Source organism: Aulonocara sp. 'chitande type north' Nkhata Bay, linkage group LG17, assembly GCF_057382095.1.
Source record: "Aulonocara sp. 'chitande type north' Nkhata Bay isolate Kocher_YH1m ecotype deep benthic linkage group LG17, A_spYH_male_GT1.1, whole genome shotgun sequence".
NCBI classification, from domain to species: domain Eukaryota; kingdom Metazoa; phylum Chordata; class Actinopteri; order Cichliformes; family Cichlidae; genus Aulonocara; species Aulonocara sp. 'chitande type north' Nkhata Bay.
Window position 1 is genome coordinate 19,407,472 of NC_141360.1, and position 129,092 is coordinate 19,536,563.

The window sequence follows — 129,092 nt, forward strand, 5'->3', positions numbered from 1 at the left end:
TACTACTGTTAAAATAGTTGGTACCGCAAAGGCCATAAAGAGAAAAACTAGTGTGCCTCTCCAAAGTCAGCCTGAGCTATGTCTTTATCTTTTTTTTTTTTTTAAAAAAACTTTATTTAAAGTAAACAAGTTTACATATAAAATGCACATACACATACAATTACATATACAAAACCTTGAGCACATACAAAAGGGAGAAACAAGGAGGAAAATCTAGCATCTGAGCTATGTCTTTATCCACGCCTCACCAGGTGTGGTTAACAAGCTTTATAGTTTAAGACAGATAGACAATAATATAAGAGAGAAAACCCCAACAATCATCTGCCCCAACCAATTGGGGAGCATACTAGCAACCAACTACAAATGGAGCCACTACTACAAAACTACTACAAAAGCCATTTCTACACAATAATCTCAACAAGAGTGGCTCAGCACCACAAAGTGTTATTTCCATTACCTGGCCAACAGCACTCACAAGTGATCCAACAAAAGTAGCTAGATTATCCACAGCACTAAAGGTAATAGCACAAAGCAATCACCTCATTATTTAGCATCCATCAACACTGGTGTACTAGATCTATAGACATGGCTACAACTACATACTATATGCTAATTCAACATAAGGCCCACCTGCTTCAGCCATAGGACCATAAATAATGCGTGGTCTCAACCTGATCTCTATTTCCTGCAGAGTTCAGTGCCACTGGTTTACTTTGAGCAACTCCCAAATACACCATCAACAAAAAACTTTACCTACCTACTCCTCAGTGGAGTACCAGGCTCAAGGAAACTTTAAACGAAAACTTGAGAGCAGGCAGCAGACCAGAGATGTAGTCTACCAAACTCTGAAGCATACCCCAGGAAAACCCCCAAACATGATAAACTTAAACAATAAAGGAAAACAACAAACAAGTGCTTTGATGCCTGAAACATATCGACTAATGAGAGTTTGCTCAATCACAGTGAACACTGTAACCATCACTCACCCACTAAAAAAAACAATTTTTTTAATCTTTTCAAAAATATCCAAAATAGAGTCCAAAATATCCTGGATGAGCCCCCATCTTATGTTATGATATAAACATGCCGCAATATAAACATAAGTACTGACATCAAAGTTTCAAAAAGCATAGGTTTTATTTTACATTTGCTAAAATAGTTTGTATTGCAAAGAGCATGAAGACAAAAACTGGTGTGTCTCTCCAAAGTCTGTATCAGACATGCCTTTATCAACACCTCAATGGTCAATTCAGCCCAGGCAACACCTGCAGACTCTTGCACAGCCACTGCAAAAAGAATAGGGGTTTCAGAGGGGTGTAACAGCAACCACAGCGTTCACCATCTGGTAGAATAGAAAGCAGGTTAAAGGCATTTCTGCACAGGCTTTACGTTTCTGACCTAGAAGCTGTGTCCATTCCTAATGCTCTTTGTGGTTTTTAGTGAGGTTATTATCTCATGTCTCTGTGGTGCTCATGATCGATCACCACACTGCATCACTAATGAGTTTGTTTTAATGAATTCTTGAGGTTTTTTTGGGTTGTTGCTTTTTTGTTTTCTCACCAAAATTTTACAGTTAGCCTGTTTTCTGTTTTGTGGGGGACGCTCATTCGCTGCTGGATCCTAATGTCTGAGAATTGCCGATAGTGATTCATCCTTCCTGTAATCCAAACTAAATACAAGCAGGTGGTCCTGTTATCATAGACATATTCACAGACAGCACAGTTTGGTACTAAAGACTGCTTTAGAGAGTCAAATACCTTCAGTGTCTCCCTTTAAATGCTAATCTAATCACAAGCCTAAACCCATAAAGACTGTTTAGCAAGTCAAAACTGCTCAAAACCACTTTCTGTCCTCTCCATATTCTAATCCAGTTTGCTGGCAGTGCAGCACTAACCATAATCAGATCTAATTGAGTTTAGGGACTTGATTGCCTTGGTGGGATCCAAGAGTGACACACCAGCAGATTATGCACACCCATGTGGGGACATCTGCAAAATTCACCCTAAGAGCCTGAGAGGCAGACAGCAGGCGCCTTCCCCTGGTCTCTCCATGATGCTGGTGTTCGGAGCTCTATGCTGCTGTAACATTCATCCTGCTGAGAGTTAATGCCAGAGAACTGCAGGAATGACTTCTGCTGAGCGTTGCTCTTCCTCTTCAGTTACTTGTGCTGACGTATGATATCGTTTTTTTAAGTTGCTGGCTCCTGGTGGGAGTTTAGATGACACATCAGTGAAAACAGGCAGTTGGCTTCGATTAATAAAGCCAACTGAGGAACACAGCTCTCTTTGCCTACAACATTACCACTGCAGACTTCGTTCAAGCCTTTCTATCATTCACAGAACCACACAGACTACACCCATGCCATGTATTTTTATAAAACAGCACAACTCTGTAAAAACTATAAGAACTTATCAGTCCCGACACATATGAAACTATCCTGCATAAACTTTACATTAGTGCAGAGAAGTCATTATAAAAATATACACTATGCAAGAATGTAAACAAAACTTCACTTAATGTCTTTAGAATATTTCAGGATCCCGCTGTTACATAACGACAAAGAAAGTGGCAGTCTAGGGGATTATTAAAACCAACTGTGGAGGCTACTCGTTTCCAGTTAAAGAGCTAACGAACAGCAGCAACCCCACAGACATCCAGCGGGCAGGAAAAATAACTGAAAAAGAAGCAATTGCATTTTTTCACAAGGTTTATTCAAAAAAATTTAAAACGTAGATGATATAGAATAAATATTCTACCATCATTTCAATCTGATTAAAATCACTCTGTAGGGGTACTTTATGTAAAAAAAAAAAAAAAACATGAGGAAAATTTCAACCTTCAACACAAGGGGGCAGATTTACCCAGTGTGGTTACACAACCCAACTACCTGTATATTCTTCTTTGTACGTTAAAAATTATTTTATTGCTCCTAATTTTCTAGATTGTTTTTCTACAAGCGCATATCATCCAAATATAATAGCAACATAGTAACGCTAATGATAACATTAGCTTGAGACAATCTGTTGAATGGAAATAGTCAAACATATCTATGTAGTTTAAAGTAGTAAAAGAATGTGTTGCTAATTTGAGTCTGTTGCACTTGTTCTTGTGATTTAAGTGTTGCTATCAGTTTGTGGAGAGTGGCTAGCTCTAACAGTGCTAGTCGCAGCAGCCTTCTTTCTTTTTTACGTCACCAGGTTATTTATTAGCTTACTGCGAAACAGTCTTCATACCAAGTCATTACTGTGCATGTGTTGTTTGTAATAATAAAATAGTAAATGTAAAAAATATCATAGATAATGAATAGTAAAATAGTAAAATTTTATGGAGCTTTTCTTCTTATGTCTGACATCACTGGCGGGCGGTGTTGACAGGTGTCTCTGGGTTGCAGTCCTGGTTACTGGTGGGTGGTGTAACATTACAGCTGGTGTTGTGCATTAATAACATATGAATAAGTTTGATTGAGTTATTTTTGTGCCGCTGTGTAATGTCGTGCAGCTGACTGGAACGAGTGTGTGTTTGTAATCATTCCACCTTGAAGTGAGGCATGAACACTCCTGTGAACAAGAGTTGGCCTCACACTCTGAACAGACGTGACGGCACTTGCGCGATGGTAGCTGGAAGACTCGCCCTAAATCACAAAGGAGTTTTCGCTGTGAGGAATGGAGGCCGCGGGGAAGGGTGATGGATGAAGATGAGTGAGCGATGATGAAGAGACCAGGAGTAGTCGCTACCTCTCCCTCGCTCAGGGGTGGCCTTCCCCTCGCTCTCATTTTGACCTCTGGCTTACCTCCTCCTCCTCGCGGCCCTGTCCTTGCTCAGTGGTGACATGTTTGACCTGAGGAATTCAGGAATGTACAGTTTGTATTTGGATGGACAGAAACTCTCAGCCTCCCACCCTCTTGTTTTACTCTCATTCACTTTATACAACCCACGCCCACCACAGGAACACATGCTCCACCACCGTGGTCCAACCACAAACAGTAATTCCTTGACTATGAGAGCTGCTGCAGACAGATTCCCAGAGTTTTCTACTCCCCACCCCAGCCTCATGACCAGCTGACACGATTGGAAATTCACTGCATGCTTATCAGAGTTTGGGTGGAAGGAAGTTGTTTTAAAGAGTCAGGAGAGCCACTGGGCTGCACCAAGGCCTGGTGTGAGATAAAGAAGGATTACTTTGAGCTGTGAACCATACAAAGCTACTCTAGCAGAGTCCAAATGTTTCCTCAGTGTTGTGGCAGGTTTTCTGTTGAGCATCTCCTTAGACACCCCTCACCTGACCGTGTTGTGACGACTTATAGGAGATGCAGGGGCTCTCAGGAGGGAGTCAGGGCCGTGGATGGGGGTGCACGCCAACAGTACATGGCTTTGTGTGTAGAATTGTTTTCAAAAGCAGAGAGGCAGGGGAGGCGGGGCGCCGTCGCACAGATTAAAAGCGGACATTTGTTTTGTGTATGTGGTGCTCTGCCAAAACCCAGCAATTTTCTGTGAATGTAAAACAGCTTTCCTGGCTCAGACCCCACAGGCTGCTTGCTGCCAGGAAAATACTTTTTCTTTCTTGTACCTGTTTACATGCAGGTAAAGTGGCTTTCACAGGCCAAAAGCACATGAGAGCTTTCTTTCCAGCCTCTGGAGGAGGAGTAGGGACATGGACATGTTCCCGCCACAGACCTATGGCATTCCTCTGTTTGTCCTCTGGTGTAAAGAGGATCTGCTGGACTTCGTGTTCCTGAATCAGCTCCAACCAGAGGAGCTCATAAACTGGAAGGAACTCGACTAATTTGCAGACAAACTGTGGGGAAAACGACTCCCCTGATTCCCTCTGGCATTAATCATTCACCATCAAATGTTGACTTGTTTTATACTGCGAGCAGTGACTGGGGAGGGAACAATGGATTCTGTTTATGATCACTAATGAATGAAAAGCGCAGCAGAAAGCTCTGTTGCATCACCGCGTCCAGGGCTCATGTTGGCAGCCTGCAGGTTTAACAAATAATGTGTTCATTGTGTGCTTCTCATGTTCATACAGTGACCTTTACAGTGAAGCTGCTATTTCTGGGTAAAAATCAAGGACGCATCAATAGACCACAGTCGCCAAGCCAAAATGTTTGAGATAATTGGGTAAATTGAAAACACAGCCTGACTCAACTGCACCAGTTGCCTTAGACTCAGAGTCCGTGCTGCAGGGAAGCCCTGATAAATATCTATATGTGCATGAAGGAGGAGCGCAGCTCTTCTGAAACTCCAGGAGGCTGTCAGTAATGTTAGCTAAACATTTTCAGAGCGCACAGTGGGCTAATCTTCACCTTTCATGCTGCTCTTTACGCTTAGAGGAGCTGATGAAGGCTCGGGTTAGCTGGTACACTGATTAAAGCTGTCCCAACATAAACCCAGGTCCAGCTCTTTAAATACAGACAGCCAGCCAAGACAGAGTCTGCATGTAACTCAAGGAGGGTCCAGCTAGGATGTTTTAGCTTTATTTATTCATATCTGTTTGGCTGGACAAGAGAAGAAACATCTAAGAGAGAAGGAGGAAGAAGGAGTGCAGGACAAACATCAGGAGTTACAGAAACCAGCATCCATTTACTTTTCTGGCACATGCTCAGTGAGGTGTTTGTTGTGCAGAGAGCCTGAACACTGTCAAGTATTAGGCCATCTGTAAACAGGTCAGCATGGACGCTTCTGTCTCCAAAAAACAATCTAGTGGAGGCTAAAATGCTAACATTGAGATGTGAAAATGAAGCTTAGAAACCCTTGTGTTTTATCACAGTGGCTTCATGCAGTTTGGATGTCGACTTTAGAGAACTCACTATTATACCTCTCACACATGGATTGATCAGCTGATGGTCCAAATGCATCTCTGAGATCTTATCTGGATGTTTTCCTCTTTCTTATTGACAAGACTTTCAGATATCTTTCATCTGCTGTAGAAAGTCTTTTAGGCCTCACATTCTTTTTTTTGTCCTTCACTTGTCCAGTTTCCTCCCTTTTTTAACTGACACTTCACACTGTGCTGAGATATGCTAGGTTTTTAGCTAACAGCTCTTTGGGAATCACCTTGTTTATGCAAAAATACAATTTTATGTCAAACTGTGTTATCGTTGGCATTTTTCACAGATTCGGCTACAGAAATGGGAAGAAACACTGTGTTTTTCTGATGCTAGTAACAACGAGCCTCAAGATACAATTTTAAATCTGTTCTTTGCTTAGTTGTCTGTGCTATGTAGACACAACACTGGTTTATCCCTTTAGTTAGGAGTCTTTTTATGCTTGAATTAGCCATAGGTCAGAGTTAATGGGCTTAACAACAACAACAAAAAAAATAATTCCTCTGAAAATGGTCAGTACAAGGACTGGACTTGAAATGAGTCGAAAAGCAGCCAGAGTCCAAAGAAGAACTGTGAAAGCCTGGGGAAGTAATGCTAAAGAAAAAAAAAATGAAATACACAAAGTCTGGCTCAAAGAAATAAAAAGAAATGAGGGGTGGCTTAAGACTTTTGCACAGTAGTGTAGATCATGTGGTTTTGATGCTGTTGGTGGATTCATGCTACAATGAAGGATAATTTATAAACTGTAATTATATCTAAGTGGAACTCCTGTTTGGGAATCGGTGCTAACATTCCTGAAGAGAAAGCCAAGAAATGTTTGTGTGCACTCAGACGTCAGTTGGCTGAAACGTCAGTAACATCAATCTCCTGTCTATTGTTTCTAATCATGCTTCGAACCTAGCGTTTCCATGGCGCTGGGTTAGAAAAACTTGTACAATTGCACATAAATCTCAGCTTCAAACATGCGAAAAGTTGATGCCACATGCTCGAGTAAACATTTTTTCCCACCAGTGATTTCCCCGCCACAGAGATAAGACCCGCTGAGTGTGCACTGGGCTGCGTTTTTCTGTGAGATCTGGTCTTAATTGTGGGAAGCGACAGCTGGAACACATTGCTGATATTTCAACGAGTGTCAGTCAGAGCAAGGTAGGGCGATGGCGCTGCTGCCCGCCGTGATTGTCTGACTTACTCTTGTTTGCTCTCACATATGTGGGGGTTAACTTAGGAAACTTGGGGGCTCCACTTGAAGCCAGAAGGTTGATGTATAGATTTGTATTCTGATCATCTAATGTTTACATACTGAGTAAAACAGGTCTGTTAGTTTTCTCAGCGATCAGAACATTGATGTGCTTCACTGAAAAACTGCACTGTTAATGTATTTCATAGATTAAATGATTTTATTTTTTTAAAAAGCAGCAGTTAAAAGTATAAATTCAGCTTACATCAGGTGTGTTATGCACATTTCTCAGACAAAATTAAATAAAACATGTAAATCCGGTGCTTTTGCAAGACATCGTTACTCAAAGCTGTTTTAAACAAATATGCCGTTCAATCCACAAACTATAAAAAATTTCTTCTGCTTTCAGGATGACGTGCCGCGTGTTTTAGCTGTAACTCCTCTGCCAAACCTTCAATAGAATTCAAAATTCATTGCTTCATTTTGGCTCATCAGATTTGAAATTGCTAATATGTCACAAATATTAACAGTTTTAATGGCTTGTCTTAAAGGTTGTTGTTAGAGCTTGAGTGGCAGTGTAGCCAATTCTCAGACTAGCTTAATGAGGTCATAATGTCTAAAAATCACAAAAAAAAGAAAAACTCTAATTCAACTAACTTAAGTTGTTAATAATAATAATAATCTCATATGTGGGACATGTATTTTGAAACATCAGTTTAAACTTCACTCTTGTGTTGCTTTAGCTCTTTTGCATGTCCGAAAATCTTAGAAGGCCTCTCACCTGAGTGCTGGCCAGGTGTGGTGGGTGGAGCTTCACCTTGCATACCAGGCTGCATAGCTCAGGGGTTAGAGCACTGGTCTTGTAAACCAGGGGTCGTGAGTTCACTGTAGCCTAACATTATGGAAAGTGTACTCACTGTTTCCTGGGTAGAAATCCTCTGTGGCTCCTTTATTGTTAACCTTGGTGACGCTTCGAAATGGAGTCTAGAAACTGCTAGGTGGCTATGTCCATCTTTCACATACAGTCTATCCATGGATTTACTATGAGTATTTTTTTTAGCATCATGATGGAAACCAGCTGCTTCAGTAGGCTTTAAAATACAGAAGTGTATTGTTTCCAGAGTGTAAGTCTCATATTTGCATGTTAGGTTTCTCCCGACTTATAAATCTGATCTGTTGTAATTAAACTGAATCATTTCTGTCAGCAGCTCCGTCCCCACACGTTGATCTCTACACCTGATTACAGGAATCTGATCTAATCTGATCTAATCACGTTAAATACGACTCAGCTGGAAACATTCCTCATGTGTGAGGATCAAACAGCCTCAGACCACCAAGACTGTCATCGCTCTTATGTAAGCTCGGCGTATGGAGCTAATGCAGAGCTACACTAGATACAGATGAATCTGAACTTTTCCAGGATTTTTATCTTTATTTTACGTAACTTTAAGGTTGTTAAACTTCCCTTTTCTACTCTTAAGAACAAGTCAGCCCATGAAATATTAGAATTAAAAGTTAATGAACTTTACAGTGAAATGTTATCAAAATGTATATAATTTAATTACATCCCATTTGCAAATTAAGATAGATGAAAGTACAGTTTTGCATACTTGTTAACGGAGACTCTATAGCGTCTCACTCACAACAATATGAAACAATAATGGACCGCTCGACTTTCTTCATAGTTTCAAAATGTCCTGATCTGCAGTGTGTTGATACACGTGATTTGTTTTCTGTGCACGTCCTCGCTGCACTGACAGGTAAGGGCTGAACCTGCCAGACCTCATCACCCTCCTTCGATTTTGTCCTCAGAGGCATCGTACCTGAGACAAACCACCTAACTCCTCGAGTCTAAAGGCCAGTGATGGCTCACGGTCGCTGCTGACACCCGCTGTCAGAGTGGATCGCTCATAAACCATCACCAAGTTTAGGCGCAGCGACGCTGCCATCGCCTGATATCACAGACTTCACCTTTGGTTTTACTGAACTGAATATTGAGATTTAAAAACGAATTACAGTCGAGCTGTGATCAGCACTGAAGAAAAGAAATAAAAAAAATACATGTTCTGCTTTAAGTTTTTCTGACTGGCTGCCCCTCACATGTGGAGGGTTTGAAGAACATGTGGTGGGCTCATGTGCCTCTCATGGCCTAACAAAGATATTCCTGCTATGATGTCATACAGAAAACCGGGTGATATTAAGAGCTTTGTGAGGGGTTGACATGATTTTTTTTATTATTTAATTTAAAAAATTAATCATTTAGTGATTAAATGATGCAGAGTAGGGTGTGGGCTGATTTTCCACTAAAATCCAAAAGGTGTGATGCTATTTTCTCAGTGTGCAACACATTAGCTTACATTAGACACAGAATATATACACTAGTGTCTGAAGTTATAAAAAGTTGCTTTAAAAATGTGTTTAAATGTCATTCATGTTTTTTACATCACAACAATATCCTTGTTGTGATGATTTAGACCTTGATAACTGTGCAGTGACAGTGTGAAAGGCTGACATGCAGCTGCAGGAATGACTGACTTTAGTAAGTATGTGCTGCCGTCTGTGGCCTCAGACTCTGTGCTGTTGGCACTAACTGACCTCCGTAGATCCAGCTGTGGTTCTTGCTTTTGTTGCTGCTTGAGCGCCACCTTCCTGCCATGTTTCCTCCTCTGCTCCCCTCCCTGAAGGAGGCGTGAGGAGGTCCTCCTCTCTGTTAACAAGTCCTCCCCTTTCCCGTCTCTGACCTGCAGCAGCTCTCAGGCACCATGCAACAAATGCTCCCATCAGAGCGACCTGCAGCACTGCAGTCGGGTTCACCTTTAACCGCTGTAGCTGCAGCTGGATGACCTCCCTGCTCACTCTATGAGGAGGCTTTAAACTGGGAACAAACCAAAGAGGAGCTGCTGGATGAGTTTTGGCTTGTTGGGATTGCTTTTCCCCCCCTAAAGGTGTCATCACCTGGATTTTCTCCTGAGACAGTTTGAGAAAGGACTCGTTTTCTGTGTTTTCTGTTTCTGTGCTGCTGTGGGAATGTAAGTTTCCTGTGAACTTTTCTTCTCGTGTTTGGGTTAAACTACTGTTTGGTGAAATAAGAGAGATGACTTTCTTGTTTCTTCTCTTTGCAGAAATAATGTTCTTCTCCAGGACGGTCCTGCAGCAGTGGTGCTTTGCTGTCTTCTTGCTCTGCTCTCCGGTGCCGCACTTTGGACGGCCGATTGATGCCCTGAGCAGCAGAATGTAAGTCTGGATTTCATTTTTGAGTCTTTTCATGTGTGTCCAGCAGCTCGCCTCATCATGGTGGGTGAGCTGCAGGCTGGAAAATGTGCTCGTTTGTGTTTAGTTAGCCTTCGCCCACCTGTATGTTTACCCAGAGCAGAGACCATCTCGGTGCGATAAACCCCTCCGACCTCCCTCGCTGTTTGGGAGTGAGTTGGATGAATAATGCTGATGTTCGGCTCGGCTTGGGACCAAACCAAACCTGCTCAGCTGTTTGATGCCAAGCAGAATAAATGCTCCTTCACGCTGCTCGGTCAGAATTTTAAACACACTTCAGGAGCTTTTTTTCCACTTTGGAAAGATCATATCGCTGAGATGGTTTTTGGATGTAAGCGTTGGGAGGATGCTCTGAGCCGACGCTGAAGGAGGAGGAGGAGAGCGGAGTGATTCAGAGCTCCGGGTTTTCCTTAACGGACTCCAGACGTTTCCCTTGCCGTGTGTGATATGTACCTAATGGGACTTTTGGGGGGACGGGGTTCACGCTACCTGGGTGGAAAGAAAAACAAGAGCGCAGTGAAGGGATCAAAAATCAGCCAGCGGTGGGAGCTATTGACCTCTGACCCTGTTTTCCGTAGACTCAATTGTAGTTCAGTATGTTTTCTTTAATATTAAAAAAATAAGTGCAGACGGTTTTCTTTGCAAGCTCCTTTGACTACGATGACCTGGATGACTGAGAACCTTCACAGAAAAAAAAAAAATTTTTCATGGTTTTTCATTTTTAATTTGTGCTTCTCAGGCTGTCAAACGTGAACTTTTGGTATTCATGAAGCAGTTTTATGAAAGATAGGTCTCATTTTTTCTGTTAAGGAGTTACACGTTAACAAATGAATGATTGCACATTAATTTGTTTAAAGGTATTTCAAATTTTTAAAACTTAATACTATTTTGTTTTTACATCACCGGGTCAACATAATGACCTCTCGACTGCACTGACTTTATGTCCAAAGCATTTGTTGATTTTAGAGATATTAACAAAGTCAAACCGGAGCTTTTCTTTCTTGTAATACTGTTTTGAATCAGGAGATGGCGCCGTGATTAAATTTAAACTTTAACTGTTAAATTGGTCACCGAGTAAAAGCAAAAACTATTGGTGAAGCCAGAGCGCGACTAAAAAGGGAGCACATGTCTCAGCTAGCGCTGCCCCCTAGTGGTGAAAGTTTTAGTTAAAATCTGCAGCGAGTGATTTAAAAAAGTCCCTTTAAATCTGGAGCCAATAACAATCATAATAATAAAAATAATGATAATAATAATAATAACAATGACTGTCAGGATTTTGTGGTATTCTTCATTTTTTTCTGGGTGTCTTGTGGTGTGGTTGTTTTGGGCTAATGCAGGAATAATTCTAGTGTTTTATTTGCCGGACAAAAAAAAGTTGTAAATTTCTTTTAAAAGGGGCCGTAACATCAGAAACATTCATCAGAATCAGAGCCGCCCGGTACTGTCAGCCATCAGGGCCGTGAATCATCTCTAACCACTCGCCGCTGCCTTTAGGAAACACTCGTCTTTCACTCGTCTCCCACAGAGAGAAACAATTAAGAGCCGGCAGGCTGAGGACGGGGGGCGCTGGAACGCTGCCACTGCAGGATGTCCCGGCCTGTTTTCCCGCTCCTCCTCCTCTCTGTGGAGTGTTTGATGTGACTGTTATTAAAGGTAAAACAGAACCAGATCGGCTTTCAAAGGCGGCGATTTACAGGAAATATCTGTATGCATATATAAACACAAGCTGCTGTTGAGGCCGCCTGTGTGTTCTGCTCTGGATATTTTTATTATTCAGCAGGAAAAGCTGAATGAGAAGCGGCAGCTCAGTCATCAGGCTTCACTTACTCAGTTTGCTGTATGAAGCAGGGGGTGGAGGAGGGCATCACGGGAACCTCCGGTATCTCCTGCTAAAGCTGTTTGTGTGCTCACACACCTGAAGTGTCTGGGCGGCGTTGGCGCTCAGCAGTGTGCAGCCTTCGACCTGTGTCCGCTGCTCTGTTAGTCTCAGAGACTCGCAGTAAAGCAACATTGCGGCGAAGCCTGAATCCCTCACAGCTTTGTAGATCTTTGATTTGTAAAACTTAACAAGTTTCAGCATTTTTGAGATTATACCTCTGTGCTGTAACAGGGGATCCATCCTCGAACTGAGACCGCAGGTAACCTAACCTGCGTCACCGTGTAACTCTAACTCTACGTTGCTGTAACAGATTCTTTGCCAGAGTTTTTGAATCAGTGAGAGAATACAAGTCAGTGCATATGAAGAGTAATTATCATAGCCTCAGTATAAGGACTCACACGTGTCAGCATAGCCCTGCATGGAGCTCACGGGAGATGCTGCAGTGGATGTGAGGTCAAAAACCTGAGGGGCAAAACAAGAGAAAGCAAGAGTCATAGATAAAAGCGCTGCATGAATGTGTGTGTGTGTGTGTGTGTGTGTGTGTGTGTGTGTGTGTGTGTGTGTGTGTGTGTGTGTCTTCGAGTGGTATGATGATCAGCTGAGGAAACAGGTCCATCTACCCTTACGCACCATGGAAAGCATAAATCCTGACGATGGTGTCAGTCAACTTCTAAACCTAAATCAGCTGTTACCCCGTGTTGCGTCACAGCAGCCTGCCATCACTGTGATTCGTCTTGAAAAAAGTGGATGAACTTTAGGAGAGAAACTTAACTAATGTTGTGGAGGTGAAATTGTGTAGGCTCTGCTTGGATTCAGCATGTTGGTGGTTTGATTAAACCAGCATGAAACTGCTTGTTAAAAAAATAAGATGGATCAAATTTTAAGCTTAAGCTGCTTTAAGATGAAAGCTGAGTTAAACGGGTGAGTTTTAAATATGTGCTCCCTGGTACAGGTGTTATGAAGGAGGAAATTATCCACAGACACACCGTGTCAGGCTGTAAACTCACTGCTGGAGCCTCTGCTGGACGTCAGAGGAACTCCAGCTTCATTTTTTAGGCCTTCGTTCTTCAAACTGTGGAGTTTTAACTGTGGCGCTGCTGCAGTTGACACTAAACGATCGTAACGCTCATGGTGTTATTGCTGACTGAACTCCTCCGATGGGTTTTCAGCTAAAATCAGAGTCGATAGATTTATTATGACTCACTTTTTCAGTGTGGAGGAATGTGCAGCTTCATTTCAGAATCACAGCAGCTTTTTTTTTCTTTTTCCTCCACCACATTTAATTGGCACGAAGTGTTTGTGGCAGCAGTTTTTGTAATCCCTCAAGGGTCTGAGTGCCACGAATGTGCCGGTTAACATTCACGCTGATGAAGAGTGAAAGCGTTGGCTGCGCTCATGTTCATCTAAAAGGAGAGAAAACCCTCCTGGACCTCCTCGCAGGGCGGGGATCTTCTGTATCACTTTTAGAAGGCTTGGAAAGCAACGGCACGGCTGTGGTTTGATGAATCAGGTCATTTCTCTGCATGGATGCAACAGCGCTGTCCAAAAACAACTGGAGAGGAAAGACAGCAGCGAAACCTGTGTTCAAGAAATGCCGTCGAATTTATAAAGGAGAAGAAGGATACAGTTTCTCCGGCTGCTCCATTTCAAACTGTTTGCCTGTGCTGCCCTCTGCTGGTCAGTCAGGTCAACACTAAAATGCCAAAAGTATGTGGACAACAGGGAGCAACCCAAAATAATGCACATGTGTTTAGCTTCGTCAATAAGCCTGTAAAAACAAATATTAGACCAAATTTTTCAACAATAAAAATATTATTTTATTTTGCACGGTTCAGTTTGAAGTGCTTCCTGTGGTGTAGATGGTAACACTTTTGATTCCAGCAAGAGTCACAGGGTGTTTTTATTTAAGGAGAAACCTGCAGACATGAGCTCTGAAACATTTAAAAGGGCGTTGTTGTTTTTGTTTGATTGAAAAGCTTCATGTAAACAAACCTTCTTTCTTTCTTCTGTTCAGGAAACGCTCGGTGAGTCACGCTCAGCTGATGCACGACAAAGGCCGGATGATGATGGAACATGAGCGTGTTTTACTCCTGAAGGCGCTTTTGGACGAAGTCCACACGGCAGAGATCCGTGACCTCCCCATGCGGACCACAGGGGGAGGCGGGAGCAGCAGCGACGCCGGAGTCGGGATGCCGGGGGGCGGCCTGGGAATCAACCTCAGCACCACCGGCAGCACCCTGCACTCCAAACCCCCCGGAGGCACCAAGAACCTCCCCATCAGCTTCCGGCTGGAGGAGGAGGAGGGCACCAACCTGCCACAGGAGACCAACAAGTCGCAGACATACAAAGACGGCGTGAATAAAGTGTCGGGCAAAAAGAAGAAGAAATCGAGGGCTGGGAAGAGGAGGGAAGGGGAAAAGAGGAAGAGGAGGGCACGCTCTTTGGGGTGGAGGCTGGAGGATGAACTGGGTAGCGGACTCCACCTGGAGTGGAGGTCTCTGCTCGGCCTCCAGAGGGCGCTGCATTAAAACGCCGTCAGTCTCTGACGAAGGTGAGTCCAAACAGCTGACCTGGTTTTCAGAACATGATCACATGATTAGAGAGTTTTCAGAACACGCGTGTGCCGCATTACAGCCGCAGATACTGCAGAGTGCAGCAGTGCACTGACTCTGTGCTGTGTCAGTGTTGTGGAGCTGAGATGATGATGTCTGAAAAATAGGGCGGACAGTTAGAGCTCTGTAATTCACCCTGATTCACCTGTTTTTCTCCGTCTCTGTGTTGCAGAAACCTTCGGACGGTTGGAGTGGACTCCTAAATGCTCACATTACAGACTCTGTAACTGTGATTGTTTGGAAAGAAATTGGAAAATATTTATTATGTGTAAATATTCTAAATATAGCAGAGTAGATAGCAGAATATGATAAGAAAATAAACCTTATTGACGCTCCGCAGGGCGACAGATTTTACTCTTTGTGAATCCTTGCTTTTCCCTTTTTTAAATTCCAATTATGTTCAGTTTTTTGCATTAATTTATTTTGTCTGAATGGTGTATTTATTTGGTAAATGTATCAAGGTGCTGCTGACCTTCTATATTTTTGTACCGTAATGCACTTTAGATATATAAATATAAATATATATACCATTAATTTTGCTCATTGACTTGTGTTTGTGGGTGATTGAAATGAAGAAAAACGACGGTTGTCTCTCTGTGTTACCTTTCAGTCGGTCTGTCCAAGGGTCCAGTTTATTTTTGTTTCTCTGCTGCTGTTTGTTCGATTGTTTTCAGTTTGTTGTCTTCGAACCGCTCTGCTTCTCACGGCCAAACATCACATGTGTACATAAACCAAACACGGCTTCATATTGTTGTTTTTGGCACTTGCACTGAGATAAACAGCCTGTACTGAATGGATTAAACATTTGACAGTATCTTTCTCTCAGCCTCTCGTGTCTTTGTTTCATTATTGCTAACACTTATCATTTTTCTCGACACCCACACTGAACAGCTCTATCTAATAAATGGTTCATTGTGGGCGTGGAGGAAAAATCACCTGTGGTGGATTAAACTTTAAAACTCGTCCTTATGGCTCATGAACTGTTTTTTACCTGTAATATCTTGTCTATGCTGTAAATAGTATTGTTCAACTTGGAATACTTCATTTTAATTTTACATCTCAGTTTAGTTCAGTTTTTCTGTACCTAACAAGTGGTTGATGAGCATATATGACCAATAGTTCACATCGCTCCCCAATGTGCCTTAAAAACCTTTTCTTAATGAGTAGCCATAGACAATGACAATATAGCTATGTAATACAGTTAGCATCATTCCCTGATCCCTGCTTGCCGAGGCAGACCCACTGAGGTTTTGGGATTAGGGTCTTATGTCAGACTACTGCTTGTGCCATGTGGACAGTTGTTAAACAGCTAACAGATCATCTGCAGAAGAATGGTTTATTTGAAGAGTTTCAGTCAGGTTTCAGAGCTCATTACAGCACAGAAACAGCTTTATTGACGGTTGCAAATGATCTTCTTATGGTCGCTGACAGTGGACTCATCTCTGTGCTTGTCCTGCTAAACCTCAGTGCCGCGTTCAATACTGTTGACCATTGTCAGAGTTTTACCCCTGATACTGCTGAATAAACAGAAACTCTCTCAGGAACGAGGTCACACAGAGCTTAAGTTTTCACTCGCGAGAGGGAAGCAGTTGTCTCCAGCCCACTTCAACTTCCTTCCTTCTGCAGGTTTTTTTTTTATCGTTTACACACATGAATATTCATAAAGCATGTTGCTGTGTTAACTAAGAGAAATTACTATATATGGTTACAAATTGTGTTGTGCAAGAGTGGTTATGTGATGTGAGTGCAGCCCTTACATGTTGTCGGTATCTTGTCCTGCCAGGTGGCTTCCTTCATTGAGTAGAGTCTGTTCTTCTCAAGGCTGCTTGTTCCCTTTTTGGAGGTCGTGCACATACTCATAGCTTTTTAAATGGCACCCTACAACACATACATTAAACCTAACAACCATAATATCCTAATAGAGCGATTATAGCATGCTGTAGGTATTGCAGGTGCTACGCTGCAGTGGGTTGTATCATATCTTTCTAACAGACTCCAATTTGTTCATGTAAATAGAGAGTCCTCTTCACACACTAAGGTTAATTATGGAGTTCCACAGGGTTACATGTTAGGACCAATTTAAACATGAATGATTGGTGATATAGACTCAGTATATCATGTATACAGTTATCCACAGAATAGGCTCCACAGGTGAAAAACTGCATAATGTAGGATTCAGGGAATCTCACACATGGACACACTGCACACAGAAAACTACAGACAGCTGTTAGCGTGCTATCTGGCACTGCACTCCTGTCAGCACTTTCGGAGTGCCATTTATCACACATACTGGCCTGATCCCTTTATTCCCTAACATTTGCATCCTGGGTTACTTATCAACACTACAATTACAACCCTCCTCGCTAATGTTATCTCCACATCTTTTGAATGTTTTAGAGAGGGACTCCAGGTTGGAGTGAGCCAAAAAAATAAGTTATCATAGGGACCAGTAACTCACTATGACCCACTGATCAGGTAAGTATGGTCCTATTTGTATATTGCTGCATACTGTAGAAAAAAGGTAAAGCAGAACAAACGTCCCAGCCGTAAACCACCTTCACATTTGTTCTGGGCGACCTCTCCCAGCAGGCTGACCCCCTACAGGTATAACATTTGAGTCATCTCTGAATCATACCTTTCTGTGACATCAGTGAATCTCCCACTTCAACAACATAGTTACAGTTTAAACTGTTTTAGATTTGTGAATAAATGTGCAAATAAATTTTAATCTTAATAATGGGTTCCGAAGCAGTACCTAATGTCTAGTGATTATCCACCCTAACAACAAATGTGGAGAAGACGGCTGAATTGAGAGAGCACAGAAAAGTGACTCGAACATAAACATAAAGAAACACATACACTGTAAATAGACAGTGAAGCTGCTAACCGCTGTGTGGGGGGTCCTCCTTTACACATTTACAACAAAATTATTTGTTCATCATTTAATTATTATTTTTTATTTTTTTTTGTGTCCCGTTTGAATCTTTAGCCATCAGAATTGTTGTCTTAAGGCCAAGAAAGATGCCAAGCGGATTTATTTTACCAAGTGGATCATCATGGCCTTGCCATATTGGTCCATTTGATTGACCTTTATTATAATTATGAATTTATTTTATTTTCAGTTGCTACAAACGGGACAGACATGACTGGGGGATAGGACAGGGAGAAAGAATGAAAGAAAGAGAGGGAGAGAAAGAAAACCAAAGGGGAGAAGAGACGGTGAGAAGGGGGGGAAGAAAGAAAAAAAAAAACACCTGGGTCACCTGTATGGAGAAAAAAAACAGAAGAGAAAGCAAACAACAAAGAGCAACATAATAAAAAAAAGGCACCATCACAATAAACTAGCTAGCAGTAGATATCAGTAGATACTAAATAATAAACGATATTGTGCAGCACGCAAGATAGACAGCGCACAATGTGAGGCAGCAGTCAAGAAAGCTGTAGTCCGCGTCTGTGAATACCCGTGTGTACACCTGTGTGCATACCTGTGTGGATCAGCATGCTTGCATTCCAAAGGTTTCTCCATGTAACGATCTGCTAGGGAGTGTGGGGGGGCCACAGCCCCGTCCTCCAGGGTATGAAGCAGGTATGGAGGAGATCAAAACTCCAGACATCCAGAGGCCCCCAGAACACAAGAGACCAAGGAAGACCAACAGAGGGGCAGCCGCGCCACTGTCCCAGTAAGAGCTGAGGAGAGTCCCAGATGAGGGCTCACTCAGCAGCCGCGGAGCAGAAGCCAGGGGGAGTTGCAGTGACGCGCCCGTGTGCTCCGCCGGCAGCCAGCTGTGCCTGAGTGACCGAGCCCCAGGCCGAGAGGCCGGGGGCACCCCACCTCCGAAGTGGCCCCAGCGAGCCCCAGGCTCCAGGCCCCGATAAGCGGCCGCCAAGGAGTGAGCCGGTGTGTACCCGGACGCCCACCCCCAGACACAAAGAACCACCAACGCACCGACACCTGAGGGAGTCCGCCACTGGCAGGGGAAGTGGTGGTGGGTGGAGATAGGCCTCCATACCTTGGAGGTCCTGACATGTCCCCAGAGAGGTGGCGTCTGATACCCAACCTGACATATAGACACAGACATACAGGCACACACAGATACAAACATCCATTCCCACCCTCATGCTCTCATATGCACTTACTCCACACTCAACCAACGTGGAGACAGACATAAAGAGACGCTGTACACACGATCACACTCCCCAAGCGTACTCTACGAACCGGGTCTAGGTACCCTTGCCCCTGGAGGGGGGAACCGCACCCAGACCCAGGTGGTGTTACCCTTTTCCCTGCGGTGGGGAGAGGCAGACCGCCCCGACTCCGCAGCAGCAGGGAGGCCCCACACTCCAGACCGCAGTCGGACGGCCAACTCCTCCTAGCCCCCCCGCTCCAGCAGGCCGCAGAGAAGGGGGGTGAGAGAAGACTCCAAACCTCCCTCCACCCGCTCATTGTAATGTTGATGCATGTGTGTTCTAAGGTGCAATTAAAACCCAGGAGGGCATGGAGCTACCTGCCAGAGAGCAGCAGGTAAGCGCATGGCCCCTCCTGCTAGCCCTCAATGTCTACGTGTATTCAAAATTGAGAGGTGGGCAACGACGCCAGGGGTGAGGTGTACACCCTGATGGTAATTTGGACTCCGTGTATCGTGCCCACCCCTAAGATCCTATATGTATGTGTAATGAGAGTGTGAGTAATGTGAATGTCTAAGTTGTGGGATAAAATTGAGGCAGAGGCAGCCAGAAGGGGACGGGGGGGGGGGGGGGGGGTAGCCTCCTCTGCACCCTGGTGACATACCCCTACTCCAAGGCCCTGCATGTGTGGGTGGTTGTGGTGGAGCGGGAGGAGGGAGGCAGCTGGAGATGGGGAGGGAAGGAAGGGAGGGGCAGGTTACCCCTCCCTGGGGCCAGCTCCCCCGCTGACCCCAGTAGGCACTCCCATACTCCGCGACCCGCCAGGGAAAGGGGGCCCAGGCCCATCCAGACCGGGGCCCAGCGCAGCAGCGACCCCCGGCCCCACAGAGCCCGGGACAGTCCACCCAACCCCACCACAGAGAAAACTGCACCCACCCCACCATCCACTCATCTTCCAGACTACATGAGACAATAGATGCCCAGGCTGAGATCTTTCTCCACCTCTCCTGTATCTCCCCCTCCTGCAGAGAGTTCCTGAGGAGAGGAAAGCTCCTGCAAGGTGTGACAATCTCCCCCACCAGTTGAAGAGCCCCCCAGGTGGCTCGACGCACTGGCGGCACCCTGCGCCAGGGATGGCCCCCATGCACCCACCCGCCCACAACCCCGGCAACACACAAACCAGGACCCGAGGCCCCGAGGCCCGGCCAGGGCCCCAGCCCAGAGACGGAGCGCCCCCAGAACCTCACGCCCATCCCGGACCCACCCAGGGGCAGACAGGCTACCAGGTCAGTAACCCACGTCCGTCAGCACAGACCCTCCCCTAGCCCCGCTGCACGCAGCCACGAGGAAACAGTCACCCGAGAGCCAAAAGAGCCCCCACCCGGACATGACCGCTACCCCGGGTTGAGCCCCCCAAGGAAGATGCCTCCGGGGAACCCCCCGACGCCCTAAGCCTGTCCCTACCCCCACACCAATCACAACAGTGAGGGCGGGACCAAACTATGAACCCCCACCCCCACTAGGTGATGGAGCTGATCAAAGGAGCCCAGAGCAATTGATCTGATGTGGTGGCAGAGGCTGTATCAAGACTAATGTAATCTAATAGATAATTTCTATATTGGTTAGAATTAAGATTATTTTTATTTTTCCAGTTCATGAGGACAGTTTTCTTGGCTATGCATAGGGCAGTGAAAACCATATGGGCTATATTCTTTTCTGAAGTGACATTATCTAAGCTGCCCAACAAACACACTAAGGGGGAAGTTGGAATGTTACATTTCAGACACTTTGATAAGTCTTCACATATCTCGCACCAAAACTTCTGCACTGGTGGACAGAACCAGAGAGCGTGAATGTAATTGTCTGGTGTATTGCCTTGACAGTGTGAGCAGTTGTTGGAAGATGTAAAGCCCATCTTGAACATCCGATGACCTGTATAGTGCACTCTATGTAGTATTTTGTATTGTATTAATTGCAGACTGGGATTTTTAATCAATTTAAAGGTTTTTAAGCAAATCTGAGACCAGAAGTTTTGGTCTAAGCTGACTGATAAATCTGCTTCCCACTTTGCAATAGGAAGGGATATTGATTCATCTAATTTAGAAAGTGTTCTGTATATTTTAGATAATAATTTGGGGGATTTAAGAGTAAGGAAATGTGCCGCACTAGGTGGTGTTTGTAATTCAACTTGACTGAGGTTAAATTTCTTTTTTACTATGGATTTAATTTGTTGATATTCTAAAAATCTTTTCTTGTTGATCCCATATTGTGCAACTAGTCTGTCAAATGGAATAAATTCTGTTCCTTCTAGTATATGTTCTAAGTATTTAATTCCTTTACAACTCCATTCTGGGAAATTAATCATATTACTGTTTTGTAATATGTCAGGGTTATTCCAGATAGGTGTACGTTTGCATGGGATTAATGAAGACTCCATTATTTTTAGAAACTCCCACCATGCTGTCAGAGAGAAGCTGATGTTGATACTTTTAAAGCATTCATGTCTTATGTTTGAGCTGATAAATGGTAGGTCTGAAATCTCTAGATCCTTGCATAGTGCCTGTTCAACATCTAGCCAGGGCTCATCTAAGAAGGTATGTTTTGACCATTCTGAGATGAACTCAAGCCTGTTGGCTAAGAAGTATTGGTGAAAATTAGGCAGATCTAATCCTCCTCTATCCTTGGTTCTTTGTAGCGTTTTTAAGCTGATACGCGGGGGTTTATCTTTCCAAAGGAATTTGGAAATATATGAATCCAGAGATCTGAACCAATCTTGTGATGGTTTGTTAGGGATCATCAAAAATAAGTAATTTATTTTTGGCAAGATCATCATTTTTATAGTGGCGACCCTTCCCATGAGTGATATGGGTACAGATTTCCATCTAGTCAGATCGCCTTCTACTTTCTTTAGAAGTGGGATGTGGTTTAATTTAGTTAAGTCTGAAAGCTTAGGAGAAACATTAATACCTAAATATTTAATATTTCCGGATTGCAGTGGGGCAGAGGAAGAATTATGGAAGGAGCAGTTAATGGGGAGAACTGTAGATTTTGGCCAGTTAATTGAATAATCTGAAACTCTTGAAAACCAGTTTATTAGAGTAATTACCTCAGAGAGGTTGGTTTGTGTGTTTTGCAGAAAAAGCAACACATCATCCGCATAGAGACTGATTTTATGTTCTATGTTCTTACATTTTATGCCCTTAATTGTTGTAGCCTGTCTAAATGCTGCTGCTAGAGGTTCGATAAAAATTGCAAAAAGTGAAGGGGAGAGTGGGCATCCCTGTCTGGTGCCCCTCAGGAGACAGAAGCTGGAGGATGTCTGGTCATTTGTTCTGATATGAGCTGTTGGGGAATTGTATAATATTCTTATCCAGTTTATGAAAGAGTTTCCAAAACCAAATTTGTGTAAAGTTGCGAATAAAAATTTCATCATTTAATTCAGCATAAAGGAATTTACGACTGGATCTAGTTTTCTATGTCTGGGTGAGCATTTAATCGGTGGACAACTTGGATGAGACAAAAAGTGGCTGTTATGACTAGTATGGTAAAGAGGCAAAAATAAGCTTCCACTCTCCAGACAAAGAAAATGACCAATGGGGAAACTACCAGTGGATATTTAATCAAAAAAAAGAAAAAACTGTTATCAGTGACTGGCAAATGAAGCCTTTACATATCAGACAGCATGTACCTTGTTACTCTTGTGACGGCCAGTGGGCTGGCCTTGTGTTTTGCTTTTTCTGTTACCTGTTTCTTGCAGGTAGGTGGAGCTGACCCAATTATTGATGCAGCACACCTGAGAGGCCAGTCCCAGTGTGTATAAAGACACCTTGACTGAACCAGCGGGGGCTGGCGTTGGCTCTGGCTCGCTCTGTCTGGCACCCATCATGTTCATTTGGAAGTTTCAGTTATGGCTGTAATGTCCTTTAAATTGTCTTTCAGTTGCTTTACCTTATTTTCATTAAATATGTCTTACAGCCTTTAAAAGCCTGTGTGTGGTCTCCCTCTTGATTGTCATTTCCTATGAGCCGGGTTGTGACACTCTGTATACTTACACGCTGTTAGCTCATGTTTTTTTAAATTGACACAGGAAATGATTAGCAGGGTTTAATGATGACAGAAAAAACATGTTCTAAAGTACAATTAAAAGGACTTAATTAGCTTCATATACATAAAAAGAATTTGTCTACATAATTTTTTCCTGCTGCAGGTAAAGCATTGATTTCTTACAGATGTGTTACAATAGTGAGTGAAAACTCATTATACATAATGCATTGTAGGCAATCAAAATCATCAGCTAATCCTGTAAACAGGAAGTGATGTCACATCTCAATAACTAATAACATTTAGTGCATAATCACCCCCGTTGGAATACAGCTGTTAAAAGCAACCAATCGACACAACAACATCAAATGCCACACGGGTGTGGCATAGTGCATGGTGTTTGGGATGAATAAAGCTCTGTAATGTTGGAGTATCTTGGAGTAATATTTGCTAAAATCTGTAAACTGTAGTTGCCTGCAGTGTAGGAAAAAATAACTTTGCTTTCATCAAAGTGAAAAGCTTTCGTAGTAGTGAGGTATCACTTATAGAAGAATCACTTTTAGTTTTTTTGGTGCTGGTGTTACGGAGTATAGCATGGTGGGAAAGGACGGAGAGAAACCCCCCCCCCCCCCCCCCCCCTAAGTTTTGTTGGTTTTGTTTTTGAGTTTGTTTTGGATTAATTGCATGTTTTTGTGTTTATTTACGGTTGTTGCACCTGTGTGGGAGGGGAGATTTTACTCTAGCCCAGCTGCCAGTGAGGCGGAGTTGAATACAGGGAGCGGCTGATTGGAGTTCCTCTTTATAAAGGGGAGAGGAAGCAGGAAGTGTTGTTGTTGTTTTTAGTAGGACCTCGGTGAAGCAGGAGAGCCCCGGAGATCCAGGACAAAGTGTGCGCATTTTTAATAGAAAGGATCTTTTTTTAGCCTGGCCTGGTTTTTGCTTTTAACGAAACGGAGGACGTGGAAAGGAGGACGTATTCCTATGGAGCTGTGAGAGGACGTGCTGGAAAAGAGAGGACGTGCTGGAAAAAAAGGGACGTGTTGGAAAAGAGGAAAACGAGCACTAGACTGGAGACCTCCTGCGCCCCGATAAGAAGAACTGGACCAGCTCGGGGAAGTTTAACTGCCGGGAGGTAATGTGGAGACCCAGCCTCGAACAAAGTTAAAGCCTGAAAAGGTGGGTGGCAAACCTGTTTTAGGGAGCTGCAGGATTGATACGTGTTGGTTGCGTGTTCGTGCAGTGACCCTCTCTCTCCCCTGTTTGTAACTAGGCGAAGAACTCGGACCGCGGTGGTCTTTGGGCTTTGGATCCCTGGCCGGGGTTGTCTTCAGCCGGTAGTTTGCCTAGAGGAGGAACAAATAAATTTTGTGTAACCCATTGCAGTGTGTGCGTGGTGGTTTGTTGCTGGTCCCTACTAGAATTCCTATTCTTTTTGCACGGAGGCTCTCTTAACAGACCTCCCGTAACATTTGGCGTTTGTCGACAGGATTTGTGACCAGTATACAAACCTACCTGCCTTAGACTGATTAATATGGCGGATGAGTTATCTGAAACCAGGAATATGGCGTCACCATTTTTTATCGGTGCGCCCTGGGTACCAAAATTTTGTGGGCTTAATACGAATTATGAAGATTGGGAGAGTCAAATTAGCGCAATGCTCCGTGCTCAAAAGTGGTCGATAGAACAGCAATGTGATTTTGTATTGAGTGCATTAGGAGGAGAATCACGACGTGAAATTCTTATTCTGGAACAAGCGGAGCGGGATACGCCAGATAAAATCTTTCTTCAGCTTAAAGAACTGTATGGGGACAAAACAGCCGTGGGTACCCTGCGTGCCATGTTTTATGAATGTAGACAAAGGACAGAAGAGCCTATTAGAAAGTTCACGTTACGCTTAAGGGAGTTGGGCCATCGCCTGCAGACAAAAGAGCCACAAGCGTTTCGGCGGGCTGACCTGCACCTGCGTGATCAGTTTGTCTTGGGTCTTAGGGAGGGTGAGATACAGCGTGATCTGCGGCGTTTATTAAGGCACGATCCTGACCTCTCATTTGAACAGGTGCGTAAAGAGGCTCTGCAATTGGAAGCGGATGCGCTGTATGGCGTACATGAGGACTCCGCTTGTGCTGTAGTAAGAGGGGATTTAAAGTGGCAGGATACTCTGAATTGGAGAGATAAGTTTAAAGTGGAGATCCTTGCAGAAATGAAGGAGCAAATTATGGATCTCAAAAATACTCTTCAGGAGGAGCTGAGGGAATTTGTCCGACCAGCACCAATGCCACGGACGTTTTCAGCTCCTAGAGGTGAGCGAGAAAGGTGGAACCTTAGTTCCCCTCAATATAGGGGAGGTGTTGAAGTGTCCGAGCCACCCCCGGTGACAAAGCAAACCCCACGGTTAGTGGAGCGACCGCGGCACAAGTGGGATGAGCATGGGCAGCCTATTTGTAGTAGGTGTGGAGTTAGTGGACACATGGCAAGAGAGTGTCGGGGCACTTCATCTCAGATGGCTTTAAACGAGTAAATCCAGTCGCTATGGGCCAGGTGATTGGAAAGGATGATAGTGGTCCAACTCAGTTAAACCACCCTCAATTTTTAGGGGCATGCCGTCAAGTAGAAGTATTCATTGATGGTAAAGAAGTGACATTTTTGCTGGATACTGGGTCTAATGTAACATTAATGCCACAAGCCTGTTTTAGGAGATTGTTTGGTGAACAGGAGCCGGGGAAAGAGAGTGATCTTAATTGGCTAAAGCTGAAGGCCGCGAATGGATTGGCTATTCCTTACGTGGGCTATGTGTTAGCTGAAGTACAGGTGGGAGACATTACCCTGAAAGATATGGGAATTGTGATTTCAAAGGACGACCCCAATAATTCTAATGCATTACCTATATTAGGTATGAACATCATCGTTCCATGTTGGGATGTGTTTTTTTGAAACCTCAGACGCAGACCCAGACCTGGCCTGTTGGCTCGACTGTAGACGCTCAACAAGCGTGGGCATCTGCTTTTCAGGACTGTCAAAGAATTCAGGCAGCTGTCCCCGTACCACAAGTAGGGACCCTGCGACCCGCTTACCGCCACCCGGTGAAGATCCCTGAGCACAGTGAGCAGGTGATTTGGGCTAGGGCCCCACAGACACTGAGGAAAGGACAATGTATCTTGGTGGAGCCATTGGAAGGGCCTAGTACAGTTGCCGTTGCTCGATCGCTAGGAACTGTCTATAGAGGCCGGGTCCCCATCAAAGTAAGGAATCTCAATCCTTTTCCTATTACGTTACGACGTTATGAGGCCCTGGCTACATTCTCCACGGAAAATGTCGACATTCAGGAACCTTTTGAAGTCACGTTTGAGCAAACCAGGCCAGGCATCGTTGAAGTGGGCGTATCCCAGGTGAGCTCGGAACCATCTGGTAAAGCTCCTCACATTGAAGTTATGACACAAGGGCGGTCGAATCTATCTATGGAGGAGCAGGAAAAGTTAAATGGTCTCTTGAGGAAGTGGGGCGATGTGTTTGCTGCCGACGAAGAGGATTATGGCCACACAGATGTAATTACGCACTCTATTCCGACAGGTATGGCACCTCCTATTAGAGAGCGGTATAGGCCAATCCCCCCTAAAATGTATCAGGAAGTGCGAGAATTGCTGAATAATATGATTCGATCAGGGGTGGTGCGAGAGAGTACAAGTCCCTGGGCAGCACCCATTGTCCTGGTAAGGAAAAAGAATGGGGAATTGAGATTTTGTGTGGATTACCGCAAGTTGAATGCAGTGACACATAAAGACGCCCATCCATTACCTAGAATTGAAGAGACCTTGACGATGCTGACTAAATCAAAATACTACTCCACCCTTGATCTAGCAAGTGGGTATTGGCAAGTGAAAGTTTCTGAAGCTGACAGGGAAAAAACTGCATTTTGTACTCCTTTTGGCTTGTATGAGTTTGAAAGAATGCCTTTTGGATTGTGTAATGCTCCAGCAACATTTCAAAGGTTGATGCAGAGTTGTTTGGGAAGTCAAATCACAGAGTCCGCTTTTGTCTATCTGGATGATGTGATAGTATATTCACCGGATTTTGACAGCCACCTAGAACATCTGCAGGCAGTGTTTGCAAGATTGAAGAGCTATGGGCTGAAGTTGCGACCTGATAAATGTGTTCTTTTCCAGCAACAGGTGAAGTTCCTGGGTCACCTGGTGAACAGTGAGGGTGTGGCTCCGGACCCTGATAAGATTGCCGCTGTACAGAAGTGGCCGGCCCCGCAGACTATTCATCAGGTGCGTTCCTTCTTGGGCTTTGCCGGTTATTATCGGCGGTTCATTGCAGAGTTTGCGGGTGTTGCTAGGCCTCTTAACTCGCTGCTAGTGGGAGTACCGAAGAATAAAAAACAGAATATCCCCATAAATTGGGATGAGGATTGTCAGCAGTCCTTTGATCTTCTGAAGCAGAAATTGCTCGAGGCTCCTATTTTAGCTTTTGCTGATTTCAGATTACCCTTCCGGCTTTATACGGATGCCAGTAAAGTGGGCCTTGGTGCAGTACTGTCTCAAGTACAAGATGGGAAGGAATGTGTGATAGCCTATGCTAGCAGAAGCTTAGCACCCGCCGAAAGGGATGATGCAAACTATAGCTCCTTTAAACTGGAGCTGCTCGCTTTGAAGTGGGCGGTGACTGAGAAATTTAAAGATTATCTATGGGGGTCTCTGTTCACAGTTTATACTGATAATAATCCATTGGTCCATTTATCAACTGCAAAAGTGGGCGCAGTGGAACAACGGTGGGTAGCCCAGCTCGCAAATTATCAATTTGATATTAAGTATCGGCCTGGCCAGGAAAATGTGAATGCTGATGTTCTGTCTAGAATGCCATTGCAGGTGCAACCCCAGGATTTGGTGCCTCCACAGAGTGTGGACGAAAAAGCATGGGTTCAGGCTGTGAACATCGATTGGGATCCAGGATGCTGGCAAGGCTTACAAGAGCAGGACCCCACGCTGCATAGAGTGAGATACTACATGGCCCGAGGAAAGATGCCATCTGGGGAGGAAAGACGCCAGGAGCCTACTGCAGTCTTAAACTACATGAAACAATGGTCACGGCTGGAGTTGTTGGAGGGTGTTCTGGTCCGCAGGGGGGTGGATTCCAACACCTGTGAGGCGTACTACCAAATCCTTGTTCCTTTGGAGGAACAGCAACCAACATGGAAGGCTTTCCATGAAAGGAATGGTCATTTGGGGGTGGCAAAGACACTTTCGATGCTGCGCCGTAGTTTTTATTGGCTTCAAATGGAGAAGAGAGTGCGGGACTGGACAACATCCTGTGAACGGTGTGTACGTCATAAAGGTCGTGGTGACGGTCGGGCCCCACTTAGCCCTGTTCTTACACACGCACCTCTCCAAACCGTGGCAGTTGATTTCCTGACATTAGGTAGACCGGCAGACTCATACCAGTACATTTTGGTCGCCACTGATTTGTTTACAAAGTATGCTTGGGCAATACCTACCAGGGACCAGACCGCTGCAACTACAGCGAAGATGTTGTTGAGACATATTATTCAGCCAATTGGATGCCCAGAACAACTGCACTCGGATCAAGGTGCTAATTTCGAGTCCGCCCTCATAAAGGAGCTCTGTCAGTATTATAATTGTCGGAAAAGTCGAACTACTGCCTATCATCCTCAGGGAAATGGGGCCTGTGAACGTTTCAATCAGACATTAATAAATATGCTGTCCACCCTAGAGGAAGAGAGGCGGACTCGGTGGGTACAATGTTTGCCCGAACTGCTCCAGGCTTATAATAACTCTGTCCATGCGTCTACAGGTTACACCCCCCATTACCTGATGTTTGGATGGAATGCTCGTCTGCCAGGCGAGCTGTTTATGGGGACGAAGAGACCCATGGAGTCAACCACGACGCAGGAGTGGGTGAGGAGACATCATGAGCGCTTGAGGCTGGCATACCAGATGGTGGAAAAGAGCAGCCAGAAGGCTGCAGGCCGGATGAAGGACAGGTATGATGTTGGGGCTAGGGCAGCACCATTGCTCCCGGGGGAAAGGGTTCTAGTCCATACGACAAGAAGGGACGGACAGGGTAAACTGGCAGCACACTGGGAGGAAGAGATCCAAATTGTAGTTGGCCAGCCAAACCCTATGAACCCAGTCTACAGAGTTCGGCCAGAAGGTAAAGATGGGCCTGTTAGAGTGGTCCATCGTAATCGCCTGCGCATATGTACTTTCTTGCCTTCCGTCAATGATAAAACAGGAGGTGGCGCCTTAGAACCAGGAACGGCAGCTGCGCATGATATAGCGACAGCCTCAGACCAGTGGTTACTTCTATGGAGTATGGCACAGCAGATGCCAGGGCCAAGTCACTATCCGTCCTCCAACAAGTCCGCCCCTGCAACTCAGGAGGGTTTAAGGAGATCTGCCCGTGAAAATCTCGGGAAGCCCCCACCTCGATATACTTAGTAGAGTGCCCGAGGACGGGCTAGGAAAAAGTTGGGGTGGGTGTTACGGAGTATAGCATGGTGGGAAAGGACGGAGAGAAACCCCCCCCCCCCCCCCCCTAAGTTTTGTTGGTTTTGTTTTTGAGTTTGTTTTGGATTAATTGCATGTTTTTGTGTTTATTTACGGTTGTTGCACCTGTGTGGGAGGGGAGATTTTACTCTAGCCCAGCTGCCAGTGAGGCGGAGTTGAATACAGGGAGCGGCTGATTGGAGTTCCTCTTTATAAAGGGGAGAGGAAGCAGGAAGTGTTGTTGTTGTTTTTAGTAGGACCTCGGTGAAGCAGGAGAGCCCCGGAGATCCAGGACAAAGTGTGCGCATTTTTAATAGAAAGGATCTTTTTTTAGCCTGGCCTGGTTTTTGCTTTTAACGAAACGGAGGACGTGGAAAGGAGGACGTATTCCTATGGAGCTGTGAGAGGACGTGCTGGAAAAGAGAGGACGTGCTGGAAAAAAAGGGACGTGTTGGAAAAGAGGAAAACGAGCACTAGACTGGAGACCTCCTGCGCCCCGATAAGAAGAACTGGACCAGCTCGGGGAAGTTTAACTGCCGGGAGGTAATGTGGAGACCCAGCCTCGAACAAAGTTAAAGCCTGAAAAGGTGGGTGGCAAACCTGTTTTAGGGAGCTGCAGGATTGATACGTGTTGGTTGCGTGTTCGTGCAGTGACCCTCTCTCTCCCCTGTTTGTAACTAGGCGAAGAACTCGGACCGCGGTGGTCTTTGGGCTTTGGATCCCTGGCCGGGGTTGTCTTCAGCCGGTAGTTTGCCTAGAGGAGGAACAAATAAATTTTGTGTAACCCATTGCAGTGTGTGCGTGGTGGTTTGTTGCTGGTCCCTACTAGAATTCCTATTCTTTTTGCACGGAGGCTCTCTTAACAGACCTCCCGTAACACTTGTCTTAAACATTCATGGGTAAAAATATAATGAAGTACCGTATTTTCACGACCATAAGGCGCACTTAAAAGTCTTAGATTTTCTTCAAAAAGTACGGCGCGCCCTATAGCGCAGTGTGTTGTAAGGAGGACGTAGTAGAGAACACCATGAGAACGCTAAAGGGTGAAGTGTGGGCGGTGATCGTATATACCGGACAATCGCACATACCTGTATAAAAGGACAGGTATGTGCATTATGCGGAACATCGTTGTTTTAACAACCCTGAAAATGGCAAAGAGACACGCTTACGAAGCACAGTTTAAATTGAAGGCCATCAGCTATGCGGAGGAACATGGAAATCGAGCAGTGGCGAGAGAATTTAAGATTAACGAATCGATGGTTCGCAAATGGAGGAAGCTAGAAAACAAGCTCCGGCAGGTCAAGAAAACGCAGCTGAGTTTCCGCGGACATAAGGCGAGGTGGCCCGAGTTGGAGGAAAGACTCGAGCGGTGGATCATCGAGCAAAGAACGAGCGGGAGAAGCGTTTCGACGGTCACCATTCGGCTAAAAGCAGTTTCACTAGCTGAAGAGATGAACATTGAACATTTCCAAGGAGGTCCGTCTTGGTGCTTTCGTTTTATGAAACGCTGCCATTTTTCCATCCGGACCAGGACTACGGTAGCGCAGCAACTTCCAGCGGATTATAAGGAAAAGCTGGCCATTTTCCGCTCCTACTGCAGCAAACACATCGGCGACAAAAACATCCAGCCCAGCCACATCACTAACATGGACGAGGTCCCGCTCACTTTTGACATCCCGGTGAGTCACACTGTGGAGAAGAAGGGGATGAGGACTTCGATGGGTTTGATTGATGATAAAAATGTGAGTACCAAACTCAGTTTTGCTCCTGCTTTATTTTTAAATACGCACACTTGTATGCTTGTGTGTTGTTGATGATGACGATTACCGGTAATAGAAATGTGAGTAAGGTACCGAACTCAGGTTTGCTCCCGCTTTATTTTTAAATACGCATACAGTACTTGTATGGGCCCTATGATCCAGTGCACCTTATGTGTGTGTTAAATACAGTAATGGCACACATAACTGAGACTGCGCCTTTTAGTACAGTGCGTCTTATGGTCGTGCAAATACGGTATTTAGTTTGACAGCAAGCAAATAAGTTTCCTGCCTGGTACAAAATGAAGAAGCTCCTGTTTTATTCATTTTCATATCAGTGTGAGTTCTTAAAATTCTTGACCATGCATCAGTGCAAATTTTTAGAGTTGATTCTTCTGAAATTGTCATTTGTGCAAAGTCACAAGCTGATAAAATGTTTATTCCATATTAGGTTTTAGCCTTTGCATGTAGTAAGTAGTTTCTTCATAGTAGTTTTTCTGTTACACAAAAGAAACCACAAGTTTTTTATAAATTTAACAAGATTTTTACATGTTTGTTAAAAGTTCATGCCCTAAATGGAGTGACTGGAGATGTCAAAGGGTCGCGCCATGTATGGTATGACAGGAGATGGCACACATACACACACATGCTGATGTTGCGCACAAATGCTTGCCTTGGATGTATGACTGCTTTCACCGAATAAAAGGAGCTGTAAGGGAAGTCAGTTTCGGAGTTGACTGAGTTCGGGTGAAGGGCTTATAACTCTAAGACCCTGATCGGGCTTCCCTTGCCGGCAAGTAAAAGACAAAAGCGCTGTGGTCTTGCTTTGTTCACAAGGATCGGTCTCTGAGACAGCGAGGTCTGTGAGTTTAGACCTAACATAAATCATATTCTGGAGCTGTATAACTAAGAGTCAGTTCAGCAGAGGACTAACGCACTCTTCACTTGGCCTGATGGTAAGTTAGTTTCTGTTTGTATTAGGATGGTGACATATTTGGTGTAGCACAGAATAACCTGTGAACTCAAGCCATGCTGCGATACTGCATTATGTTATTACCTGTAAAGACACTGCAGCCAGTAATAGTGAGATAATTCTGTTTTCTCCTAAAGGGAAGATGATGTATTAAAATGACTTTTTTGTTATTCTGTTTTTTCAGGACGTCCTTTGGATGATTGTCCTCACTGTTGGTCTGCTTGGCTCACATTGTGAGGGCACTATATCCTGTAAAAATGAAACTAATGGTGATGTAGACTGGTAAGACAACATCTGAGCTATTCATTCAGGTGTACTGAATTACACATTAGTAACTTTGGTCTTCAAGTGCTTCAAAGCTACGCTATGGTACCTTTTGCACCTGCGTTTCAACATAGTCATAGATGATGTTCAGACACTGCTACACTATTTTACACTGTTATTATCAGTTATTTTATATATTTCCATTTCATAAATAACTTCATTTGGGCAGTAAGACATAACGCATACCTAAAACTATGAAGACAACACACAATACTGTGACACTTGCCTCCTTTCTCCAGCCCTGCACATCTATTTTCATCACTCGTATTATTCTCACTTTATTGATCAAAAGAGGAAACAGGGAAAGAAAACACTTTGCAAAATTTCACAAGCTTCATCTCATTTTAGCATCATGGGGAAGCCAGTGGAAAATACTATTCATAAAAGGCCCTGTTATTCATAGTTAAAGGTTTTCAGTCATATCTCTGCTTACTCTACAGGTGCTTGTGAGACTCGGGTATAACAGAGTTTGTTATTTTCTTCTTCCATGCTCAGTTAAGCTTCTCATCATTTATTGTTATCTTTGAATTTACTGACTTGTCTCTGACATCACCAGGTTTATTTTGTACAAGAAGCCTGGTGGGTTTGATTATGTTTACATTGATTCAACCGACCAGAACCTTAAAAAGAATAACAAGCCTGTCAACAACCAAGCTGGTGTCCTGGCAAATACCCTGAAGCCCTACTTTGAAAAAGTGAGAATAACTCCATGAGTTTCTGTTATTAGTGTGTATGCACTTTGAGGAAAGACATAATTTATGTTATGTTTTTGTGGATTCTTTCCGGATGAGCAGTCGCCAGATTCTGCATTCATTGCATACAATGATCAAATGCCAAGTTGTAACGCACTACAACAATATGGCCACAGCAAAGGTGGGTAGAAATAATTTTTTAATAATAATAATAAAAATAACATAAGAAATACTAATAAAAACACACCTGATTTAAATGTGCTCTCCTTCACGCTCACCTCTGAGCATCAGAACCACAGCTTCTGTTATTCTCAGATCACTCAGCAAATGTTCTCTTCTTAATAATGACATGAGCTCTTTCATGTTCTTGTTCTGCAGGAGTTGTGATGATGGATAAGGATAATGTAGTCTGGCTTTTACACAGCACACCAAAATTCCCCAAAGGAGATGAAAGCAATAATTTCTATCCTGAAAGTGGGAAAAGGTACGCACAGATATTTATGTGTGTAACACTGCCCTCTGATAAGTCTGCACAAATAGGTAAGGCAGCATGTCCAAGGTAATTCTTCATGTCTAGAGTGTATGTGAAGTTTTAACACAGTAACATGTACGTCCCTCATTTTACTTTTTTTCAGCTCAGCATCTTAAAGACATCAATGCTCATATATTTAAAAAACACAATCCTGAAAAACTCCTGAAAAAAGATTCTTCCAACATAAAACGAACGCTGCCCTACCATGAGGACTTGTTGTCATCCGGTGGTTTGAAGTTTACACGCTTTGTTAAACAAATCTCCAATAAAAGGGATCCTGAAGGTGAGATTTCTGCTTCATTCATTTAAGAAAAAAATCTTAAACACTGTGTCTTTTGTGAAATCATTGTGACTTTCTGTAGTTTCCCCACCAAAGTTCTGAGACTCTTATTTACAAGGTGTGAAACATCAAGCCCAACACAGTCCTTTATTTTAACTTCTCTAATGTTTTGGCCTGTGAAACATGAGCTGGGCGACGAGTAGATCTAACTTTACAGAGTAGTTCTGTTCAAAACTCACTTTATTTAGATTTTAACTCTAAAAATAACTCACATATAAAATTAAATAATGATCCTGGTATGAAAATGTTGTGGAAGCTGTAAAATAAATCCTGTGAACACACATGTTATGCTGTAAGTTTGTATTGCCATGGAGACCTTTCATTAAGGTGTTAGTGTGACCCAGCCTCAGTGCAGAGTTAGTGCAGGGGAGTGTAGCAGCAGGAATCATATGAGGTCTGATGTTTGTAAAAGAAATCATTAAATAAGAAGAGCTGGAACTTCCCAGAAACTCTCAGAAAGAGAAAGTAGAGTCAGGGTTGTTGTGAGCAACACTTTTCTCTTTTTTTTTTTAAATTCTGGCTTATTGTAACACTGTCTGGTGGTTTCCTGATGTTTGTCTTTACTTTGGCAGGAGATCTTTATGTCACCATTGCTGACACACTACAGACCAATTTATCCATCCAGACCTGGCGCAGCGACCCTGAAGAGAGTGGAAAACGTCCGCTTTTTAAAACTGGGGAAAAAAACGAACTAGTCACCATCATGTCAGTAAAAACTGACGCAGGTGAATGGAGTCATAAATGTGATCATTCCAAATGGTGTGTTTCTGACATTCAAAACTGGATGTGTGTTGGTGACTCAAACAGAGAACCATCCCAGTTCAAAAGGCCTGGTGGTGCACTGTGCATTAATAGCAAACCTGTGGCAGATGCATTTAGGCAAATTAAAAGGATTACTGGCACTGATAGCGTCACTAACAGTAACACTGACTGTAACAATAACAATGTTGCTAGTTCCCGTAAAAGACCAAGATCAGGTTAACTGCAGCAGACAGCCGTCTCGGTCTTGTTTTCTATCTATGTTCACCAGTTTTGAATTTATTGTAAATTTATTTTATCAAAGTGAAGCTGACTTGAATCTGGTGCTGACATCGTCACTCTTGTCAGTGTTATCTAATGTTTCTGTGAATAATATGAAATTAAAAACATTTGATGGATATTTCACAGTGTGGTTCTTTCACCCATGGAAACCATAGAAATAAATGACTTTGCATGAATCTGTCTTGTTTTTACTCTGTGGTCCTGTTTCTGTCTGATGACGTTTAAAAGTATTCAAACTAGCCCCTACACTCAGACATCTTTATTTTTATGGTTTAGTAGATTTTGATTTGCCAAACCAGGTTTTATATTGAGATTTTTCTTCTGTAACAGGTCTTCTTTATTACAAAACAACAACTTTGGCACTTTTATTATTTATTTGTAAAGAAATTATTTTCACAGTTCACTTATTCATTTTTTTACTACATTATTTGTTGGACTTTATGCAAATTAGTGCATATGTGATATTATAACTCGTTTTATAATAAATAAGAAGCACACAAATTAAAATATTAATGTAAATGATCGCCTGGGGAAATTAAGAGCTCATATCAGTTAAGTTTTCTTGTTTTGTCCTTTTTTTCCACTTCCACTAGGTGTTCTGTAACTTTACAGTTGATATTTGAAAGTAGAGTAACTACTAAGTAGATCTGTCTGTGTTGATGCTGAAAGATTTATAATCTGATTCTGACTGTAACTGTTAAGATGATTATTGTGCACGTGCCATTCAGGCCTTCTAACAGCAAAAGAAAGCATTGATACCGGTGGTACATACTGTCAGTATTTAGACGGTGACATGGGTTGTGTAATTTGGCCTCCTTACATCATCACAATTTTTTTTGACTCAAACACTGTGACCGGTGCAACCAATCAGAATGACTTCAGAGCGTGATCACTTTTTTATTCGTTTTATCCATTTGTAATTCATTCTTATGCTAAAAAACGCTCTCAGTATTTGGACAGTGACACATTTTTCTTTAACTTCAGAGCTCCAGCATCTCTAGTGTGAAGTAAATGATGGTCACTGTGTTAATGACACGAAAACACAAAGTTACAGTTTGGTCCAATAGTATTTAAAAAATTGCACAATTCTAAATTTTGTACAGCAACACAAAAATGTATTTTAAGTCCAATGCTCAATAATGATGGATGTGTAGCTTTTCAGCTCTAATCCAAAGGGTATAATCAGAGTACTGTACATAGTTTTTAGGAGTTACTAATATTCTTATAGAGTATCAGATTTTCAGAGGCTTCAAAGTCGTTGGACAATTTGAAGTCTAGAAGCTGTGGACATAACAAAGTGATGCTTTCCTCACTTGAGATGCTCAGACAGGTCTCTTTACCTGCAGTTTTGTCTGAATGAGCATGCTCTATTGGGTTTGAAGAATACCTCATTATTCTTCACTGACCAGTTTTACAGCATTTGATAATCAGTGACAGCATTTCCACTGCAGCCCTGCAGGCTGGATCTAACTGTTTCACAGCGCAGTAACCATGCTTTATTTCAGGCTAATGGTGCTGAACTTACAGAATAAAAATGTTTTACTGGATAAATACTACAATGATTAGAATAACCTTTGTTTGCACTACACAGTTTGAATTAAAAACACACACACACACACTAAAGATAATATGCATGTTCAGACATACAGACGCATGATCAGCTATGTGGTATCAGGTTCACTCCATCCATACAAATAGACACAAACTGAACTTTACCTCCGCTTAACTTACTTAACCGTAAACCTTCATCTGTCCATGTTCAGAGTGAGTGACAGCATTTTACAGTGTCAGAAAATAAGGGAATATTAGAAATGCACAGTGATAGGGACGAGCTGTCAGAGTGCTCACATAATGTTATCTTCATAAACATAATCGCAGTAACCGAAACAAATACTCAGAAAGTCTGCAGTAATCTTTAAATTCATGTAATCAATAATACTTTCATAAAATGAGACATCCAAAAATGTGCACACAATATGACACATTTAACGCGTGTGAAATGTTGAGCAGTGTGTAGAAGCTTTGGTCTTTGTCAGTGCCCTCAGACAGAACACCTCACACCCACGGTGCACAAATCCACAACGTGCACCACTCTACAATGTACATTTACACCAAATAATGTTGACCTTCGAAGCTTGTCTGTCAGATCAAATCCTTGTGACATCACGGTGGTTAACAGTGAGTTTTTATGGTTAGGTTAGAAAACAGCAACAGTGCTGCAGTTCCTGTATGAACTGAACAACTTTGAAAATCTAAGAAACAGTTGAGCTTCTCTCCTCAAAAGCTAAGAGGGACAGACTGAACATGCAGACTGAACGGACTTTGTCACACTGGAGCATGAAACGAGGAACAATCATCAATCAGGAACGATCATATAGCCCTGTCGTCTTATTTGCTGTGATTTAGTGTGCGATTGTGTCCACGGGCAGAATTCTTTCATCTGGAAGTGACCTCATTCTCAGATGTTTCACTGACTTGATCACAAAATCTCTCAAACTTTTCGCCCTTTCAAAACTAAAACAGCTGAGAGAGGTAAAGGTAAGACAAATACTAATGAAACAAATGCAGTTATGCACTTTTATTTTCATCTGCTTTGAAACATGGGTTTAAGAAAAGGTTTCTTCTGCTGCTCCATTTGAAGCTGTTTGCTTGTGCTGCCCTCTGCTGGTCAATCAGGTGATCTTCCAGAATCTCTTAACTTTTGTTAACACAAGTGTTTAAATGAGCTTCATCTTTGGATAAGCTTTTTGCAACATCTTTAAAATTCCCCATCCTCTTGGAGCTGGAGGCTGGAGGATGAACTGAGGAGCGGACTCCATCTGGAGTGGAGTTCTCTGCACGGCCTGCAGAGGGCGCTGCATTAAAACGCTGTCAGTCTGTGACGAAGGTGAGTCCAAACAGCTGAATAGTTTTTGGAACATGATCACGTGATCAGGGAGCTGCAGATACTGCAGAGTGCAGCAGTGCAATAACTCTGTGCTGTGTCAGTGTTGTGGAGCTGAGATGATGATGTTTTAAGAACAGGGTGGACAGTTAGAGCTCTGTAAATAAATCCTGATGTATTCACCTGTTTTTCTCCATCCCTGTGTTGCAGAAACCTTGGGACGGTCGGACGATTTGACAACATCCTCCCAGCTGCTCTTGTCTTTGTTTCATTATTGCTAACACTGTGAGGTGGAATCTCTGAAAAGATGGCTGAAGTTGTGAAGAAGGAAAATTAAAGCATTTATTTAACCATTAAAACATTACGAAAGCCTTCAAAATCTAGTTTTAGTCTAAGAAAACTTTTTTTTTAAATTAATCTTTCCAGGTTGCAAAGATAAATAAGGATATTAATATCAGGCTTACAAGGAATTAGATACTTTACCAAGAAATCATAAGGAGCAACCCACATAGCAGACAAGTTTGGCCCAGATCTGGTGTCACGCCGGCACTGCTAGCTGACTTCTGGCATGGTAAGTGGTATGTCATCCAGATATGGGCCAGGCCTGGCAATGATGCAGGTTTGACAGGTTTGTGAGTGTACACTTTATCCAAAACCTAGTGAGGGTTTACTCATGGTTGCCATCGGGTGGCTGTACCTCAGGAGGTAGAACAGGTCCTCTAGTCTGCATGTCAACAGTGTGAATGTGTATGAATATTGTTAGGAAGCACTCAGTTTAGAGAAAGTGTTTGATTGGGTGAATGTGGCATGTTGTATAGAGCACTTTGAGTAGTCCGTGAGAGTAGAAAAGCGCTTTGTAAGAATCAGTCCATTCACTGTCTGAGCAAAGTTTCGTATTGTTACTTTTGCACTGTTGTGTTCCGGCACATGTTGTTATTACATGGCTTGATTAGAGTACACATTAGGCTGACATCTGGGGCTGGAGCTGAAACTGTTCTGGGACAGGCACAGGCACAGGGCAGCACTGTGTCTACAACTGGTACGTGGCTGCACACAACTTGCACATAGCCCACATACCGCAAAGAATGACGGCCCTTTGGTGGCCCAGATCAGGTTTGCCAGAGCTAATCCACACATGAGCCAGCACAGGACCACCAGTGTGTCTGCAACTGGCCTTGTGCTGGCCCATCTGTGGGCCACCTCTGGCAAACCAGATCTGGGCTAGTTAATGTGAGATGCCAAAAAGTGAGAGGGAGACCTTTCAGTGATGCTTTTCAGAAATCGGAGAAACTCCCCACAAACATCCAGGTTTTGCTCTTTCAGCTGGGCTGAGCAGATGTGAATGTCTGACTGAAGGAACTAATGAAACAAGAAGTAGAAACCTCCTCAACAGGATCTACACTGAGCTCTACATCACAGAGGAACAGAGTGAGGGAGTTTATACTCAACATGAGGTGAGGCAGCTGGAGACAGCTTCCAAGATCCTCCATGACACTCCAATCAGGTGCCAGGACATCTTTAAAGCATTGCCTGACCAACAGAGACCCATCAGAGTGGTTCTGACAAACGGCATTGCTGGTGTTGGAAAGACTTTCTCAGTACTTTCTTTCTCACTTCCGGTATGATGGCGCCTGTTTGGCTCTGCCGCTGCCGGTTGTAGTTTGTCGCGCTCTACTACTGTTGTGTTGTTTTTTTCTGCTCTACTGTTCTCACTCAGTTTTAATGATGTATTTGCGGCCCTGGTGTATGATCGCCTGGCCTTGCTATCCATCCGATCCTCTATGATGCCACACGATGTCTCGTCGTTTATTACCCAGCCTCGGTTGTCTGATCGGGGTGGTGGGCTTGCCGTGGCTTTCCAGGACCGTTTCTCCTGCCGCTCCGTGAAAACTGGACTTTTTCGCTCGTTTGAGCTGCAGCTGCTTAAAATTGGTAACAAGGATCCTTTGTACTGTGCTGTGGTGTATCGTCCACCTGGATATAACAGGTTATTTTTATCGGAGCTCAGCGACTTCTTATCCGCTACTATGAAGCTGTCTAGAGTGCTTATAGTTGGGGACTTTAACATACACGTTGATGATGACTCCGACCTATTCACCAGAGACTTTATGAAAATTATTTTCATTTGACTCAGCATGTGTCCGGTCCTACACACAGCAAAGGCCACACACTGGACCTTGTTTTTACTTTGGGTTTAAAGGTCGTTGATATTATATATAGAACATGTAGATATAATCTTTCATAACCCAATTGGATGTGTTTAGATTTTAAACCTGGAGCACAACATTACAACGTCCCAGTCACTGAGCTTTTCTCGAAAAAGGAAAAAGTCAATTTTATCCTTCTGTTACTGTGGACCACCATCTTCTCAGTTTTCTACACACTTGAAACACAAGCACATACTACCATGCTGCTGATCCCAAATCGAGTCTTGCACTTTAGAATCAATACATTATAAATGATTTTAACACTACTTCAGACAACATGTTTCTATCAATTATCACATATAAACGTTGTACATGTACAACATTTACATTGTAAAGCTACAATGAAATTTCCAGAAACCAAAGGAATATTTTTGGCTTACATTTTCAAATGTATTCTGTGACAACAAATAAAAACATAAAATTATTACCAAAAGAAAATGTAAAGATTTATTGATGGATGTTGTGTATATTCATAAATTGTATGAGTTAAAATTGTGAAATCAAGGAAGTAAACTGACTTAAGAGTCTCCAGTCTATAGTGTGGACTCTCCAAAGAAAACACGCATCTGTTTAATTCCTGAATTCTACAGACTGTTTTCACTCAAGTCCAGAAGCTTCAGATGGTAAGGATTGGACTTCAGAGCAGACACCAGAGCAGCACAACTGATCTCTGATAAACTGCAGTCAACCAGTCTGAATTGTGGGGGGAAAGAGATAAAAACAATGATGATCCTATCAGATGTGTTCAGGTTTTAAACATGTAGCTCACTTTACTATGTCCTAACCAATGAGCAAATACCTCTATTTCTGTGTTTTCTGTGCATTCATGTATATGTGTGTCTTTGTGTCTATTCAGAAAGATCAGTATTAATGATCAAACAGTGGATTAAATAGACAAAAAATATTTATTCCTTATTCATATATATTCCTTATTCCTTATTCAATACAAATATTTGTGCGCGCGTGTGTGTGTGTGTGTGTATATATATCCCCACAAACTGCATGCCTTTGGACGGTGGGAGGGAGCCGGAGTACCCATGCATACTTCACACAGAAAGACCCCGGCCTGATGGTGGAACTGAACTAAGGACCTTCTTGCTGTGCGGCAACAGTGCTAACCACCGTGCCTCCACACACACACACACACACACACACACACACACACACACACACACACACACACACACACACACACACACACACACACACACACACACACACACACACACACACACACACACAGTGGTCCCTCGCTATAACGCGGTTCACCTTTCGCTGTTTACCGGATTTTTTTGTGTGCAATTTTGCATGCTTTTTTTTTCTTACAGCGCATTGTGTTCTGCATCCTGATTGGCTGTAGACCATTGTCAATCCATCTCGTGCCGTGTCTCCTGTACAGTACAGAATGTGTTCAGCTTGTCAAATTTACATAAATCTTTGATCGCTAGCAGTGTGACTCTGAAGTGCTGTACTGTAATTTTGTAGGTTTTCTGCCCAGCAAACACAACAATGTCGACAAAATGTTTTGCATCATCAAAGGCAACCGCCATACCAACCGCAAACCTCGTTTACTTGCATTTGAGTTCATCTTTTCATTTCTTCACATCTTCTAGCAGCTTCAGAGTGTAGGGATTCATGCATTTTCATTTACACGACTGTTTTCTGAGGGGAGACACAAATCCCTTTTTGTGAGGACAACATCATAAAAGCATAGTCACAAAAATCACAGCATAAAAATCTGATAAATCAAACATGCAGGTGGATCACCTGCTGAGGTGAGCATCTCACAGCTGTTTCTTTTTCATTTGCATATTCTGAACCACAACAACTCTGCAGATTATTTCTGTGTATGACACTAAGACACTTGCAGTTATGTATGCATCAATTTGAATTGGTGTAAAGTCTGTGCTCATCACTGTGTTGTTTTGAATTTGAGCGCCACACAGTGGAATGTAGAACTGAGCCAACACAATTTTTGACTTAAAAGTAATGAAAACTATAAGAACAGCCTTTAGTAAATATTTTTCTTACGAATTCTTAAATTTTAAATGAATGTTTTTTTAATTAACAATTAAAAAAGATTTTTCTTTTTTTTTAAACTTTTTTGTAAAAGTCAACAAAATTGCTCTAAAATATGTGAATGTTTGTGGTTATTGATCTACATTTTAATGGCAACATATAAGAAGTTTATATATTTTTAATGATAATCCATGTGTATGTGTGGGGTTGTATTATGGCGATGTAGCCACTGGATGTGAGCGTTGAGCTACTAAATGTTAAAAACTGGCTGTGTGAAACTTTTATTTAAGAAAAAAAATAACCTCTTTTTATTTGTTTCATTCATTTATTCATTTGTCTGTAACTGTTTTGTTAAACTTTTTGTAGTCCTTTGTTTACTTCGTTGTTGCTTAGTAAAATGTTGCAAAATTGATTAGGACTAAATAAATAAATAAACTGCACTTGACCTGTCCAATTAAAAATTGTGAATCTATTTTAAATGCTATAAAAATGCAGTTTAAGAATAATTCTGAAACAATGAGTTATGCACAGTAATGCTATTAATACTAACAAGAAGAATAATTTATACGTTCATATTTTTATCGTTGTGTGTAAACTATGTCTGAGATAAAAGTTGTAATTTCTTGTTTTTACGTGACGGTGTTTTGCCGTTGAACTCCGGGCTTCGTTGTAATGTTTCGTCACGACTGCTGGGGGCAGTGAGGAGCCGTGTGGCCTGAGGACAGCCAGGATTTAGAGCGCAGAAGAAGAAGTCTGTGTTCCACGTGAGCTGGTCAGCATGGCACCTCCGGGAGGAATAAACAAACCGAAAACTGTAAGAAATCCTGTTTTTCCTTCTGTTAGTCGGTTGGAGCCGAGGGCACATTCAGGAAACAATAACGAGTCAGACAGATGTTAAAGTTTTGTTCACACCCCCCTACAGTTATAGTAATGAATCAGTCCTTTGAGACAGTTTCCTCTCCAGTATTGTCAGTTGCGGGAAGTCGAATATAGCCTTAAAACATTTTGAGGAATTGTTTTAAATGTGTTGGTGCAATCCCTTTGTTAGTGGAGCGCATTGTAACTTCAGGAAACTGGGACACCCTGTGGACGGCAAGTAAACTGCATCGATCGAAACGTCACGAGACAAACAACAGCTACAGCTCTAAGAAGAATAGATTATCCAGTAACCGGAAGCAGCAAAGGTGCTCTAATGGCTTAAATTATTATTTTTATGGCTGTTAATTTCTAACATGGCAGATGCACAGCTGCAGGTTTTAAACTTTGAAGTAATCGTTAGTATGTTCAGGTCTTTCTTCCACAGCCTGGTGGAGAAATCCTTTTAAGCCATCAATGGACAGTTACGTTTTCCAAGCGGGTCACGTGAGAAACCGTGTCTGTTGTGGAGCTAAACTCAGTTCTGGTCAATGGTACTTTTCTCTCTTTATAAACTGACGCTGGTGTTACAATCAGTCTGTGAAAACAGTAAAAAGTGCAGTAAAACAACAACAACAACATGTTAAGATTATTTAAGCTAAACTGCCAGAAAAGTGAGCCCTGCTACAGGCTGGCGACTATTCCAGGTGTACCTCACCTCTCACCCTATGGTAGCTGTGATTGGCTCCAGCCCCCCTTCCAACCCCACGACCTGGAATTAGATAAGTGAAAGAATATGGATGAATGAATGCCAGGAATAAAAACAAAAAAACTATATGTGCTGTTGTTACTGTGTTCGTAGTTTGAATACTTCATCTGCAGTTTGCAGTTCTCTCACTGAAAAAAAAGAACTGATCATCTGTTTACGGCTTCATATGCATATTACTTGAGAGTTGTCTGCCATATTAAATGTGATACAACCACAAATCACTTGTGGAAGACTCACTCTACTGTGGCAACCATGTCCAGTGTCTATGATCAAGATCAGCGGTCCCCATTTACAGGAAAATGGAAAGTTTTTAAAACTCTGTTGGTTTCCAGTGTAGCTGCTAACACTTTAAACCTAACTTTGTGGTTTCAGTTTAAATCGGCTGCAAGACACATACTGATTTATTTACCACCTGCTTCAAGATTACATTAAATGCATCAATAACAAACTGTGGCTGTGTCTTGATTACATTGGGTTATGTACATCACTCTCTGCTGCAGATGTTTCATAAACACAACCTGTTGGGTCGTTTCTCTGTAGCTTTTCTTGTGTGATAAAGTGTGACTGAAGTAGATGGAGCTCAGTGAAAAGAAACACTTATTACTATGTCCTCAGAATGTCAACTCCAACTTTCAGAACAAAATATCCCACAGAGCATTTTTCGCCCAGTTCTCATCTACCCCTGATTTAGATTCTAACCGTCAGTTTCAGATCTGCATTGTCTCTGAGTTTAAGTTGTTTGAGTCAGCTAATTCAAAGAAAGCCTGGATATGTTTCAGCTGTTGTTGTTTGTTCCTTCATATCTGATGAGGAGCTCTAAACACTCGAGTGTTTCTGCCTTCCTTGAACGTGTCGTGGTTCTCTTGCAGGAGTTGGGGAAGAAGCTTTTCAAGCGCCGGCGAGTTCTGAGCCGTGAGAAGAGGAAGCGGCATCAGATCGTGGGAGCTGTGGTGGATGAAGGTCTCATCACCATCCATCACCTGAAGAAGAGAAGGTGAGTGTCAGCTGACCCCCTCCTTCCTCCACCTTCTCATGGCCGCAGCGCGTTGTGACATTTTCTGTCCCATCAGGACGAGTCCGAGAGCCAACATCACGCTGTCAGGGAAGAAGAAGAGGAAGCTGATTAAACAGCTGCAACACCAGCAGAAGGAGAAGGCCTCTATGGAAGGTAAAGAGTGCCAAACCTTCTGACTGACTCTCTCCTTAAGTGTTTTCAGCATCTCTCAGGTACTTCAGTCGGTGTTAGTGTGCGGCTCTGGTTTCCAGACCTGTGTGGTCCACTAAGCTTTAGACCTAAACATATGAAAGACCAGTTGGGATTGCTCCGTTTATTACTTTACATTAATTAATCTTATTTTGAATTTGGGCATGGATGAAAATTTACATACGCTCTGGGTGTTTATGGAAAAATTGGAAAAATGTAACATCCCAAGAACAAAACTCTCATGCAGTCATAAGATAACCTTAACAAATAGGTAAAGCATTTGGGATGCATTGTTTTTATTATTTCCAGTCTTCGTAATTTATCTCTTCTTGGAAAACTGCAGACTGTGGCAATGCAAAATTATGAAAGTTTTGACTTTTCATTGAAACTCAAATGCATATTGTCCACTCTGCCTCAAAGGCTTAAAGACATCCACGTGGCAACATTGAACGCTAGTCATAGCGCCACCTAATGGCAGCAAGACGTCAGTTTTAGCTGATTGATATGACATTATCACCAGTGTTGGGAAGGTTACTTTTAAAATGTATTCCACTACAGATTACAGAATACATGCCCCAAAATGTATTTTGTAATGTATTCCGTTACGTTACTCAATGAGAGTAACGTATTCTGAATACTTTGGATTATTTAATATATTATCATGCTTTTTATAACTACATTAATGTACTATTGCTGTGTGATTTATTACTAGTACTGAAGGTTACTCGCCAAACCAATACCAACTACATTTTTAAATCCTAATATAAAATGAGTAACAGTAGGTGGACATTAGGTAAGGCTGCACTTTTTGCAGCGATCTTGTATAGAAAACTATACGGCATCCATCCCACTTTGGATGGAGCAGCTCTCATTTCTAGAAATATGGACAAATTTATTAAACCCCCCAAAATATGACTATCCAGAGTTGGGACCAGGAAGCAGAGTTGCAGTCTTACACGCTTCTCTGCAGCTTCTCTCCTCCTGCTACCCCCCCAAAAACCCATCTCCATAGAGACTGTGTCGGCTCCCAAACAGACAAAAAACAAACTAAAAACCAGCAACAAACAACTTAAACATAAACAATTACAAAGAAAGAACAATAAAGTATCCACATCTGAACCAAAGAGTAAAACAGTGAAATGTGGATTATTAAATATTAGGTCTCTCTCCTCCAAGTCTCTGTTAGTACATGACTTAATAATTGATCAACAAATTGATTTACTCTACCTTACAGAAACCTGGTTGCAGCAGGATGATTATGTTAGTTTAAATGAATCAACACCCCGGAGTCATTCTAACTACCAGAAATCTCGAAGCACAAGCCGAGGGGGCGGTGTGGCAGCAATTTTTCACACCAGCCTATTAATTAATGAAAGACCAAGACAGACTTTTAATTCATTTGAAAGCCTGATGCTTAGCCTCGTCCACCCCAGCTGTAAAACTCAGAAACCAGTCTTACTTGTTATCATCTATCGTCCACCTGGGCCTTATACAGAGTTTCTGTCTGATTTCTCAGACTTTATATCTAATTTAGTTCTGAGCTCAGATAAAATAATTATTGTGGGTGATTTTAACATCCATGTAGATGCTAAAAATGACAGCCTCAACATGGCATTTAATCTGTTATTAGACTCAATTGGCTTCTCTCAAAATGTAAAAGAACCCACCCACCACTTTAATCACACTCTAGATCTTGTTTTAACATATGGCATAGAAACTGAACATTTAACAGTGTTTCCTGCAAACCCTCTCCTGTCTGATCATTTCCTGATAACATTTACATTTACAATAATTGATTACACAGCGGTGAAGAGTAGACTTTATCAAAGTAGATGTCTTTCTGAAAGCACTGTAACTAAGTTTAAGAATATAATCCACCCACTGTTATCATCTTCAATGCCCTGTACCAACATAGAGCAGAGCAGCTATCTGAACACTACCCCAACAGAGGTCGATTATCTTGTTAATAATTTCACCTCCTCACTACGTACGACTCTGGATACTGTAGCTCCTGTGAAAACTAAGGTCTCTAATCAGAAGTACCGGACTCCGTGGTATAATTCTCAAACACGTACCCTAAAGCAGATAACTCGTAATCTGGAGAGGAAATGGCGTGTCACAAATTTAGAGGATCATCATTTAGCCTGGATAAATAGTTTGTTGCTTTATAAGAAAGCCCTCCGCAAAGCCAGAACATCTTACTATTCATCACTGATTGAAGAAAATAAAAACAACCCCAGGTTTCTCTTCAGCACTGTAGCCAGGCTGACAAAAAGTCAGAGCTCTTTTGAGCCAACCATCCCTTTAACGTTAACTAGTAATGACTTCATGAACTTCTTCACAAATAAAATTTTTATCATTAGAGAAAAAATTACCAATAATTATCCAACAGATGTAATATTATCTACAGCTACTCTTAGTACCATTGATGTTAAGTTAGACTCTTTTTCTCTAATTGATCTTTCTGAGTTAACTTCAATAATTACTTCCTCCAAACCATCAACGTGTCTTTTAGACCCCATTCCTACAAAACTGCTCAAAGAAGTCCTGCCATTAATTAATTCTTCGATCTTAAATATGATCAACCTATCTCTAATGATCGGCTATGTACCACAGGCCTTCAAGCTAGCTGTAGTTAAACCTTTACTCAAAAAGCCATCTCTAGACCCAGCAGTCTTAGCTAATTATAGGCCAATCTCCAACCTTCCTTTCATATCAAAAATCCTTGAAAGAGTAGTTGTCAAACAGCTAACAGATCATCTGCAGAGGAATGGTTTATTTGAAGAGTTTCAGTCAGGTTTCAGAGCTCATCACAGCACAGAAACAGCTTTAGTGAAGGTTACAAATGATCTTCTTATGGCCTCTGACAGTGGACTCATCTCTGTGCTTGTCCTGCTAGACCTTAGTGCAGCATTCGATACTGTCGACCATAATATCCTATTAGAGCGATTAGAACATGCTGTAGGTATTACAGGTACTGCACTGCAGTGGTTTGTATCATATCTATCTAATAGACTCCAATTTGTTCATGTAAATGGAGAGTCCTCTTCACACACTGAGGTTAATTATGGAGTTCCACAGGGTTCAGTGCTAGGACCAATTCTGTTTACATTATACATGCTTCCCTTAGGCAGCATCATTAGAAGACATAGCATACATTTTCACTGCTATGCAGATGACACCCAGCTCTATCTGTCCATGAAGCCAGATAACACACACCAATTAGTTAAACTGCAGGAATGTCTTAAAGACATAAAGACCTGGATGGCCGCTAACTTTCTGCTTCTTAATTCAGATAAAACTGAGGTTATTGTACTCGGCCCTGAAAAGCCTAGAAATATGGTATCTAACCAGCTTCTTACTCTGGATGGCATTACCTTGGCCTCCAGTAACGCTGTGAGGAACCTTGGAGTCATTTTTGACCAGGACATGTCCTTCAATGCACATATTAAACAAATATGTAAGACTGCGTTCTTCCATTTGCGCAACATCTCTAAAATTAGAAATATCCTGTCTCAGAGTGACGCTGAAAAACTAGTTCATGCATTTATTACTTCCAGGCTGGACTACTGTAATTCATTATTATCAGGATGTCCAAAAAACTCACTGAAAAGCCTTCAGCTAATCCAAAATGCTGCAGCAAGAGTCCTGACAGGGACTAGAAAGAGAGAGCATATTTCTCCTGTTTTGGCTTCCCTTCATTGGCTTCCTGTTAAATCCAGAATTGAATTCAAAATCCTGCTCCTCACATACAAGGTCTTAAATAATCAGGCCCCATCTTATCTTAGTGACCTTGTAGTACCATATCACCCTATTAGAGCACTTTGCTCTCGCTCTGCAGGCCTACTTGTTGTTCCTAGAGTATTTAAAAGTAGAATGGGAGGGAGAGCCTTCAGCTTTCAGGCCCCTCTTCTGTGGAACCAGCTTCCAGTTTGGATTCAGGAGACAGACACTATCTCTACTTTTAAGATTAAGCTTAAAACTTTCCTTTTTGCTAAAGCATATAGTTAGGGCTGGACCAGGTGACCCTGAATCCTCCCTTAGTTATGCTGCAATAGACGTAGGCTGCCGGGGGATTCCCATGATGCATTTAGTTTTTCCTTTCCAGTCACCTTTCTCACTCACTATGTATTAACAGACCTCTCTGCATTGAATCATATCTGCTATTAACCTCTGTCTCTCTTCCACAGCATGTCTTTTATCCTGCCTTCCTTCTCTCACCCCAACCGGTTGCAGCAGATGGCCGCCCCTCCCTGAGCCTGGTTCTGCCGGAGGTTTCTTCCTGTTAAAAGGGAGTTTTTCCTTCCCACTGTTGCCAAAGTGCTTGCTCATAGGGGGTCATATGATTGTTGGGTTTTTCTCTGTATCTATGAAGCGCCTTGAGGCGACTTATGTTGTGATTTGGCGCTATATAAATAAAATTGAATTGAATTAAACTTATTGTTTCGGAGGAAAACACGAACACGGTGTACAGTCGAGTCTTAATAGCTTACTTACAACTGGGCTTGTCGGGCACTGTTTTTGGCTGCTGTGGTTATTGTTATATTTACATGCTTCCAGCTCCTGTTTCTGCTTGGTGACAACTCGTACTTTCGATTCTCCTTTTTCTCCCTCCCTCGCGCTCACAGACACATAACGGGTATGACAGTCCATTCTCCCTGCAGCACTACACTGCCCATGAGGCTACATTCTTTAGGGCTATGCCTTTAACACTCTGGCTATCACCTTCATATTAAATAATGTTTTGAATAATAATTACAAAAATATTTCTTCACGTCATTATGCTGGCGGCAAGTAGAGGTGACATGGGCCGTGAGACCCAGGCATTAGAGCCTCTTAATGCGTCTTTTGTTTGGGTCTCCACCGGCATGGAATTACCAAAAATAGAGAGGGCATAGCCTAACAGGTGAAATAGGACTGTACTGCTGTGTAATCCATTTATTTCAACAAAGTAACTGTATTCTGAATACCACCTTTTTAAATGGTAACTGTAACAGAATACAGTTACTCATATTTTGTATTTTAAGTACATAATGCCGGTACATGTATTATGTTACTCCCCAACACTGATTATCACTGTGTGTTCTACACGTTACATACTGACACAGATGATTAGAGAGTGAAGGTTGTTTTTTTGGGGGGGGTTTAACACCACATAGTGGACACAGGAAATGATGCATTTGTCCATCATCCAGTTAGATTCCACATGTTCTGCATCAAAGCTGACTGATCATCAGCTGCATTTTGTGTTGTTTTTCAACTTCTGGTGTTTTATTGATACTTTTTTATGACACTAAAATAAAATTGCTCATCATTCGTCTCTCTGTAGTGGAATCAACAGCAGCACCACAGAAGAAGCACAACACCTCATCAGCTCAGACCAAGAAGAAGAACAAGAAGGCGTCCGGATGCCAGGACGATGTAGAGATGGTGGATGTTGAATGAAGATATGTCTGCACTATGAGTCCCTGCTCAGACGTCCATGCCGGCGCCTCAACTTTGAGACTAATGGACAATAAGGACGTCCGTCCTGTAGTTTGTTTCTGCAGAAGAAAAAACTACAACAGTTGACATGGAAGCCCCTTTCTGCCAAAAATGTTTCCCCTCAAATATTAATTGAGCTGCTTTTATTTTAGTTGTAAATAAATCTGAATTTGTTTGAGGCTCACACTGTTTTATTTTTATTTGATCTTTTGCAGATTCTTAACCAAAACAGCTTTAATCAATCATTTAAACAAAAAACTTGAGGTTATTCTAAGTTAAATTAGTATGTTAGTGAAAAGACCAAATGTCTTTCTATGGTGTAAAAGTTTTGTGAGAATTAAAAATGTAACTTCACTGGCAAAAATATGAAAAAATATGATATTGTTTTAAATTTACTGTCTGAAGATATTTTTGTAATTTTTGACTAACCAAAGGCATTTTACACTTTCATTTTGTTATTTGGCAGAAATGGGTTTCCATATGTGATTGGGTTTTTATTTTATATCTCTGTTAGCGTCGCAGCACCTGCAGAGTTTGAGGGCAACATTTGGACCTGTGGTTGTTACAGCATTCATCTTGTAAGCTTGTTTAATTAAATGGGTCATGAGCTTTGACCTTTAACCTTCTGTTCCACCTAGTTCATTAAAATTTTATACATCATCAGAAGTTTCTATTCATTATTTAGATTATATAATAATTCAGATTTTTTTTAACCTTTCTTAGTTGTTGGTTCATAAATATTTGACTTATTATTTTCCTGACACAGTTTGGTAAACATTTGTGCTTGATGGGAACATCCAGGTTCAAATGTAAACTGCACATTAAAACTCATTTTGGCTCTTCAGCAGTTTATGTTGAAAGAAAATTTTGTTACAGTTTAACACAAACTATGTTCATTTTTGACACGTTATTCAAATAAAGACCTGATAAATCCTTGTTTAATTTTTGCTGACTTCTGTTTTTTTATTGGGAAATAACATCATAGGTTTCCATGCTTAAAGGTATTGTGCTTTGTTTTGTTTTTTTACGTATGTCACTATTTGTGTTTTCTGACATACTTTGATGAGCTTCCATATGTCAAGTCATGTTTTAATAAGTTTTTCTAGGTGGTTAATTCGGGTTTATTTTAAGAAATATTTTCTCTCATGAGTTCTATGAACTGTGTATAAAAATATATACAATTAAATGTTTTCAGAATTAATGAGCCTCCATAGTTCTGATATACTTTATTTATTTATTTATTTATTGGAGAGTTGTTTATAAACGTTTTGTCTTTTTGACCTTTTAGTAAGTCCAAACATTTAGTCCAGTTAATTCTAGATGTTTGTGTTCATCATTGCGATTCAATTATTATCAAAGGGCTTTAATGGGTTTCCAAACTTATTAAAAATTAAATAATATTGTTTTAAATATTAATATGTCCCCATATTCTTAAGAAAGATAGATAGATAATAAAATGTTTTCAGAAAGCTCCAGGGAGTTCTCATTATTTGTTTTTACTTATAGGGTTGTATTGCGCTTCCATTTAAGTCCATTCATCCATCCATTGTGTACCCCACCCCATAACAGCTGTAACTGGCACTAGCCCTCCACAACCAGGTTTTTTTTTTTCTTTTATCTAATTTTTTTATTTTTGATCTTTAATGCACTTCCATGATTTTGATATTAGGTTCAGTTTTGTTTTACTTTTTCATTTTATTTGAAGGCTTCAAATAAGCTTACATTATCTATTTTTATTTACTATTTATACATCCCATTAGTTGTATTTTTTTCAGGGGGGTATATTGGGCTTCCGTATGTTTCAAAATTTGTTGTCCAGATTTTGACTTACTGCAATTGTTTTATTTATTATTTAAGTTCTAATGTCTTTATGGGCTTCCATAAATTCAGTCGAATTTACACCTATGTTGTTTTTGTAATGTTTTAGAGGCGTTAATGGTCTTCCATACATGTTGGAGGTTTTATAAACTATTGATCCGCTTCACGCTGGCATCCTTTCTCTCAGATGTTTTGTTCATGATCAGATTTAATTATTGATGAGGCTCCGTATGGAGCTCTTATATAAACTGTGTCTTTATTGAAACATCTGAAGCTCTTTGTGTCCGGTTTCTCCGGCTGTTTCTCTGATATTTTTCCGGCTTTTTGGAAGAACATCAGACGGCAGTGAGCCTCAGATTGGGGATGCAGGCTCCTTCCCTCCCCCTACCAGAGGACAAAGACTAAAATGGGTCAGACTCAGGAGACAAGCAGCAGATCCTCCGCACCAGCCATCATGTAACGTCCTCCATCCTCTGCAGGCGGAGAACAGCCGGGTTCGTTATTAAGACAACAGAAACGCGTCCTCTGCCTTCTTTTTGTTTGAGCATCATGTCCTGTCGGGACGGCTGAGGCTTCTTACTGGAACTAAGCTGGTTTGAACAAACACCGACTCATCACATCACATCGCACTGACCGCCGGAGGGACGATGGAGGCGGCGCCGAGGTAATCTGTGTCCCCGCTGACCGCTCAGGTAACAAAACGCATTTCGGCCGCTTCGTGTCCCAATTAGGCTCCATTACCGCACCAGTAAAACCAGTACAGGGCAGGTTTGAAGGGCAGGTGCTGTGTGCAGCAACACATTAGCTTCGTGCTAAGACTCCAGCTTATAGATGCGGTCATGTGTGCAGCGCATTTCATTTATTACACACTTTATTACAGATTTTTGGCCTTGAGCTCAGGCTCAGCCCGGGCAGGTGCTCTCAAGTTCTTATTATCCAAAAGGAGCTGAGAGAACAACAGCTGCAGTTCTTCTGACGTCCAGCAGGGGCTCCACAGAGTCAGTCCCCATAGACTCCCATGTTATAAATTGACGTTTATTTCCTCTCTTAATAACAGCTGGGATATCTGTGTGACGTCATCCTGTGTTCTGCTGTTGATGTGATGTATGGATGGAGTCAGTGCCTCAATCATAGATTTTATATAAAAGATGGAATAGCTGCTGGAGCTTGAGCTTTTTCACTGTCGCAGTTTGGGCTCATGGGCTAATGACTTGTGATTGGCAAGTCTGATTCTAATAACAGGCAAAATTTACAAAAAGATCTTTGAGTTTTATTTAGTTAAACTTGAAACTATAGTCTGAAATCAGAAAAGTATCACAGAAGTCACAGTTTTGGCTTTTTATACTGTTAATAAGGTTCAGGTTTTAGATCTCTAAAATTGGACTTTTTTATTTATTCATTTTTCAGGTAGCAACTTTTAGCCATGCAGGTAATTTACACTTAGCCCTAAACTCACTTATTTAAACTCTGTTGAAGTTTAATGTCAGACTAAAGTTTATTACAGTGAACTAAGACTAAGAAGACATTAGTTAAAAATTAAAACTACTTCTTCTCCTTTTACTTTTTTTAATGCCCGAACAGCCCCTGAGTTGTCATGTTGTCAGAGTCATGAAACCGGCTCTGTGAGGTTATTACATCACTATTCTGCTTTTACATCAATGATGCATTTTGTTAAGCTCTGTGCTAGTTTTAGTTGATTACAGCCTTATTGTACACTATAAGCATAGTGAGTTATTTTCCTGATTTAGTGGTAAGATAACTCGACAGGTTGTGAAATTGTTGTTGATTTCTTTAGGCTTTTATGTGGACATGATAGTATGTGAGGAGGCTGTATATGACATGGAAGAATACACCCCATGACATTCTTATGTTTTTAATTAACTTTGTTGCAGATTTTACGAAATTAAAGACTAAATTAAAAAACATAAAATATATAGAGATTAAACTCACCTCTAACTCTGGTTTGTTAGAATTTCTCTTTCTAAAAAAAAAAAAAAAACTAATAAAATGATCACCATGACAGTCCTCCCAGATGTTACAGGAAAGGTTCATCCAAGCACCCATTAAAACGAGGACTAGCGAGATTATATACCACGTTCTGATGTGGATTTCTAAAAAGATGAAGTCATATTTGGAGTTAGTGAAGTCGAGTTAGTTGACATATAATGATGTGCTGCCTGGTGGCTACTTACAGACTCATGGTTAAGCTAGTATAACACATTAGCACAGGGAAGATGGAGAATGAGGGTTAAACTGCTGTGAGTAAAAGTTCATGCTGAGGGTTCCTGTTGAGTAGAGGACGATGCTGACATAAAAACAGGGTCATCATGTTGTCGTGAATAAGGAGCACTAATCTGTCTGATAGTGGCTCAGATAACAGCAGCTGTAAAGCTGATAGGAGAGCAGCCGTAGCAGAAAAACAGGCTAAAGTCCTGCTCTGTGGACTGTGGACCCACAGAGCTGCTGAGCATCTAAAGGAGGACTGTTCACACGGTCGGTGAGTTTCTGCTCTTAATTATTAAATACTCAAAACTCTTTATACAAACTAACATGTTAAGTAGGCTGTACATGGAAACAAGGTCCTCTTCATCTTCTGTACTTGTGCAATGGGAGCTGGATTTATTCCACCAAATCCAAACGATGATCTTTCAACTATATTTAAATTTTTGAGGACGTGGATGAGATCACAGTAAAGCAAATGTGGTAAAAAAGATGAGTGTAAATTTTGCTTATGTAGCCAAAAACACTGCGTTTTTAATGTGCTTAGCAGACACACCACAGAGAAGCATCCCAGCAGCAGCCTAAAGTCACGCCAGGTGTACTTTTTAATAGGCTCTGCATCAGGCTGCACGGAGCAGAAGTGGGAAGGAAGTGACAAACAGGAACTACAAAGTGAATTTGATGTGTTTTAGAAATAAATGCCCGCTTGCACATGACAAAAGTCAGTTGGAGACTCAATGCGAAAATGTGCACCTGGTTTACTTCCAGGATTCTCCACGAGACGCCTCAGGATGCTACAGGAAAAGTGCACACAGTATCATACTGTATAGAGTCTAATTCTAAACCTCCTCACCTGTAATGATCTTTCACATGAACATCAAGGCAGTTTGAAACAGAGGTTGAGGTTGGAGTGCACAGTGTAAGTGGTAATGGACGTGTTCTCAGAATCTTTCGATTACACCCCCCGTGAGTAAACGTGATAATCAGGATGTAGAACACTTTGTGACGTGAGATTAATGTTTACCTCATCACAGATAACACCTGAGTTAATAAGAGCTGTAAGGAGTAATATGTAATCACAGTCCTCTTTTCTACCATCTTAGCAGTATAGAAAAACTTAAATATGGTGAAATCCACCTTTAAGGGGCTTCTGATGTCCTCATCAGTCTAATCAGGGGCTCTCTAAGTTTTGATGACTTCATCGATTCGTAGATCCTTTGATTCTCTTGTGCAATATTATTTTTAAAAAGTGCTGCTAACATTTTTAGTGCTATGCAGCTGACACCCAGCTGTATTTAACCATGAAACAAATCAGCTAGTTAAATTACAGGCATGACTTAAAGGCCTGGATGACAAAACTGAGGTTATGGTACTCGACTCTATCTTTAAAAAAATGGTGTCTAACTAGATGTTTACTCTGGATTGAGTCCAGCAACACTGTCAGGAACCTCTGAGCCATTCTTAATCAAGACATATAGGACTGCTGTGTGGACATAAATTTTCTTTTTTTCTTTTTTTTGTGGGGGGGGGTAGCTTTTATTGCAGTAAAACAATGGCGAAAAGACAGGAACGCTACGACAACTACAAGACATGCAGCAAAAAGCCTTGGGGCACATTTAAACCCAGGTCTTTGCATTAGCCCCACAGGACATAGATCACCTGCTCTACCCAGTGAGCTAAACCATCGCTCACACTGGTCTGGTTAAACATTAACTGTAGATGAATGTGACATACAGTATTGGATGCAGGATGCACTTTAAAACCACTCATTGGAGATGGATCGGTTATACCCTTAAAGAATGTGATGCGGTGCGACAGGTGCATTTTATATTTGACCTGTTCTGTAAGCATCCACCTTTGAAATACACAGCTGAATGAACCTGAGCTACAACCATGTGGTGACTTGAAATAGCCTTATGAACATGTACCATTGCTGGAACAGGAAATATATATGCAGGATGTCAGGTGAAGCAGAATGGGCCCTCTTTAAGGATCTATGTCAGATTTTCAGTCACAACAATTTATGTAAAAGATTTTTGCACTTCTGTCTGTAAGCGTCAACCACTGGAGTGGAAAAATGAAACACTGAAAACATGATTCCTCTAATGCAGCGGTCCCCAACCTTTTTTGCGCCACGGACCGGTTTATGCCCGACAATATTTTCATGGACCGGCCTTTAGGTGTCGCGGATAAATACAACAGAATAAAACTAGTACTGGTACCGAAAAAAAGAAAATTTATTCATAACACAAATGAAAAGACCCAGGAAAACCGAGTAAACGATAAAAACGATAACAAAATAATGCTGAAAACCGATAAAAACCCTGAAAACTATACATTTCACACCTGAGCCTCAACTCTCACGGACCGGTACGGACCGAGGCCCGGGGGTTGGGGACCGCTGCTCTAATGTTTAGCTCAGGCCCCAACAGTGCGTCAATCCCCAAAGACTCTCATATTAAATGTACAGCCTCCTGTGGTCTCTGTAGGTTTAAAGTTTCCATTATTAGAGGTGTGGCCTCTTTTCCTTTTCCTTAATTTTGATGCAGCGCTGGAATAGCTTTAGATTAGCGGTCTGAATGCTTCTTCCACCACATTTTTCTCTCTGATTCAAACATCTTTCTGACCTCGTTCAGTAGTAATCTAAAAAAAGAAGCTGCCCCGCCACCTCCTTCAGGAACAGCTTCCATTTTTAGGTTTCTATTTTCTCTCCACAGATCTAATTTTGCTCTCTTTGTGGTCCAAGACAGATCTGGGACTCTGAGACATCCTGACAAGGGTTTGAAGTCTCAGACAAAGTCCAAGAAAGACTTAATAAGATGTACTAAAAGGTTTGACTTAAAACAATGGTTCCAAAAAAATCCACCTGACGTTTCCTGCCCTTTTTTCTCGTTCAGTGTCATCTTGCCTCTGTTGTTCTGAGTGTTTGCTGTGAAACACTTAAAGTGATAATATCATTGATTAAACTTTAATAACAGTGGGTTTGTGCTCTGCAGTTCATCTCTGTGGATTTCTGCTGTCCTGCTCTGCACACCGAGGCCTTTCTGATCTGAGTACGCCCACTGCAGCCATGACCCCTCCCACCTCTGAACGACCCTTGGGGACGCTCATGCTGTTCGTTTACGCTGCTTTCACATTCATAGTGATGATATCACTTCCCGTGTCAGCACTGGAACCGGAGACGTGTTTCTCCAGGCAGCACCAGAGCGCCATAGTCGACGTCAGGCTGTCGCTAAACAGACCGACAACAGCCATGGATGCCCGGGTGGTCCACTCTGAGCGGGATTGCGTCCTCGCCTGCTGCTCAGAGGAAGTCAAACCAGGTGAGCAGAGTGAATGGGGAACATGGGGGTCAAAGGTTATGTTTTTTAAAGATATGTTTAAAAAAAACTGTGTCTGAACCATAAAGCATGAAGCATGTAGCTAAAGTAAAAGCACTCATTAGTCTATCCATAATATTATTGGATAATACTAATCCAGTTAAAGCTTTAAAATAAATGGTATGGAGTATAAAGTAATGTACTGGCATCTAAAGTCTGGTTGAAGTGGAAGCAGCATAAAATAGAAATACTGTACTTCAGTAAGAAGTACAGCTTTAAAAAGCATTACTTAAGGAAATTTACAAAAGCCAGCAGCGTCTGTAGGGACCAATTATAAATGGTGGGCTGGTGCCACCCTATGCTCATTCCATCCATTTACACCCCTGCAAAATCATCACCAGGATCTATAGAAACAACAGCAATGACTGTATGTCCAAGATACCTTTGTATAGTGCTCAGGAAAGCCTGAGAACTGAGGTCACGCTGGCCCTGGTGGTGAAAGTTTTGGGTAATTTGTGCAGATTGTAAATTTAAATATTTACCTTCAAAACCAGACATAAGAAAAATCAAAGCTTCATTAAAGGGGAGCTGCTCTTCTTGTTTCGTCATGTATACCTAATTTAGTCAGAGAAAGTATAACCCAGGTTACTGGCTTTGACGGCCACATGTAACCATCTAAAGACTATATCTGGTTTTTGGTCAGTGTTTTTTTTTTTTCCTGTAACCATCGCTACCGTGGGATATATCACAGTTTCTCTATAGTAGGCTCATCAGTCTCAAAGGTCACAGCAGACCACTATAAGCCAAAAACTGTGACTCAAAAAAGTGAAAGGAAAAAACTAACTTTGTGTTTCTGAAGGTGCTAAATGCAACATGGTGGTTTTCAACGGGAACAAACACGCTGGTGATGAGAACTGCTTCCTGTTCCACTGTCAGATGGAGCAGGACTGTCCTTTAACGAAGGCTCAGGAGGGCATCAACACCTATGACATCTACAAAGGTACGTCAGATACTCATTGTAAACACAGAAAATGACTTTAATAATGATGATTAAATGCATGATGAACAAAGACATGAGTGACCCAGCTTTGCATACATTCAGCTTCGGATTCTTGAAGATTTTTAATAAGTAAATTTAAGCCAAAACTAGAAGTATTATTGATTAGTTTAGAAAATAGTTTTCATTTTTCACCGTAGGATCTTCACTTCATTATTATTAAAAAACAAAAACAAAAGCAAAATTAATGATAATGATATTATGTTGATACCTGTGGAAGATCAGTCACGTTCATCAATTACCCTCCCCACACACATTTTTGGCTGTGCGTTCTGTGTGGAGTTTGTATGGGTTTTCTCCAGGGCTTCCTCCCACAGTCCAAAGACATGCAATTAGTGGGGTTAGGTTAATCGGTGATTCTAAATCCGGTCTTTAAGTGATGTTGTGATGAATCCTGCTTCCGGGTCCAAACTACTCTGCGTTTAATAAGGCTGTTGTGTTTTTAACGTTTTAATTAGTGCTGTCAGCGTTAATCTTGTTAAAATGACGTTAACGCCATAACCCCATTAACGCAGCAAATCTCTGTTAGCGAGTTAACGCGGATCGTCCCGTGTGTGGGGCTGCACGGCGACAACGCATTAACACGTTTAGCTCGTTAACGTGTTAGTGCCATGCAACCCCACGCACGGGGCGATCCGTGCTAACTTGCTAACAGAGATTTGCTGCGTTAATGCGGTTATGGCGTTAGAGTCATTTTAACGAGATTAATGCTGTCAGCACTAGTTTTAATGCTTTCATCTTGTTCTATATAATCCCAAAAAAGCCCCTAAAAACAGTCAGTGATCACTGTCAGCCTCTCAATTTTTATTACTGCTATTAATTTTAAAGCACAGTTTTTAAAACCTTGCGATGTAACTACAACCCAGTCAATGCAGCAGTATATTAATTACTAACCGCGTATTGTGGATGGATTATCTCAGTTGTTCTCCTGACTGAAGTTTGGTCCATTTACAGAATCCTGCCATGCGATTGCATTTATCCCTAACCATCGGGAACCCTCACGTTACCTTTTATTGAGTGGAAAAAAGTTAGTGTTCGTCCTCCAGCGTCAATGATTATATTATGCTAATATAGCTGTGTCGCTAGCGATCACCTAGTACATCATTATATACCAGCTAGTCAAGCTTCAGTAACCCAACAAAACATCCCTGCTGTTTACTTTCCTGTGATAGTAAAGGTGATAACAGAGCTGTACGTCTTAATTTGTTTTCAAAAATATCTCAGTCAGAACATGGTATATTCTATTTAGATGCTAACTCACTGCTAACTTCTAACTCCATTAAATTTCCTAAATTCTATTTTCATGAATGCCTGGATGTTAAACTTAATTGTTACCCCTAGTAGAGCAGTAATGTTGATCATTTTATTACAGATGAAAGAATTTAGACAGTTTTTCAACTCTCAGTAATGCCGCAGTGATCGTTAGTCTTAGGGACCTGCAGCGTAGTTTGGGCCCAGACATAGCTAATGACGGCAGACTTAAAGACTTTAGGTGCAAATGTGATCACGACTGGTTGACTGTCTCTTCGTGTTAGCCCTTTGCATGTCTGGGATAGGCTCCAGACCCTGCCCCTGCAACCCTGAACTAGATAAGTGGAAGGGAATGGATGAATAATTAAACTCAAAATACAACTACATAGAGGTCCATAACCATAACATTAGCAAATAATATACAATGTTATCATATATGTGCATTATTGATGTCCTATTTTCAAATATCATGGTTATCATAAATATCTTCACCTGTATATAAAAGAATAATAATTTTAAATATTAATGTGTCAAATTTCCTGTATCATGAAAGATAATTAACAAGCACCTGAACAAACATTTTAAATGATGGGGTATATTTTATGTCATGGAGTTTTTTCCCCAGAGAGTTAACAGACAGTATGGTTCTTTCACAGAAGGCATGTAGTTAAGGCTCCAGTGAGATTTGAACTCACGACCCCTGGTTTACAAGACCAGTGCTCTAACCCCTGAGCTATGGAGCCCTATATGTCAGTGTGAGACACACCTGTAATATGTGACATACCACTAAACCCAAACCGTTCATGAATGGTTGTTACCAAATTGGATCAAATGTCAGTATAATTGTTTTTTAGCCTTCTAAAACTCACTTTTTCTTGTTTGTGTTGAATTTTGGATGATTGTGGATTTTTGCTGCCCCCTGCTGACCAAACAATTCTATACAAATCTTTAAGTTTATGTCTTTGTGTTTTCTTTCCTGCACAGGTTTACTTCATCCAACCACTGTGAGACCTCCCACCACTACCACCATCACAACCACCACCACACTGGCACCAACTACGCCAACAACTGCACAACCAACAACCCCAAAAAGTATAACAACAACAATGCCACCAACCACTATCACAATGACAACAACCACTACCACAACACAACCGACAACCACTACCTTACCATCAACCACAACCTCAACCCCTACCTCCACCTCCACCCCCACCCCCACACCTCCACCCATCATCATAATTGCCACAATGGCAGCAGTGACCTCATCACCCACCACTGCAAAAGCATCACCTCTTTCCACCACCTCCATAAAAAAGCCTAACAAAACCACCAAAAAGCAAACTAAAACCTCCAGGAAAGGAAAAATTCATCCTATCAGCATCACCACCACCCAGCCAACTCATACTTCAACTCCCACCACAACCCCAAACACCACCCCCACCACCACTCCAACCACCTCACTTCCTGTTGTAACAATGAACAAGGAGGCCAAATACAGAACTACCGAAAAACTTCAGCCAAACACTGAAACCACCACGACCACGACTACAACACTTCCAACCACCACAACACCTCTAACCACCACACTTTCAACTACCACAACTACCACAACAACCACAACCACACCTCCAACCACCACCACTACTATTCCGTCAACTACCACCACAAACCCCCCTACTCCTCCTTCAACAACCACAACAACAACTACCACCACCACCACCACTGAGGCGCCCACCACCAGGACAACGCCCGCGGCGACTCTTTTAATTGTCCCCAAAGGTGCTGTTCAGTCTGACCACATCCTCCAGAATTCAAGTGCTGCCAGAGGCAAAGGGATAGCAGCACATGGAGCAATGAAAAGCGGCATGGTGGCATTTGTGGTGCTGGTGCTTGCCATCCTCACAATGGCCCTCGCCATTGGAGGCCGCAAAGCAATGGAGTCTTTCGACAGACGCCACTACACGAGACTGGAACTCAATGATCTGCACTACGAGGTGTGACAAGGAAAACGTTACAAGGACGGAAGCCCAGAGGGGCAGTGAGATTTATTGAATTTATTCAATTAGTTTAATAGCACAAAGTTACATAATAATGGAGCACCTACATCACCTCCTGAAAGGTTTGTCATACTGTGGAGAACACTGGATTGTGATTGGCCGGAGAGTACACATAATATTTAGTTTCTTTGCATTTAAAACAGCTGTCACTTTTTGATCTTCTAAAAAATAGCGCACTGCTTTGCTAGCAACATTTTTTTCTGTTGTTTTTAACACCCAAACCACCAATGTTATGTAAAAGATAGACACAGATATTGATATTACCTGTTGGTTTGTGACCATTGCCATGTTGCTATTTTAAAACTGGAGGCAAGCTGAAAGAGAAACCAAGGGGTGCTGTGTGTTCATACTTTAGTAACTTTTTTCTAAGTAGAGAAATTATGGCCTCCATGCTGTTTCAGCTAGCACTATCTAAAACTCATGAGTGCCATTTCAATTAACATCTGAAAACAAAATTTCCTGCATATGTTTGGGTTTTGACAGAGATCATTTTAAAAAAGATTGGTCATAAGACCAATTTTGAGGAAAGAAAAACCCTGTAAAAGCTAAGCTAAGCTGGCTTAGCTAGCTGAACTTTATGTTTATAACAATAGTGAACAAACTCCGCCCATTCCAGAGTTTCTAACAAAGAAGTCATTCAACAAACTCACCAGTCACATGATTTTTAAAGTCTTCACTGTTGATTATTTCAGCTTTATTCACCTTAAGTGACCATGTCCATCTTTTATATACAGTCAGTAGGTAAAGTACAAAGATGACAACCTCATTCCATTTCAGACTCCGCCTCCTTAAACTCATCACAGACCAATCATGGACTTCATACCTTAATTTTTCTGTTATTGGTGTTAACAAAAGAAAAAGATGGTAGACTTATATTGAAAAATTCTCACAATGAAGACAAAATATCTCTTAATTTAAAAACTATTCTTAGAATTTATTTGAGGTGTTTTTGTTTTGTGAAAAAAAAATCAAACTTTGAGATATTTTTTGGGCTTTTATGTTTTTAGATTATTTGACTTCTCATGAGACAAATTCCTCAGTTGTTACTTGATCTTTTTAAGTCTTGTGCAACAAGTGATAGTGCAACTTTGAAGCAGCCTTCAGACTTTAGGCGGTAACACTGCCCTTCTGTGGCCTCTCAGATCACATAATGAACTCAGAGTTCTGCTGGGAAGCTCATTGGTCCAAAACTTCAGCTGACGATGGAACAAAGAACAAACAGCAATATTTTTACTCGTAGAAACTCAGGAAGCTTCTGAAGTGGACTGGCGAGAAGAAACTCTATACAAGTGGACTCTGATTCAGATTCTGGCCTTCTTCTGATTCGCCGTGGGGTCGCGGGGCCCTTTGTGTATACACCTGCATGTCTTCTTCCTCCCACACGCTTCAGCCATACGAGCCTGTGATTGCTTCTTAAATCACCTGACCGGTGTAGATGTCAGACTCACTCTCTCACTGTGGTGTTTTTGTATTTTGTATTTCACATGTGGATAAATATTCAAACGATGGATGCAATCCTTTGAAAATCGATGCACTATTGTATCCTGTTTTTTTGTTTTTTTTAATGACTATGATCTGCTGATTTTTTTTCATAAGTAAGAGGACACTTGCTGCGCACTATTTTCCTATAATGACGTTTGTATTGTACTGGATGTGCAGAAACGAGACTGCTATAGTGTCACTTCACCACCAGGTGGCAGCAGCAGCAGTCCGATAAACTGAAGCTGCACCAATAAGGCGTTTTCACTGATACTGCTCTGATTTTTACTTTGATTGTCTAATTAATAATTACATGGATGGTAATAGTTTGGTCTTGTTTTGTGAAGTGATGCTTTTGCATAAGTTTGAACTTTGATGTTTCGTTCTTGTAAGGATTAAAAAACTGTTGATTTTTGAAAAGTATCTGAGACTGCAGATTTATTTTTGCTTGAGTGTGTTTGATTTTAAAAAGAACCACTGTGATTTTTTATCGTCTGGGTGATCTACCAACAAATAATCAAAATTAATCTTGTAAAGTTGTTCCAAATTAAATAAAATTTCACATTTATCACAGCATCACATTTATTACTGTTCTGTATTAACCAAACTGGGAGCAGGTTCATTACAGCAACAAAAATAATCAGCCTGAGTCTGAGAAAAGTTTCCACCTGACCCATCTGTTTTTTAAATCTACAAAAACTTAAATATATGTCATGGAGCCATGCATGCTTCTACCTTCATATAATGTGTATTTTCAGAGTAACTTGCTGTCACAGTTAAGATTTATCTAACTTGTATTATAAGTTTTTGAGTATTTTTACTTCTTTCAGGGCTGAAAAAAAAACCCACATTTCATCTCTGTTAAAAACTGCAAACAAACTCCCAAAGGTCTCAGCCTTATGTTAGTGCAGATTTCTCATAAACTTGAGTTTTTGGTCGATGCTGTTCTTGATCAAGCTTCTTTTCTATCATGTCCAGCTGAGCTCCAACTTTGGACAAATTCTTGGTGCAGGTTAAACAGTTGAGAATTGTTTGAGAATTCCTCAAAATTTCAAGTTTTTATATTTTCACTTTTCCAGATATATTTATGTATGCTGCACAAAAATTATTTTGAAGAAGGTTAAATGTTTTTTTATGATTTAGTGAAGAACAGTCATAAGCATTTCACAAGTTTCAAAGACTTTTATTGGCCATAAATATGGCACAGGGCTAATATGTATGCAAAAAGTTAGCGTTTACAGGGTCGACCCTTCTGTCTGTCAGTTTCTGGGCCCAAGATGGTGATCCTCCTGCTTTATCACGGTTCCAAGATTATCACTATTCGACTCAAAAACTAGCATAAAAAAATCCTCAGACTGATGATCTTCCAGGATGTCTTTTGTCTTGTGGTAACTAAGAGGCTTCGAGATCATCAAATAAACATTTTGGATCCTTGGCCAGGAAGCTTCCCAAACTTCACATCAAGAATCTTTGCTTAGCACTGTAATATTTACTATAGTGGACTTAAATCATATATTATACTGACTCTCCTGTAAGTGTTTGAAACTGGATTTCTTACCATTGTTCTTCACTAGATCACAAACACGTACAAAAAAAGCTAGATAAAAACTGAAACAGCAAAATGTATATAAAACACTAAATATGTGGCACTGCGAAAAACCTTTGGTCATGACTGCATAAAAATAAACTTTAATACTCTGTGTTTCTGCTTGTGGCCTTCATTGGGGCCATCATAAATATAACAAACATCATATACATCTAACCAGAAGCATACTTACCTTATTACCCTTTGAAATGTTGCCTGTAATGTGTTTTATGATGACCCTGATGAAGTCCACAACCTCAACATTTGTAGTAAAGCTGTTTATTATGCAACAGGTGCTTCAGAGCTGCTGTCAACAGCGCTTGGCAGAAAGTGATCATCTGCTCAGTTTCAGGAATGATTTTGACTCCTAAAGAATCGTGGCTAAAAGATGAGCCTGGCATCAAATGTAGATAAAAAAAGAGACCTTTGCTCTGACTTCAGGGAGCAGCCACTGATCACACATGCTGACGTGAGTCTTGAAAGTTTACCCAGAATGCACTTTTAAAGTTTTATTCAGTGAATTATCATTAAACAGATCAAACATCCATGGTTTCAAATTTTGTTCCTGTTGCTCTGAATCTAGATAATAACAATAAATTGGTGCAGTTTATTCAAGTAATGATTTATCTCATGATACTGAAGCTCAAATGATTCAAGTTTTTAACAGAGCTTAAATGAGTTTTTCAGCACTTGAAATTTCATTTGGATATTCGCCATACTTACAAAAGTATCATCAAGTCTAAACCCAATCCTATGAACTCAGTCACTGATCAAATAGTGTGATGTATATTGTGGTTGAACTCATGACAGGCACATGATCAGGTATGTGGTAGTTAATGTGCTAACAAGTTACCTCATATTCCTGAGACTGTGAGGCAGTTTTGCTGACCTGGTGATTAAACCCTGAAATTTTTTAAATGAGATGCTTTCCTTTCCTCTTAGCAGGACATTTGAGTCCCGTCCACCTTGCTTGTAATTTTACAGTCCTGCTTTCACTTCCACATCTCCCACAGATACATTCATTAGATAAGACGAGAGTGATCCACACTTTATTAAATCAGCAAGAGGTTTTAGAAAAGCTGTTACTCTGAAATAGGAAGTGTACTCTGTAATCCGAGGCCTCACATCCTCATTGAACTTTCTCCTTCTGAAAGCTTTTGAGAAATCTTGCATTTTCTGATGTTTGAAACCTGAAACTGGGGCTGATGTTTCATGAATAAAATCTCAATAATAATAATGATAATAATGATAAAGCAATAATAATATTGTAAAAAGTTATTATCAACAGAACACTGAGATGTAAAAATTATAAATCCCAGAGTAATTTTCTTGTTTATATGCTACTGCTGCTACTTTCATGAAATTAATAAAATTCAAAGTTGCTTTTGGGGCGACCACAGGTTATCTGCCTCCATCTTGGCCTATCCCTATCATTTTTCTCCATCACCTCTTCATGTACTTCATTCTGCCTGGCAGCTCCATGTCTATCCACTGTTTCTTGTCTGCTGTTGCCCATCTCAACCTTGCATCTCTAAGGCATAAAACATTAAAATGCAAATCAAAAATAGAAAAATGCAACATGTAAACTTTATAGGGTGTGAAGAAACTGAGAAAACCTGAAATCAGATGCTATAGGTAAAAAGTGTAAAATTCCAAAATTTAGAAAGAAAATTTAGAATCAAAAGTGCTGTAAAATCTATCACATTATGTAGGTTTATTTACAATATCAGATTTCACACTTTTTAATAATCCACATAATGGTTTTTTTGTGTGAAAATCAAATAAAAGTGTCAGATTCATCTATATCTGTGATTATGGTGGGTTTCTGGTGAAAATGTGTTTCTTCTGATGTTTTATGGCATTACATAGACTTGGATTTTTAAGACATGTTGTGATGCAGCGATTTAACAAACAAAGGTGATTAAAAGCTTTTTACCAAATGACTGAATTTGGTATAAAAAAGCAGATATAGTACATAATGATTTCCTGAGCCCCCCTTGCCTTGTGCCACCTGATGTAAAACCCCTGGAAACGCCCCTGCCGTTGGATGATATTGGGGCCCTGTTTTGTGGGGCCCCTGTCCGTGTGATAAAGTAGTCCCGCGGGAATGTGGGGTTAACGTCTGTGTTCGGGGGTGGGGTTCTGTGGGGGTTCGAAGTCGGTTCTGCGGGACGTTTCCGTGTTGTGAGCGTACCAGCGGCTGTGAGGCGGAACAACAATAGAAAGCCGGGCAGCGAGGTGGCGGTGGAGGCGGAGGCTGGAGAAGGGGGGCAGCTTCCTCACAGCGGAAGGAGACGACGGAGCTCCTGCAGGACAATGTGAGACACCGAGAGTTTATCCGACGCAGTTAGCGAGCAGCCAGCCGGGATGGAAGCGGGCACGGTGTAATGCGAACCGGAGCCGAACATCGACCTGAATATTCTGGGAAATCCGCTTTTTTTTTAGCCAAGGAAGCGGCCGCAGCAATGGGAATACTCCGCTGACGAGCCGCCGCGGCTGGGCCGAGAATCGGGAGAAAGATGGGTGTCGCGCTGCGGAGTCTGTTGTTGTGTAGTTTTTGTTTTCTCATACGAGGTGAGTTTGTGTCCACACTGTGACTTTTACCCACACGTCCCCTCGCGTAAAAGACGCGAAAAAGTGCTGTTAGCAGCCCAGGGGAGCTTTTTCCCTTCTCTGTGGATGTTTGGAGCTCGGCCTCCGGGTCGGATTTCTCCCGAGTGGAGCGAGCTAGCTTAGCCTGCTGCTGCTGGAGGAGAAACCACAAACAGCCCTGTTAGCTGGAAAATACCCCACCAGAGACTACTCACAGCACCGCCAGCTTCCCTTCCAGCGCACCCCTTTGTCTCGGGAATATGTATTTGGCGCAGTTGGTCGCTCCTGGTTGTGTTTTGTAACTTAAAAACAGGCTGGATCGGGCTCAACAGCAGTTAGCATAACAAATGCTAGGGAGCGAGCTGGTTAGCATCAGGGAGCTAATAGCTAATAAACCATCTACATGGAAAAATAACTTTATTGATAACAATGAACAGAATAAAGAAAAGCAAGGCCAATAAATGTACAGTATTACACACAAAACAGCAGCTACACGGCTGGACACGTGTGAGAAATGAATGTATTTGTATAAATCTGACAGTAAAGAAACAATAAAACTGCAAAAAAAAAGGAAAAAAAAACCCCTCTAAACTCGGATTACAATGAAAGCGAACTGCTAGCTGGATCTAAAGGATGTAAAGAATGAGTCCGAGGCGGATCTCTTTAGAAAAGTAAACCGAATAAAGTAAATTCAAGAAGGTGTCATCGCCATTAAAAATGCTCCGTTAAATTTAGTTTAGTGTTTGCTACACAGCACGGCTGTGCAATAGAGCAGAAATACTATATCACAGCAACTGAACAGGGCTAACTTTATTTGTGTAGTACATCTCACACTTACGATATCATACAGATCATCATCTTGGTCTGAGGAGCTCCTGATAATATCCAGTAAACACTAGAGGATGAAAAATAAAACCCATAAAGCCATCTTATGTAAAGAAAGTTTATAGGTCAGTGAGAGACATTCATTTATCATATCACATATTCATTACACAGATTTCAGTGTCAAACTGTTACCCAATAATTATGTGTGTTAAACATTTGTAAAACAAATATTTTTAAATATCAGGTTTATCTGCTATGTATTTAGTTATTTTCCCCATATTTTTGCTATCAAATTACACCAGAAATGGACAATCAGATAAATATTCAAAATGCTGTCTTTATCCTATATTTGGTAATTTCTTTTGTTGCAACAGTTTAAAAAACGGTGATGATAATAATGTCCTTAATGTATAATTTATTATATATTAAGGATAAAATGAGACCAAAGCACAAATGTAAGGTGTAAGTGTCTTTTAAATGAGCATTTCTGGATCTTCAGTACCAGAACAAATGCTTAACAGTTGGTTAAATTCAGATTGCAGCAAGAATTCAAAGTCCAACACTGAGTGGGATTAACAGATATAAGATTTGGAGCTGCATGTTTGTCAGTCTTTGTTGTGGAGACACTGGTGTTGTTATCACTTTGTGGGATGGTGATTGGGGCGTATTTGATTAGTTTTTATCTTGTTTCTTGTCTTCTATGACTTGTTTCTATAGACTCTGCATCTGGGATGAATGAACATTGATTCACTGTACATCAGGAATATAAAAGACAGAAAAAGTGGGAATTAAAATATATTTATTTGAAATAAACAAGTTGTACCAACGCAACGGAAAACACTCATTTAAACTCAGATTATTAATAAAGGCTATATATAAAAAATGTGATTAAAAGCAATTGATAATGAGCGAGGAATTATAGAAAAAAATTGCTAGAAAGACAATTTTCTGCGCAAGTTCTAGGCCAGCACTCACTATAAAGGACATGAATCTAATATTAATGTTTTTTTAATAACATCTTTAAAACATTATGAACAGAATAAAACTAAACTAAAGAACCTAAACTCGTTATAAAATGAGTTTAAGTTGAGGATTAAAAATATTAATGAAGCAATGACGTATGTAGATCACAGAGGCTTCAGAGTGTTCACGTTGCTCTTTGCTGTGCTGCGGTTCAGCACTAGAGCCAAGTTTAAAAAAGCTGGGTTTAACTAATCCCACCACCTGCACCTGCATTCTCGAGTTTCTTTTTCTGACTCACGACTTAAATGGGACGCGGTGGTAAGGCAGCCTGATGATTGGGTGGTTATTGATCAGATCATACACATACCGGAGTCATTATATATTCTGCCTGAAGTTTCTCCATCAATTCCCTTTTTGATTATTCATGAGTTTTGTTTAGGTTTCAGCTTCATTTAAACTTTATATTTAAATGTGAGTATGAATGAAAGAAAAACAGGGTAAGTAAAATTATTGCAGGTGACTCGTGCAAATCTCCACTATTGTGAAAATATGGCAACACATATGGGTACAGATCCTGTAAATAAGTCCAGCTCTTTGCTGAGTTAGAAGAGTTAAAATGATCATACAGTAACTTTTCACGGTCAAACCCATGAACTGATCAGACGAGCGTCTGTTCACTGTGTGGATGATGACCTCACCAAGCGGCTGAGATGTCGTAGTTCAGGTTGTCTGTTTAACCTTTTCTGCCAAGGATAATTTAAGTGCAGTTTTTTGACACCTCACTGTAAACCAGACATTCCCAAACTTCAGACCGCCCAGTTTGAGTTTAAAAATCTTTGTGGTTCTCCCAAACCTTCAATCGCAGCTCAGATCATCACATGCACTGAAAATGAAGGATTTTGTTTGTTCTTTCATTGATTCATTTTGATCTTCTGATTATTTTTCAAAAAGTCTGCCAGATCAAACGTGTTGAGCTACACGCTCTTAACCTCTTGAGAATAAGAGACGGCAGAAAGTCACTTTACTTAACAAATTAAGTTCTTTCCAACTGATGTTGCGATATAAGATGGGTTCAGGCTCAAAAGCAACTCAGAAAAGTAAGTCTAATAGTATTAAACCCCATTCGCTCAGTTTCTTTTTTAGACGTAAACTTATCAGATTGAAATTTGAGGCTGACAGTTTTGTCTTTACCTCACGCGTGGTTGCTCACAGTCCGTGTACTACCTGCAGCTTTCAGCTGTGTCTAAAGTGTCTTGATTATTTTGGGCTCTGATGTTGGACATTTGTCTCTATTTGTAGAACGATCAGTCAGTCAGTGAAGACGCGCTCAGCAGATTAATGGAGGTAAACATCAGCTCTGTGTGCAGTCAGCGAGTCCCAAGAGTCGGATTTCCTCATGTTTCCTCCTGGAACGGTTCGGCTTGTAAGCAGCCTGGAGGGACCTGAAATTGAAGTTTTGATGTCTTGGTTCAGTAAATATTTGGAGAAGGAAACCCCCCTCCACCCCCACCCCCTTCGAGTGGAGTGAAAACAGGCCAGCAGGCAGCGGGTGCCGTGGGGCTCATGGTCGCCTCGATGTGTCAGATTGTGGGTTGGGCTCAGAGCCAGGATGCCGCTGAGAGTCTCTGGCTGCTCGTCAGCACGCCGTGTCATGCTTGGACTGCGCTGCTCGCTTTGAGAGCTCGTTCTGCTTCAGTCAGGTTGTTGAACAGAAAACATCAAGGCTAAAGGGGGAGGCATGGCTGCTGAGAAGATGGCGGGCCTCTTATTGGACCATATTTCCACAGCGTGGGTAACACTTTTTCTGCTGCTGGGACAGAGCTGGTTCTGCATTAGTGTTTGTTGGGAACCAGTCCGCATTTCAAGAGGTTCAAGAGATGACTATCACAGAACAGTGCTGTCTCAGATGTCATGGTGGACACAATGTGTGGGCTGGGTCTGCAGTCACTGGTGACGTTCTTAAAGAAGATCCTCCATAGCCGTGTTCTGCTGGTGTTGCATTTTTTTTTTTTTTGCACAAACACCAACCGTTTTTGGTGGAGACATGCAGACAGTCCCACGTTTGGCACTGGATCCGGATCTTTTCCCAGATGCAGATCTGTAGTGCTGCTGGAGCTGCTTAAGAGTCCAGAGTCCAGTCTACATTTTGACAGTTTAAAAAGGATTATATAACAATTCTAGATGAAGTTTGGATAATTTCCATGGAAAGCAAATCATAGTGGAGATGACTGATGTATTTCTCCTGAAATCACTGATTCTAGTTGCTCTAACCTCATGCTCAGGTAGCACCTGACGGTTGGCACTGGGATCAATCAGAGCCAGTTCTAGATTAAGCACCAGCATTGTGTTAAAGGAAAAGAAGCACGATTCAATTCAATTTTCAATTCAATTTATTTTATTTATTTATATAGCGCCAAATCACAACAGTCGCCTCAATGCACGTTATATTGTAAAGTAGACCCTAAAATAATACATTCAGAGAAAAAAACCCCAACAATTATGACCCCCTATGAGCAAGCACTTTGGCGCAGTGGGAAGGAAAAACTCCCTTTTAACCGGATGAATCCTCTGGCAGAACCAGGCTCATCTGCTGCGAACGGTTGTAGTGAGAGAAAGAAGACAGGATGACGGACATGCTGTGGAAGAAAGCCAGAGATTAATAACAAGTGTGATTCAGCAGAGAGGTCTATTAACACATGTTGAGTGAGAAAGGTGACTGAAAATGAAATACTCAATGCGTCATGGGAATCCCCCAGCAGCCTACACCTATTGCAGCATAACTAAGGGAGGATTCAGGGTCACCTGATCCAGCCCTAACTATATGCTTTAGCAAAAAGGCAAGTTTTAAGCCTAATCTTAAGAGCAGAGATAGTGTCTGTTTCCCAAATTCAAACTAGAAGCTGGTTTCACAGAAGAGGTGCCTGAAAACTGAAGGCTCTCTCTCCCATTCTACCTTTAAATATTCTAGGAATACAGCATGGCTGCTGCTTTCTGAAACATCTGTTGTTTACATCCAAACGGTGGAGGTTCAGGGCAGTTTCATGAGGCATTATGTTGTAAAACTATGTTTATGTCTTTGTTTTTTTTGATATGTGCAATCCTAATGATATTTCCGTGTCTTCCAGGTGAGCCTCTATTACTATATGCGAATAGGCGAGATCTTCGGCTCGTGGATGCGGCACATGAGAAGGCTAACGCCACGGTGGTGGTTGGAGGGTTGGAGGACGCCGCAGCTGTGGACTATGTCTTCTCCAAGGGCCTCATCTACTGGAGTGATGTGAGCGAGGAGGCCATCAAACGCACCTTCTTCAACCAGTCGGGGGCTAGTGCATTGGAGACGGTGGTATCAGGTCTGGCCTCCCCAGATGGACTGGCGTGTGATTGGTTAGGGAGTAAACTTTACTGGACAGACTCAGAAACCAATCGGATTGAAGTGGCTGAGCTGGACGGATCGTTGAGGAAGGTTCTGTTCTGGCAGGAGCTGGACCAGCCGAGAGCCATCGCCCTGGATCCAGAACGAGGGTGAGTCTGATCATCTGGCTGGTTTCCGGCCTGCAGGAGAAGAATGTCAGGATGTAGCTGGTGGTTTGGTTCCGAGTTGATCCTTGATCCATTTGAAGGTTACTGAGAGGTTTGGCAGATGATGTTACACTACTCTGATCTGCTTCTTTCCAGCTCTGTTTTTGTTCTTGGAGCTTTGTATGATTCCTAGTTCAAACTAATAATAATTTCTTCTGTCTGAAAAAGGCATTTTTGGTTCTTCCCCTTTAGGCCAAAATGTTAGCAGCTGGTCTTTGGGGGGGGGGGGTTGGGTCAACACTTGAGGATTTTTTTTGTTATCTCTCTTTTGTGGGAGGGGGTGATTCATTGTCCTCTTGGGGAGGACATGTTGATAGTAGAGATGGTATGATACCACTTTTTTATGACCGATAACGATATCATAAATTTGGATATCTGCCGATACCGATATGAATCCGATATAGTGTTTTTCTTAATGAATAAAACTTTGTTGTTTTGTTTAATATCGTGCTGCATTTTGTGCAAGTTCACACTCAAGTTTTAAAAAACAAAACACCAAAGCTATTGTGTTATACCTGTATGCAAAAAATACACTGCACCCAAAATATTTCATAGTTCAGCAGTACTGATCTATCTAATTTACTTAAACCTACACCATCATCCCTATTCTGGTAATTTAAAGAGTACTTAGCAGAAATATTAAACAACCTAACTAACGGGGTTGTAAACTGCCAGCAAAAAAAATAGGCAACCACCCCCCCCACCCTCCGCCTTGTGATGCTTAATCGACGCAATCAACTTAAATTCAATGCATGTGTAAAAAAAAAAAAAAAAAAATGCACAGAAATCAATTATTTTTTATTTCACAATAAAGCTCAAGATCCTGTTGAGACTTTTCAAAATAAACTGAATCACGTGAAAGATGCACAGTGTTTACAGATGAGAAGCAAAAAAGAGCCGTCAGGTGCTAAAAAATAAACCTTAGACTCAAACGTTAAAACAGGCTTTTCCTCGCAGCACGCTGTGTAATAAATACACACAAAGAAAACAGCGGCCGTTACAACTTATGTCTAAAAATGTATAGTTTCATGCATCAGTTAAAACACTCGACTCCAGGTACGCGACGCCCAGCTGGAAACACTTCACGCAATTTGAGCTGCCAGAGATTCACAGAATTTAGAGAAAATGTTACATTTTTGTGATTTATATCGTTATCGGACAATAGATGTCTTAATATCGGGATATGAGATTTTGGTCATATCGCACAGCCCTAGTAGAAAGTAATATTAAATAATTCTAATTTTTGTTTCTGTTGTTTAGCTGCTGGTTTCCTCTTTCTGGTGCAAAATGGGCCAAAAACTAACAAGGGAGACGGGAGTCGCAACAGAAAAGCCGATCAGCCAATCATTGATCAGTTTCATGATTGAAGTAGCAACAGGAGAGGGGGAGAGAAGAGGCAGTCGCTCCATATATTGGTTGTTAAGCTTAACGTGGGAATGCTTTACAAACATTCTGAGATGTTTGTAAAGCACACTTGCTTTACTTCTCTCTGGGATAACTTTCTCGGAGATGAAATGCTGGTTTGGTAGTGAGGCTCCAAATGCTCAACCAGACCGGCGACAGGTCTCGCACGCCACAGCCGCTCTATCACTTGACGCATACTGCTCGGACTTGCTAAGGTTATGAGCTGAGTTATGCCATGTCGCAAGTTTTGTGAGGCGCTTTCGTGATATTTAATGGATTGGATTAAATTTTTTATTTCTCTCCGATATCCGATCCAGTAATTTAGGTCAGTATCGGACCGATACCGATATGTAATATCGGATCGTTCCATCCCTAGTTGATAGTCCAATAATCTCACACTTGACATTAGAATTCCACCTTTAATGGACAGCTTCCTTTTACAACAACCGAAAAGCCCACACACAAAACTTCTGCCCCCTTTTCCCAAATGTGTGCAGCCATGCCTCCCCCAGGACACTTGCGCAGTAAGTTACATACATCCTAACAGAATGATGCATCGTAGTGATGCTCTTAGTTGTTAGTGTGTTACTAATTACTTATTGTTCTTTTCTTATTGTATTTAAGACAATGTGACTAAGACAATAAATTAAGAGGCGTCCCCACTACAGTCTAAAGGTAAGGGAACAACATGCAGGGAGTGGCAGTGCTAGCTGGTTGGTAGCTGAGCTTTGAAAATAAGAACAAGAAGATTGTCCAGTAATATTTTCATTGCTTTGTCTCAGATGGATTAAAAAATACAAATAAAATGCAGGATATCTGGTGGGACATGCTTATCTAGGGCTGGGCGATATAGACCAAAATTCACATCTCGATATTTTTTAGCTGGATGGTGATATATAATTAGGGCTGCCACAAGCGATTATTTTGATAGTCGACTAGTCACCGGTTATTTTTGCGATTAGTCGACTAATCAGATCATGCATCTATTGGATGTAAAAAGTACAGCTTATTGCATCAGCATGCATCTGCGCTTATATAACTATCATTAGCTTACAGCTTGAAGTGTTTAAGGTATGTGCTAACTAAAAATAAAGAGCAGATGATAGTTTATTAAACTTTTAATGAAATTTGCAGATTGTCTCAGTGGAGTTTAATGAACTCAGCCGTCTGCTCCTTGCTATCTAAAATATAACAGGACACTGGAGTAAATTGTCGACCATCTCACACTTCGGTTTAATCAGTTTTCTGTTTGACGTTTATTCAGCTATGTGAAAACTGTAACTTTAATCTCAGCCAAACGGATTTACTCAGGAACAAATAAAACTTTGAAAAAAGCCAAACAATAACAGTTTTAAGTTATCTAAGTGCCTTATATATCATGTTTAACCTGAGTAGCAAAAGACCGTGGGGGGTTTGAAAACGATTTGTCGGGAGTCCGCTGTTCTCGCCGGCTCTAGTGAGCCTTGAACCCGGCTAGCTATCGGGCTGGTGGGTAACAGATGTCTCCGAAAACATCGCAGCACTTTTACAAATATGTGATATCTTGATAAACTGAGCAGATATTTGAAGTTTACACAGCTACATTATTGCCTGAAAATATGGTAAAAGTTTATTTTGTTACCCAGAAAGAGTAATATTAAAACTAAGTAGCTGCCGCTATTGTTGGAAACTGAAATTGGCTGAGCCGTGCTATGAATTCTGGGATAAGTTGGGCCACAAAGGATTCACCCGACCCATCCTTCATATCTGGGGGAAAGTAGGACGCATTTGTCGGCTGCATTTGCAGAAGTCTTCGAATTTGGAAAGCCTTCGTTGCGTCGCTGTAACGTAATTGAGCTTCAAATGCATCCTCCGCTGGCATCCTTGTACATGCAGTGCTGCCATCTTCTGTTTCAGACTGTTATTACACTGTTAAATCCTACTACTTATTCCTCCATCTTTCATGATCTTACAAGGCTTTAAACGGCGCGTCAACTATTAAATTTGTCGTTGACGATTTTGATAGTCGATCTAATCGTGGCAGCCCTATATGTAATATGTATTAAGGTTGTGTGGTATGTAAAAATTTTACAACCAACAATCGTCAGTCCAGTAACTAACGATATGCGATATAATCGCGAATGCGCAAGCTTTTTGATGGGCGGAGCAATGTAATAATGCACGGACTGATTTGTGCATTTAGAGTAGAGATGGCACGATACCACTTTTTTATGTCCGATACCGATATCATAAATTTGGATATCTGCCGATACCGATATGAATCCGATATAGTGTTTTTTAATCAACAAAACTTGTTTTTTTTTAATATCTTGCTGCATTTTGTATAAGTTCATACTCAAGTTTAAAACAACAACTACACTAAAGCTATTCTGTTATACCTGTATGCAAAAAAAAAAGTTTCATAGTTCAGCAATACTGATCAATCTAATAAACTTAAACCTACACCATCCTCCCTATTCTGGTATTTTAAAGAGTACTTAGCATAAATATTAAGCAACCTAACTAATAGGGTTCCAACTCCCAGCAACAAAAATAAATAAATAAGAAATGGGGAACCACCCCTCACGCTCCACCTCATGATGTTTAATCGACGTAATCAACCTTAATTTGATGCAGTGTGAAAAAAAATGCACAGAAATCAATTATTTTTCAAGAAATATTAAATAGATTCAACATCTTTCTTCAACAAAATTGCAGACTGCACAGATGGTACCTTCCCAAAGGAAAAAGTACTATAGCTTACTAGGGTATATATATTAGACTTAATAGTTACTATATACAGTAATTGACTTCTATTCATTTTACATCAAATTAAAACTTTGGGTGTCAGATAATTATTTATTAAAAGGTAGACATTTTAAATGAGAATAAGAAAGAAAAGTATGTCTTTGTGCCCCCTTTTCCCTGTTAATGCCCTATCGGCCCCCCTGGCTAAACTTTGCTAGATCCGCCCCTGCACAGTTACCAGCGTCAGCTACGTAGAAAAAGATCCTGGTGTAGAAAGTAATATTAAATAAATTCTAACAACAGCTTATCAAGCTTAAACGTGCTGCTGTTGTTCAGCCGCTGGTTTCCTCTTTCTGGTGCAAAGTGGGCCAAAAACAAACAAAAGAGACTGACTCGCGACAGAAAAGCCGATCAGCTGATCATTAAGCAGTTTCATGATTGAAGTAGCAGCAGGAGACGCAGTCGCTTGTTAAGCTTAACGCAGGAATGCTTTACATTCAGAGATGGACTTACACACTTGCTTTACTTCTCTCGGGATAACTTTGTCGGAGATGAAATGCCGGGTTGCTAGCGAAGCTCCAAATGCTATCCAGACCACCGACAGGTCCTACATGCCACAGCCGCTCTATCACGTGATGCATACTGCTCCGATGTGCTAACGTTCTGAGGTGAGTTACGGCGTGTTGCAAGTTTTGTGAGGTGCTTTCGTGATATTTAATGGATCGGATTACATTTTTTATTTTTCTCCGATATCCGATCCAGTAATTTAGGTCAGTATCGGACCGATACGTAATATCGGATCGGTCCATCTCTAATTTAGAGCACAGAAGAAGTCCAAACATGGATGAACTAATTGCCAAATTGCACACTGGAGGAGAAGGCGCAGATAGAAATGGACTATTACCTCAGTGTGGAGGCTGTAGACGGAGAAGATGATCCACTGGCTTGGTGGAAAATGCATGAAAAACGTTTCACATTGATGTCACACATATAGCTGTGTATACCAGCCACAAGCACACTTTAGAACGCGTTTTCAGGACCGCTGGTAATATTGTTAAACAAATTGCTAAAACCTGATAAAGTAAATGTGCTTCTCCCTGTCAAATACATTTTGGTGTATTTATTTGAGATGCACCAAATAGCAGAAAAGACTTCACTTTACACCAGAGATTTTTTTTTTTTTTTTTTTTCCATGTTCCCTGGAAGAGACGTTTTGATTTTTGACTTATGTGTTGTTAGGTCGAGGTCGACAGAAAAACACTGGACCGGCCTGTTAACACGGCTTCAGTTGTCCCGTGCTATAATACGGTTCACCTTTTGCGGCCTCGCTGTTTCACAGATTTTTTTCATGTTCTTTTGCATGTTTTTTTTTTTTTTTTCTTACAGCACATTGTGTTCTGCGTCCTGATTGGCTGTAGACCAGCGGTCCCCAACCTTTTTTGCGCCACGGACCGGTTTATGCCCGACAATATTTTCATGGACCGGCCTTCAAGGTGTTGCGGATAAATACAATAAAATAAAACTAGTACCGGTACCGAAAAAAAAAAGAGAATTTATTCATAACACACATGAAAAGACCAAGGAAAACCGAGTAAACGATAACAAAATAACGCTGAAAACCGATAAAAACCCTGAAAACCATACATTTCACACCTGAGCCTCAACTCTCGCGGCCCGGTACCAAACGACTTACGAACCGGGGGTTGGGGACCACTGCTGTAGAAAGTTGGCTACTTCTTGGATTTCACCTATCGCGGGTTATTTTTAGAATGTAACTCCTGCTATAAACGAAGGACCACTGTATAGTGGAAAAAAATATGCCAGTTGCTCTTTTTTTCCCTCCTCACCATTGTGGTTTTTTATTTAATTAAAATGTTTCGTTCTCTTTTTTTTTTTTTTTTTTTTTTTTTTTTTTTAACATAGTCAAAACTGTGATCGACCATAGGCTGAGGCTATCGTCAGCCTATCGTCAATAGTTGCCCAACCTTATTATGTATCTCGATATATGTATATATATATTTTTTACCCCATATGTAAGGGTTAAAAAGACAGTTCTTAGTCAAACCCAGGGCTCTAGACTAACTATTGCCATGGTTGCGCTGGTGCGCCTAACTTTTTTTTCTTTTCTTATGTGCACCAGCACAAGAGTTAGGCGCACCCAAATTTTTCAGCTGCATCGCTTAACATTGCACTTTCACATGTTCACTTTTTTTTTTTTTTTTTTTTTTTTAATTGCTGTCCATACAGACAAGATTGATTTGTAAATGATTAACTAAGAATCTTGTCAAAACAAATTTCTTTATTTGGAGCGCAGTTCTACAGGAAAGATAAGCTATTGAAAAAGTGCTTGTGCTTAAAGTGCTTTGGCAATGTTAAACTTAATGAACTGCTTGCTGCTGCCTGCCCCTGAAAGGCAGTGGAGAGAGGGGGACAGTTGGGCAGTGCATTTATCGTGACATATAATGTGTTTCCTGGATACACTGTGTTTTTTAAGTATTTCAATTCAAAGTCACAAATGCAGTATTGCTGGCCATGGTCTTTCCACACTCACGATAGTAAATGCAGTGCATCATATTCTCAGCTTTACTCTATCTTAGCCAGGGAAACTGCTCAAGCCACTGTCTTTGAAATGTATACACTTTCCCCCTTTTACTTTCAGTGCGCTCTGGCTCGGAGTCGATCGTTTGTGGCTCATTATCTGATGCCGTCTCCGGACCAGTGTTAGACATAACCTGAGAGGTTTATGGCTCCGTGTCATAGGACTGGCTATGAATTTCAGATGGATCAGGCTTTACTTCACAAAAAAGTTATCAATCTTTCTTTTCATCTTTTCTTATTACCCACAGCTACATCCACTTCTCTCGGGCCTAGGCTACTCACTAGGGCTGGGTATCGTCACTGATTTCTATAATCCATTCGATTCTGATTCACAAGATCCCAATTCGATTCGGTCCCCGATTCGATTCCCTGTTCAATTCGATTCAGTTTTGAGTCACAAATATTATAATTCTGATCACTGATCAGTACTGACACTTGTGAGACTTCATCAGAAGTGTAAGCATCACAGCAGATGCCTCTTTGTCAAAGTAACTGAGGATAAAACACAGATAAACATGAAGGAGATTTTCCTAGCATGGCTTTTATAGCAGGTAACTGTCTTGAAAGTGCAGTAGAACAAAAACGGAAGAAAAGCATGAACTTTGAACATTACCTGATTTTGCTGAAGTAAACCAAAGCAAAGTTACATAGGCTTTATTAGAGACACAGCTGAGAGTTTTGCAATTTAGCTTCATTTTAAAAAGTTTACATTTCTTCTGCATTGAACAGCAGAATTGAGGCTTTCTTGTCAGAGGTCATTTTTGGGAAGGAAAAAAACCCAGCAGTAAACGTTAGACTAGTGGGTAATAAGCGAACAAATAATGCAGAAAACGGAGATTTGAGATGGGAAACTGTTCTTGAAGTGAGAGAGAGAGAGAGCTGTGCAGGAAGTGTGAGCTTTATCATGGTGGAAGCAAAACGGCAAAAGTAAGAGGGAATTGATGACGATGTTTATCAAATGTGAAGTGTAGTTTGGATCTTTTGTTGCTGGTTCAGTGAATTTTTGCTGGAGAGTGACAAAACCTGCAGCACCTAGTCACCTCTGTCTATCCCCCTGCACTGGCTGACAGGATATGTGGACCACGGCCAATCAGAGAGGTCTCCCCTGACTATCTCTGATTGGTTTAGACCACAATATGTGCATAATCTGTGGCTGTTGTTGAACACACACGGAGACAGAATTTTTTATTTATTTATTTATTTATTTTTACTCGAATGCCTGGTCGCAACTAGGATTTTTATTATTATTATTATTATTTTTTTTTTTAGTCGCACCATTGAGAAATTAGGTCCCATGTGTGATCAAACCAAATTGGTTGCACTCTAGAGCCCTGAGAGCTACGTGTCCCAGATATCACAAAGGGACTTTTATTAACATACAGCTGTAGATGTATATCATCTAGTACTTTGTGCAAAAAATGGGATGGCGACCTTGTCTTTAGCGATATGATAGGCCCCTGCTTTAGTCATCCTACTTCTTACTTTTTCTCTCGTATGGCACAGCACGAGTATATGAGTTTTGCAAGATGGTTTGTTTCCAGGCAAGAGGCTGGGAAGACTTTGCGCTCTGGTATACAGCACGCAGTTTCACACACTCTTCATACTGCACTTTTAGACATTGTTGTAAATGGTGGGAAAGATTAGTAGTGTGCAAACCTTTTGTCGGGACACTTTTTCTTCTTTTTCTTTTTAAGGATCATTTAAAAACTGGTGGATGTGAGTTTTTTTTCCTGTGTATTTCTATTTTTGGCACCCACTAAAGAGCAAAAGGAAAATGAAAAATACTAATAATCTGCTGATTTGTTAATTGTATAGTTATTTGCTTAAATGTAATCGACATTTTGTTTATCAGGTAGTCAGTCGTGGCAGGAAGAAGCAGATTTCTGTTAAATATGTTAAGCATCAGAGCCCCATTTGAGCCAGGAAGGACTCTGCTACTCCCAGGGTGTGAAATAATGTAGTTTTCTGAAAGTTTCATTTACCCACAAAGTGTCCTGCGTTGGCGTCGGTGAGACGGGGCTGTTGCCCTTGGACCGTCTCATTTTGCAATGTACAAGATTACAACTGTGGCCTAAACCCAAACCACAAGCCTTTCCTAAACCTAACCAGCAACTGAAAGTGGAAGTACAAAAAGATGAAGTGTAAAACACAAAGGTCCAAACGGGACACAGACTGTGGTCTTCAGGGTGATGTGCCTGTGAGTTTACTGCAGAATTTAATAAAAATAGAAAATAATAAAAATTATTTAACAAAAGCTTGTTTGGAAATAATTCCCACTTTAGTCTAAAACAGACGACAATTAGCAGTTTCTTGCTTGAAAGGTGATTTTTATTGATTTAAATTGTTAAAATGGGTTTTACGGCTCTTTCAAACTCTCCTGTGTTCCTGAAGTTTGATGTTTCTGCCTGAGCATCTTCCACCTGCTGATCCTAATTCATCGCCAAAGCTCGCGGCCTCGACACTGTCATGGCCAGCACTCACTCCTCTTCCTGTCCTTCATCATCTCTTTCCCTCTCCCAGTGCTGCCAGCGTCTTCCTCTTGGGAGAGGTTGGATTACGATGTAAATCCATTAGGGTGCAGATAAAAGAGGCCTGTAATGTATTCATTAGTTTTATTTAAATCCGGGCCCGTCGCGCTGCCTCTCACCGTCTTCCCTTCTCTTCTCTCTTGGGTTTCTATTCATGGAAACTCTTCCCGCTCGCTGTTTGATCCACCGCTGTGTTGGAGATAAAAGTCTCGCCGAGCCGCTGGCACATGCAGGAGGCTGATCCCTCTCTGATACTTCACTCTGAGCTCCACTCTTGTTTTTGTCTGGTTTGTTTTTGAGTTGTTTGTCTGATGAAACCGGGTTATTGGAGTACTCTGCCAACAACTGTTCACTTTGCCTTTGGCTCCGAAGCCTCACCTGGATATTAACAGAAAACTACGAGTGTTCATCTGTTTATTTTCAGCGGTGTCAGAGCATTTCAAGATTCTTCAGAGCAGAGTTTACACTGTGTACCTGAGCTTCAGAGTAATGTTAGGGAAGATGACCTGGATATGATGAAGCTAACAGTGTCAGAAACATGCTGTGCCACCCAGTTACAGCTAACCGGCCGTTACTGTAACGACCCACGTGCTGACTGTTAGTTCTGACCATGAGTGAAGTTTGTTGTGCTCAGAGCTCTTCACTCGCTAATGTTTAGAGACCTACGTTTCTGAGGTTAGCTAGTGTTGCTCACTGATGATGCTAGCAGTAGAGGAGAGGCATCCTTTGGATTTTAAATTCATCCAGAGTCTTTCACATAAAAGTCTGCAGGCTGTTTGAGGCCTCCAGAGAGTCAAGGAACATCTCAGTTTTTAAGTTATGCTACAGTCTGTTCAAACATTGAATATCAAAAGCATTTAATCTGGGAAAAGGTTACCCAGCATGTTTAAAACCCAGAGTAATTTATAAAAGACTATTGCAGAATCCAGTGAACAGGACAGGTGATTATTTAAAAGTCTGTACACCTCGTTCACAGATGGTAATCGGCTGGTTTTGTGACTAAAGCTGAATATTTTCCTTCATCCTCTTTCTGCTGCTGTGAACACAGACAGCCACATGTTGAGAAAACTGATCATGTCAAGATTTGATAACCAATGCCAGGTTAAAAACAGGTAAATGACAGCACACACCGACTGAATCTTTGAGCCAAGCTAGTGTATGCAGATGTTCTATTTTTGTCCACGTCTTGTGAACATAAAAAATATGGCCAAGTGCAGACAAACAAACATTTAATCAGAGGAAGTGAGGATCAACTGAAGCTCGTTTTTTCAGCTTTACTGTCTTGTGTTTTGAGAGAAAGCGGCAGAATTTGGTCCAGACAGAGGCTGAAACATGGAGGAAACGTGTTTTAAATGTTAAACATGGATGTGATCTGATTGATGACGCTCCCAACATGAGTGAGGAACACTTGGCAGGATGAAGAGCAGTGTTGAACAAAGCTGTGATTACGCTCCAGTAAAACAACGACAGCAGCTTCTGATTTAATCAGCCGCAGTCCCCACTGTGCGTCTCATTAGCTCGGCAGCAGCGCGCTCTGGGGCTCCTTCTCCAATGCAGTCGTCCCTGTTTTCTCTTGTTTTGTTTGGTTGCGTGCGTTTCACAAAGGCCCATTGTTGCCGCAGCAGCTGTTTTGTTTTTCCAGCGGTTACTAAGCCAGACGAAGGTACTGCAGCAGCAACACGCCAGCTCCACTCAGTCATGGATGAGGGGAGAAAATGTTGTTTCTGCAGAGAGGAGGTAGACCCCTCAGCCGTGAGCTTGTGGACAGATAAACTCCCTCCACATGTGATGGGCTGATGACTGCATTATAAAAATGATTATAGTAATTCTGAAGATTTAAAGAATATGAAGTGTTCCAGGATCTTTTAATTTTCCAACGTCTTTTAAGCAACCTCTATGATTTTTTTTTTTTTTTTTTTTTTTTTTTTTTCCCCCTAAAGCACCCCAAATTGCCAGAACTTTCATTTCCTGGGACCGCAGTTTAGGAATGTTCCAGCAAACCTTCAGCTCTTTGTTATCGGTATTTCTGCCTCAGTCTGAAGGTATGCAAAGATGCATTAAAACCTGTTGTCGAGTTATCTTGTGCCAAAATACGAACTGACACATTAAAATCTAGCTGGACTTGTACATCTTTTAGTTTTTGGCTAAGGACAGAATAAAGTCTGGGAAACCTTCTTTAAACTTCCTAACATGATGACGTCTCAAGCAGCTTGAAGTTTGGGAAGTTTCCAAGGAACTAAAAGTTGGATGTGTTAAGGATGAGGGCTGCACTAAAGTTCAGTGGACCATTTTAGGTTCTAGTTGGACTTGTTTTATCCCCAATTTTGTGACAGTACCAGTTCATGACAACACCAACAAAATATTAAGGTAGAAGCTTTTAAACTTCAGCTGGAATTGTTCATTGGCCCATATTTAAGTTTCCCCTGAGGCAGTTTTAGTTTGTGGTCCAAAGCAATACTTAAACTTGAACTAGATTTTGGTGTCAAGTATAAAAATAAAAAAAAAGAATAAAGTTCCAGAAACCTGCTTGGGTTTAAACATGTCCTCCAGCACAGTGACCTTTGTTTCTAAAGCAGGAAAAAGTCAGATCTTGTACTTCCATAGACTAAAGATGGAAAGTTTCCAAGGAACCAAAAGGCTCTTTGAGATACTTATTTATCTGTGATTCTATCTCAGTTTAAAGCCTAGAAGACATTAGTTAGCTGATGCCTTAGAAAGCTGTTTCTGTATGTTAATGTCATGAGGCAAATGCTAAATGATGTTGTACACACTGTAATTTTGAAGTGGATGGTGTTGGATTGTAGCTGGACTTGTTTGTTGTTTCATCTGTAATTTTCCTGAGAAGCACTTTAAAACTGGTGCCTAACCTTGAACTAGTTTTTGGTAACGAAAAGGAAGTGAATCAAGTTGTATAACCTTTTTCTCTATTGACTATGTGCACGTTAGCATATGCTACTTCCGGTGCGGAACCTCCTGTGGGGAGCTTTGTTTCCGGTGTCCTATTCGCGCCTGGTTTACGGTCCAAAACAAGTTGAGCAAATGAATCAAGCAGCGATTTACATTTCTCTAGATGTCTTGGGCATTTACCCAATATATCTGTAAATGATGTTCATCGACTTGTCGATATTTTTCCCCCGCGCCTCAGAGCAAAAGAGAAAAGGGATTCAAATGTTATATTTCTCAGCTGTCCCTCGTTTATCGCGGGTGTTATGTTCTAAAAATAACCAGCGATAGGTGAAATCAAGTAGCCAAATTTATTTTTTGACGGTGCAAAACGTTTGGTGGACATACAGTACTGCACTTCAGAGTCACACTGCTAGCGATCGATGCAGCGATTCTGTACTGTACAGGAGAGACGTCACGGAGGAGATCGTCTGCAGCGATCAGGACACAATGTGACGTAAAAAAACGTGCAAACTTGCACTAAAAAAATCCGTGAAACAGCGAGGTGAAAGGTGAACCGCGTTATAGCGAGGGACCACTGTAATTTTGAAGGTAAGTCACAACATACCCTTCGTAAATACTAATGTATAGAAACCGTTACCAGTAATCATTCATTTTTTGTGTGGCTTTTTTCACGGTTTGTTAACATGCTGTGTAGGTGTGTACTTGACTAGCTGATATCGACATAACTGGGGAAAGATCTGGTTTGACTATTCTTCACCTGTAGTTTGAATGCTGAACATTTGCCTGTTTAAATCATAAGACCAGTCACTATACAGAGATGTGCTTCTGAATGTGGACGATGTGTCTTCTGCTGCAGTGATGCAGTTCTGCTTGTGTTGAGTGATGTAAACAACTGATCGATCTAAACGCTTTAAACGTCAAAGTTGATCATTAGATTTTTTTATGACACAACAGTGGTGAGTGTTCCCACCTTCTGCTCTTTGTAACTTAACGCAATCTTTCCGTTTTCGAGTTTTGGACATGATTTTGGAGTATATCTTCGCAGTAGCGATTGACCGCAAAGTAAAGCTACCGGAAATGCACAACCCCACATCCGGTCTCAAACCAGGAAGTTAGCATTGTCTCGTGCACATAGTCAATTCATAGTTCCTCCATCAGATGATCTGTATTTCTAAGAAATGCAGAACTTTGACTTCCAGAGAATAAATGTGAACTTTCCAAGGAACTCTTATTCTCTTATTATATATCTCTCTCTTATAACTCTTATTTCAGTTTTGTGCTTTTACACTCCAGTCTGAAGCCCCTCAAAGAGGATTTGAAACCATCATCTCATCTTTAAACAAGTCAGACAGGCGACAGGCGGGTCCTTTTGTTTTTTGAAAAAAAAGAAAGAAAAAAAGTTCGCATCGAAGAAAAGGGCGCAAGACGTCTGGGCTCCAGCTTTGGTGATATTCTTGAAACGCTTTACCTGGCAATGTTATTCTACCTGCATCCGTCTTTTATTTACAGTTTTTGGGCATTAAAGATTGACTTCCTTACAGTCTGAAGATGTTGCAGTTGTCTTTGCTACTCTGTAATGCTAAAAACTGTACCCTGCAGGAATTCAGTTCACAGCTGCTTGTAAGAAGCTTCAAAGAGGGACATTTTTAGTGTTTGTAATAAAGTTTCTCTGGTGAAGTGAAGTAGCGAGTGTTTCTGCAGTCGGGTTCATTGTGTTGCAGCAACACAGTCTTTGAGGAAAACTGGTTCTTCAAATCCACAGTGGAACGCAGAGCTGGACTCGGTTCAACCGGGATGATTAATGCATCAGGTACCAAACACAATGCAGCTCTTGTGGTGAGGGGATGTGTTGTGTGCTCGGCATTTCACTGCAGCTTTTCTCTCCCCTCTCTGCCTGGCCGGGGCCTCATTGTTCAGGGAGGGAAAAACACACCCTGAATGTTTCAGAGCTCTGAAGTCCTACCTGCTGCTTCTGCTGCTGCTGCTGCTCGTGCCGTCTCAGGACACAGCTCTTCATTTGAAGAGATACTGAAACCCTTCGGTGCCGGCCTGTCACAGCCAACGGCTCATCTGGCCGCTTTGCTTTGCTTTGTTCGCAGTGAAACCCAACCAGCTGCTGCGTTTAAAGGCTGCTGGGCAGGCTATCAGTTCAAGCTTTTGTCTTGTCTGAATGGGATTACGTGGAGAGGCCCAGCAGCTCCGTTTTTGGGTCAGTTTTTCATTCAGAAACATGAAGTTACAGGATGTGACGGTACTTTCCTTTTATGGCTCACCTGTGTGTCAGTTTACTCATCAGACTGACTCACAGTGAAAGTGTTATCCCAAATATCCAGTTAATTGATGGGAATTAATGTATAAGCCTTAAAGCTGAGGGTGAAAAATCAGCTAGGCTAGTGTGTGATCAGTGGGCTTCTTTTCATCTTTCAGTCAATTAAATCACATCAAAGTGTGAATATATGCACTGTAAGTACTGTACACTGTACTATACACAAGTCCATCACATAGAAATTGGTCAACAGGGTGTTGGAGGCAACCAGAGGTTCCAGGAATAAATATGAAGCCGCAAGAATAATCCCACTTTCCTTTCTTTCGGCTTTGTTCTAGCTTTTTCTTATCACAGCCCCTTTGCTATACGATCACTCACACCTACAATTTGTTTCCTGGAAAATTGAGCTTCTCACAAACTCAAAGTAACGTCTGAGTGAGCTTCCTCTGTGAAGACTTTCAGGATCCGGTTACAGTTTTCAAACTTCAGAGGTTCTAACTCCAGCTGTGAGTTTTCCATCAGCCTCTTTGGATCTGCTGATGTTCGATTTCAGTTTGGCCCTGAGTCTAGGGATAAAGGGGTCTGTTCTGCTCTCCATCCCTGCCTGGGCTGTGGGGGGAGGTGGTTTGAGATTGAGGTGTGGGATCTGGGTAGAGGAAAAAGAGGCTGTCCAGCTGTGATGGTAATTAAGGCAAACAAAGAGGAGAATTAGCTGCACAGCAGGAAGCCCGCCTTCCTCATAACACCTCCACATGTGTGCTTCATGTGAGGAAGACATGGTTTTTAGAGCTGTTGGACTCTGGGAGAGCACATTAAAACAGTTTTTCTTTCACAAAGCAGCCTGAAACCACAAAAAAACACTGATTATTCAAAAAAAGAAACCGTTTAATCAGGGTTTGATGGTATTGTTCGTGATTTAATCGGCTGTGGTAGAGTTCATCTGATCTCAATCTTCAGCCCAACATTGGTCATAGGTGAGTCGACCTGGACTAAACCTGACAAGCAGTAAAAACAGTGGAAAACTTTAACGATGACAACAGCTACCTAAAAATAACAGAGGACACAATCACACACTGCATTATATTATATTACCAGAAACTTTCTAAAAAGTAGTATATTTAGATTTGGTACATGGTGTCACCCCTGGGTATCCCTTTTTCATCATATTGAGGCTTTACGAAAGAGAGAGAGTGGAAAAAGTTCAGCTTATTTGGACTGATGAAGAATATTCTGTGTTTGTATGTCTGAGGCTGGAAATCAAATACCAGCCCCCTGCCTGCAAACTGTGGTTTCTACAGGCCTTCAGGCCTGCTGACAGAGATCACACATCCAAATGTTTCAGGGTCATCCAGCATCCATCATTCTGTTTATGTGAGCTCCACTCCCAAGAGTCTGTGTTCACTCAGCCGCACTACCAGATATTTACAATAAAACCTCTGAAGGACGTATCCTCGGTGGTTTCTAGATAATAGCATTTATCTGCAGCTGAGATGTTCCTGTAGTTTATTTAGAAACCCTGCACAGATTAATAACAGATAACAGCCAGTAGTTTGCGCACAGCAGTGGAGAATGATGTAATGCAGGGAGGGAAGATGTTTAGGTTCTCTAAAATTTATATTGCCTGACCATCAGTCTCATTTCATGAAAATGCTGGTTTAAAATGAAAAAGTCAAAACTTGTAGGTTATGTTGCTGTGTGTAAAAACCCATCTTTTACTGCACAGCTGAGAGCTGTGCTGGTTCTGCAGTAGTTTGTGGAAAACGATGAGGTGCATGTGTGAATTTCACTTGTCTCTCAATGTGTGGGCACGCTGTTTAGTGTGGAGTGATTAGTGTTTCGTGTCTTTGTGATGGTCGTTTTTCTGTGTCTTCAGCTTCATGTACTGGACTGATTGGGGCGAGATCCCAAAGATTGAGCGGGCGGGCATGGACGGGACAAATCGCTCCATGATCATCGATAAGGAGATCTACTGGCCCAACGGGTTGACGCTGGACTACAGCCAGCAGAAACTGTACTGGGCCGACGCCAAGCACAGCTTCATCCACCGCTCCAACCTGGACGGCTCCTTCAGGTATATGCAGCGCCACCTTTAGGGTTTTTGAAGCTGGGTGATGAGTTTTTTCAAAACCGTAACATGCTGTGTGTTTTCAGGGAGGTGGTGGTTAAAGGTGAGCTGCCTCACCCGTTTGCCCTCACTCTGTTTGAGGACACGCTCTTCTGGACTGACTGGACCACCCACTCCATCCACTCATGCAGAAAGCAGACAGGAGGTGGCCAGCGTGTTGTCCACTCCAACATCTTCTCTCCCATGGACATCCACGTCTTCAGCACCAAGAGACAACCCACCGGTGAGTCCAGACAGTTTCATCCCCTCCGACATGTTCACTGACTCACTCGGGTAAGAATCTGAGCTTTGAAAAGAACAAACCAGGCCTCTCTGCAGATGTGTTTAACAGCTGCATGTTTCCTCGGTCTTCACTTGTCCTCATCTGTGATCAGACAGTCCTCTTTCAGGCTGTGGAGAGCACAGAGCCCTTCAGGTGTTGAACAGAGGCACATCCTTCCAACCAGATGTGAGAATATCCAACATGTGGAGTCTGTGAAGCTCCAGCTGCAGCAAACCTCATCGGATTTATGCACAAATGTTTTTGTTGGCTCTCTGATAAAGAATCTGAAACACAGTCAGATTCCTCGTCTTGTGTATTTTTATACTTGGGGTTAAATTATTCACAGGAAAAAAAAAAAAAAGCTCTAGAAAATCCTTTAAAAACCCCAACGAGGTGTTGTGGTTTGTGCAAACAATAGCTTGGCCGTGTTAATTCAAGCCAAACAACAGCAAAGTTTCCTCACTGAGAACATGTGGCACTAATTAAAAAGCCAAGCACTGACAGATTTGGTATCACTGTACTGTGAAAATGCTGTTTAGATTTCTGTTTTGTTCCTAAAAAGTCCTTGATTTGTTGTTGAAAAGTGCACAGGAACCTTGTTAGAGTCATTAAAACTATTTTCAGTGAAGATGATCTTATTAAAACATAAAAAGATAATTTAAAACAAGCGAGGTCTCTATATGTCAATTTCTTGTTTGTTTGTTTTTTTTAAAAGTGGACTTTTACGTATTCAAAATGAAAAACACATTTTTACTTTTAAATGATTACAAATGCCAAACAATTGCTTGTGTTATGTCACTGTAGCGACATGCAGACCACCCAAACACACAGTTCTCTGCCTGATGTTTATCCTTTAGTGTCTGATGTAAGAGCTGTCATCTGGAACACATGAATGATTTCCTGAGGGTCGTGCTGAGGGTAAAGTGCAGTTTTGAGGCTGTAACTTGAAGGTAACTGGATTTTTTGTTTCTTGTTTTTTTTCCTTTCGTGGCAGCAGTGAATACTCCTTGCTCCCTGAACAATGGAGGATGCTCCCACCTCTGCCTCCTCTCACCTGTCAGGCCTTTCTATCGCTGTGCCTGCCCCACTGGGGTCCAGCTGCTGGAGGACGGCAAGACCTGCAGAGACGGTAAGAACGCTCTCCGCCTTCATTGTCTGTCGGTTCCTGACGCAATCTGTCAATTTTTAGCCGTTGTTTTTCAGGGTTTTGTTTTTTTTGTTGTTGTTTGTTTCTTTGTTTGTCTTTTACCTGAAGCATTTTAGTCTGGGTTTAATAGTAAAGTCAAAAGTTGGACTTTGACTAATAATAAAACAAAAACTGCAGACAAACATAAGGACAAAGAAATTGTGCTAGAGCTCAGCTACCTTAGATTGCAAAGGTGTTCCTAATGAGGTGGTTGGTGTATATTTAGGTCTATATAATCCAGAGAGTCAGATTAAACTCGCAAAATGTGCATTTTGGCTTCAGAAACACTCGAATGGAAACCGAAAAAGAGTCCAAATATTTCCTGAAGTGCGTCAGTGAGCAACGTCGATGCATGCAGATTATCTTTTATTTTCACCCAGAAAAAAGGGAAAAAGCACAAAATGCGAGCTTGTATAACTGTTTACAAGGATCCAGGCCGAGCACGCAGATTGGATTCATTAGTGTGTTTGAGCTTTTTGTTCCTGCTTGAAGAGAAGCCGGCAGATTTTCTGGTGCCAAACCTCATTAGCTTTTCCTCTAATTTAAAAACTCCTGATAATGTGCTCGCTCCCACTCTCCACCTCCTCCTCCTTCTCTTCTTCATCGTAGTCATGTACAAGCAGAAGGTGGTGCTGGGCTGACCTGTTGTTGCTATGGTAATCCGCCTCCATGAGCGGGGCCGGCCGTTTGAACTGCAGCCCGACGTTTCCCCGCCCTCTGCCTCCTTTTATTTACATTTTCGGGTTCAGTAACCCTCGCCTGTAGAGCAATGGGAGTTTTGAAGGCGGGGAGGCCTTTGTGAGAGACGGGATCACATGATTCCCCTGCAGACAATGCCCCCTTTCACTGCTGGGGTTTAACCATTTCAGCCAAGGGGGGGTGAGCTGAAGGGTCGATGTTTGTTACTTCTCTGAATGTTAAAGAAATGAAGTCAGGTGTTATATCAGGACTGCGAGTAAAAGTCCTTCACACAGAGCCCCAGGGTTCATTTCTGCTGTGCATGTTTTTAATTAGCTGTGTGCTAACAGAAAGAAAATCTTCACCAGGTGGATTCAGACCTGCAGTAATTCCCCTTCAGGGTTTACACTGCTCTTTATATGTAAGATATCAAAACCTTCAAATATCTTTTACATTTCTTTTAACTTTAAAGAAGGCAGACATAATGGTCTCAAACAAGGCTAAAGATTTTCACTGGACAGTTTTTACATTTCAGTTTTACTCAAGACCAAAATGATCACACTTAGTTTTAGTTCTCTGCAGTATTCGAGGTCTAAACTTGGTCCAGAGTGGATAAATTTTGTATGGGTCATATTTTCAGCTGTGGGCGGATTACCAAACGGCTTCATACTTGTTGAAAGCTGAGATGGAAAAATGGTTCAGGCTGCCACTGTAATGTGTTATTATTACGACACCATAGATGGTCTATAAAATTATCAGTAAGTATGTTGATAATTGCTGATCTCAATTTTTATGAATACTGTACTAGCCTAGGTGAAACTCTAATGCTGTGATATCTTCATTACTTTGAATCGGCATCTTTTTAAAGGTGATGCAGTAATGTAATTGTAAAAAAAACTTTGAGTGATGATGTTCTGACCCTGTTTCTAACCTATGTGTTCCTCCTCAGGTGCGACGGAGATGCTGCTGCTCGCCCGGCGAACTGACCTGAGGCGAATCTCTCTTGACATGCCAGACTTCACTGACATCATCCTGCAGGTGGACAACATCCGTCACGCCATTGCCATCGATTATGACCCGGTGGAGGGATACGTCTACTGGACCGATGACGATGTGAAGGCCATCCGCCGCTCCCTTCTGGATGGCAGTGACGCTCAGTTCGTGGTCACATCTCAAGTGGACCACCCTGACGGCATTGCCGTCGACTGGATCGCTCGGAACCTCTACTGGACCGACACTGGGACTGACCGCATCGAGGTGACCCGGCTCAATGGTACCATGCGCAAGATCCTGATCTCCGAGGACCTGGATGAGCCCAGAGCCATCGTTCTAGACCCCGTGGCTGGGTGAGTCTAACATCTGGAAGAAAATAAAGGAGAGAGTTTTGTGATCTGAATAAAGGCACAAAATATTTATAAGCATATGTCAGGATTTTAAAAATTCTCAGATGAGGCTTCAATCAAAGATTTCAAAGATCTGAATCTCATATTTGGAGTTATTGCAAACAAAACTTCAGAGTTTAATTCTGTGAAATCATTTTAAAACGTTCTTTGTAGAAGTTCAGGTGTTTGACTCCTTTAAACCAACAAGGTCAGGTTAAAGTTTTTTTCCCCTCCTGTTTTTCAGGTACATGTACTGGACCGACTGGGGTGATGTGCCGAAGATCGAGCGGGCCGACCTCGATGGGATGGAGAGAGTGGTGATGGTGAACACGTCTTTGGGTTGGCCCAACGGCCTCGCACTCGACTACGAAGAACGCAAAATCTACTGGGGAGACGCCAAGACGGACAAGATCGAGGTTTGTGTTTGAGCTCCAGATTTTACTTTGATGCTCAGAATTCTTTAGTCTTGGTGTCCTGATGGTTCTCTGATCTGCTATTCTTAAAAGTCAACCTTTATGATTTCAATCTTTTGTCAATTTTAAACAGGGTGGTGGGAACAGTTTTCACACAGGTTCTTTTAGTTTTTGTCAGCACAGAGCTTCAAGTCTTCTTATAGGGCCACTCGAAACACCACCAGCTGTCCTGTATGTAAAATAATCTGTGTTGGAGGCAGGCATGTCAAGCAAATATGTGAAAGACAAGGATATTGACTATGGACTGTTAGATCAATCCAGCCTTGTAGTTAGCAGTGCTTTTGTTCTGTTGGTTAATCTTAGCTGGTAAACAGCTGTTAGGTACATTACTGCTTTCTGTTGGTGGTAATGGTGCTTTACATGCAGGCACAGGTAAAACATGAGGAACATGGACTTCAGGTTAAACAGTTGAATAAATATTTCAGTTATTGTGAAATTATGATTCCTGTTTGTGATGTTGTAGATCTGAACATAAAATGACAGTGAAGTCGTTCTTCTCCTGACTCAACACTCATTTTGGGCTGTTTTTTGGGTTTTGTTTGAAGCATCATTATAAATTTATAGAAATTAAAAATTTCAGTAATTTCAACCTGTCAAAAAAAAAATCTAACTTCAGATTCTGCCATTAAGCCAGATTTTTGGTAATAGCCCAATATTCAAACCACCACAGCTGAACTGAACATGAAATCACCCTAAACTTGTGACGGTGAGCGACTCGTTCAAGGAACAGTACAAGCAAATATATAACGTTCAGAATAACGTTCACTGATTGCCCTTTTAAATAATCTGGTGCTGACGTTATTTTCTACTAAAAATATTCAGAGCATAAAAAAAGCACTAGACTCTAGTGCTTTTTTTTATGCTCTGAATGTTTTTCATTGTTCACTCTAGTGACTAGAGTGAACAATGAACATTAAAATGGTTTACAGTTTTATTTTCAAATGGCCTCCTGAAGGTTTGCTGATGTTTTATTGTTTTGTTTTTTTTCCTGTGAGAGGAAACGTTGCAACTGGACGGTCTCTTCAGCTCTCTGTTCGTCGCAGAGCTGTGAAACTTTGTGCTCATGGCAGCTGTGCTCGGTGTCGACCGTCCAGCTGGGTCTGAAAGTAAAAGTCTGATCTCTTTCTCTCTGCGGTTTGCATCCTCACGCCATGCTGTCATGTTTGTAGCTGATTTTATATCTCTGGTTTTCATCTGACCCCACCTGAACCCCTTCTTAAACCCCCCCCCCCTCAGAGATCATGTTGATGCCTGGCAGTGCCCCGGCAGAGGGGCCTCTGCCCCCCTCCCCCCCGGGTTTCTCCGAGGACCCAGTTTTTGCGGTGAGATCCCACATCTGGTTCCGATTGCGGCCTGCGCTCCAGCTGCGGTCGGCTCTGTTTAGAATAGACCCAGAATCTGAAACCGTCGCCGCGCTGCGGTCTCAACTCCCAAACCAGCGGAGACCTTTTGGCTGAGGCCGTCGGGCTGAGGATGGAAACTTCGTCTTATATTTATACACCACGTTCCTCCGAGGCCCAGTGTGTGGAGATGTTTTTGAAAGATGGCAGCCGGCCACGCAGGGGCTGTTCTGGGAGCAGCGAATCGCATTGCTCCACGCTGCACTGATAGGTGGAAGGACGCTATACAGATTACAGGCCTCACTGTTTTTTCTTTTCTGCAAATTCCTCACATATTTGTCTCTGTTGACACTTTGAGCCTCCCTGCATGTTTCAGAAATGATCTTATCGAGGTGAACTCCTCTTCATGTGTTCGCCTGTTTCACCAACACTGCTGCAGTTAAAAAAAAGAATTGCCTTTAAAAATGAGTCTTGGGTTCGATGTTTTGTTTTTCTTCCTCTCACTTTACTCTTTGTGCTTTGGTCTGCTGGCTCATGAAAATGTAAAGCTTTTATTTTTCATGGTTTAATTACACAAAGAACTTTTAACAGTGTATATAAGAGAATACAGGAAAAACTGCATTAACCTGCACGTACAGCTCAGAAGTTTAATGATATTAAAAAAACAATAACTGGGTTAAGTTAAATTTTCTCTGATAAAATATTTAGCTGAAGGATAAACACTTGAAACAGCTAAGTTATGAGTATGCAGGTTGAATTGGTGATTTAAAAGAAACAATTAGAAACAGTCGAACATAAATATTTAACTAATAGTAGCATATAGTTGGCTTTTGAATGTTAAACGTGCTGGATAAAAAGTTTAATTTATCTAATTTAACAAATGACTAGCTTAAAGTAAGCTAGTCAGGAGCTAAAGACAAGTGGCTTAGTGTATATCTTTTTATTTTCAAATAGCTGTACAGCACTTTGTTTGAAAGCACTTTATAAGTAAAGTTATTATTATTGTTATTATTAAAAAGTTAAAAATATTTATGTATACATGAACAGATGAATCATTAAAGTCACAGATGGTTGAAATGTTAAGCTAAAAGTAATAAAGTCGTTTAGGTTGTTGGCTAAGTGTAATTAATGGTTAAATGAGCGGTGTTGAGGGTCCACATGGTTTCTGCAGTGACTCAGTCCTTATGCATCATGTTTGGTGGTGCTGATGGAGGTGTGTTGGAGCTCCTCTGATGGTGCGTCAGTGTGTGGAGGCTGTAACGTCAATTCAGTCTTTGTTTTAATCGATTGCAGCTTCATGTGTGAGTTTTTCTGTGCTTGTGTCCCGTGGAGTGGGTCTTTACAGCACTCTGTCCTGGTATTTGTCAAAGTGAGATGTCAAATTTTGTGTGAGAGCAGAAGAAGAAGAAGAGGAGGAAATGTGGCACCCATATGCTGCTGTTGTTTGTTTGCTCCGGCTGTTGCTTCTAATTAGTGGCTCTGCGATGTGCTGCCAGGACGCCTGAGCCCTTATGAGCATGCTCTGTATCCACAGTGAGTCTGCCCAACCCCCCATCTGTGCAGCACTGGCTAGAGGAAATGTTCTGTGATGGGACCTGGTCTGTTCTCTGCTCATCCCTTTGTTTTACAGGAACTTGGCGACTGCATGGACTTTCAGTTTATAGTTTGATGCTGGTTTAAACATACTGGAAATGCGGCAACCTGCATTGGAAGCAGGTTTATAAACTCTTCCTGCTGGTGTCAGCACTTTTAATACAGCAAACATCAAACTCTTATTCAAACCATAACAATTAATTTTTTTAATTTTATCCCCATTTTTCTTCCTCCTTTTTATCTTCTCCTTATTTTGTTTATATCTTCATTTTATTCTTTACTCTTTCTTATCTTCTGATTTGGAGGTTGGCTTCCTCTTTTTATTCTCACTTCTTCCTCTTTGTCTTTATGTACTTATTCCATTTTTCCACTTATTGGCTTTGTTTTCATACTCTTCCTTTATATTTCCTCTTTATTATGCTTTTCCTCTTCCCCTGATGTCTTCCTTCTCCTTCAGACTATAATTTCTTACCTTGTGTTTTCAGGTGATGAACATGGATGGGACGGGGCGACGGGTGCTGGTGGAGGACAAGCTTCCTCACATCTTTGGCTTCACCCTGCTTGGAGACTACATCTATTGGACAGACTGGCAGCGGCGCAGCATCGAGTGCGTGCACAAACGCACCGCAGTGAGAGAATTCATCATCGACCAGCTACCCGACCTCATGGGCCTCAAGGCCACGAATGTACATGAAGCTTTTGGTGAGTCCAGCTGATGATGGTCTGGTCTGCAGCAAATAAACCTCCCCATTTTCTCCCCAGATGCTAACTTTCTGCTTCACATGCTCAGGTACGAACCCGTGTGCGGATGATAATGGCGGCTGCAGTCACCTCTGTCTGTACAAGCCTCAGGGCGTGCAATGTGGCTGTCCCATCGGCCTGGAGCTTATTGCCGACATGAAGACCTGCATCGTCCCCGAGGCCTTCCTGCTCTTCTCTCGTCACACAGACATCCGCCGGATCTCCCTGGAGACCAACAGCAACAATGTTGCCATCCCGCTCACTGGTGTCAAGGAGGCTTCAGCACTCGACTTTGACGTCACCGACAATCGCATCTACTGGACCGACATCACTCTGAAGGTGGGACTCATTTTCACATACTTGTTTTTAGTCGTTCTCAGTTTTTTTTTTTTTTTTTTTTTTTTCTTTCTTCCTCACGTCGTCTGAATCTTTTCTTCTGTTAGTTTTTTTTCTTCTTTCTCTCGTAACACTTCCTGGTGTGAGCAGAACCTTGGTTGTGAACTAGGGGTGGGTTTCAAAAATAAATTTTAGCGTGAATAAAGCTCTATCGATTCATTAAATCCTGAATCATTTTCTAAATATAAATGTATTTGCCAGAAACGCGAGAATTTGAGGTTAAAGCTCACAAAACGATTTCAACAACCACCAAACAGCTAAAACGGCAAATGAGAGCAGGTAAACGAATTCCACACAAAGATGTAAACAAAAAGCTCGGACCCTGCGCATCAGAATGTGTGAGATGTCGGCTTTCTCACCTGACGGCATGTACATGGACACGCCATCGGTGCAAAAAAAGACAGCTCACTGATTCTGAAGCTGCAGGTTTTGTCATTCTCCAACCAAAATTCACTGAACCAGCAGCAAAAGAAGATCAAAACTACACTTCACATTTGATGAACATTGTCATAAATTCCCTCTTACTTTTGCTGTTTTGCTTCCATCATGATAAAATCACACTTCCTGGGCAGTTCTCTCTAATTGTACTTCAAGAAGTGTTTCCCATCTCAAACCACTGTTTTCTGTATTATTTGCTTGCTTATTACGCACTAGTCTACCGTTGTTTACAGTGCTGTCGGTCACTTCTTTGTTTTGTTTTCCAAAAATGACCTCCAACAAAAAAGCCTAATTTCTGCTTTTTAATACCAAAGAAATTAAAACTAAAATTCTGCCAAACTGCAAAACGCTTGGCTGGTTCTCTTAATAAAACCTCTGTAACTTTGCTCTGCTTCAGTAGCATCAGGTAATGTCCATATGTTGATTCTTGCTTTTCTTCAGTTTTTGATCTACAGCAGAATATTTTTAAGGTTATCTGCTATAAAAAGCCAGGCCAGGAAAATCTCCTTCATGATTTTCTGTGTTTTATCCTCATTTACTTTGACACAAAGGCATCTGCTGTGATGCTCACACCTCTGATGAAGTCTCTCAAGTCTCAGTACTGATAAATGATGATATTTCTGACTGTCTGAGTCAAAATCTAATCAAATCAAATCAATTCTAGAAATCAGTGAGGATACCCAGGCCTATTGTGAACTGCTGTTGTTTATCCAGTCTTTACTTTGACCTTTGACCTGTGCAGACCATCAGCCGGGCCTTCATGAACGGCAGCGCTCTGGAGCACGTGGTGGAATTTGGTCTGGATTATCCGGAGGGGATGGCGGTGGACTGGCTGGGAAAGAACCTGTACTGGGCTGACACTGGCACGAACCGCATTGAGGTAGCCAAACTGGACGGGCAGCACCGGCAGGTTCTGGTCTGGAAGGATCTGGACAGTCCCCGAGCTCTGGCTCTGGATCCGGCCGAAGGGTGAGAACCGCATGAAGCGGTCTGCAGGTCATGATGGTGGGTGTGGTTTGTGCTGACCTGTCTCCTCTCTGCAGGTACATGTACTGGACAGAGTGGGGGGGGAAGCCAAAGATCGACCGAGCGGCCATGGACGGGACAGGACGGATCACGCTGGTGGCCGATGTGGGGCGAGCCAATGGACTCACCATCGACTACGCAGAGCGCCGCCTGTACTGGACCGACCTGGACACAACGTTGATCGAGTCCTCCAACATGCTGGGTAATCTCTCAACCTCATAACTGCCAACCTAACCATTCAGCTCATGTTAGAGTAGCAGAGCGCACTTCGTGTTGTGTGACATAAACGATAGAAAGCATCAAAGTTTTTACTTCTTCGTCCCCTTTAGGTCTCGACCGTGAGGTGATTGCCGACGACCTCCCTCACCCGTTCGGTCTCACCCAGTATCAAGACTACATCTATTGGACAGACTGGAGCCAGCGCAGCATTGAGCGTGCCAACAAGACCAGCGGGCAGAACCGCACTGTCATCCAAGGTCACCTGGATTACGTCATGGACATCCTGGTGTTTCACTCGTCCAGACAGGGCGGCTGGAACGCCTGTGCCTCCACCAACGGTCACTGCTCCCACCTCTGCCTTGCTGTCCCTGTCAGCAGCTTCGTCTGCGGCTGCCCCGCCCACTTCTCCCTCAACTATGACAACAAGACCTGCAGCGGTGAGAAGACGCTTACACCCCTGCATGTATACAAACATCATGCAGAGTTATTTTGACACCTAGATTGAGAGATAAATAAAATAACTGAAACGGCAAGCGTCATCTTTGACTTCTGTATGGTGGCCTTTATGGGACATCTCAGACTCAGCTGAAGTTTGAGCTTGATAGCTTGAGTTATCTTTGTTTACTGTTTCTGCCCCACAGAAGCTCTAAGAATTCTGTCTGACGTGTTTCTGTCTTTCAGCTCCCACATCCTTCCTGCTCTTCAGCCAGAAGACAGCGATCAACCGCATGGTGATTGATGAGCAGCAGAGCCCTGACATCATCCTGCCCATCCACAACCTGAGGAACGTCCGCGCCATCGACTACGACCCACTGGACAAGCAGCTGTACTGGATCGACTCCAAGCAAAATGTCATCCGCCGTGCTCAGGAGGACGGGAACCAGGTACTGCATCCATTAGAAAAACTGGAACCACTGCCGGTCCCTGGGGAGAAAATCCAGATTCTGGTGGTTTTAGTTAACAGTCAGATCAAAACTGCCAGAGGAACTGAAAGTGTTTTTGGACAGTTGGAGAGTCTGTTTCTATAAGAAACTTAAATTTGTCTCCTACATTCACATGAAAGAGATTCAAATATAGGTGTGTTGCTAATGTTGAGTAACCACTACCATAAGTTCGCTACAAATACTCCAATCACCGCACACACACATGAATCCGGTCTTTAAGTGACGGGGTATGAACCCTGCTTCTGGGTCCAAACTGCTGTTTATTAAGGCTGTTTTGTTTTTAACATGTTTTAATGTTTTGTATGTTGTTCTATTTAATCTAAACAAGCCCCTAAAAAGAAAAAAGAAAAAAAAGTCAGTGATCACTGTGTACCACTACTCATTTTAAAGCACAGTTTTTAAAACCTTATGATATAGCTACAGCCCAGCCCGTGCAGCAGTATATTAATGACTAACCTCATATTGTGGATGGATTATCTCAGTTGTTCTCCTGACTGAAGTTTGGTCCGTTTACAGCATCCTGCCATGCGATTACATTTGTCTCTAACCATCGGGAACTCTCACGTTAACTTTTATCGAGTGGAAAAAGGTTCATCCTCCAGCTTCACTGTGTTTATGTTATGCTAACATAGCTGTGTCACTAGCCACCAGGTAGCACATCATTATATACCAGCTAGCTCAACTTTAGTAACGTCACTACTGTTTAGTTTTCTGGCTTCAATTATGTTGGAAGTGATAGCAGAGCTGTACATTTTGATTTTTTCACAAAACTCTGTCAGAACATGCTATATCATGTTTAGGTGGAAACTAGCGAGCCAACTCCCTGCTAACTTCTAACTCTGTTAAATTTGATAAATTCTGTTTTCATGGATGCCTGGATTTTACACTTAATTGTTACCCCTGGTAGAGCAGCACACTGATCCTTTTATCAAAGAAGAAAGAATTTAATCAGTTTGTAACTCTCAGTGATGCTGCAGTGTTCGTTTGACTTCAGGACCTGAAGCGGAGTTTGGACGTCAGACTTAAGGACCGGATAACCGGTGCCATAAAAGAAAACGACGGGCTCACTGGATATAAAATAAGGTCCCGTCTGAGCCCCATGAGCATTTTTCACTGCAATTGTAGTAAATGTGCAGAAGTCAATTTGACCTTCATACTGTTTTAAGCGCTGTTTCAGACCCAGAAAAGTCAAGATTTATTTCCTTTTAATATTATCAGTTTAATTTTAACATTTACGATTCATAACCTGATGAGTTCACCACATTTAAACAGAAATGGAGACAGTTTACATCCACTACGAGAAACAAGCTAACGACTAAATCTGGCTTTTGTTAAGCATTATTTTTTTGTATAATCAGCTCTGAGCATCATGGGATATATTGTAGTTTCAGTAAACTGCAACAGTTTAATGTCTTGACATTTTTCATGAATCTTCAACTTTGAACGTAAACAGAGAGATGAGACAGAAACCTTAAACCTGCAGTTTTCTCAGGGGGAGTTCAAGTCATTCCTAAATAAACATCGCAAACGACCTTAGTGACAGCATCTATAGAGAGGAGAGGGCCATGTGTGAGCATGTGCAAACGATATGTCGCCACTTTGATGTCGTTCTTGATGGAGGGTGTGCTGGTGTCATTTTGGACATTTTGTGCGTAAGTCTGTCCCGTATTCAGTAAGTGAAAATAAAATGAACAATAAAAGGTGAATCAAATGGACCATTATGGCAAGGCTGGGATGGTCAATTTGGTAAAGTAAATCCGTTGGGCATCTTTCTTTGCCTTTAGACAATAATTCTGATGGCAAAAGAGCCAAACGGGACAGGCAAAAAAAAAAAAAAAAAAAAAGACATAAAACAAATAAATATGTAAAAAAAAAAAGGACATTTTGTGCGTGTGGGCAGTAAAAACAACCTTCATTTGTCTCTTACAGATTAAACATTTCAAACTGCCCGTTTCTGGTTTGTTTTTCCAGAGCATGACAGTGGTGTCGGGCTCTCTGGGCGGACACAGTCAGGGTCTGCAGCTGTACGATCTCAGCATCGACATCTACAGCCGCTTCATCTACTGGACCAGCGAGGTCACCAACGTCATCAACGTCACCCGCATCGATGGCAGTAGAGTCGGTGTGGTGCTGCGGGAGGAGCACGACAAGCCGCGGGCCATTGTCGTCAACCCGGAGAGAGGGTCAGTACCACTGAGGCCTCACGCCAGTAATCGCCATCATTACATCATCATCATCATCATCATCAGGGCACTTTTTTCAGGCCAGTCAAAAATGACAAAACAAAAACAAATGTAAATGCACATCCCTGTCAGCATGGCCACATAGGCTCAAAAACACAACGTAATAAATATTATTAAATCCAAATCCAAATAACAGTATATTCATATATGAATATAAGTGACGATAAATACATTTTTTGTTCAAATGAGAGACTATGAGATGAGATAGCCTTTATTTGTCAGTTGCAGGTCTTTTGCCCACAACCGAGATGACAGACCATACAATACACAAACATCACATTGGGGAGACAGGTCAGGCTAGGTAGCGAGGAAAAAAACATCGAAATGTGTAACACAAAAGGATAATACAGGAATGAAATCTTTTAGATTTCTTCAGATTCTTGTGTTTTTTGTTGTGTATGAGTTGAATCTTTGTTTCTGGAAAGCATCAGGTTGCAGTGAGATGGACCTGTGGTGTAGGTTTAACACAGAAGTATAAATCAAACCCTGAACGTTTGTCTCTGGATCAAATATTATGATGTTATCATCTTGCCTAGCAACCACCTAACAACAGACAAAAACACCCAGTATTTGTAGCATGGGCATGTAATGGTAATAAACTGGAACAAATACTGTGGGGTACTTCATCTTCCTTGTTTACACCATCCCAGGCTGAAAAAAATCGTTATGGAAACTGAAATCTGTTCAGGATTCAACATTAAACAGCTGAGAAACACTTGAATGATAAACATTAACATGATTCCTGGTTGTAAATCAGCTCTTTCATCCTCCTGTGTTTCTGTAGTTAATCTGATTTAGATCCAGAAAATGTCACCTGACCCACCTGCAGGTCGTCTGTATGGCGGTGTGTGTGTGTGCACTCTGCCTTTAATCACTCTCTAATTTGTCCTCCATGTTTGTTCTGTCGGGCTGCTGCAGTTCACTGGCTCTGACTCGCTCGCTCGCTCTGAGCCATAATTGTAGGTTAGTTTCAGGCCTTGTGGTCGAGAGATGAAGTCTGCAGATGTTCTGGTTAACTTCAGAGCAGCGAGAGGGAGAACGTGTACAAACCTCCAGTCTTTGTCCTCACAGCCCGTACATTATGTCCCCACAGGTACATGTACTTCACCAATCTAATGGAGCGCTCCGCAAAGATCGAGCGGGCGGCGCTGGACGGTACAGAGCGTGAGGTGCTCTTCTTCAGCGGCCTGATGAAGCCCGTTGCTTTGGCCATCGATAACGAGGTGGGGAAGCTGTTTTGGGTCGACTCAGACCTGCGGCGCATCGAGAGCAGTGACCTCTCGGGTGAGTTGGGGCCGTCGGGTCCACTTCAGTGTCACCTGTCCAAATATTTTACTGTTTACTGCAGCTTGACCAGAGGCTCAGAGTTCGTCTTAAAAACTGAGTTTGGTGTTTTTCAGCTTTGAAGATATTAAAGGAATTTATTTAAAACTGGAGTTCATCCTGCTGCACATTCAAATCAAATCTGTTCCTGTGGATTCTGAACCTAATGCTCAGCAGTACGAACCTAAACAGGAAATAAACAAACCTCCATGAATGTCAGAAATCAGCGGAGGTGGGGGTTGGTGTGGAGACCGGCATTCCTGTGATTCTCCGGCGCCGCGTGCCGGCCGGCAGGAATGTAAACTGTTCAGTTCCTCAAATGTTTCCTCCTAAAGGAAACTCGGCCCTGCAGATTTTAGCTGCAGGAGGCCGTGAATCCTTTTTCTCTTGTGAATTTTGTACCTCTGGGACTCCGCCTCGATGAGCAGATTTTCAGGCTGTTGACCTCGGTGTATCGCTCTCCATCCTCCCACCTCCCCTCTGCCTCACCCCTCAGTTTCTCTCCCGTTTCTTTGCTCCTGAAGTTTTTGCCCTACAACCTTGTTCTTTTTTTTTTTTTCTTTTTTTCTTTTTTTTCTTTCCCGGCACTTTTTTGAAATGATTTAGGAGCCAATCGCATCGTGATTGCGGACTCGAACATCCTGCAGCCCGTGGGCCTGACTGTTTTCGGGAACCACTTGTACTGGATCGACAAACAGCAGCAGATGATCGAACGCATCGACAAGACGACGAGGGAGGGACGGACCAAGATCCAGGCCCGCATCGCCTACTTAAGTGACATCCACGCAGTCCACGAGCTCGACATGAGGGAGTACAGTGAGTCCGCTTTACATGCACGATTTAACAGATCAAACTCAAACTGAAACCGCGCTCACCTGAGCTCTGCGATTTCCAGGTAAACATCCTTGTACGTGGGAGAACGGCGGCTGCTCTCACATCTGCATCGTGAAAGGAGATGGGACGACGCGCTGCTCATGTCCTGTTCACCTGGTGCTGCTGCCCGACGAGCTTTCATGTGGAGGTGAAGCATAAAATCATCAGCATTAATAAAGATTGCTCAAAGATTTGAGCAACCCTCCTCTCAGTAAAATAAAATAGATAGATAAGGGCTATTTGAGATAACGATATATATCGGATAGGAAAATGTCTATCATTTCAAATTAGCCTATTGTTTATTTTGTGGTGACACAAAATAAACTGTTTACGGCAATATTTTTTCATCATTTTGATGGTCACTGTAGAATTAATTTCTTAAAGTTCTCTCTTTCTCTTATATTTAATATAACCACACTACGGACGGACAAGCGACTGTTTTTGTGCGTTGTCGTTAGCAACAGCGACGATAAATGCACTGCGTGGCTCCGCTGTCCGCATGTTTATTTTCCACATAAACCTTTCACAATAAAGCTGTAGATCCTGTTGAGGTTTTTCAAAATAAACCGAATCACGTGAAAGAGTACGCAGAGTGTTTACAGACGAGAAGCACGTCATGTGCTAAAAAGTAAACATAAGAACAGGTTTTCCCCCGCAGCACGCCGTGTAATAAATACTCACAAAGAAAATTGCAGCTGTTTGAGCTTATGTAACACTCAACTCCAGGTGCACGACGCCCAGCTGAAAACACTTCACGCAAGTCGAGTTGCCCGAGAGTCACAGAATTTTAATAAATGTCTTATATCGGGATATGAAATTTTGGTCATATCGCACAGCCCTGATGTAGATATTGATAGATATGTGATATAGATATATATTCATATATTTGAATACAGTTTCAACGTTAATATAAGGTTTGACCAGTGTCTGCGTCGTCCTCAGAGCCGCCCACCTGTTCGCCGGAGCAGTTCTCCTGCACGTCGGGCGAGGTGGACTGCATCCCACAGGCCTGGCGCTGTGATGGTTATGCCGAGTGCGACGACGGCAGCGATGAGGAGGACTGTCCGGTCTGCTCCGACTCAGAGTTCCAGTGCGATAGCCGGCAGTGCATCGAACTGAGCCTTCGCTGCAATGGAGAGATCAACTGCCAGGACAAATCTGACGAGAACAAGTGTGAAGGTGAGCCGGGTAAGACAGAATCTTTGAGGCGGGATCGCCGCAAAGTAAAACTTTAATTCCTCAGCGATTTAATTTTCAAAGCTTGTGTGTGTGTGTGTGTACCTGTGAGAGTGTACAACATTTGTTTGATAATTTCTAAACGCTTCACTCCTGAAATAAAAGTCAAAGGAGCCACAGTGTTTAAATATCAGTGGCCCGACCACAAACGGCAGCTGTAACAAGTCTGTTGAGCGTCTTTTGCCTAAATGTTTGTCTGCAGTTCGGTGTCCCGCCGATCAGTTCACCTGCTTCAACGGCCAGTGTATTGGGAAGCACAAGAAGTGCGACCACAACATGGACTGCATGGACAACTCAGACGAGACGGGCTGCTGTGAGTCTGCAAACACAAACATCCAAAACATCCGAACAGTTTGATCCGGTTTATCTTTTTTAATCTGATCACTTGTGTTCTGACCTGCGGGAACATCTTAGCTGTGGTGCTTCTGTCAGACTTCAAATCACTGAAACAGAAAAACGTCTAACAGTTATGAATAAATACGTACGTGTACTACACCAAGAGTTAGGGTACACACATACCCACACAGGTTTACTGTACACCAAGAGTTAGTGTGTGTGTGTGACACCAAAGCTGAATCAGTTCTTTGTCTCCATCTTATATTAGTAAAATAATAACTAGAACTTATATTTCCATAGAAAATAAAAATAAAAAATCTTCTGTGAGTTCAGATCCAACTGAGGAGCCACCGCCGCCTCCTCACAACACCATCGGCTCCATCGTGGCCGTGGTCATGGCATTGTTTGTGGTGGGCGCCATCTACTTTGTGTGTCAGAGGGTCCTCTGTCCTCAGATGAAGGACGACGGCGAAACGGTCACCAACGACTTCGTGGTTCACGGGCCGTCGTCTGTGCCACTGGGATACGTGCCGCATCCGAGCTCACTGTCCAGCTCGCTGCCAGGTGATGATGTCATCCTGGGTCACACATGGCAAATTTTCCCCACTGCTCTTCTCAAACTGACCAAAAATCTGAAATTCATGTTTTATTTAATAAATAGCTGCTGATTTTTGTGTATAAACCCATCGACAGGTATGTCCAGGGGGAAGTCTGTGATTGGCTCCCTCAGTATCATGGGTGGGAGCAGCGGCCCGCCCTATGATCGCGCTCACGTCACCGGGGCTTCATCCAGCAGCTCATCCAGCACAAAGGGAACGTACTTCCCACCGGTGAGAGACAAACACACGCTTACTCTCCCCACTTCCTTCTATAAGACTCTACCTGCTGTCCTTAGCTGGATCCATTGATTGATTGGAAACGTGACTGTGCTGTAAATTAGCCTAAACTAGCAAACGCTGCCCCCCACTATTTGTCTGAGGAACAACTCTTTGTTTTAGGTTTTGTTAAAGAATGAAACGGTGAAGTTATTAACAGTTATTTGTTTATTTTTTTTTGTTTTCGGTTTGAGCTGAATGTAGATTTGGATTCATGCTGATTTAAAAAGCAGCTAACATTACAGTGTCTGAGTTATTTGAGCTTTCTCTTTTTAACACTGCACGTTAAGCCTCTCTCCTTGTGGACTCTCTGGTCCTGGGTCAAATTGGTAAATTTCTCTTATTTTTTTGGTTCGCAGATCCTGAACCCTCCTCCGTCTCCTGCCACGGTCCGCTCCCAATACACAGTGGAGTTCGGCTACTCCTCCAACAGCCCCTCCACGCACAGATCCTACAGGTCTGTATGCTTCTGTCTGTCAGGAACTTCCAAACAGCGTCTGCTGCAGTGAATTCCTGAAATCCCTGAAGTGCTCTGGTTGTGTATTCAGAGGATTCCAGAGTAATGGAGCTGGTTTGGAAATGTAATCAGAATTCCTGCCACACATGTGAATGTTTACCCCTCGGAGATGCCTTCAGGGACCCTCGGCCTTTTTTTTTTTTTTTGTGTGTCAATTTTTTCACGTGAGACCGAGTGTGTGTTAATATAGGAGGACATTTAGATTCTTGTGGAAAGAAGCTGCGTCTGCTACTTTTTCAGAGTCAGACATCTTCAAGTTAAGAATTCATATAAAGTAAAGAGGCATTAATGACTTCATGGAGCTTTCTCCCCAGTAGAATGCTTGCATAGCATAAACCTTTGAGGACATGGGGCGATCGTGGCTCAAGAGTTGGGAGTTCGCCTTGTAATCAGAAGGTTGCTGGTTCGAGCCCCGGCTTGGACAGTCTCGTTGTTGTGTCCTTGGGCAAGACACTTCACCCGTTGCCTACTGGTGGTGGTCAGAGGGCCCGGTGGCGCCAGTGTCCGGCAGCCTCGCCTCTGTCAGTGCGCCCCAGGGTGGCTGTGGCTACAATGTAGCTGCCATCACCAGTGTGTGAATGGGGGGATGACTGGATATGTAAAGCACTTTGGGGACCTTAGGGACTAGTAAAGCGCTATATAAATGCAGGCCATTTACCATTTTAAATCTATTTTTGTTTTTCTCTAATTCACACAGGCTCAGCTATATGTGTACACCCCTCCCAAATATTTGGTTCAGGTGCAAATTTTAACATTTAATCAGGTGCGTTTGGTGGCCATTAACAAGCATTTGGCATAATTCTGGCTGATATTCAGCAACAATTCTTGGTAGATTGGTTGGTTTCCAGGCCTGTCTTTTAAGCACAGTACACAAAAGGTGGAGGTGTTGGCCTCCTTCATGATTTCCAGAACTGCCGCTATGCTTGACCGTTGGTCCAATGTTCTTCACTCCTTCAAACACACCTTGTCATTGTGGCCCAACAGCTCAGTCTGCGTCTTGTCTCTGAAGTTCCGTCCTTCTTGAATGCCTCATGGGGGCATTTGACTCTTTCTCCACAAGTTGGAGCTGTTGCTCTGCTTTTCAAGCATGCAAAACACGTGACCTTTGACCTCTCTACACCAAGTGAAAGAAGCAGAAAAAAGAATGTTTTTTGTTCTCACTCTGCCGTTTCTCTTTTTCAGCTACCGGCCCTACACCTACCGCCACTTTGCCCCTCCCACCACCCCCTGCAGTACCGACGTGTGCGACAGCGACTACACTCCGGGACGCCGAGCGCCGCTCAAGTCCAGCGCCACCGCCAAGGGCTACACCAGCGACCTCAACTACGACTCAGAGCCTTTCCCGCCACCGCCGACGCCCCGCAGCCAGTACCTGTCTGCGGAGGAGAACTGTGAGAGCTGCCCGCCGTCGCCTTACACCGAGCGCAGCTACTCCCATCACCTCTATCCGCCGCCACCGTCGCCCTGCACGGACTCCTCATGAGCCAAATCCCCTGTGATCCCCCACCCCCTCCTCACAGCTCCACCCCCTCACTGTAAATAGCAATTGTGCATATATGAGGTAAAAAACGGGAAAGAGAGACTGATGTAACAGGAGGAGCGAGATGCAGGACGAAAAAGGGAAAAGTGAACCGGGAGCTACAGAACATTTGTACATTGAAAAGAGAAAAGCATATTTATATATTTTCTATACAGTGTTTACTGATAATGCCATAGAGGTTTGTATTAAGAAATTTGTACATTTTTTATGAAAAGGTTTTATTAAAATCATCACAAATATAAGTTGCCTTAAACCAGGAGAAAAGAGGCTGAAGGACACAAAGCACACAAATCAATGGGACGTTTAACTTATGATGCCAAATATAAAAAACATCGACCGCTACAGGGACAAGAAGAGCTCTGCCCGGAGGCTCCTCCCATCGCCGCGCTGCTCTGTAGTTACCATGTAAACTGGATGAGGAGCGGCTGGAGAGAATGTGGTACTGGGTCTTTGATTTGAACTTACCTCTCCTTCTTTTACTGAACGGTTCGTCTGTGTGGGTGTGAGTCATGTGCTGGATTGCGAATCCAGGACACTCGGTCTGAGCAATAAGGCACATATTTACCAATAAATCAAACCAGAAGCCACTGAGTATCGACGACACTGCAGGGGTTCAAACAACTGTGGTCCAGTCTCTGAGAGCCCCAGAGACGACACGAGCGTGGATTCTTTTTTTTTTTCTGTTCTGTTTTGTTTGTTGGTTTTGTTTGTTTCTGTTTGTCACAAGGAACTTTTTTTTTTTTAAGTGTCAAACACTGCAGAGAGTTTTGGCACAAACTCTAATGCGCTGCAAAGTACTGCATGAGGCCAAATACAAGCGTCAATGGGAAAACTACAGTCATGACAAGGATTTGACTTGGATGTCCTTGTGAGTTACTGCAGCTTCATATTTGCCCTCCACAAACTACATGGACACATATGTTTAACTACCTGCAGCGCAATACCTGCTATATTTTGCACTCTGCAAACTTCGTGTAAGGTCTGCATATTATATTCAGCAAATTTCAGCTCCACGGCTCTCACTGCAAACTGCTTGGTACTACACCATTAACCTACATGCAGTGCATTATAAACTACAGGTGTGAGCCCCTGTTACATTTTACTTACCGGTATAACAAACTTCCACTGGCACCCGTCGTGCTCACACTGACCTCCACGCAGTGCTTGACAAAAAAAAGAATCTTTTTTTCTTCTTTTCTTTTCCTTCTCATTTTCACATGTGCGCTCGTGTCTCTCCGGAGCCTCTGTAGACACGGCACAAACGCATTGAGGCAGCATGACTCACATCCTCAAACCTCTCCGTTGATGTTCAGACAGGATTTAAACCAAAACGTACGCTTGTGTTTTATGTTCTCATCGAAACGTTCTCATGCCCGACTGCAACTGAAGCGAGCCAAAGCTGCACAGTGGACGCAGGAGGCGCTCTTCAGTTTCCACTTCTGTTTTGGGTTTTTTTTTTTTTTTGTTGTTGTTGTTGTTTTTCCTCACGTGTGGAAGCAGCGTTCCCCTTCAAGAACACGATGTTGTGCCTGACCAGCTTCATATCCTTTTTTTATGTTGTTGTTACTTTGAGGAAAAACACACAAATGAAATCCAGTGCCCACTAAATGCTATATAGTATTTTTGTACCACATATTGTGTAGATAACGTATTTATAAGCTATATAGTAAATCATTGTAAATCCATTGAATTCTTGCAGTACTTTTCATTCCGTCTTTTTTTATATTGCCTCATTATATTTTTCTACAGAAAATCACTCCAAACTTACGGTGACAATCTCCCATCAGTCCAGTCGAAGAACATATCCAGGTTTTCTTGTCTGTTTAAAGTTGCTCTGATGTTTGAAGGACTGTTGTGCCAAATCTTTTTTTTTTTTTTTTTTTTTTTCTCTCTCTCTGTCAAACAACGTGGAGGCAGATGTTGGGACCAGAGGAGAAACATGAGACGCTCGTGTCTGTTAGTCTATTTGTGTCTTTACGCTCTGAGTGAACTTCAATCTTTTTTTCATGAATCGTCAGAGAAGTTTCGTTTCCCTTCCTGCTTTTGTAGGAGATGAATAACACCAGCATGAATTTGAAGACAATCTGATGTTCTACACATTTTTTATTTTTTTAATGTCGGTCTTTAAGCCACTTTTCTGGCTTTTTATTCACCTTATTGGCGTCAGAATCCAAATACAGGGTGCAAGTGAAAACGTGACATTTTAACATTTTAATCAGAACCCCAAACCACTGGCAAGCAGAAACTTCAGTTCGTCTTGATACTTTTTTTGCTTGATAATTGTTTTGTTGTGTCCCCCCCCCCCATATCCTTTATTCATTAAAACAAAAACAAAAAAGTATTTAATCTTGGAGTTTGTATTAAAAAAAAAAAAAAAAGACATAAAGCCAGGACTTTGAGATTCAGGAGTCTGAGACTGAGGGCAAATTTTCAGTCACTGACAAAATTCGTATCATGTAGCGATAAAGTGATTTTATTCTGACGCGTCCTGTTGAGACTAGCTGAATTTCATATTTCCACTGAAGTTTTCTCATTTCATCACTGGATTTTTTAGAAACTGTCTTTATGATCTGAAGAAAGTAGAAAGATATTCTGGGGTCAAACGTCTACAGAGCCAGTGAAGTTCAGAGACATGTTACAGTTTAATGACTTCTCAATATATTAATCTGTGAGAACTGTTTTCCTCCTAATAAACACCCCTGCAATATGTTTTATGTTTAAGATATTTGTACAGATGCTTAGCTGCCACAGACAAAAGCAGCTTTTCTGGGTTTAAGGAACTTGATAAATGAATATAATCACATCATCTGCATATTAGCATTGGCGGGGGCAGATTCTATTCTCATCAATGCAATAACATTACCCAGTACAGTACTTTAATCTCAGATTTTTTTTCTTCCCCCTCTGGGTTTTGAGGCCCCTTTGCCTGTTTGTTGTTATCTTTAAAGAGCAGCAGTTTCTTTTAAGAAACTGTTACACTCCGGTTTTGTCCTATCCTAGTATTTTTAGCGGCCCACTCCCCCTCAACAATCTCGATATGTGTCCACATCTGTACGAGAGCTTCTTTGTTCTTTAGTTACAATGATCTGCTCTGGGAGAAGTTCTCATTTGCTCTCTGAGCTTTATCAAACTTTTTTCTGTACAAACTATTGTAGCTGACTTACACTGTGTGAAGACAGATAAAGAAAAGATGACTGACACGAATCAAGAACTCATAGCATGAACCCTTGATTCGATAATCTGCAACGGCTCGGTCCTCTGTGTTCTCCTCTGATCGGCATTTGCTTCCATGAAGAGTTTGAGCTTATTAAAGTCTTTGTTGTGTCAAGTCTGTGATCTGGGAAGTCAAATGTGAAGAAAATACTGTTAAGAATTACTAAATCTACAAGCTTGACTGAAATTGGAGTCAAAACTTTTTCATATAATGGCAGGTTTAAGGATTTAAAAGGTACAAAAGAAACATTTGAGGGAATAAATGAGTTTACTGATTGGATGAGTCATTTGTCCTGATAAATATTACATGGGATTCCACTTGGTAAATAAAATTATTTGGATAAATCTGGGTTTAAAGAGATATAGCAGCTCTAGTTTGTTTGTTGTATTTGGGAGGAATTTACCAAGAAAACGTCCCTTCTGACTACCGTCAGGCTTTGCAGATCCAGGGACGTTTCTGTGCAGATTGCGAGGAATGTGGATGAAAATGGTTCCAGGAAGTAGAAATGTAAAAAGGTGTTTTAAAAAAAAACTATTAAAAGCACTTTTGTTAGTTTATTGGCGGGTCGACAGGAAAACTGTCGGGATCTGTTTTGATCTTGTGGTGCTTCATGGAGACGACCAACATTTGGTTCGTCATGTTCGTTTAAATTCCACTAACTGTACATTTTTTGTTGTTTTGTTTTGTTTTTTATATGATGACTGCTTTACCTGTAAACCAGATGGACCTGTACAGCCCATCCAGCTGCCACCATAAGCTGTTGTAACTCATCAAATGCTGTTTTTTTTCCTCTTTTTGTTAAATATAAAGTGAGTGAACTCTGCATCTGTGTCCTGATTCATGTTTAATAGGCAGAAATGCCAAAAACGTGGTTCTTTAGATTTGACAATACATCAAAATATGAAAAGGTACCTATAAATCACAGACTTAAGGCATTTGTTTTTAGTTGTAGTATTTTTTGCATCCTTAGCCTGATCATTAAGAACAGAAATAAAACCATGTTTACAAAACAAAAACTTTTATTGTGTTTAAAAGAAAATGGGAATACAACTGTCTACTGTAAGAAATGATAATCTGTGCAAGGCTGGACTGGGACAAAAAATCGGCCCGGGCATTTTGACTAGAGACCGGCCCACCAGGATAAAGATTGAAAATGTGACGTCATTCAGGGATAAAACCACAAAGGTTTCTGAGAACTTGTGGCAAGAGGTACTAGCGCGCGCAGGCTTTCAATTGAACTCCGTTACACAGCGATAAAAAGAAACCCAAAAAAAATGGCAAGAAGCTGTTGTATTATTAACTGCAATAGCCGGTCGCATGACAGCCACGGGAAGCCGACGGGTAAAGAGATCGTTGTTTTTTTATTTTTTTTTATTGGATTACATTGTTGGAAGAGAATTTTTTTAAGCCATGTTTCCGAAGTAAGAGCCGACGGATGGTCTGGATATACCAAATATAACGTCTCAGAACACTCCAGCTCACATGTTAGTCTGCTCCAGGCATTCCCACAAAGGTCAGAGTTTTGTAGTAGTTAATACGTCATTTTTCTTAACATAATTGGTGATATAGGTTACAAGCAAGTCTGGCGCTGAACAGAAATTGTCGCGCTATGCTCCTTTATTTATTGTGCATAAATAGTGAATTGTCCTGACACAATATTGCGTTTCGCTTCTGTTATTACTAGGGATGTAAGAAAATATCGATACAACGAAATATCGCGATATTTCACGCAATGATACTGAATCGATATTTAAAATCAGTGTTATCGATTTTTTTTCATTGAAAAATAACATGCATTTACTGTTTATTTCTTTTGTATGTTGGAATTCAAACTCCGGCCACTGGTTTGCAGTTTTCACCGCCTTTACTATAACGTAAAAACGAGGTCTCGCGATAACTGTAGAAGCGTCTAGTTTGCCAAAAGAACGAAGTAGAACAGTCAGTGGACGTGTGTGATGCTAGCTAACTGATGACTGAAGAGGAGAGGATACAGCCGGCCCCCGCAGCTTTCAAAGCTGATGTGTGGACTTATTTTAGATTTAGGACAAAAGAAGGCAGTAAAGACTATGACAAGAGCTATGCAGTCTGTAAAATCTGCACCGCCAGAGTCAAATATTCCGGTAACACAACAAATTTACGAACACACGTGTCTAGACACCATAGCGACGTAGCGTCAAATGCTAATTTTAAAACGAAACGAGGTGATCCCTCTCAACGGACAATTGAAGAAGTTAACTTTTCGAAACTACCAGCAACTTCAACTCGTGCAACAAAAATAACGCAGTCAGTACTTGTTTTTATTTGCAAAGACATGCGCCCTCTGAGTGTTGTGGAGAATAAAGGATTTCGTAATATGATTAAAATGCTGGAGCCCCGTTACACCGTTCCTTCTCGACAACACATCACGGACATCGCTCTGCCAAAGTTGTACCAAGAAGTCAAAGCGACAGTGCTGGACTCTCTCAGCTCGGCTGAGACAGTTGCTCTGACATGCGACGCTTGGACTTCAAGAGCCACTGAATCGTACGTAACTGTTACAGCACATCACATAACGGACCAGTGGAACCTTCAGTCTCATGTACTACAAACCCGAGCCATGCATGACAGTCACACAGGTGAGCACATTGCAGCGTTACTAACTGACGCTGTGGCTGAATGGGGATTGAACGCAAAGGACCTTGTTGTTGTTACCGATAATGCACCAAACATGGCTCTCGCGGCTAGACTTGCAGGCATGACGCACATACAATGTTTTGCACACAGTCTGAATCTCGCCTCACAGAAAGCACTGAAAATACAATCCGTGGTGTGACTTCTCGGGAGGATCCGACGTGTAACAGCCTTTTTCAGGCGCAGCACCACAGCCAGCAACCAGTTGAAGCAGAAACAGTGTCTCCTTCAGCTACCAGCTCACAGATTGATCACGGACATAATTACAAGATGGAACAGCTCCTATGATATGATAGAACGATTTTTAGAACAGCAACCAGCCATCTGTGCAGCTCTGCTTTCTGCAGAAATTTTCACATTGAGTGAATCTGACATCAGATGTGCAGAAGAAGTTGTCAGGGCACTCAAGCCTATGAAGGAAGCCACCCTGGTGATGTCACAGGAGAGTATGCCAACCCTGTCCATCATTGCTCCTCTTCATTCCAAGCTTGTGATGGGTGCACAAGAAAGTGTTGATGATACACCGACAGTAAGGGACATTAAGACTGCCATAGCAGAAGATCTGGGAAAGAGATATGTAAATGAGAGGGAGACACTATGGCTGGCATCAACTGTTGATCCTCGGTTTAAGGACCTGCCCTTCCTGTCTGAAGCAGAGACCAGTGAGACCTATTCCAGACTGTTGGACACTGTGGTGACTGTGATAAAGAAGGAAGAAAATGTAAGTAAATAAATTAATTTATTTGGAAAAATTCAACTGAAGTTATAAGCAAGTGAATAAAGTAAAAAGCAAAAAAATAAAAATGCATATTGATGACATTTGTCATCAAATATTAGTGAAAAACAGGGTGAAGCTTGGATTTGAATTTTGACTTTCTGACATTAATACTATTTGAATTTAATGTTTTTCAGCAGCAAAAAGAATGAGGAGACTGACAAACAGGTGGAGGAAGAGAATGCCACAGAGGAGGCTCATCACCCACATATCAAAGACAACTTTGACTCCATCCCTCGGCCACCCCTAAAGAGACAGAGGACCTCATGTGCATTGGTGGACTTGCTCGGAGCTACGTTTGCCTCTACTAGTGACAATACTGCACCAAAATTAGAACATGATGTTGCTGCAGCTGAGATCAAGAGGTATAGAGATGAGACCCCTTTGCCTCTCACAGGAAATCCTCTCAGTTGGTGGAAGGACGATGAACAGGAATACCCTCAGCTATCCAAAGTAGCAAGGAGTTTCCTATGCATTCCTGGAACAAGTGTTTCTGCAGAGAGAGTTTTCTCCTCTGCAGGAGACATAGTAAATGCACAGAGAAGTGTCCTGAGAGCTGACCATGTCGATCAGCTTGTATTCCTGCACAAAAATCTGGAAATTGAAAAATAAACACTGAGAAAACACTACACATGTAAAATCTCTGATATGAGAATGTTTGGTATTTTGGTTGAGTCTCATAAGCACTTTTATTTAGATGAGTAAATTCCTTTTTTCAGGTTGTACTAAAAGTGTTCCATTGATGGACACTGCAGAGCTGTACTTTATTTTATTAACACTTAGTTGTAATAGCACTTTACATTTTTTGTTAATGTTTACTTGGATGGATTCTTCAAGCAATTTCATTTTTGATTTATATTTGTTTATGTTAAGGTCACATAAAAAGTACTTTGTTTTGATGCTCCATAGAGCAGTTTTTGGATAAGTATTTTACAATCATAGTACTTAGAAAGACTTCAGTGTTACATGTTTACTTTTTTCATGTTAAAAAATACTTGATATTTCAGTAAAGTAGTTTTTGTTTGTTTATTTGACATGACTTCTAATAAGGCAGATGTTAATTTCTCCATTCATTTTGAACTTAGAGTGTTTTTGTTTCAGATGTTTCATGTCAAGCATTAAACAGTTTGGACTGTTTACTGTGAGTTTTCCTAATTAAATTTAGTCCAACTAAACACAAATATCGTCTGGCTTTTAGTATTGCAATATATCGTATCGTCTACCCTGTATTATGATACATATTGTATCGCCAGATTCTTGCCAATACACACCCCTAGTTATTACCATGGTACATTGACAAAAACATATACTTTTATTCACAGGATAAAACAGTTGTTTTGTATCACTAATTGTCCAGTGTGATTACAGCATACAATATTATTGTCACTGCTACATTTCTGTAATGCTACCAGAAATTATTTCCACTACTAATTAATTACCGTTGAGCTCAAAGGTTATATTAATAAACGGTTAACGAATGTGTATTTATGAAGACGATTTGTGAGGCTGGTAAACTTACCTTTGTTCGTACGATGGTCTTTCGTTCTACACGGTGCATTTCAAGGTCCTGTACCCATCCGTCGGTAAACTGTACCTGGGCTTGTTGCAGTGACCTGAAGTTACTAAACTTCACGAGTGTATGCACTCACTCCAAGAACCGTATAATTATAAATCTGAGCGTGGTGAAAGTTGGGCAGCACGCTAACGTATTTTGTCCACTCTGTGTGCTCGTAAGGGTCTGACCCTTTCACTCCTTTGATTTTTTCCTCGTATCTTTTCTTTGTCTTTTCGTCGAGTCTGTCTTTGTACGGACCGGCATTGTTCTCCTTTTGTTTTGTACATTCCTTTTTTGTGTGGCAAAGAAAAAACAAGAAGGTATTGGAACCGGAGAATGAACGTTTTGCGGAGCTGCAAATGCTTGCATTTGATGCGGTACTTGGATTGTTTTGCCACGAGTTCCCGGCATGCAATGCGCGAAAATCACGTGATTGCTAAACAAGGGGGAGGGTGCATCCGGCCTCCTCGGCTGTAATTGGTCCAGCCCAGAGTCGATCATGACCAATTGGCCAATCCAACACCTTTCATTATATATACCCTTACTAAAAAAAGCAAAAAAAAATCCATCGGCCCATAAAAACAAAAAATCGCCAGCGGCCCCGGTATGCCCGATGGCCAGTCCAGCTATGGCTAGAGCTGAAGAGGATGATCACCCTTGGCCTTACATACAAAGGATGTTTCGCTTAAAAGCAGTACAAAAGAACAGCTATGTCTTCAGCGTCAGTGTCTTCAGTGAGAGCCAAAACAACAACTTTTCAGCGTGAAAAAACTCAGCTCGTGTAACCTGAGGAAATGGTAAGTTTTCTCTAAATATCTTTTAGCTGTGGTTAGCTGGATGTCAGTCTTATGTTACAGCAGCTGTGTCGAGCTCGAGCTGCGAGTCATATTTTTGGCACTACGTTGTAGTGAGATAAGTTTGTGGATGTTTTGTGCAGCTTCAGCTGTCCTTTTAACTGCTTGCTGGTTAGCTAGCATGAGCTATAAGCTAACAACTAGCCTGGTTAATGACGCCAGAGTTCCACGCACATGCAAACAGCCCGTCTCTACTGCTTTAACTGTTAAAACAGAAGGCAATACTCCGACTGACAGGGTTTATTATGTGAAACAGCAGCTTGTTTAGTTTAAACAGTCTGCATTAAGCTGGGCAAACACTTTCAGTCGCGTTATTCAGCACCTGCTCAAACTGTACAATTAAATCGCAGGGGTTAGAAGTTAATAGGTCACGATGCAGGGTCTCACACTATACGGCCTGATGCTCTGATGCGACCTGAGTGCTCAAACTGTGCATTCATAACATGAAGCTTATCATACAAAATCTGTCCCTCGTTCTCCCATTTTGACCTCGGGACTTCCAGGTTATACTCGGCACAGATGTTCCTGTACACTATGCCGGCCACTTGGTTATGGCGTCCCATGTATGCCTTGCCTGCTAGCATCTTGCACCCTGCTGTTATGTGCTGGATTGTCTCTGGGGCATCTTTACACAGCCTGCACCTGGGGTCTTGCCTGGTGTGATAGACTCCAGCCTCTATGGATCTTGTACTCAGAGCTTGTTCTTGTGCTGCCATGATTAGTGCCTCTGTGCTATCTTTCAGTCCAGCTTTGTCCAGCCACTGGTAGGATTTCTGGATATCAGCCACCTCCTCTATCTGCCGGTGGTACATACCGTGCAGGGGCCTGTCCTTCCATGATGGTTCCTCGTCTCCCTCCTCTTTCTTGGGTTTCTGCTGCCTGAGGTATTCACTGAGCACTCGGTCAGTTGGGGCCATCTTTCCAATGTATTCTTGGATGTTCGTTGTCTCACCCTGGACTGTGGTGCTGACACTCACCAGTCCCCGGCCCCCTTCCTTCCGCTTAGCGTACAGCCTCAGGGTGCTGGACTTGGGGTGAAACCCTCCATGCATGGTATGGAGCTTTCTTGTCTTTATGTCAGTGGCTTCTATCTCCTCCTTTGGCCAGCCTGTTACCCCAGCAGGGTACCTGATCACGGGCGGGGCGTACGTGTTGATGGCCCGGATCTTGTTCTTACCATTCAGCTGACTCCTCAGGACTTGCCTGACCCTCTGCAGGTACTTGGTGGTTGCAGCTTTTCTAGCGGCCTCTTCATGGTTCCCATTCGCCTGCGGGATCCCCAGGTACTTGTAACTGTTCTCTATGTCTGCAATGTTGCCTTCTGGTAGTTCAATCCCCTCAGTTCTGACTACCTTCCCTCTCTTTGTTACCATCCGACTACACTTCTCCAGTCCGAACGACATTCCAATGTCATTGCTGTATAGCCTGGTAGTGTGGATCAGTGAATCGATGTCTCGTTCACTCTTGGCATACAGCTTGATGTCATCCATGTACAGGAGGTGGCTGACAACTGCTCCGTTCCGTAGTCGGTATCCGTAGTCAGTCTTGTTAATGATCTCACTGAGGGGGTTCAGGCCTATGCAGAACAGCAGTGGGGACAGAGCATCTCCTTGGTAGATCCCGCACTTGATGGTGACTTGTGCTATGGGCTTGGAGTTGGCCTCTAGTGTTGTACACCACATCCCCATTGAGTTCCTGATGAAGGCTCTTAGGGTCCCATTGATCTTGTACAATTCTAGGCATTCCAGTATCCAGCTGTGGGGCATTGAGTCATAGGCCTTCTTGTAATCAATCCAGGCAGTGCACAGGTTGGTCAGTCTGGTCTTGCAGTCTCGGCTGACTGTTCTGTCTACCAGTAGCTGGTGTTTTGCGCCTCTGGTATTCTTGCCAATTCCTTTCTGTGTCCTGCTCATGTATTGACCCATGTGCCTGTTCATCTTAGCCAATATGATGCCTGACAGGAGCTTCCATGTAGTACTGAGGCAGGTTATTGGTCGGTAGTTGGAGGGGACCGGTCCTTGGGGATCAGGACAGTCCGACCTTCGGTTAGCCATTCCGAGTGTCTCTCGTTAACTAGCAGCTGGTTCATTTGTGCTGCCAGACGCTCGTGGAGTGCAGTCAGCTTCTTTAGCCACTAGGCGTGAACCATGTCGGGCCCTGGTGCTGTCCAACTCTTCATACTGGAGACCCTTTCTTGGATATCTGCCACTGTGATGGTTACTGGACCCTGTTCAGGGAGGTCGCTGTGGTCTGCCCTCAGATCCAGCCACTGAGCATTGCCGTTATGGGTTGCGTCCTTCTCCCATATGCTCTTCCAGTATTGCTCCGTCTCCAGCCTTGGTGGTGCTGTTCTCTTATTATTGTTCCCTTGCCACTGAGAGTACAACTTTGCTGGTTCTGTGGAGAACAGCTTGTTTATTCTCCTGCCTTCTATCTCTCTGGTGTACCTCCTCAAGCGGCTGGCCAAGGCTGTGAGTCTTTGCTTGGCAGTTTCCAAGGCCTCAGGTATGGACAGCTTGCTGTATTTCTTATGCACCTTCTTTGTCGCACCTTTCTGCAACTCCGATAGTTGGCTAACCTCCCTCCATGCTACTTTGATCTTGCCCTCTAGCCTCCTTCTCCATGGAGGGTACTGCCCCTTGTGGCTGTTCAACTTGTAGCCAAGCATCTCACTGATCACTGCTGCCGTATTGTAGATCAGCTTGTTAGTGTCGGTAATTGTGGTTGTAGGTATTGTCCGTAGTGCTGCATTAACATCATCTAGCAGACCTTCTGAGGGTACTTCACATAATCTTGGTAACCGGCTACGGGGGATCCAGGTTTCAAGCTTGGCCATGATCCTATTTTTTCAGGTCAGTTCCTCTCGCAATCAACTGTGAGAGCAGTCCCTTCTTTCGAATGTTGGAACACTGAGCTACTAGTTGTTTCGCCGTCATTGTGGATGTTGGGTATCGAAGAATCCATAGGTCCCTCATCCTATTCATATAGCCCCTTCCGCCGGGGTTACTTGCGTAGTAGCATTCCAACAACGCCCTGTTTTCGTCTCTTGCCCACCGATGCCTTCTTGTTCCAGTAGCCCACTTTTCGTCAGGGTGCCCTGGTTCCTCAACACCTGACGCGGACCTTGTTGATCCGGGCGACGTCCGAGCCGGCATGCCTTCATATTTATCTGTCTCGCTCATATCTGTGGTAGGCTTGCTTAGCATAGGGGGTCTAACCTTAGGACCCTTACTGGATACAGACGCCCCAGGCAGGAATCGAACTTGCGATCCTCTGTTCCAAAGGCGTGTAGTCTAACCACTGCGCCCGGGTCCTTGTTTTGAAGCGAGCTCAGCACATCATGTAATTCGTACAAAGCCATACCTGTGTCCGCTTGGGGTGGGATGTAGACCACCGTGGCGATGACCGAGGTGAACTCACGGGGCAGATAGAAAGGGCGGCACTTAATGCTCAGGAACTCCAGATGTGGCGAGCAGCCGCTGGAAAGAGTAGAAATGCTCCTGGCATCACACCACTTTCAGTTTACCATGAAACACACTCCTCCACCTTTGGTTTTGTTCGACTCTGCCGTTCTGTCTGCGTGGAGCACAAAGAATGAATCCGACGGAGTTATGGCCTGGTCCGGCACGGTGGGGGTCAGCCATGTCTCCGTGAAGCACAGAATGTTGCAGTCCCTCATGTCACAAGTGATCTGCTGTCGTATACTATAAGACTAGAGGATTTTGGGATGTAAACCAGAGCAAAAAATAAGTAAAAAAACAAGAAAAGTGGATAGTTGGAGCGGAGCGGTCAGGAAGGCGTCTGGACGTGGCCGCGCCATTCAGTGTCCACAGGAGGATCTATTGGCGAGCACTGCTTAGCCTTGCATGCATTCTTATTTTAAACTTAATCTGGAATTCATTGTAAACTGTTTGTGCGGGATATGAATGACAAGATTTTGTTTTTCTACAAGAGTTAGTAAAAACCATCTCCAGTGTGATCAAATCTTCTTGCCAAACATCTGCAGCTTGGCAGTGTATACAGCACTATAATGCCCAGACCTAATTTTTTTTAAAAACCATACATCTTTCCACAGGTCTCAACTTCATCAGACGTCACCTAGACACAGAGCTGGATGAGGCCAGCGCAAACAGCAGCCTAACCGACTAAGATGATGGCTCCATGGGGTCAGGAAAGCCAGAGGCAGGGGAGCTGGAGAGTTACCTTTCATGTCCATTCACTGGAGGTGTGGCTCTATTGCATGGCGTTCCTCACATCAAGAAGCTGTCGATCAAAATCAATACAGCTCTTCCTGCATCAGGAGCCTCTGAAAGACTTCTTAGTCATGCAGGACTCCTGCCTAACCCTAACTCCTCCCTAACCCCCCTCCTGTTCACTGCCAAACGGTCACAGCTTCACAGCAAGAACCTTGAGAGCCAACTGCTGCTGAAGCTGAACCACCATTTCACTGACTGAAGAAACAATTTATGGTAAAGTGAGCCATACACATATGTACATCCACATACTGGAAATTTGTATTTCTTTTATAAATAGTTTTACTCTGATTTCAGTGTTTATTTGTTAGTGTAGTTTTTACATATTACATTGTGTTAATCCACTGTCCATACTTCGAGGGTATTTTAGTATACAAAGAACATTTTATAGTTTTGTTAGAATGTCTATTCCTGTGGAATTTTAGCGTGTGTGTGTGTGTGTGTGTGTGTGTGTGTGTGTGTGTGTGTGTGTGTGTGTGTGTGTGTGTGTGTGTGTGTGTGTGTGTGTTTCCTGCTGTCCGCCTTGGGAACAAACTTTTCCTGATTATACCTGTTGCATCTCTGTGTCATTTGTTTCTGATTTACTTAATCCCTCCTTGTATTTAAAAGAACCACCCCTAGTATGACATTCTGGCGCATCAGCTGTAGCCTGTTATGTTGAAATTGCCTGTTCTGTTTTCTCTGAGGCTGCTGTAAATGTGAATATATTTACTGTGGGTTTTTCTTGAAAAAGCTTTACGTTGTGAAAAACTGAAATCTTGAAATTAGAATTGTTGTGCCTTATTTTGTGGATCTTTTTACATATATTCCTTTTGAAAATACTAAAATTTGTATATTTATTTATTTTTGTTTGTCTGATAGCATTTATTTATAAAATAAATCGGACATTTCAAACAGTTACTCGCTACTTACTCAGTACTTGAGTAGCCTTTTCACCAAATACTTTTTTACTCTTACTCGAGTAACTTTTTTGATGACTACTTTTCACTTTTACTTGAGTAATAATATTTTAAAGTAATGATACTCTTACTTGAGTACAATTTTTGGATACTTGACCCACCTCTGGCTGTAGGCTGTGTGACATCAACTTTTGATGTTTGAAACATCAACTGCAGCTCTTCATCATGCCACAGGATGGAGCTTTGGCACAAAACACCCACATAACCACTTCCCATAGTTCACAGTCACTGAAGAGGTGAACTAATGGGAACACCAAGTCAGTTGTGGAAAGAAGATAGAACGGACATGATAACTTTTAGTATTGAGTACATTTCAAGTCCACAGTGGAATAAATCACTGACAATCCTGAATACTGAAGTAAAAAAGAATGTTGAATCCCTCCTGAAACAAGAGTCTCTGTGTATTGATGAACATTCATGTATTTCTGAAATATCAGATGACTACCAACTACCAACAACAGCAGTTATCTTCACATCAATGCAGACACATGGTTACCAGAAGCTTCTGGCTGATCTAATTGGGTGACTATTGTTTGTCATCAGTTTCCATTCATTGCTTCACTGTGAAAACCAGCCAGTGAGGAGGAGCTTTACTTTAATACCAAATGTATTTAGCACAATACTGCTGAAATTCACATGGACTAAATTGAACCCTATACTGACCTCAAATCCTCTAGTGTGGACTTTTTACAAAAACAGCTGCTTTATATCTGGACTGCAGGTCCAGATGTTCCAAATGGGAGGGGCTGGACTTTAGAGCTGAGACCAGAGCAGCACACCTGATATCTGAAAACCTGAAGTCCCATGGTCTGAATGAAGAATACAATATTTAGGTGAATCACTTCTGTGGCCACAGGTGTATAAAATCAGCACCCCGGCATGCAGACTGCTGCTACAAACATCTGTGAAAGAACGACTCGCTCTCAGGTGCTCAGTGAACTCCAGTGTGGTACCGTAATAGGATGTCACCTGTGCAACAGGTCCAGTCAGGAAATTTTCTCGGTCTCTTGTGCATGTTACTGTTGTTGGGCAGCAACAACATGTTCAAAAGATTGGTCTGTAACATACGGTGGCCCTGAGAGGCCAAACGGACTGCAACTTCAGAAAACACTTATTTTTGTGCAAATGTTTAATAATGAAGAACATTAAAACATTACTGTTGGCCACATGCCAGCAAAGTTATGTGACATTAGCGATGTTTGTACGTACAGCATTTACTTTGTTTTAAAGCCTTTAATTTATACGCCGTTTGATAGTCGACCTTAATCTTACAGAGAATCTGATGATTTTGCGGATAATTAAAGTCAGTCATATATCCACAAACACAACAGGCTGAAAGTCAGTGATGCTGCTCGGTTTGCAGTCCTGAATATCACGGCACAAGCAGGATTCACTGCACTGTTAATGTTAGCTATGTTATATTGCTGCCTCTGTTCGGTGGTGTCGAGCCAAACGGACTTTAACGTGTGTTTGAACGAGCTGACGGTTCACTCGTTAAGCTGGAAGAAAGATGCTTTAATCACAGGAGTCACACATGTGTCCACTGTACCATCTGGGAACTCTTTTTGTTTAGCACTCGTAATAACACAAACACTAAATCCTCCTTCTCTTGTGCTCTTTTGTAGTAGTGTATACTAGAGATGGCACGATACCACTTTTTTATGTCCGATACCGATACCGATATCATAAATTTGGATATCTGCCGATACCGATATGAATCCGATATAGTGTTTTTTAATCAACAAAACTGTTTTTTAAAATATCTTGCTGCATTTTGCAAGTCTGCAAGTTCATACTCAAGTTTAAAACAACAACTACACTAAAGCTATTCTGTTATACCTGTATACAAAAAAAATATTTCATAGTTCAGCAATACTGATCAATCTAATAAACTTAGACCTACACCATCCTCACTATTCTGGTATTTTAAAGAGTACTTAGCGTAAATATTAAGCAACCTAACTAATAGGGTTCCAACTCCCAGCAACAACAAAAATAAATAAATAAAAAATAGGGAACCACCCCTCACGCGCCACCTCATGATGCTTAATCGACGTAATCAACCTTAATTTGATGCAGTGTGAAAAAAAATGCACAGAAATCAATTATTTTTCAAGAAATATTAAATAGATTCAACATCTTTCTTCAACAAAATTGCAGACTGCACAGATGGTACCTTCCCAAAGGAAAAAGTACTATAGCTTACTAGGGTATATATATTAGACTTAATAGTCACTATATACAGTAATTGACTTCTATTCATTTTACATCAAATTAAAACTTTGGGTGTCAGATAATTATTTATTAAAAGCTAGACATTTTAAATGAGAATAAGAAAGAAAAGTATGTCTTTGTGCCCCCTTTTCCCAGTTAATGCCCTATCGGCCCCCCTGGCTAAACTTTGCTAGATCTGCCCCTGCACAGTTACCAGCGTCAGCTACGTAGAAAAAGATCCTCGAGTAGAAAGTAATATTAAATAAATTCTAACAACAGCTTATCAAGCTTAAACGTTCTGCTGTTGTTCAGCCGCTGGTTTTCTCTTTCTGGTGCAAAGTGGGCCAAAAACAAAGACGGACTCGCGACAGAAAAGCAGATCAGCTGATCATTTAAGCAGTTTCACGATTGAAGTAGCAGCCGGAGAGCGAGAGGCAGTCGCTCGTTAAGCTTAACGCAGGAATGCTTTACAAACATTCAGAGATGGACTTACACACTTGCTTTACTTCTCTCGGGGATAACTTTGTCGGAGATGAAATGCCAGGTTGCTAGCGAAGCTCCAAATGCTATCCAGACCACAGGTCCCGCATGCCACAGCCGCTCTATCACGTGATGCATACTGCTCCGACGTGCTAACGTTCTGAGGTGAGTTACGGCGTGTTGCAAGTTTTGTGAGGTGCTTTCGTGATATTTAATGGATCGGATTACATTTTTTATTTTTCTCCGATATCCGATCCAGTCATTTAGGTCAGTATCGGACCGATACCGATACGTAATATCGGATCGGTCCATCTCTAGTGTATACACCTGAGACTGTCACCTGTCTCTCTGTCCTGCACTCTCTCTCTTTTTCTTTGATTGTGGAATAAACGTATGAACTTGTATTTATAAGTTACACTTGTGTTTGAATCCTGCAGCTTATCACACATTTGATTTCCATGTGTGACAACTGCAAGTGTCCAGAGTGAGGACAGGCTGAGGGACCCACTGCTGCACATCATCTGTGAGGCTTTGCACCCCTGATGATCCACCAGGACAAACTCAGCAGTGTGTGAGGAAGAGGAGGAGGAAGAGCCAGCAGTAGCTGACAGATGGAGAGAATAGACAGACTGTTCCCTGTTTGTGAAGGACTGATAGAAAAGTTTAGAATAACTAATGGTCTGTCCTGAATCAGTCTTATTAGGTAATGTTCAAATAATTTTATCATCCCAGTGTTTTCAGTGTGGGAGAAAGTACTCAGGGCCTTAAAGTTACACACTATGAAAGGCAGAAACAAGTTTAATACTCAGAAACCTAAAGTTTAATACCATCCGGCCATACAAACTACGTCCCAAACTCCACCAACTGGGACTTAACTCCTCTCTGTGCAACTGGATTGTGGACTTCCTCACTAACCGTAGACAGAGTGTCAGAGTGGGTAAGAACACCTCTTCCACCCTTGTGGTCAACACCGGTGCCCCTCAGGGGTGTGTTCTGAGCCCTCTGCTATACACTCTCTTCACCCATGACTGTATTTCCTCCTGCGCGTCCAATCTCATTGTTAAGTTTGCAGATGACACTACAGTGCTCGGACTTATATCCAACAATGATGAGACAAACTATAGGACAGAGGTGCAACAACTAGAGTCATGGTGCCACGACAATAACTTGGTCTTAAACACCAAAAAGACCAAGGAGATCATTGTAGATTTCCGGAAGAGGGGTCATAACAACCATCTGCCTCTCTTCATTGGCAGTGAGGCGGTGGAGAGGGTGAGCAGTTTTAAATTCTTGGGGGTAACTGTGACCGAGGACCTGTCCTGGGGCAACCATATCACCTCAGTTGTACGGAAGGCCCAACAGCGCCTCTACTACCTGAGGAGACTGCGGAGCGCACACATTCCCAGATCTCTGATGTTGAACTTCTACAACTGTGCCATCAGCAGCGTTCTGACGTATGGATTTCTAGTGTGGTTCCCCAGCTGCACCAAGGCCGATCAGCAAGCACTCCAGCGGGTGGTGAAGGAAGCTGGCAGAATTATTGGAACAAGTCTGCCAGAGATCAGTAATATCTTCCCCACTCGCTGTCTGAGGAGGGTGCACAGTATCCTGCGGGACCAACATCACCCTGCGCGCCACCTTTTCCATCTGCTGCCCTCAGGGAGAAGGTACAGGTCTATACAGGCCAGAACATCCAGACTGGCCAACAGCCTGTATCCACAGGCTGTGAGGCTCCTGAACTCTCTGCCCCCCTCTCACGGACAATAACCATATCCAACTTCTTAATAGCAATGAACTGGTCTGCATTGGTGCATCATATCTTTATTCTCTTCCCCCTCCTGCCCCCCCCCCCCCTCTTTCTTAAATAGATAACTATCATATCTGATATCATATCTCACAGTACAATAATATTGAATGGGTTGCATTGTTGTATTTTGTCATGTTTCTCAGGTCTTTGTCTGAATTTCTACGAACATTATTGCTAAGGATTGTCTTATTGCATTGGAGTCACACTGGGTTAAATATGTACACTTGGGTTTTAAGGGGTATTTATTATTTTCTTCTTTTTTTTGGGTTGTATGGAAGCCCCAAACGCAATTTCATTGTTCTTGACAATGACAATAAATAAATAAATACTAAATACTAAAATACTAAATACTATGTATCAGCAGCAGAATGGACCTAAAAATAAATGTTTGTTTCAGTTCTGTGAAGCTTTGAGTATTTTGGATTAGTAGCACTGCTGTGTTTGTTGCATCATATTGCTGTAATTGTTTATATGCTTTATATATTCTAAGGTAAGTTGATCTACATCATATTCTATAAGGATGTTATGTGTTTATATACTTTCTGCCCAGTTTGGCCCATTTAGCAGAAGTCAGCCTGTTTAAGGCTCTGATATCTATTCTGTATGACTTAAAGCAGTTATGACATGGTATTATTTTCTCACCCATTAAAGGAATATTTAATTTATCAGTCTACTCTTCATTCTATCAGAAACAGTTATCACAGCTCGTACATTTTGTTTTTACACATATATGTAAGCATTGAGCCAAATTTAGTAATGCCAACATATTAAAAGAACAATATTTGTCTCTTATATATAATACATCTATAGATACACTGTCAAAGATACTTGTCTTTGAGTGAAGATTTAAGGTGATGGGAAATATAA

At 42.0% G+C, this 129,092-nt stretch overlaps 5 protein-coding genes and 1 non-coding gene across 15 annotated transcripts in view; 5 read left to right on the forward strand and 1 right to left on the reverse strand.

The window, feature by feature from the left end:
- pthlha (parathyroid hormone-like hormone a) overlaps positions 1–15,583 on the forward strand; it is a 17,730-nt gene extending 2,147 nt beyond the window's left edge. The window contains exons 1-4 of one of the 2 annotated variants that reach the window (XM_086268894.1): positions 9,778–10,037; positions 10,131–10,242; positions 14,172–14,708; positions 14,942–15,583. In XM_086268894.1, coding sequence (XP_086125020.1) covers positions 10,136–10,242; positions 14,172–14,685 — 621 coding nt within the window. In that variant the 5' untranslated portion in view covers positions 9,778–10,037; positions 10,131–10,135 and the 3' untranslated portion in view covers positions 14,686–14,708; positions 14,942–15,583. Of the gene's footprint in view, positions 1–9,777; positions 10,038–10,130; positions 10,243–14,171; positions 14,709–14,941 lie in introns of those variants that run through there. The other variant, XM_086268893.1, reaches the window with a different exon arrangement.
- A 16,781-nt stretch (positions 15,584–32,364) lies between these two features.
- On the forward strand, positions 32,365–35,272 carry LOC147309963 (deoxyribonuclease-2-beta-like). The gene is made up of 6 exons (XM_086268270.1): positions 32,365–32,450; positions 33,049–33,187; positions 33,287–33,365; positions 33,563–33,724; positions 33,820–33,999; positions 34,629–35,272. Exons 1-6 carry the CDS (start codon positions 32,365–32,367, stop codon positions 35,036–35,038), a joined length of 1,056 nt encoding a protein of 351 aa, XP_086124396.1. The 3' UTR covers positions 35,039–35,272.
- A 7,611-nt stretch (positions 35,273–42,883) lies between these two features.
- On the forward strand, positions 42,884–51,725 carry c4h11orf98 (chromosome 4 C11orf98 homolog). Of its 3 annotated transcripts, XR_015125904.1 has the most exons (5): positions 42,884–43,021; positions 44,701–44,825; positions 44,902–44,999; positions 49,226–49,674; positions 50,365–51,725. XR_015125904.1 is itself a non-coding variant. In XM_086270458.1 (4 exons), the coding sequence occupies exons 1-4, from the start codon at positions 42,986–42,988 to the stop codon at positions 49,468–49,470; spliced, it is 504 nt and encodes a 167-aa protein (XP_086126584.1). In that variant the 5' UTR covers positions 42,884–42,985; the 3' UTR covers positions 49,471–50,358. The 3 variants fall into 3 exon arrangements, 2 of the variants coding, with proteins under 2 accessions (XP_086126584.1, XP_086126585.1); XM_086270458.1 differs by lacking the exon at positions 50,365–51,725 and having other exon boundaries at positions 49,226–50,358; XM_086270459.1 differs by lacking the exon at positions 49,226–49,674 and having other exon boundaries at positions 42,885–43,021.
- A 266-nt stretch (positions 51,726–51,991) lies between these two features.
- Positions 51,992–64,258, forward strand: mansc1 (MANSC domain containing 1). 4 transcript variants are annotated; one of them, XM_086270437.1, is made up of 4 exons: positions 51,992–54,834; positions 57,554–57,880; positions 58,737–58,877; positions 61,170–64,258. In XM_086270437.1, exons 2-4 carry the CDS (start codon positions 57,628–57,630, stop codon positions 62,186–62,188), a joined length of 1,413 nt encoding a protein of 470 aa, XP_086126563.1. In that variant the 5' UTR covers positions 51,992–54,834; positions 57,554–57,627; the 3' UTR covers positions 62,189–64,258. The 4 variants fall into 4 exon arrangements, with proteins under 4 accessions (XP_086126563.1, XP_086126564.1, XP_086126562.1 ...); XM_086270438.1 differs by having other exon boundaries at positions 51,992–53,001; XM_086270435.1 differs by having other exon boundaries at positions 51,993–53,029.
- On the reverse strand, positions 60,856–60,928 carry trnat-ugu (transfer RNA threonine (anticodon UGU)). The gene has a single exon. It is a non-coding gene; the product is annotated as a tRNA-Thr (tRNA).
- A 3,313-nt stretch (positions 64,259–67,571) lies between the features above and the next one.
- lrp6 (low density lipoprotein receptor-related protein 6) lies at positions 67,572–113,481 on the forward strand. 4 transcript variants are annotated; one of them, XM_086270412.1, is made up of 23 exons: positions 67,572–67,883; positions 72,815–73,211; positions 89,572–89,769; positions 89,850–90,046; positions 91,080–91,214; positions 92,899–93,295; positions 93,576–93,747; positions 97,223–97,439; positions 97,528–97,817; positions 99,055–99,281; positions 99,356–99,540; positions 99,668–99,994; positions 100,239–100,441; positions 102,473–102,684; positions 103,838–104,028; positions 104,674–104,883; positions 104,963–105,088; positions 105,883–106,128; positions 106,379–106,489; positions 106,846–107,076; positions 107,206–107,342; positions 107,747–107,844; positions 109,087–113,481. In XM_086270412.1, exons 1-23 carry the CDS (start codon positions 67,829–67,831, stop codon positions 109,385–109,387), a joined length of 4,863 nt encoding a protein of 1,620 aa, XP_086126538.1. In that variant the 5' UTR covers positions 67,572–67,828; the 3' UTR covers positions 109,388–113,481. The 4 variants fall into 4 exon arrangements, with proteins under 4 accessions (XP_086126538.1, XP_086126540.1, XP_086126539.1 ...); XM_086270414.1 differs by having other exon boundaries at positions 105,883–106,119; XM_086270413.1 differs by having other exon boundaries at positions 91,083–91,214.
- Positions 113,482–129,092: the final 15,611 nt, after the last annotated feature.

What these genes read in the sequence shown, in the direction of transcription:
- mansc1 (XM_086270436.1), top strand. Translation starts at nt 57,628, where the DNA reads ATGACCCCTCCCACCTCTGAACGACCCTTGGGGACGCTCATGCTGTTC. An exon ending in CTCAGAGGAAGTCAAACCAG is followed by an intron (nt 57,881 to 58,736) that starts GTGAGCAGAGTG and finishes GTGTTTCTGAAG; the next exon opens with GTGCTAAATGCAACATGGTG. An exon ending in CACCTATGACATCTACAAAG is followed by an intron (nt 58,878 to 61,169) that starts GTACGTCAGATA and finishes TTTCCTGCACAG; the next exon opens with GTTTACTTCATCCAACCACT.
- LOC147309963 (XM_086268270.1), top strand. Translation starts at nt 32,365, where the DNA reads ATGATTGTCCTCACTGTTGGTCTGCTTGGCTCACATTGTGAGGGCACT. An exon ending in ACTAATGGTGATGTAGACTG is followed by an intron (nt 32,451 to 33,048) that starts GTAAGACAACAT and finishes TGACATCACCAG; the next exon opens with GTTTATTTTGTACAAGAAGC. An exon ending in TGATAAGTCTGCACAAATAG is followed by an intron (nt 33,725 to 33,819) that starts GTAAGGCAGCAT and finishes ACTTTTTTTCAG; the next exon opens with CTCAGCATCTTAAAGACATC.
- c4h11orf98 (XM_086270458.1), top strand. Translation starts at nt 42,986, where the DNA reads ATGGCACCTCCGGGAGGAATAAACAAACCGAAAACT. An exon ending in GAATAAACAAACCGAAAACT is followed by an intron (nt 43,022 to 44,700) that starts GTAAGAAATCCT and finishes GTTCTCTTGCAG; the next exon opens with GAGTTGGGGAAGAAGCTTTT. An exon ending in CATCACCTGAAGAAGAGAAG is followed by an intron (nt 44,826 to 44,901) that starts GTGAGTGTCAGC and finishes CTGTCCCATCAG; the next exon opens with GACGAGTCCGAGAGCCAACA.
- lrp6 (XM_086270412.1), top strand. Translation starts at nt 67,829, where the DNA reads ATGGGTGTCGCGCTGCGGAGTCTGTTGTTGTGTAGTTTTTGTTTTCTC. An exon ending in CACCAAGAGACAACCCACCG is followed by an intron (nt 90,047 to 91,079) that starts GTGAGTCCAGAC and finishes CTTTCGTGGCAG; the next exon opens with CAGTGAATACTCCTTGCTCC. An exon ending in CGACGAGCTTTCATGTGGAG is followed by an intron (nt 105,089 to 105,882) that starts GTGAAGCATAAA and finishes CGTCGTCCTCAG; the next exon opens with AGCCGCCCACCTGTTCGCCG.